General features: G+C 42.3%; 5 protein-coding genes across 9 annotated transcripts; 3 read left to right on the top strand and 2 right to left on the bottom strand.

The window, feature by feature from the left end:
* Positions 1 to 58371: 58371 nt before the first annotated feature.
* LOC117443117 (5'(3')-deoxyribonucleotidase, mitochondrial-like) lies at positions 58372 to 65852 on the bottom strand. Of its 2 annotated transcripts, XM_034079059.2 has the most exons (6): positions 65740 to 65850; positions 65202 to 65427; positions 63348 to 63448; positions 61211 to 61271; positions 60766 to 60880; positions 58372 to 59663 (listed from the first exon to the last, which is right to left on the bottom strand). In XM_034079059.2, the coding sequence occupies exons 2-6, from the start codon at positions 65379 to 65381 to the stop codon at positions 59530 to 59532; spliced, it is 591 nt and encodes a 196-aa protein (XP_033934950.1). In that variant the 5' UTR covers positions 65382 to 65427; positions 65740 to 65850; the 3' UTR covers positions 58372 to 59529. The 2 variants fall into 2 exon arrangements, with proteins under 2 accessions (XP_033934950.1, XP_033934949.1); XM_034079058.2 differs by having other exon boundaries at positions 65202 to 65852.
* Positions 65853 to 67418: 1566 nt separating this feature from the next.
* Positions 67419 to 75992, top strand: LOC117443112 (COP9 signalosome complex subunit 3-like). The gene is given in 9 exon segments (XM_034079054.1): positions 67419 to 67578; positions 68668 to 68797; positions 70225 to 70337; positions 72104 to 72153; positions 73871 to 73889; positions 73892 to 73962; positions 74577 to 74756; positions 74890 to 75030; positions 75957 to 75992. Coding segments are annotated over 9 exon segments (795 nt in total). The 5' UTR covers positions 67419 to 67523.
* Positions 75993 to 76576: 584 nt separating this feature from the next.
* On the top strand, positions 76577 to 93231 carry cops3 (COP9 signalosome subunit 3). Its single transcript, XM_034079055.1, has 12 exons — positions 76577 to 76736; positions 77828 to 77957; positions 79387 to 79499; positions 81262 to 81311; positions 83037 to 83129; positions 83746 to 83925; positions 84060 to 84200; positions 88646 to 88819; positions 89242 to 89328; positions 89983 to 90096; positions 90202 to 90282; positions 92489 to 93231. The coding sequence occupies exons 1-12, from the start codon at positions 76682 to 76684 to the stop codon at positions 92540 to 92542; spliced, it is 1272 nt and encodes a 423-aa protein (XP_033934946.1). The 5' UTR covers positions 76577 to 76681; the 3' UTR covers positions 92543 to 93231.
* Positions 93232 to 93504: 273 nt separating this feature from the next.
* Positions 93505 to 124164, top strand: LOC117443118 (ubiquitin carboxyl-terminal hydrolase 22). Of its 4 annotated transcripts, XM_034079061.2 has the most exons (13): positions 93505 to 93952; positions 104162 to 104294; positions 110640 to 110753; positions 110958 to 111059; positions 112651 to 112817; positions 114706 to 114853; positions 115244 to 115346; positions 116642 to 116803; positions 118261 to 118387; positions 118673 to 118764; positions 119134 to 119196; positions 119430 to 119579; positions 122725 to 124164. In XM_034079061.2, exons 1-13 carry the CDS (start codon positions 93833 to 93835, stop codon positions 122765 to 122767), a joined length of 1524 nt encoding a protein of 507 aa, XP_033934952.1. In that variant the 5' UTR covers positions 93505 to 93832; the 3' UTR covers positions 122768 to 124164. The 4 variants fall into 4 exon arrangements, with proteins under 4 accessions (XP_033934952.1, XP_033934953.1, XP_033934955.1 ...); XM_034079062.2 differs by lacking the exon at positions 104162 to 104294 and having other exon boundaries at positions 93862 to 93952; XM_034079064.2 differs by lacking the exons at positions 93505 to 93952; positions 104162 to 104294 and adding an exon at positions 109356 to 109399.
* A 3923-nt stretch (positions 124165 to 128087) lies between these two features.
* On the bottom strand, positions 128088 to 132321 carry LOC117443111 (tumor necrosis factor receptor superfamily member 13B; the record flags this gene model as incomplete). Its single annotated transcript, XM_034079053.2, has 3 exons — positions 128088 to 128388; positions 129244 to 129510; positions 132205 to 132321. Coding segments are annotated over 3 exons (626 nt in total), but the record flags the coding sequence as incomplete, so codon positions are not given.
* Between the last annotated feature and the right edge of the window lie 179 nt (positions 132322 to 132500).

Below are 132500 nucleotides of genomic sequence, written 5' to 3'. Positions count from 1 at the left end.
ATTGGCTAGCGCTTCTACTGTCAGATTTGCATAAACGTGTTTGATTGGCTGACGCTTCCAGCTCAGCTTCAAAAGTTGAACATTGCTCAACTTTTGAATCCTGGAAATCCTGGAAATCTTCGCTTCGCTCCCCCACAATGCAGTTCGGCGAAAAGCGAGGCAAAGTGACGTCATCCCCATTCAAAGTCAACGGGCAGAGAAGCCTTGGAAGATTCGTCTAAAGCTGCTGTGTGGACGTACCGTGACGCCTCTGTGTCACACTCTGTTTTATTGTCTTATTGGACTATGAATTATATATATATTATATATCAGCATTATATCAGCATTATGTGTTGAAGAAGACTTGAAACTAAAGATTGAGAGTATAAACTCATCAGGGAAATGTTTATTGATGTAAATAAATCAAGTTAAAAGAAGGGTCATTTTCTCATAGACTTCTATACAATCTGACTTCGCCCCCTGCTGGATAATAGTAGCTACAACTTAAGCAGACCCTGCTTTATGATCCATTTACCGTAATTTTCGGACTATAAGCCGCACTGGACTATAAACCGCAGGTGTTTTAATTACCGTATGTAAGCAGTCCAGCCTTTCGGAACCCGTTGGTGATCGTGGATGTGTTGACACTCCTCCACGCCGTCAGGATCCACTCGCAAACTTAAGCGAAAGTTGCTTTTCGCATGCGACCAGTTTTGGTGAATGATTTATCGCCGCTGGTCATCCACGCCTCCCACTGAGCGAAGGGTTTGTGCATGAAAACGTCCTTTGCACAAACTGCCTCGCTCTCGTAATGTCCGTCTGTCTTGCTCTCGTTCTGTCTCTCGGTTCCACTTTTACTTTGGCGTGCTACCTGTCTCGCTCTTTTCCGGCCTCCAGCTTTTCCTGCTGGAGCCCGCCGCTTAAAGGTGGGGGGCGCGGACCGGCCATAGAGCCCGTAGCGTTAAAGGTGGTGGACTGTAACCTGTAAAACCCATAGATTTAGGAGGTCCCCTAGTGGCCGTTAGCTGTAAACATCCATAGATTAGCCGCACCGTTGTATACAGTAAGCCGCAGGGTCGAAAAATGGGGAAAAAGGCGCGGCTTATAGTCCAAAAATTACGGTACTCTAAATTGGACCATAACTTATTAAAACGATCACCATTATGTGTTAAAGAAGACTTGAAACTACAGATTGAGAACATAAACTCATCAGGGACATTTTTAGTGAGTTAATAAATCAAGTTAGAAGTAAGTACATTTTCTCATAGACTTCTATACAATCTGACTTCGCCCCCTGCTGGATATGAGTAGCTGCAACGTAAACATACTCTGCTTTATCGTCTTTTTTTACCTTAAAAAGGACAATCATTTACAAATTGAACATCATGCTGTATTGTAGAAGACTTGAAACTAGAGATTGAGACCATAAACTCATCAGGGAAATGTTCAGTGAGTTAATAAATCAAGTAAGAAGAAGGGTCATTTTCTCATCTGGATAATAAACAACTTAACCCTTATGTCGTGTTCGGGTCTCCCGTGACCCGTTCAAGTTAAAATAATATATTAACTACGCTCTGGTTTTTTGTATCGGAATGAGCCTTCATGATATCCTCTATAGCAGTGGTTCTCAACCTGGGGGGGCACCAAAGATCGCAGGGGGGGCGCCAAAGGTCGCAGGGGGGGGCGCCAAGCCTCAGATGATTTGAGGCCAAATATCATATTTATAATTTCTTTTTTTTCTTTTTTATAATTTTCTTTTTTTTACATATAATTGTAACGCAATACATGATTGTCACTAAAAGCCTTGTCTCTACATTACAATAAAATATAAAAAACAATTGATTAGTTCATTTGAATAACAATTCAAGTTAGTATTAAAGGCATAACAATGTATAATTCTTTCTATAGAAATGGTTCTTCTGCCCGTAAAGTGTCCAAACCGGTTCTTGTCTGATAAGCGCATGTTTAAAGCATAGTCATCGTCCATGCCGGTTTCAGTTGGATTCAGTTGCTCCGATCAGATCGGTCTCCTCCATTTTGTAGATTATTTACGACTTTTGAATCCTCATAAACACATCGGCAAAATCCGGCTTACTTTGAGCGTGTTTTAAACAGTTTAATCCCTTTGTGAATTGTTTCCACTTCCGGGCCGTCCTTTCATTTCTTCATTCAGCGGGAATCCAGATGAATGAATCCTGAGTCCAATAACCATCAAAGTCGCTCCAATAGTGCTCCTTGACTACGCTTTCATCCTCCTTTAACACAATACATAATTCATCCAGTTTGTGACAGTAGTTGTAGGGGGGGGGCGCAACTTCCAACAGGAGTCATTTGGGGGGGCTCTTGGGAAAAAAGGTTATTTTTTTTGTTATTAGGCTATTTTAATTCAAAAGGACCATCATTTACAAAATAAACATCATGTTGTAAAACTCTATCTAATTTAAGAAGACTTGAAACTAAAGATTTAGACAATAAATTCATTAGGAAAAAGTAATAATGGTAATTTTTTCATAGACTTCCATCAAATCTGACGGTCGAGAGACTTTGGATTTTAGATATATCTTTGGCATTGGCTTTCCCTTTCAGCCCCGAAGGATACGCTCAATTCTTCTAACAGTTCAGCTTTAACTGCGTTCCAGTCAGACCTGTGATTGACCCCTGCATGCATTCAGATAAAAGGCCTGTTGATTTAAGCTCTGTGCGACATGCCTATCATATGATTTCACAGCACAGAGCACAAGATACCGAGGGAAACAATCTGGCTTGTTTGATATTAAAAGCTGGTGGAGAGAGGGAGAGAAATCAAACCAATGAAAGATGAATCACATTGCACAGGAAATCCATTAACGGTGGAACGATATCGATTATGGAACTGAAGATCTTGGTTCCCTTAAGACAACCAAACAGTTCTTGCTTTGACAGTAACTCGTGCTAACTCACCAAACACCCATGTTAGCATTAGCTTGTGAGCTAACATATTAATTGTATGTTATGGTTACTTAGCTTGACTCTGACATGATTTCATATATAAATAATACTTTAAAGGTCCCATGTCATGCTTTTCCGGTCATCACCCGTCCCCTCGTGTGTTATGAAGGTTGTTCTGCATGTGAACGGTCTGCAGTCACAAACCCTCAAAGTGCACCCTGTAGCGAGTAAAGCTCTAACACAGAGAAGACCTGTCTGCTGCCCCAGAACGCCTCGGTGGACATTTCTCTTTTTTGATTACAGATTTGGAAAACATCGCTGCTTGCTTTAAAAGTAGCAACAAACTCATGATGTCAAACCTTGGAAAGTATCTAGAAATCCCTGCCCTAATGCCAAAGTGACTGGCAGCATTATACGTTTTGCCGTTTGATGTCTATGTCTGGACCGCTGCGTCAAAAGGAGGGTTTCTGCCCAGTTACTTTTCCGTCTTCTTGTCCCTCTTGTCTGTTTGAAATGGGCCAATCCGTGGAGCTCCTCACACGGGGGGGTGCTAGTGGAGCCTCGCAGATTGGGGTGCTGCAGGGAGGGGGGGGGGAGCTCCAACAAGCCGTGTAGGACAGAGTGAATACACAGACTACACAGAGATGCTGTGAGAAACCAATGTGAGTTTGGAACATTGAACAATATAATATATTCTAGTCCGACCTCAAACAATGGAATCATGATCAGTAGAAATAGCCATGACGTGGAGCTTTAAATAAACCCTTTCCCTCGTTTACTCAAATATGTTGCTCCTACTCTTGACAGTTGTAGCTGTATACGGTAATGGTTCAACTTTTCATCTATTATCTGTGATCTCATTTATCTTGACAAAACGGTACTTCTACATCACATGAAACACAGGGTTCGGCTCATTATGAACAACTCAAAATCAAATGTTTTCACTTTTTTTTTTTAATCCAAACTCGTGATGTTGACTCTCGGAGACAAGGTCACTGAACCTTCACATCTTTTATTACGTTCATCAGGTTAATGTGATTGAGTCTGTTTTGTATATAAATACCTGGAATTTGTAATTGATAAGCCTGATAGTCAGCAAAGACCTTTCCTGGTGAAATAGAGGGACTTGTTGCATGCTTCTTTTACGTCAATATGTATGCCATTATAATAAAATAATTGTGCATACACATCCACAGAAAAATGTCCCCCGTCGTTACAGAAAGTTGTTTTGTTACTACTGTGTGCAGAGAAGACCAACACCTATTTCCCATTTCATTTTGTCTTCACCTGATAAGATCTATTCATATCATTTGTAACTTTACGCATTAAAAATTATTTAAGTATTACAAAGTAAATGTGAACTGTGCCTGTGCTATGTATGCATATATTATTATGTACACTTATTTGTATTTACTTTGTTTGGCCTTAGGATGGCGATAATTGGATGACCATTTTAGTTTCACTAATGCTAGTGCTAATGGGGATCCTAATAAAGACATAAGACATAGGACATATTGAGCTCTTTTTAAAACTAGACCTATGTTATGTATTTTGTTGAGTTGTGTACTTACTTGTGTGTCTTAACAAAAATAAGGACATTAGTACCATCAAATGAGGCATACAAACTTCCCCAAATGTAGAAAATGAAGTGTTTGTGTAAAAACCGAGCCCCTTAATGAGAGAAAATAGACCCAGACATTAATAAGAAAATATTGACGCAGGCATGATGATGGAGAATTGAAGACTCAGACATTTTTGAATCACAGCCCAGTTTAACAAGAAAGTCTCCGAGTGTATCGTCATTACCGCCTCTTCAAACCTCTTTTTTCCTGAGTGCAGGAAACACACATTTCAATTTCACTATTAGGGTCAGGCTAATGGCTCTGCGCGGATCAGGAGGTTCTGCGTCAGTCCAGATGAGGAGCGCTCCATTAGGGTGACCTTTAACATAAAACGTGACACAGAGAAACGTAAGCACACTGAGGGGAAGATAATGCTCCGGGAGAAACAATGTTCCAAAACAGCATGAATCATTTGCTTTCCCACAGACAGGAGAAAAAGTTTAAATTCAATCCAGGACAAGGAGTACAGAGCTAGCACTGAGTTAGCACTTCCTGTTCCCTCAATTTGGAAGTTGTTTTTGTAACATGTTCCAGTTGAAAGCCTAAAATAAGATCTGTCACAAGCTGAAAAGATGTTTATTCTACAACATAAAATGCATCAGTGCTGTGCTGTAGTTCCTTTATAGCCCAACATTAGCCACCTTTAGCTTAGGCGGGTGTGATGTGAAGTCATGTGACCGTGCTGTAGGTTCCTTTATAGCCCAACATTAGCCACCTTTAGCTTAGCGTTGGTGATGTGAAGTCATGTGACCGTGCTGTATTCCTTTATAGCCCAACATTAGCCGCCTTTAGCTTAGCGGTGGTGACGTAAAGTCATCTGACCGTGCTGTAGTTCCTTTATAGCCCAACATAGCCGCGTTTAGCTTAGTGGTGGTGACGTGAAGTCATGTTGACCGTGCTGTAGTTTCCTTTATAGGCCCACCATTAGCCATCTTTAGCTATTAGCGGTGTGACGTGAAGTCATGTGGACCGTGCTGTAGTTCCTTTATAGCACAACACATTAGCCGCCGTTAGGCTTAGCAGTGGATGACGTGAAGTCCATGTGACCAGTGCTGTAGTTTCCTTTATAGCCCTAAACATGAGCCATCTTTAGCTTAGCGGTGGTGACGTGAAGTCATGTGACCGTGCTGTAGTTCCTTTATAGCCCAACATTAGCCCTTTAGCTTAGAGGTTGTGAGGTGAAGTCATGTGACCGTGCTGTAGTTCCTTTATAGCCCAACATTAGCCGCCTTTAGCTTAGCGGTGGTGACGTGAAGTCATGTGACCGTGCTGTAGTTCCTTTATAGCCCAACATTAGCCCTTTAGCTTAGCGGTGGTGACGTGAAGTCATGTGACCGTGCTGTAGTTCCTTTATAGCCCAACATTAGCCACCTTTAGCTTAGCGGTGGTGACGTGAAGTCATGTGACCGTGCTGTAGTTCCTTTATAGCCCAACATTAGCCTTTAGCTTAGAGGTGGTGAGGTGAAGTCATGTGACCGTGGTGTAGTTCCTTTATAGCCCAACATTAGCCTCTTTAGCTTAGTGGTTGTGACGTGAAGTCATGTGACCGTGCTGTAGTTCCTTTATAGCCCAACATTAGCCTCTTTAGCTTAGTGGTTGTGACGTGAAGTCATGTGACCGTGCTGTAGTTCCTTTATAGCCCAACATTAGCCTCTTTAGCTTAGCGGTGGTGACGTGAAGTCATGTGACCGTGCTGTAGTTCCTTTATAGCCCAACATTAGCCATCTTTAGCTTAGCGGTGGTGATGTGAAGTCATGTGACCGTGCTGTAGTTCCTTTATAGCCCAACATTAGCCTCCTTTAGCTTAGCGGTGGTGATGTGAAGTCATGTGACCGTGCTGTAGTTCCTTTATAGCAACATTAGCCACCTTTAGCTTAGCGGTGGTGACGTGAAGTCATGTGACCGTGCTGTAGTTCCTTTGTAGCCTAACGTTAGTTTTTTTACTTAAAAAATCCCTCGTACTTCTATTGGCTATCACTCCAACAATTCATAACAGAGGCGGCCAGCTAACCAATCAGAGCAGACTGGGCTCTGGTTTCAGACAGGGGTGAAAAGAGGTGCTGCAGCACAGACAGTATGAGAAAAATAAAGAGCTTTTTGAACATTAAAGCATGGAGACATGTAGAGACACTACATACTGATATGAACCTGAACATCAGCAGAATAAAGGCCCCTTTAACTAATCCAGCTGTCAAAGGACGCTCTGACTGAGATATAACGCCCCAAATTGTTTTATTTCATGCAGTCACTTCAGTGTGACATTTAGGAAAATATTATGAACTGTTGTGTTGTTTGTGTCTGTTTGGCCTCGGATAACCTGAGTTCTCTTCGTGCTCATTATATTGGCTTGTGGTTCACATAATAACATCTCTTAGGACTATGACGCATGTGAGACTTTGTGCAAGTTAGTTCCGAGTCATAATATTTAACTGCAAATAACTTCCATAAAGCTATTCAGAGAGAAATGCACAGTAGGCACACTGAGGGCCTGAAAGAGTCCATTAAGAGAGGCTTTTTCTTTCCTGTGTCAGTAATTAGATTTGAACACCAAGGTTACGAGGATTGGAGAACTCTTAACGAGCGTTTTTATCTTGTGTTCCTGCGGTGTGATCATCTGGTTTGGTGTGATGGTCTCTTCCTCCTGATTGCAGGAACCAGCGTCCATGTTTTGGTTGTTTTGTCAACACAATCGGATGCTTTTGAATTTAATATACAAACTTCTCTTGGAAACTACCTTAATTTCACACATGTTTTAGTTTCAGTCTTAGCGAGACAAGTCTGCAAATCGAGGTTTTAATTGTTTTCTGGGAGCTTGACTTAAAAAATGTAATGTGATTACTTTTGTTATTAACCATTGTTTTGTATTATTTCTCCACATTGAAAGACCACAAAAAAAATCTGCGAAATCAGCGTAATTATTGTACGTTTACATTTTATTTAAATAATGAAACGGACGTACATGACAACAATGTTACAATAAATAATTAAATACGAAAAAAACATCAACTGACATGACATCAATTCAAGTAAATAAAGTTAATATACGGACATAACACATTATGGTAATTCATATAATAACAACATACATAACAAATATAATAACAAATAATATAAAAATGAAAATAAAATACTCAATTCTGATTGGTCAATTCAGAACACGTGACACGTTGTTAATCCAGAAGGGAAGACCGCTGTCAAGATTTATTGGGGGGGATTGCGGTAGTGGCGAAGTAGAGTCTGTGTAAACACGCACACACCACACACACACACACACGCCCACACACACACACAGTATTTGTACTGAGTGTTGTTGATCAATAGAGATGAGAGGCAGCTCCTAGTTACAGACAGAAGGGCCCGTTTTTGTTTTCTGGTTTTATTCGAAAAGCCATCTCGCTGCAGGCAGTGAACAAAACCAATCATGCACTTACATTTAAAGTATTGGGATTGTTCGTTCACATTGGGCAGATAGATGTGCAGCTGCCGTCTAACCTCGGTGGTGTTGCAGCAGGTGCGTGGGAGCAGCTGGCAACACAAGGGAAACATGACGGGTGGTTGTTTCACAGACAGGATCTTTTGTGAGAGCGAAGGACGGCTCAGAAAGGATTGCTTTGCCCACGAGGAAGCTGAGTGGATGGAGAACTGAGAGACTCTATGGCACGCTTTGGATGGGTTCAATGCCATGTCATCTTAAGTCTGTGAGTTGATTTGTAAAGGCAGGATGAAGCTGAGGAAAAGAGACGAATCAAGAAACAGAAAGAAGTTGAGTGCAACGCAAAGTGATAACGTTTCAGTATGTAGTGTCTCTACTTTAAAGAGTCCTCTCCTGCTGATGTTCAGGTGTATATCAGTATGTAGTGTCTCTACTTTAAAGAGTCCTCTCCTGCTGATGTTCAGGTGTATATCAGTATGTAGTATCTCTACTTTAAAGAGTCCTCTCCTGCTGATGTTCAGGTGTATATCAGCATGTAGTGTCTCTACTTTAAAGAGTCCTCTCCTGCTGATGTTCAGGTGTATATCAGTATGTAGTATCTCTACTTTAAAGAGTCCTCTCCTGCTGATGTTCAGGGTTGTATATCAGCATGTAGTGTCTCTACTTTAAAGAGTCCTCTCCTGCTGATGTTCAGGTGTATATCAGTATGTAGTGTCTCTACTTTAAAGAGTCCTCTCCTGCTGATGTTCAGGTGTATATCAGTATGTAGTGTCTGTACTTTAAAGAGTCCTCTCCTGCTGATGTTCAGGTGTATATCAGTATGTAGTGTCTCTACTTTAAAGAGTCCTCTCCTGCTGATGTTCAGGTGTATATCAGTATGTAGTATCTCTACTTTAAAGAGTCCTCTCCTGCTGATGTTCAGGTGTATATCAGCATGTAGTGTCTCTACTTTAAAGAGTCCTCTCCTGCTGATGTTCAGGTGTATATCAGTATGTAGTGTCTCTACTTTAAAGAGTCCTCTCCTGCTGATGTTCAGGTGTATATCAGTATGTAGTGTCTCTACTTTAAAGAGTCCTCTGCTGCTGATGTTCAGGTGTATGTAGTGTCTCTACTTTAAAGAGTCCTCTCCTGCTGATGTTCAGGGTGTATATCAGTATGTAGTGTCTCTACTTTAAAGAGTCCTCTCCTGCTGATGTTCAGGTGTATATCAGTATGTAGTGTCTCTACTTTAAAGAGTCCTCTCCTGCTGTTGTTCAGGTGTATATCAGTATGTAGTGTCTCTACTTTAAAGAGTCCTCTCCTGCTGATGTTCAGGTGTATATCAGTATGTAGTGTCTCTACTTTAAAGAGTCCTCTCCTGCTGTTGTTCAGGTGTATATCAGTATGTAGTGTCTCTACTTTAAAGAGTCCTCTCCTGCTGATGTTCAGGTGTATATCAGTATGTAGTGTCTCTACTTTAAAGAGTCCTCTCCTGCTGATGTTCAGGTGTATATCAGTATGTAGTGTCTCTACTTTAAAGAGTCCTCTCCTGCTGATGTTCAGGTGTATATCAGTATGTAGTGTCTCTACTTTAAAGAGTCCTCTCCTGCTGATGTTCAGGTGTATATCAGTATGTAGTGTCTCTACTTTAAAGAGTCCTCTCCTGCTGTTGTTCAGGTGTATATCAGTATGTCGTGCTGCCTGTGCTCCAGCACCTCTGTTCACCCTCTGCTCTGATTGGTTAGCTGGCCTGCTCTGTTGCGATTGGTCAACAGCTTAGAGATGTCATAAGAAACACTACACGAAAGGGAATGCCCCATAAAGCATTGCAGGGCCTCTTTCACCATTGTCCCTTCCTTCGGTAGGGAGAGTTGACTCAGTGCTCAAAGCAAGAAAGCTCCTCATGCCCTTTGGACCGGGTGTTTCCACGGTCTGGCGATTCTGATGAACACAAGACGCCCTGTGTATTTTTCGATTGGACAGCAACTTGCTATAAATGTCTTAATCTGAATTAAGCGCACATAAAAAACAAAAATCTGCTTCCATGTGACCCAGCGCAAGTCAAGGTCGTGTTGGCAGCAGTAACGACCTCGAGTTGTTGTGGATATGATCATCAGTGAGGATGTGTGGTGCCTCTTATTTATTTTTCATCGCCTCTTAATTTATCATTTAAATACGAGAACTTGAACTGTACAGTCTGTCGTCTTTCATGCACCTTAAATTGAACATACATTCCTAGAACATGTCTTGATTTATGGACCTCACACACACACTGATCACACAGGCTATGTGTGAAGGGTGTGTGAAGTGTGTGTGACATCAATTGCTCCCCCTCTCTTTGATGCTCAGCACATGTTGAGGCTGAGCTAACACGCTTTCCATGATGAAGCTGTCGTCGTATATCAAGTTCGGGTAATTCTTTAGGACCACTGAGTCTCTCTTTTTGTACACACACAGAACTATCTTCTTCGAATACATCATTTAGAGAATTAATATAGAGATCCTGGAGGCGTGTGGCGCAGTGGATGGTGCGTAGTTGTTCGGACCAGGCGGGCACAGGTTCAAACCCCACTGCAGTCAGCATGTCGTTGTGTCCCTGGGCAAGATATTGAGTATATAAGTCGCTTTGGATAAAAGCGTCTAACATGTCATGTAATCCTGTTTTTAATGTAAAACCGTAAAAGTCATGACCCGTACAGATACAGGAAGTGTTCCACCTTTAATGCGAATTTCATTTATACTATATGACATCTTCCTAGAGATCGCTGCCTCTTCGGCACATCCCCATATCTTTGCACTATTCAGTGAATTCCACACATCTGCATTAAGACTGTCTTGTGGATGAACTGCTGTGAACGGACTGGCATACGGTGACCTTTGCAGCTCCGTGCCTCTGAAGGACACTATAAAATAACGTTTCCAGGCTTAATGCTTCATAACTCATTCCCATGTTTCCCCCTGAGGCTCTACGCTCATGTGATCTGGACGTCTCAGTCCTCTGATCTGCCATGTCCCTGCATGGGAATAATTCATTACGGCAGTTCTTTTGAAACTGTCTTGCATGGAAGAAGTCTCACGTATAAATAATTTGAGAACACGGCTCGAGCTTCTTCAGATTGAGTTAGCGCTTGCTAATGTGAACAGAAGACAGGAAGTGAGCTTTGAGACGAGCTCTTTCCTGTCAACAGAACTCCAGTGAATGCTGCATGTATTTCCCATGAGTTATTTCCCCCTGCAGCGACTGGGATGTTTCTTGTGTTGTTGTTGTTAGAGATGTCCCGATCCGATCACGTGTTCGGGGATCGGAGCCGATCACGTGATTTTCAAAAGATCGGAATCGGGAGGAAAAAATCGGGAATCTTTTTTTTTTTTTTTATAAAATATTTGTATTATTTTATTTAATGTTACAAAACAAAAATGACCATGTTCACGTCTCAAAGTCATCCTGAGGACTTAGCTTTGGTTTACAATTACTCAACATCATGTATGTGTTGCTTCTCTTGTGCTTGTTTTCAGACCTGGTTGCTTATTCCTCTCAAAGCAACAGAGTGGGCGCAGTGTCTAATAGTAGCAGCAAGCTAGCGAGAGGCTACGTTCAGCTGGTGACTCGGGAGTCGGGACAGAGAAAATGTCAGGAGTTTGGAAGTATTATAAAATTGAAAGCGAAGGCAGTGCAACAGCCAGATGCAATGTTTGCAAGGCGGAGGTTCCGCGTGGTGGGAAGAACAGAGCTACGTTCAACACGACCAATCTAACACGCCACCTGAGAAACAAACGCCAACAACAACACGACGAGTACACAGCGGCCACTCGGGTAACGGCACTGAAACAACCGACACTTTCAGAGACTTTCAAAAGGAAAGAGAAACTGCCCCAGAACAGAGACAAGGCCAACACAATAACAGCCAAGATAGCTGAATTCATCACGTTGGATGACCAGCCGTTATCTGTTACCTTTTCTTTCTCTTAACGCATTGCATAAAGATCGGATCGGGAAAAATCGGTATCGGCAGATTGTCAAAATCAAATGATCGGAATCGGATCAGGAGGAAAAAAAGGTGATCGGGACATCCCTAGTTGTCGTTGTTTAAAACACAAGCAAAAGAAGATACATAGGATTCAGGCAGATCCAGTATGCAATTAGCTTAGCTTAGCTTAGCATAAAGACTGTCAATCAAAGTCAATAATGAGTTTACTAAATAAACGCTTAACAGGATTTATTAAATATGATGGTTGCTTTCTTTAATCGAGCTTTTGCATTGTTTTCCTAACTTTACGAGCAACTTAAACTTAATTACATGTTCCGCAGTTAACTGAGGTCAAAAGGGAGGTCAAATGTTTCCAGCTGTGGTGGAACAAATGGAAAATGCAGAAGACTGGGCAGAGGAAGAGTGATGTGAGAGAAGTGGAAGAGAGATAGAAATGACAAACTCCCAGAGGGAAGGGATCAGGAAAGGAAGGAGCTGTAGATAAACACGCACACAAATAGAAATGAACAACAAAAAGAGACTGGGAAACCACAACAACAAGATGCGAATGAAAACAAAGAGACACACATGACCTGAAAGAGACCGAAAAAGACTGCAAAGAGACACTGATTACATTACATTGCATTTAGCTGACGCTTTTATCCAGAGCGACTTACAATAAGTGCGTTCGACCAGGAAGACACAACCTTGAAGAAAACAGAATCATAAAGTACATCAGGTTTCATAGAGCCAAGTATTTCAAGTGCTGCTCAGCTGGCTTTAGAGGAGCCAGCCCTTTGTTAGTATATAAGTGCTTTGTTAATAATTCTATCGCTAGAAGTGGAGTCGAAAGAGATGAGTTTTCAGTCTGGAAGGTGTGTAAGCTTTCTGCTGTCCTGATGTCAATGGGAGCTCATTCCACCATCTTGGAGCCAGGATAGCAAACCCACGTGTTTCTGCTGATGGGAACTTGGGTCCCCTTCGCAGCGAGGGTGCAGCGAGTCGTTTGGCTGATGCAGAGCGGAGTGCACGTGCTGGGGTGCACGGTTTAACCATGTCCTGGATGTAGGAAGGGCCAGATCCATTCGCAGCATGGTACGCAAGCACCAGGGTCTTGAAGTGGATTCTAGCAGAAGCCAGTGGAGGGAGCGGAGGAGCGGCGTGGTGTGGGAACATGTAGGAAGGTTGAAGACCAGGCGAGCCGCTGCATTCTGAATGAGCTGCAGAGGTCGGATGGCACATGCAGGTAGACCAGCCAGGAGGGAGTTGCAGTAGTCGAGGCGTGAGGTGACGAGAGCCTGGACCAGAAGCTGGGTGGCTTTCTGGGACCAAAAAAAGACAAGAAAACACAGAATGACTACAAAGAGACACAAAGCTCCAGAAAGATATGCAACGACCACGAATTGGCAATAAAAAATCAATATAGGAACGCTAAACAACTATAATGTGCATTTTGTTTATGTAGAAAAGGCCTTATACTCGAATGCCCTCCACATCATCCTCTCATGCCACCTCATACATTTTAAAGATCTATCACCGCCCTGCTTCCAGCCTCATGCTTAGCTAGGCTAGCTCGTTAGCTCTATATGTAGCATACCGACATAGTGAGGTGGGTATCAATGTGAGATATACTTTAAAAGCTGAAAGCTATAATAGCATAATATACAACATAAACAAGCAAAACATCCCCATTTCGACTTTGGAAAACTGAAAGAGATCTTGTGTATTTGATTTCAAGTGAACCATCTAGCCGAAGTGAAACACTGCTGTTAGCAGAGCGGAGAGGGAGGGATTGAGATGGGAGACTCAACGATACTTCAGTTTCCTCAACTCAGAGACCTGCACTTGACTTTGTGTTGCTTGAGAAAAGGGATTTTATGACAGCATTACAGCCGTGAGCGACAGAGGTGGGAAGTAGTGGAGTACAAATACAAATACCTGTACTTTCTACTTCTTACATGTTGAACCCAAATACCTGTACTTTCTACTTCTTACATGTTGAACTCAAATACCTGTACTTTCTACTTCTTACATGTTGAACTCAAATACCTGTACTTTCTACTTCTCACATGTTGAACTCAAATACCTGTACTTTCTACTTCTTACATGTTGAACCCAAATACCTGTACTTTCTACTTCTTACATGTTGAACTCAAATACCTGAACTTTCTACTTCTTACATGTTGAACCCAAATACCTGTACTTTCTACTTCTTACATTTTGAACACAAATACCTGTACTTTCTACTTCTCACATGTTGAACCCAAATACCTGTACTTTCTACTTCTTACATGTTGAACCCAAATACCTGTACTTTCTACTTCTTACATGTTGAACTCAAATACCTGTACTTTCTACTTCTTACATGTTGAACTCAAATACCTGTACTTTCTACTTCTTACATGTTGAACTCAAATACCTGTACTTTCTACTTCTTACATGTTGAACTCAAATACCTGTACTTTCTACTTCTCTCATGTTGAACTCAAATACCTGTACTTTCTACTTCTTACATGTTGAACTAAAATACCTGTACTTTCTACTTCTCTCATGTTGAACTCAAATACCTGTACTTTCTACTTCTCTCATGTTGAACTCAAATACCTGTACTTTCTACTTCTCTCATGTTGAACTCAAATACCTGTACTTTCTACTTCTCTCATGTTGAACTCAAATACCTGTACTTTCTACTTCTCACATGTTGAACTCAAATACCTGTACTTTCTACTTCTCTCATGTTGAACACAAATACCTGTACTTTCTACTTCTAACATGTTGAACCCAAATACCTGTACTTTCTACTTCTTACATTTTGAACCCAAATACCTGTACTTTCTACTTCTTACATGTTGAACTCAAATACCTGTACTTTCTACTTCTCTCATGTTGAACACAAATACCTGTACTTTCTACTTCTCACATGTTGAACTCAAATACCTGTACTTTCTACTTCTCACATGTTGAACTCAAATACCTGTACTTTCTACTTCTCTCATGTTGAACACAAATACCTGTACTTTCTACTTCTCACATGTTGAACCCAAATACCTGTACTTTCTACTTCTTACATGTTAAACCCAAATACCTGTGCTTTCTACTTCTCTCATGTTGAACACAAATACCTGTACTTTCTACTTCTAACATGTTGAACCCAAATACCTGTACTTTCTACTTCTTACATGTTAAACCCAAATACCTGTGCTTTCTACTTCTCTCATGTTGAACTCAAATACCTGTACTTTCTACTTCTCACATGTTGAACTCAAATACCTGTACTTTCTACTTCTTACATGTTGAACACAAATACCTGTACTTTCTACTTCTCACATGTTGAACCCAAATACCTGTACTTTCTACTTCTCACATGTTGAACTCAAATACCTGTACTTTCTACTTCTCTCATGTTGAACTCAAATACCTGTACTTTCTACTTCTCTCATGTTGAACTCAAATACCTGTACTTTCTACTTCTCTCATGTTGAACACAAATACCTGTACTTTCTACTTCTTACATGTTAAACCCAAATACCTGTGCTTTCTACTTCTCTCATGTTGAACTCAAATACCTGTACTTTCTACTTCTTACATGTTGAACCCAAATACCTGTACTTTCTACTTCTTACATGTTGAACTCAAATACCTGTACTTTCTACTTCTCACATGTTGAACTCAAATACCTGTACTTTCTACTTCTCTCATGTTGAACTCAAATACCTGTACTTTCTACTTCTCTCATGTTGAACTCAAATACCTGTACTTTCTACTTCTCACATGTTGAACCCAAATACCTGTACTTTCTACTTCTTACATGTTGAACACAAATACCTGTACTTTCTACTTCTTACATGTTGAACTCAAATACCTGTACTTTCTACTTCTCACATGTTGAACCCAAATACCTGTACTTTCTACTTCTTACATGTTGAACTCAAATACCTGTACTTTCTACTTCTTACATGTTGAACTCAAATACCTGTACTTTCTACTTCTCTCATGTTGAACACCATCTCTGTGTGCGACATTAGATGTCAGACTGAATGATACTTCAGTTTCCTCAACTCAGAGACCTGCACTTGACTTTGTTTTGCTTGAGAAAAGGGATTTTATGACGGCATTACAGACGTGAGCGAGATGAAACAACCTCACACTGACATCATGGCGATTCTTCTTACTACTTAGTGTTTTTATTAAGGACAGGTCAGTGGAGGGCCTGTTTATGTGGCTGTTGGGCCATTGTTAAATTGCATAAACTGATTTAGCAAAATGAAAAACAACATGCATTTTATTTTGGGAACGTGGATTTAATCTGGACTTCTGATTGGATGAGGATCTTTCATTAGATGCTGCTGGTTCACAGTTTATATGAGACAACGAGGCTTTTAAGTGTAATTACATAAATCATAGATAAGATAATTTGTTAAATGCCACGTCGGTGCTGACCTGTTTTTATTTTTGGGCCTGAGTTTTTACTTTTATGCAGCTCACTCTCTCTTTTTGTTTAATGCTTTTAAACACAAACATGCCCGAGAGTGTATCTCTTTTTCCTTATGTTCTCCATCCCGTACTCTACTCATGTACACAGATTAAAGCTGCTGTGTCCGGTATAGAAGCTAGTTACGGATAATAACTTTAATGCCCCACTGAGAGGGCCATTATATAAGCCTGGGAGAAAAGCATTGTTCTTGGAACATAATACACTGTAGGACAATGTGCTCATCAACAATAACAATAACAGAAATGAAATTGCTAAATGGTGTTCAGGCCTGTGTGTGCACATTTCTCCAGAGTCATTATGTAAGAGACAATGACTGATGCATCTAACCTCGGCACATGAGTGGGTCGAGAGTGGATGATTGTTTGTAGCCCGCAATCCTCATGAGACAACATGGCCTCTAATCCAGAAAACCCTGTACAGCCAGTTCCCAAACAACCCAGTTCCTAAACAACCCAGTTCCTAAACAACCCAGTTCCCAAACAACCCAGTTCCTAAACAACCCAGTTCCTAAACAACCCAGTTCCTAAACAACCCAGTTCCTAAACAACCCAGTTCCCAAACAACCCAGTTCCTAAACAACCCAGTTCCTAAACAACCCAGTTCCTAAACAACCCAGTACACCCAGTTCCTAAACAACCATGTACACCCAGTTCCTAAACAACCATGTACACCCAGTTCCTAAACAACCCAGTTCCTAAACAACCCAGTTCCTAAACAACCCAGTACACCCAGTTCCTCAACAACCCAGTTCCTAAACAACCCAGTTCCTAAACAACCCAGTTCCTAAACAACCCAGTTCCCAAACAACCCAGTTCCTAAACAACCCAGTTCCCAAACAACCATGAACACCCAGTCCCTAAACAACCCAGTTCCTAAACAACCCAGTTCCTAAACAACCCAGTTCCCAAACAACCCAGTTCCTAAACAACCCAGTTCCTAAACAACCCAGTTCCTAAACAACCCAGTTCCCAAACAACCCAGTTCCTAAACAACCCAGTACACCCAGTTCCTAAACAACCCAGTTCCCAAACAACCCAGTTCCTAAACAACCCAGTTCCTAAACAACCCAGTACACCCAGTTCCTAAACAACCCAGTTCCCAAACAACCCAGTTCCTAAACAACCCAGTTCCTAAACAACCCAGTACACCCAGTTCCTAAACAACCCAGTACACCCAGTTCCTAAACAACCCAGTTCCTAAACAACCCAGTTCCCAAACAACCCAGTTCCTAAACAACCCAGTTCCTAAACAACCCAGTTCCTAAACAACCCAGTACACCCAGTTCCTAAACAACCCAGTTCCCAAACAACCCAGTTCCTAAACAACCCAGTACACCCAGTTCCTAAACAACCCAGTTCCCAAACAACCCAGTTCCTAAACAACCCAGTTCCTAAACAACCCAGTACACCCAGTTCCTAAACAACCCAGTTCCCAAACAACCCAGTTCCTAAACAACCCAGTTCCTAAACAACCCAGTACACCCAGTTCCCAAACAACCATGAACACCCAGTTCCTAAACAACCCAGTTCCCAAACAACCCAGTTCCTAAACAACCCAGTTCCCAAACAACCCAGTTCCTAAACAACCCAGTTCCTAAACAACCCAGTACACCCAGTTCCTAAACAACCCAGTACACCCAGTTCCTAAACAACCCAGTTCCTAAACAACCCAGTTCCCAAACAACCCAGTTCCTAAACAACCCAGTTCCCAAACAACCCAGTTCCTAAACAACCCAGTACACCCAGTTCCTAAACAACCCAGTACACCCAGTTCCTAAACAACCCAGTTCCTAAACAACCCAGTTCCCAAACAACCCAGTTCCTAAACAACCCAGTTCCCAAACAACCCAGTTCCTAAACAACCCAGTTCCCAAACAACCCAGTTCCCAAACAACCCAGTTCCTAAACAACCCAGTTCCTAAACAACCCAGTACACCCAGTTCCTAAACAACCCAGTTCCCAAACAACCCAGTTCCTAAACAACCCAGTTCCCAAACAACCCAGTTCCCAAACAACCCAGTTCCTAAACAACCCAGTTCCTAAACAACCCAGTTCCTAAACAACCCAGTTCCTAAACAACCCAGTTCCCAAACAACCCAGTTCCTAAACAACCCAGTTCCTAAACAACCCAGTACACCCAGTTCCTAAACAACCCAGTACACCCAGTTCCTAAACAACCCAGTTCCTAAACAACCCAGTTCCTAAACAACCCAGTTCCTAAACAACCCAGTTCCCAAACAACCCAGTTCCTAAACAACCCAGTTCCTAAACAACCCAGTTCCTAAACAACCCAGTTCCTAAACAACCCAGTACACCCAGTTCCTAAACAACCCAGTTCCCAAACAACCCAGTTCCTAAACAACCCAGTTCCCAAACAACCCAGTTCCTAAACAACCCAGTTCCTCAACAACCCAGTTCCTAAACAACCCAGTTCCTAAACAACCCAGTTCCTAAACAACCCAGTACACCCAGTTCCTAAACAACCCAGTTCCCAAACAACCCAGTTCCTAAACAACCCAGTTCCCAAACAACCCAGTTCCTAAACAACCCAGTTCCTCAACAACCCAGTACACCCAGTTCCTCAACAACCCAGTACATCTACTTCTAGTCAACTCTGAACACCACATTTCTAGACACCGGTGTTTTCCCAGTGTCTAGAAAACTCCATGTACACCCAGTCCCTAAACAACCCAGTCCCTAAACAACCCAGTCCCTAAACAACCCAGTTCCTAAACAACCCAGTTCCTAAACAACCCAGTTCCCAAACAACCCAGTTCCTAAACAACCCAGTTCCTAAACAACCCAGTTCCTAAACAACCCAGTTCCTAAACAACCCAGTACACCCAGTTCCTAAACAACCCAGTTCCCAAACAACCCAGTTCCTAAACAACCCAGTTCCTAAACAACCCAGTTCCTAAACAACCCAGTTCCTAAACAACCCAGTTCCTAAACAACCCAGTTCCTAAACAACCCAGTACACCCAGTTCCTAAACAACCCAGTCCCTAAACAACCCAGTTCCTAAACAACCCAGTTCCTAAACAACCCAGTTCCTAAACAACCCAGTCCCTAAACAACCCAGTCCCTAAACAACCCAGTCCCTAAACAACCCAGTCCCTAAACAACCCAGTTCCTAAACAACCCTTCTACAGCAAGTACTAGTTTCTAGATAACCGCGTACAACCGGTTTCTAGACAACCCTTTAGATATAGAAAACCCTCTCAACCAGGTTTCTAAACAACCCTTGTACATCTACTTTCTACGCAACTCTGAACACCACATTTCTAGAAACCAGTGTTTTCCCATTTTCTAGATAACCCTGTCTACAGAGTTTCCAGACAACTTTCTTGAGACCCTACAACCCAGTTCTAATCAACCGTTTGCTCGACACCCTTGTACACGTACTTTCTAGTCAACATCTGTACTAGTTTCTAGATAACCGCATACAACCGGTTTCTAGACAACCCTTTAGACATATACAACCTTGCAGTTATTGTAGCCAACCCTGTACACATAGTTTCTAGAAAACCATGAATACTCAGTTTCTAGAAAATCCTTAACTTCATTTTTAGACAACATTTAGACAACATTCTAGATAACCCTGTAGAACTAGTTTCTCGAAAACCCTGAACACACCTTTCCAAACAACCCTGTACACCCAATTTATAGACGACCTGGTACGCCTGTAGTTTCTAGAAAAGCCTGAAAGCTCGGTTTCTAAGGAACCTTGTAGTTGTTGTATCCAACCCTGAACTCCTAGTTTATAGAAAACCCTGAATACTAGAACATCCTGAACTTCGTTTCAATCAGGAGAGATGTGATGTCTCCCCCGGGGTCTAGACACTGGTGGTGGTGAGAAGTAGTTCGGTCCGGTCTGAAGGGAGAAGGTTTTTAGCCTGGCCCATTAGGAGATAGGAGGCGAAGGGGTGGAGGAGGGTTGTGCGTGGACACCTGGAATGACAACTGACGGAGAGGGAAGAGCTGATTGAAAGGGGGTAGCGGGTGCGATGATTGGCTAGCCGGGGAGTAACGCCCCCGATCACCTATTGAGAGAGGATTGAAATGACGTGTGCCACCAGAGGATATTGGTCTTCCTGATTGAACTTGCGCTGAGCTTCATTTCTTAACAAAACATTTCCCCAAGTTTCTAGAAAACCCTGTACACTCAATTTATAGACATCGAATAAGCTTTCTAGACAACACCATAAAACTGGTTCTAAATAACCTTTTACAACCGGTTTCTGGACGACCCTGAACATGGAAACTGGAAACCCTATACACCGACTTCGAGTAGGCATGGGGTAGAATGAAGATATACTCTTATACAGTGGGGTAAAAAAGTATTTAGTCAGCCACCAATTGTGCAAGTTCTCCCACTTAAAAAGATGAGAGAGGCCTGTAATTGTCATCCTAGGTATACTTCAACTGTGAGAGACAGAATGAGAAGAAAAATCAAGAAAATCACATTGTCTGATTTTTAAAGAATTTATTTGCACATTATGGTGGAAAATAAGTACTTGGTCAATAACAAAAGTTCATCTCAATACTTTGTTATATACCCTTTGTTGGCAATGACAGAGGTCAAACGTTTTCTGTAAGTCTTCACAAGGTGTTCACTGTTGCTGGTATGTTGGCCCATTCCTCCATGCAGATCTCCTCCAGAGCAGTGATGTTTTGGGGCTGTCGCTGGGCAACACGGACTTTCAACTCCCTCCAAAGATTTCCTATGGGGTTGAGATCTGGAGACTGGCTAGGCCACTCCAGGACCTTGAAATGCTTCTTACGAAGCCACTCCTTCGTTGCCCGGGCGGTGTGTTTGGGATCATTGTCATGCTGAAAGACCCAGCCACGTTTCATCTTCAATGCCCTTGCTGATGGAAGGAGGTTGTCACTCAAAATCTCACGATACATGGCCCCATTCACTCTTTCCTTTACACGGATCAGTCGTCCTGGTCCCTTTGCAGACAAACAGCCCCAAAGCATGATGTTTCCACCCCCATGTTTCACAGTAGGTGTTCTTTGGATGCAACTCAGCATTCTTTCTCCTCCAAACACGTCTAGTTCTATTTTGGTTTCATCTGACCATATGACCTTCTCCCAATCCTCTTCTGGATCATCTAAATGCTCTCTAGCAGACTTCAGACGGGCCTGGACATGTCCTGGCTTAAGCGGGGGGACACGTCTGGCACGGCAGGGTTTGAGTCCCTGGCGGCGTAGTGTGTTACTGATGGTAGCCTTTGTTGCTTTGGTCCCAGCTCTCTGCAGGTCATGGACTCGGTCCCCCGTGTGGTTCTGGGATCTTTGCTCACCGGTCTTGTGATCATGTTGACCCCACGGGGTGAGATCTTGCGTGGAGCCCCAGATCGAGAGAGATTGTATGTCTTCCATGTTCTAATAATTGCTCCCACAGTTGATTTCTTCACTCCGAGCTGCTTACCTGTTGCAGATGCAGTCTTCCCAGCCTGGTGCAGGTCTACCATTTTGTTTCTGGTGTCCTTTGACAGCTCGTTGGTCTTGGCCAGAGTGGAGTTTGGAGTGTGACTGTTTGAGGTTGTGGACAGGTGTCTTTTATACTGATAACGAGTTCAAACAAGTGCCATTAATACAGTTAACGAGTGGAGGGCAGAGGAGGCTCTCAAAGAAGAAGTTACAGGTCTGTGAGAGCCAGAAATCTTGTTTGTTTGTAGGAGACCAAATACTTATTTTACCAAGGAATTTTCCAATTCATTCATTAAAAATCCTACAATGTGATTTCCTGGATTCTTTCCCCCCATGCTGTCTCTCAGAGTTGAAGTGTACCTAGGACGAACATTACAGGCCTCTCATCTTTTTAAGTGGGAGAACTTGCACAATTGGTGGCTGACTAAATACCTTTTTGCCCCACTGTACGTTAGATGTCAGCATATACGTCGTCAGTGGGTTTATATCAATGAACTGTATGACGTTACGCAGTCCGATCTCTAAAGACAGCAGTCGGGTGGGAGGGCTACCGGCACTGAGGTGAATTGACTGTTCCTCCTTCTTGGAAAGCAATGCTAACGCTGAATGATTGAGGATCAAATGACGTCTTAAAAGCTAACAGCACATGGGGGTAAACACAATGGTTGTCAACCCCTCGTGAGCAATCATTACACGGTAGAGAAACAGGATGAAACAACAAGACAATTCGGTTCATATTAAATGATATTCCTTGTATTTTAAAACAGTATTGATGTGTAGGTTAATATCTGATCCTACTTAGGCTATACATAGTGTGTTTTTTATATCTTCAGGGCTCCGTTGGGTTTTCCAGCACGACACACAGCTTCAATCTGTGTCTAAAAACAACAACACACCAGGGGAATGAAGGGAATGCCATGTAAGGATTAACATACTGCCTGGGGAAGTGGCACACACACACACACACACACACACACACACACACACACACACACACACACACTTCTGAGTGACAACTTGGCATCGATATTTGGCGTCACACTGTCAGCCTTCCTCCGTGCGGCAGCCTCAATCTGTTGGGCAAAGACGTCAATGTGTGAAGATTCCTGGCACGGAAAATATGAAATACACGGCAGAGTGTGTGTGTTAAAATAGCCATCGTGGGGAGAAAAGAGACGAACACATAACAATACCTAAAACAACGTGTGATATTCGCCGTGTGTAATGTTTCCACAGGTATTGCACTTGAGCAGCAGATAAAAACAAAAACATGGGGAGCCAGACATTCGACCAAGCTGCTATTTGTAGTCGTCGAATGAGGTTTAAAATCAACAGGACGTCTCAACAGGAAGCTTGGACCACACATTTTCAAACCAAAAATGATTCATTTCCGAGAAAGAAAGTACACTGAACAAAAATATAAACGCAACACTTTTGTTTTTGCTCCCATTTTTCATGAGATGAACTCAAAGATCTAAAACATTTTTCTATAAACACAAAATAACTATTTCTCTCAAATATTGTTAAAAAATGTGTGATAGTGAGCACTTCTCCTTTGCCGAGATAATCCATCCCACCTCACAGGCGTGGCATATCAAGATGCTGATTAGACAGCATGGTTATTGCACAGGTGTGCCTTAGGCTGGCCACCATAAAAGGCCACTCTGAAACGTGCAGTTTTACTTTATTGGGGGGGTCTGGGGGGGTCCGAAAACCAGTCAGTATCTGGTGTGAGGGGTAGGGGTAGGGTAATGTTGTGAATCGAGTAGCCTGTGTTCATCGTCCATTACATACGCCTGCCCATACCATAACCCCACCACCCCCATGGGCCACTCGATTCACAACATTACCCTAACCCTACCCCTACCCCTAAGCCTACCCCTACCCCTCACACCAGATACTGACTGGTTTTCAGACCCCCCCCAGACCCCCCCAATAAAGCAAAACTGCACGTTTCAGAGTGGCCTTTTATGGTGGCCAGCCTAAGGCCCACCTGTGCAATAATCATGCTGTCTGATCAGCATCTTGATATGCCACACCTGTGAGGTGGGATGGATTATCTCGGCAAAGGAGAAGTGCTCACTATCACACATTCTTTCAGATTTGTGAACGATATTTGAGAGAAATGGTTATTTTGTGTTTAAAGAAAATGTTTTAGATCTTTGAGTTCATCTCGTGAAAAATGGGAGCAAAAACAAAAGTGTTGCGTTTATATTTTTGTTCAGCGTAGATATATTTGAAAAATCTTGGTCTTTCTTTCCAGATTCAAGCACATTTTTCTCACTTTTTAACTTTCACCTAGAGAAGTTATTTGTGAGTCAAGCTGTCCATTTCACTGGCAGCTTTCTTTCTCTCTCCTTTCTTTCTCCTGTCTTTCTTTCTCCTGTCTTTCTTTCTCCTGTCTTTCTTTCTTTCTTCTTTCTTTCTTTCTCCTGTCTTTCTTTCTCCCGTCTTTCTTTCTTTCTCCTTTCTTTCTTTCTCCTGTCTTTCTTTCTCCCGTCTTTTTTTCTCCTGTCTTTCTTTTTTCTTCTTCTTTCTCCTGTCTTTCTTTCTCCTGTCTTTCTTTCTCCCGTTTCTTTTTATCCTTTTTTCTTTCTGTCTCTTCTTTCTCCGTCTTTTTTTCTCGTCTTTCTTTCTTCTTTTTCTCCTGTTTCTTTCTCTGTCTTTCTTTTTCTCTGTTATTCTCTTCTTTCTCTTTCTTTCTTTCTCCTGTCTTTCTTTCTCCCGTCTTTCTTTCTCCTGTCTTTCTTTCTTTCTTTCTTCTTTCTTTCTCCTGTCTTTCTTTCTCCTGTCTTTCTTTCTCCTTTCTTTCTTTCTCCTTTCTTTCTTTCTCCTGTCTTTGCTCAGGCCACACACACATATGCACAGCAAGCTAAAGAAGCGTGTGGTGTTGTTTGCGTCATCCTCTATTTCCCACAGCTCTTGGACTCAGTGGAAAACACCCGTGCTCTTGTAAAATAAGCACATCTCCAGGAAACTGAGATTTTCTTTTTTTATATTCAGCCTGTTGAGTCATAAAGCGATCATCTTGAGAGAGGACCGCTGCCCCTCAACAGCTCAACAATCAAGTCATGTACACAGAAATATGAAATATTTATAGCAGAATGGTGCGTGCGTGACGTACGCCTCAGCATTACGAAGGTTTTTTGTGACGTTCGGCCTTTTATTCTGGTTTTCAGGCCATCGAATGTCCTGCTTTTTTTTATCAAAGATATGGAGGAACTCTTTGGGTGATTGAATTGTGACAGGAAGTTGAGTGTCATATGGGTAACACTCACTTTGTGTGAGGCTATCATACCCCTTTTAATAGTCTTTGCATATTGCACTGGCTCCTGGTGAGCATGTGTCCGGGTATTGTGTGTCAGATTTCATTATGTTATCATCGTGTGTGTGGAGGTTGAAACGTAATGAGAAAATGTTCCAGCGCCTGGAATTGAAGCCGCTCTCTGAAGAGAGGTTAGCTCACTGAGGCTAATTATGCTCCTGGGTGAAGGTGAATGGCACAGTGTGGTCCGCTGCTGTGGAAATGTACCTGCTTTTGCTTTTCCATTTTCCCACACACACACACAGGAAGCGCTGTTCTGCCCACACGGACCGAAACACGATTAACCGATCATAACACGCAGCTTATCAACACCAGCGTCACGTGCAGACGGCATGTTGTCTTTTCCAATTGTCAGTGTGCGCGAAGCCATGTAACAAGTGAACCGTGTTTAACTTCCTCCGTCAAAACATATCAGTCAAGTCCTCACATGAACCTTTTCCCTGCACTTTGTATTCCGCGTATCCCCGCAGAAACCAAGTGAATTTCCAGGGACCCTCAGCAGAGCAGAACGTATATCTAATTAGTGATTATGTGAAGCTAGTTCGTGGCGGTGGGCGGAGCTTCGTCCTTTCATAAAAGAAGAAGTAAAACCCTGGCATTAGACGATTCAGATTCAATACTGCACTCCACTTAGAGATGCACTTCATTGTCTTCCTCTGAAGAGAAGAGATGGGCCCATCCTTTGCACGCCTTACATGACTTCATAATGGTTTTCTTAAAAGTGGATTTTAGCAGTCTCCCTTGAGACAGATATCATTTAACGCTCAATCCTAACCCCGTCATGAGAGACTTCACTCATAGCTTCGAGGCAGAAAGAGTTTAAAGGAGAGAATGCTGGGTTATATTCCTCCAGTCAATAACAACAAATGCTAATGTAGCTCCATATGAAAGACATCGATGTGTATAAGACTGTGTAAAGCCTAACCTGCTTTATTGTCTATTTTCCTCCACAATAATCTCCATAATGCGGTGTTGAATTAGCAGCTCACCCGCTTCAGTCTGCGTACACATGACGCGACTTTGCTGAGGTTGGCACTTAGCCGTTTTTTTTTTTCGAGAATTTTTAAAAACTTCATTTTTGATTATTTTAAGATATAATTGACCGTTTTCTTTACTGTGTTTTGCTTTCCACGGGTGGGGGCGCATGGCAGGCCGCCTATGAGCTCCCAAATTCGGCCTGGAACCTCCGGGAATTGTGGGACTAAGCTCCATAAACTGACAAAGTCACCCAGAAATGTCACTTTAATAGCCACAAAATATATAATACAAATACATTTAAATAGTAAAAGGCACAATTGTGCTCCTAATTACCCGCAATTTGATTTATATAGCCCCATGGTAGTGAATACAAATCATTTTCATGGGGAAAAAAAGTGTTAAAATGCCTGATTAATATGTTTGTAATGCTGGCAGCAGGGTCCCACACATCCAGGGTGATGCACGTGGCTTTCTTACCCGGGAATGAGTGTGTGAAAGCTGGGTAAAAGTGGTCTGTCCATTTCATCCACATTTGACTACTCATTAAATGTGCATATGATACTCCCACGTTACGTTTCTTATGAACGTGTTAGAAAAATATCACTCGACACCAGGTTGAGAAGCAATGATCAGGTTCTAATTTATTCTTGCAAGAAGGAGCGGAGATAAATCACATACAAAGGATATGGGTTACCTCGCACACATGAGGTATGTTGATCAACGGAGCAGCAAAAAACATCAGGCTTATATCGTCCAAACACGGTCGTAAATCGAGGTGGCGCTAATATCGGCCGCGGGTGTCGGAAAGTCGGGTCATCTGCGACGTCTTCTGGACTTCCAGCAGTTGTGAGATAATGTAGGAGACAACAAGTAAGTGCCTGCCTCCTCAGAATAGAACAACAACCTGTTGTCACGGTTTCAGTGAAGGAAGCAGGACCCAGATAACTCTGACAAACCTTTATTTCAAGGATAATGAACTTAAAGGTGGGGTAGGTAAGTTTGAGAAACCGGCTCGAGATCGCTCGAATTTGAAAATACACAACCGGAGAAAATCTGCCCCTTCCTCACAGAGCCCCTCCCCCAACACACACGAACGCGCACATGACCAATGAGGGCACGAGATCAGTTTGTGCCCCGATGGAAGGCTGACAGGCAGGTAGGCCATCCAATCCGATTGGTTGTACTTTTTACAGTATTACGGCTTCCACAGATGACATTTTTGTATGGATTTCTTGTCAAAGCACTTCAGATATTCATTGCTATCGGGATGTTCAGAGCATTCCATGGAATATAACAAAAAGTGTATCTCGAGCCGGTTTCTGAAACTTACCTACCCCACCTTTAACTCAGACAGAACAGAACACTCACCGGTGAACTCAGTCACCACCAAAAGACGAACCGACAAAGACAGACAGAAAAACCAGAACTTAAATACACACAAGACTAATCATACCAACAAGACACAGGTGAGGAGGGAGGAGAAACCACGGGGACAGCAGGTGCACACAATCGGGTCAATTAGACACACCAGGGAAACTGACAGGGAACCACAGACAGATCTAGACAAGACACAACGCAGACAGAAAACCAAAGACACATCTAGACAAGACACAACGCAGACAGAAAACCACAGACAGATCTAGACAAAACACAACGCAGACAGAAAACCAAAGACAGATCTAGACAAGACACAACGCAGACAGAAAACCAAAGACAGATCTAGACAAGACACAACGCAGACAGAAAACCAAAGACAGATCTAGACAAGACACAACGCAGACAGAAAACCACAGACAGATCTAGACAAGACACAACGCAGACAGAAAACCACAGACAGATCTAGACAAGACACAACGCAGACAGAAAACCAAAGACAGATCTAGACAAGACACAACGCAGACAGAAAACCAAGACAGATTATAGACAAGACACAACGCAGACAGAAAACCAAAGAAAGATCTAGACAAGACACAACGCAGAAGAAACCAAAGACAGATCTAGACAAGACACAATGCAGACAGAAAACCAAAGACAGATCTAGACAAGACACAACGCAGACAGAAAACCACAGACAGATCTAGACAAGACACAACGCAGACAGAAAACAAAGCAGATCTAGACAAGAACAACGCAGACAGAAAACCACAGACAGATCTAGACAAGACACACGCAGACAAAAAACCAAAGACAGATCTAGACAAGACACAACGCAGACAGAAAACCAAAGACAGATCTAGACAAGACACAACGCAGACGAAAACCAAAAAAACAGATCTAGACAAGACACAACGCAGACAGAAAACCAAAGACAGATCTAGCAAGACAAAACACAACGCAGACAGAAAACCACAGACAGATCTAGACAAGACACAACGCAGACAGAAAACCACAGACAGATCTAGACAAGACACAACGCAGACAGAAAACCACAGACAGATCTAGACAAGACACAACGCAGACAGAAAACCAAAGACAGATCTAGACAAGACACAACGCAGACAGAAAACCAAAGACAGATCTAGACAAGACACAACGCAGACAGAAAACCAAAGACAGATCTAGACAAGACACAACGCAGACAGAAAACCAAAGACAGATCTAGACAAGACACAACGCAGACAGAAAACCAAAGACAGATCTAGACAAGACACAACGCAGACAGAAAACCACAAGACAGATCTAGACAAGACACAACGCAGACAGAAACCAAAGACAGATCTAGACAAGACACAACGCCAGACAGAAAACCAAAGACAGATCTAGACAAAGACACAACGCAGACAGAAAACCAAAGACAGATCTAGACAAGACACAACGCAGACAGAAAACCACAGACAGATCTAGACAAGACACAACGCAGACAGAAAACCAAAGACAGATCTAGACAAGACAGAACACAACGCAGACAGAAAAACCAAAGACAGATCTAAAGCAGACAGAACACAACGCAGACAGAAAACCACAGACGGATCTAAAGCAGACAGAACACAACGCAGACAGAAAACCACAGACAGATCTAAAGCAGACAGAACACAACGCAGACAGAAAACCACAGACAGATCTAAAGCAGACAGAACACAACGCAGACAGAAAACCAAAAACGATCTAGACAAGACACAACGCAGACAGAAAACCAAAGACAGATCTAGACAAGACAAACACAACGGACAGAAAACCACAGACAGATCTAGACAAGACACAACGCAGACAGGAAAACCAAAGACAGATCTAGACAAGACACAACGCAGACAGAAAACCAAAGACAGATCTAGACAAGCACACGCAGACAGAAAACCAAAGACAGATCTAGACAAAACACAACGCAGACAGAAAACCAAAGACAGATCTAGACAAGACACAACGCAGACAGAAACCAAAGACAGATCTAGACAAGACACAACGCAGACAAAAACCACAGACAGCAGATCTAGGACAGACACAACGCAGACAGAAAACCAAAGACAGATCTAGACAAGACACATGCAGACAGAAAACCAAAGACAGATCTAGACAAAACCAACGCAGACAGAAAACCAAAGACAGATCTAGACAAGACACAACGCAGACAGAAAACCAAAGACAGATCTAGACAAACACAACGCAGACAGAAAACCAAAGACAGATCTAGACAAGACACAACGCAGACAGAAAACCAAAGACAGATCTAGACAAGACAACGCAGACAGAAAACCAAAGACAGATTAGACAAGACAAACGCAGACAGAAAACCAAAGACAGATATAGACAAGACACAACGCAGACAGAAAACCAAAGACAGATCTTAGACAAGACACAATGCGACGAAAACCAAAAGACAGATCTAGACAAGACACAACGCAGACAGAAAACCAACAGACAGATCTAGACAAGACACAACGCAGACAGAAAACCAAAGACAGATATAGACAAGACACAACGCCAGACAGAAAACCACAGACAGATCTAGACAAGACACAACGCAGACAGAAAACCAAAGACAGATCTAGACAAGACACAACGCAGACAGAAACCAAAGACAGATCTAGAACAAGACACAACGCAGACAGAAAAACCAAAAAACAGATCTAGACAAGACACAACGCAGACAGAAAACCAAAGACAGATCTAGACAAGACAAAAACACAACGCAGACAGAAAACCACAGACAGATCTAGACAAGACACACGCAGACAGAAAACCAAAGACAGATCTAGACAAGACACAACGCAGACAGGAAAACCAAAGACAGATCTAGACAAGACACAACGCAGACAGAAAACCAAAGACAGATCTAGACAAGACACAACGCAGACAGAAAACCAAAGACAGATCAAGACAAGACACAACGCAGACAGAAAACCAAAGACAGATCTAGACAAGACACAACGCAGACAGAAAACCAAAGACAGATCTAGACAAGACACAACGCAGACAGAAAACCAAGACGATCTAGACAAGACACAACGCAGACAGAAAACCAAAGACAGATCTAGACAAGACACAACACAGACAGAAAACCAAGACAGATCTAGACAAGACACAACGCAGACAGAAAACCAAAGACAGATCTAGACAAGACACAACGCAGACAGAAAACCAAAGACAGATCTAGACAAAACACAACGCAGACAGAAAACCAAAGACAGATCTAGACAAGACACAACGCAGACAGAAAACCAAAGACAGATCTAGACAAGACAAAACACAACGCAGACAGAAAACCAAAGACAGATCTAGACAAGACAAAACACAACGCAGACAGAAAACCACAGACAGATCTAGACAAGACACAACGCAGACAGAAAACCAAAGACAGATCTAGACAAGACACAACGCAGACAGAAAACCAAAGACAGATCTAGAGACAAGACACAACGCAGACAGAAACCAAAAACAGATCTAGACAAGACACAACGCAGACAGAAAACCAAAGACAGATCTAGACAAGACAAAACACAACGCGACAGAAAACCACAGAGATCTAGACAAGACACAACGCAGACAGAAAACCAAAGACAGATCTAGACAAGACACAACGCAGAGAAAACCAAAGACAGATCTAGACAAGACACAACGCAGACAGAAACCAAGACAGATCTAGACAAAACACAACGCAGACAGAAAACCAAAGACAGATCTAGACAAGACACAACGCAGACAGAAAACCAAGACAGATCTAGACAAGACACAAACGCAGACAGAAAACCAAGACAGATCTAGACAGACCACAACGCAGACAGAAAACCAAAGACAGATCTAGACAAGACACAACGCAGACAGAAAACCAAAGACAGATCTAGACAGACACAACGCAGACAGAAAACCACAGACAGATCTAGACAAGACACAACGCAGACAGAAAACCAAAGACAGATCTAGACAAGACACAATGCAGACAGAAAACCAAGGACAGATCTAGACAAACACAACGCAGACAGAAAACCAAAGACAGATCTAGACAAGACACAACGCAGACAGACAACCAACAGACAATCTAGACAACACACAACGCAGACAGAAAACCAAAGAAGATCTAGACAAGACACAACGCAGACAGAAAACCAAAGACAGATCTAGACAAGACACAACGCAGACAGAAAACCAAAGACAGATCTAGACAAGACACAACGCAGACAGAAAACCAAAGACAGATCTAGACAAGACACAACGCAGACAGAAAACCAAAGACAGATCTAGACAAGACACAACGACGACAGAAAACCAAAGACAGATCTAGACAAGACACAACGCAGACAGAAAACCAAAGACAGATCTAGACAAGACACAACGCAGACAGAAACCAGACACATCTAGACAAGACACAACGCAGACAGAAAACCAAAGACAGATCTAGACAAGACACAACGCAGACAGAAAACCAAACACAGATCTAGACAAGACACAAACATACAGAAAACCAAAGACAGATCTAGACAAGACACAACGCAGACAGAAAACCAAAGACAGATCTAGACAAGACACAACGCAGACAGAAAACCAAAGACAGATCTAGACAAAACACAACGCAGACAGAAAACCAAAGACAGATCTAGACAAGACACAACGCAGACAGAAAACCAAAACAGATATAGACAAGACACAACGCAGACAGAAAACCAAAGACAGATCTAGACAAGACAAACACAACGCAGACAGAAAACCACAGACAGATCTAGACAAGACACAACGCAGACAGAAAACCAAAGACAGATCTAGACAAGACACAACGCAGACAGAAAACCAAAGACAGATCTAGACAAGACACAACGCAGACAGAAAACCAAAACAGATCTAGACAAGACACAACGCAGACAGAAAACCAAAGACAGATCTAGACAAGACAAACACAACGCAGACAGAAAACCACAGACAGATCTAGACAAGACACAACGCAGACAGAAAACCAAAGACAGATCTAGACAAGACCCAACGCAGACAGAAAAACAAAGACAGTATCTAGACAAGACACAACGGCCGACAGAAAACCAAGACAGATCTAGCCAAAACACACGCAGACAACAAAGACGTCTAGACAAGACAACAGCAACATAAACCAAAGACAGATCTAGACAAGACACAACGCAGACAGAAAACCACAGACAGATCTAGGACAAGAACACAACGCAGACAGAAAACCAAGAAGATCTAGACAAGACACAACGCAGACAGAAAACCAAAGACAGATCTAGACAAGACACAACGCAGACAGAAAAACCACAGACAGATCTAGACAAGACACAGACGCAGACAAGAAAAACCACAAGACAGATCTCAGACAAGACACAACGCAGACAGAAAACCAAAGACAGATCTAGACCAAAACACAACGCAGACAGAAACCAAAGACAGATCTAGACAAGACACAACGCAGACAGAAAACCAAAAACAGATCTAGACAAGACAACAACGCAGACAGAAACCAAAAACAGATCTAGACAAGACACAACGCAGACAGAAAACCAAAAACAGATCAGACAAGACACAACCGCAGACAGAAAACCAAAGACAGATCTAGACAAGACAAAACACAACGCAGACAGAAAACCACAGACAGATCTAGACAAGACACAACGCAGACAGATCGTGACATGACATGAGAATCGTGAAACCTGTCTTCTGTTCTCATTAGAGAGAGGAGGCAGCTGCGAGGTCGTACGGTCAGAGCCACGTGATATCAGTGCATTTAAAACAACCCAGAGTGGAGAAAACAGTATTTCTCCAACAGTATCTTAAATGCGTTTATTTTCTCCATATCTTTTAAATATGTATTTAACCCTAACCCAATAAGCTGCTGTGTCGTGTATTGCACCGCAAACATTAAAAACTGTCATGGCAACGGCGATCCAGCCTGAAGCCACAGAGCTCTTTGCTTTAATGTTTGAGGGGCGATATCAGCGTATCGTATGCACGCAAAAAACGGACTTGAGACCCGGTTGTGAATTAGACTTGAAACGAGTCATTGGGGCCATACAAGTATAATGAAATGTTACTAAGGTAATAAGTTAAGGACAAATGATAGTAAATGTTCTTAAAGACTCTTGAAGCTTTTAAGTCCCGCCTCTTTCCCCTCGCCTCCCAGCCAGTCTGAGCTGTTGTCATACCTATGTGTATGCTTTCACTGCCTGTCCATAGCCTTTATGTTGCCTTGTATTTATTCTTATGTGTGCCTTTTTTTATCTATTTCGTGTAATATTATATTTTATTATAATGTTATGTTCATTGTGAAGCACTTTGGCAAACCCTCTGTTTTTAAACTGTGCTCTAGGCCTATAAATGAAGTGGATTGGATTGGGACTATGAAAACAGAAGCACGGACATCTCTGTGTGAAAGCTTTCCAGTGACAAACGGGTGGTTTTTCAGGAAATATTAGGGGACACACGTGAGGGCCTCCAGATGCCATAACATGACCTTATCAGTGTGACTTACGAGTGCACGTGTGTGTGTTTCAGTGTGTGACTTCCCCTCGTAACGCCAGCTCAGCAAAACACAGCGTTCTGTCCCCTCAGCCGAACAGGCACATGGATATATGACTGGAGCACGATGGAGACAAGAAAGAAACCAGACCAGTACCAGGCTGGCAGAAGGCTGTCAGTGGGTGTGTCACGCGAGCACGGGCGAAAACATGCTAGCTGCTGACTCAGATATTTCATGCTAGCATCTGGGATATTTCCTTACACGAGAACACGTGTGTGCACATGCACGGAGACTCGTGCTTATCACTGCTTTGTATATATCATCCAATATTAGCAGAAGAGAAACTATCAAGTATGCTTTAAAGCCACAATAAGCAGAGATGAAAAAAGTACACACATGCTTTACTCAAGTAGAAATACTCGTGTTTAAAAATAAGTAGAAGTATGACTAAACTTCTTTCCTCAAGTGAAAGTAAAGAGGCTTTGAAGTGTACTTCAGTAAAAAGTACCCATAGCTAGCAGCTGCTTTAAAGAGTACCTGACCTCCCTTTATATTAATAGAACAATAATGTCATTGTTAGCTAATGAATGTTTCCATGGTGACCAACGGAAACATGACAACGTTTCCATTGGTCGCTCTTCTTTAGAGAAGACAGGAAGTGATGGATACACGGATCGTGTTCCAACCAATAGGCACGCAGTGACTCTAGAGAATAATGATCACGCACCAAACACACATTCAGACTAAAGGAACCAGCTGTTTGGGAAATGAGAGAAGTAGAAAGTACAGGTATTTGTGTTCAACATGTAAGAAGTAGAAAGTACAGGTATTTGAGTTCAACATGTAAGAAGTAGAAAGTACAGGTATTTGAGTTCAACATGTAAGAAGTAGAAAGTACAGGTATTTGAGTTCAACATGTAAGAAGTAGAAAGTACAGGTATTTGAGTTCAACATGTCCATCCATCTTCTCCCCTTATCCGTGGTCGGGTCTCGGGGTATCAGTTCCAGCAGAGAGCCCCAAGCGTTCCTTTCCCCTCATCAACCAGCTCTGACTGGGGGGTCCCAAGGCCAGCGAGAGATATAGTCCCTCCACCTGGTCCTAGGTCTACGTCTTGGTCTCTTCCCAGCTGGACGTGCCTGGAACACCTCCCTAGGGAGGCGCCAGGTGGCATCCTTACTAGGAGCCCGAACCAGCTCAACTGGCTCCTTTCGACGCGAAGGAGGAGCGGCTCAACTCCGAGTCCCTCCCTGATGACCGAACTTCTCACCTTATCCCTAATGCCCCTTTCACACCAGCGCCTTTTCAGCTCCGGCTCGGAGCTAGAGCCTGAAAAGCGCCGGGTTTTCCAGTTCACACCGGAGCGGCGCCGGCTCTTAGCTCCGGAATCCGCTTCATTTCCAGCTCCAAAAAATGGTCGGTCCAGAGGCAAGAGCTTTGGAGCTAAGAGGTGACGTCGCTTACGCCTCTCTCACGTCGAGGCGTGCAGGAAACTAAACCCACCTCCCATGGGTCGACTGTCAGCCTGCCTACAAGCAGCAGTGCCTATAAACACACTTTATAAAGTCAGGCAACACTAACCAGGCTTCGTGTGAGTCTGTTTATTTGTACCTTACTTTGACCATCCGTTCGCTGTTATCGATCGTTGTGGAGAGAGGCAGACGTGTTGTTTTGTATTATTGCAGCTATCGGATGCAAGTAGTCAGTTTAGCTTCGGTTGCTATGCCAACATCACCCGTTTTATACCAGAAACTTTCATAACAGCGTTGTGATACCAAACAGTGTCAATTCAGACTGACACACATTCACTTAGGCTAAGGGAACTGGGGATATGCATCAGCTGCTTGTGTGAGTCGGACAGTGAATACTTTAGAGCGGCCGCTGCAGTGTGAGCTAACCGGGAGCTAACGGGAGCTAACGGGAGCTAACGGGAGAATAATCTCCCGTGGAAGAGCAGCACTGCAGCGGTCGGTAAATGCTGCAGAAACACATGAATAAACAATGAACCACGGCACTCTGGAGCAAAGTATACGGTTGGAGAAGTCGTTATTCAATTTATTCTGGCTTCGTGTGATTAAAAGCAACACGATCATCGACCCGACGCAGTTGTTGTTGTGAGCTGCCGTTGGGGGGAAAATCAGCGATGTAAACGGTGACGTCATGACGCAGCAAGGGCAGCTCTGGGGCGCCAGTGGGCGGTGTGCACAGAGCGGGAGCTGAGAAGGGCTGGTGTGAAAGCCGCATAAGAGTGTAGGAATACTGTGTTACAGTAAAAGTCCTGCATTCAAATGTTCCTCAATGAAGTAGAAGTACTCAGATCTTGTCTTGAGTAAAAGTAGAAGTACTCAGATCTTGTACTTGAGTAAAGTAGAAGTACTCAGATCTTGTACTTGAGTAAAAGTAGAAGTACTCAGATCTTGTACTTGAGTAAAAGTAGAAGTACTCAGATCTTGTACTTGAGTAAAAGTAGAAGTACTCAGATCTTGTACTTGAGTAAAGTAGAAGTACTCAGATCTTGTACTTGAGTAAAGTAGAAGTACTCAGATGTTGTACTTGAGTAAAGTAGAAGTACCAGAGTGTAGGAATACTCTGTTACAGTAAAAGTCCTCATTCAAAATGTTCCTCAAGTGAAAGTAGAAAGTATTCTCATCTAAAATAGTGAAAGACAGTGAAAGTAGTCGTTGTGCAGATTGGTCCATTTCAGAATAATTATATATGTTTTATAATGATTGATCATGAAAGTGTTCTCAAGCTGGTGAAGGTGCAGCTAGTCTGAAGTACTTTGTAGACTGCAGGGTAGCTGGTGAAGGTGCAGCTAGTCTGAAGTACTTTGTAGACTGCAGGGTAGCTGGTGAAGGTGCAGCTAGTCTGAAGTACTTTGTAGACTGCAGGGTAGCTGGTGAAGGTGCAGCTAGTCTGAAGTACTTTGTAGACTGCAGGGTAGCTGGTGAAGGTGCAGCTAGTCTGAAGTACTTTGTAGACTGCAGGGTAGCTGGTGAAGGTGCAGCTAGTCTGAAGTACTTTGTAGACTGCAGGGTAGCTGGTGAAGGTGCAGCTAGTCTGAAGTACTTTGTAGACTGCAGGGTAGCTGGTGAGGGTGCAGCTCGTCTGAAGTACTTTGTAGACTGCAGGGTAGCTGGTGAGGTGCAGCTAGTCTGAAGTACTTTGTAGACTGCAGGGTAGCTGGTGAAGGTGCAGCTAGTCTGAAGTACTTTGTAGACTGCAGGGTAGCTGGTGAGGTGCAGCTAGTCTGAAGTACTTTGTAGACTGCAGGGTAGCTGGTGAAGGTGCAGCTAGTCTGAAGTACTTTGTAGACTGCAGGGTAGCTGGTGAAGGTGCAGCTAGTCTGAAGTACTTTGTAGACTGCAGGGTAGCTGGTGAGGTGCAGCTAGTCTGAAGTACTTTGTAGACTGCAGGGTAGCTGGTGAAGGTGCAGCTAGTCTGAAGTACTTTGTAGACTGCAGGGTAGCTGGTGAGGTGCAGCTAGTCTGAAGTACTTTGTAGACTGCAGGGTAGCTGGTGAAGGTGCAGCTAGTCTGAAGTACTTTGTAGACTGCAGGGTAGCTGGTGAAGGTGCAGCTAGTCTGAAGTACTTTGTAGAGTGCAGGGTAGCTGGTGAAGGTGCAGCTAGTCTGAAGTACTTTGTAGACTGCAGGGTAGCTGGTGAAGGTGCAGCTAGTCTGAAGTACTTTGTAGACTGCAGGGTAGCTGGTGAGGTGCAGCTAGTCTGAAGTACTTTGTAGACTGCAGGGTAGCTGGTGAAGGTGCAGCTAGTCTGAAGTACTTTGTAGACTGCAGGGTAGCTGGTGAAGGTGCAGCTAGTCTGAAGTACTTTGTAGACTGCAGGGTAGCTGGTGAAGGTGCAGCTAGTCTGAAGTACTTTGTAGACTGCAGGGTAGCTGGTGAAGGTGCAGCTAGTCTGAAGTACTTTGTAGACTGCAGGGTAGCTGGTGAAGGTGCAGCTAGTCTGAAGTACTTTGTAGACTGCAGGGTAGCTGGTGAAGGTGCAGCTAGTCTGAAGTACTTTGTAGACTGCAGGGTAGCTGGTGAAGGTGCAGCTAGTCTGAAGTACTTTGTAGACTGCAGGGTAGCTGGTGAGGTGCAGCTAGTCTGAAGTACTTTGTAGACTGCAGGGTAGCTGGTGGGGCAGCTAGTCTGAAGTACTTTGTAGACTGCAGGGTAGCTGGTGAAGGTGCAGCTAGTCTGAAGTACTTTGTAGACTGCAGGGTAGCTGGTGAAGGTGCAGCTAGTCTGAAGTACTTTGTAGACTGCAGGGTAGCTGGTGGAGGTGCAGCTAGTCTGAAGTACTTTGTAGACTGACTGCAGGTAGCTGGTGGGTGCAGCTAGTCTGAAGTACTTTGTAGACTGCAGGGTAGCTGGTGGATTCACTCCAGGTGGAACTAAAATCTGATTCAACACTTGATTATATTTCACATCATTCATCCAGATCTGAGAAGTAACTAAAGGGATTAAATACATGTAGTGGAGGAAAAGTACACCATGTACCTCTGAACTGTAGTGGAGTAGAAGTAGCATGAAATGGAAATACTCAAGTAAAGTACCTCAGAATTGAACCTACTGCAGTACTTGAGTAATTCCTCTGCATGTGTCCCTCTCTGCTGTAAAGCAATTAAACAAACGGAAGCAGAGCAATCCAAACGGAAAGGGGGAGAGGGCGTGAGATACAGGAGTCGAGAGGCTCGGCGTGAGATACAGGAGTCGAGAGGCTCGGCGTGAGATACAGGAGTCGAGAGGCTCGGCGTCTGACGGAGGGAACACAACACGACTCGGCAGACAAAAGCTCCACTTGACCGTCCTCGTGCGCTTCATTGCACTTTCTGTACGTCCTCTTCTGGACTTCCAGCAGTTGTGAGATAATGTAGGAGACAACAAGTAAGTCCCTGCCTCCTCAGAATAGAACAACAATCTGTTGTCACGGTTTCAGTGAAGGAAGAAGCAGGACCAGATAACTCTGAAAACCTTTATTTCAAGGACAATGAACTTAAAGCTGGGGAGGTCAGTTTGAGAAACAGCTCGAGTGGCCAGAATTTGAAAATACACAACCGGAAACAATCTGCCCCTTCCTTCAGAGCCCCTCCTCCAACACACACATGACCAATGAGGGCCACGAGATCAGTGTTGTGACCCGATGGAAGGCTGACAGGCAGGTAGGCCTCCAATCCGATTGGTTGTACTTTTTACAGTCTTACGGCTCTACAGATGACATTTTTTATGGATTTTTTGTCAAAGCACTTCAGAATATTCATTGCTATCGGGATGTTCAGAGCATTCCATGGAATATAACAAAAGTGTATCTCGAGCCGGTTTCTGAAACTTACTACCCCACCTTTAAATCAGACAGAACAGCAACACTCACCGGTGAACTCAGTCACCACCAAAGACGAACCGACAAAGACAGACAGAAAAACCAGAACTTAAATACACACAAGACTAATCATACCAACAAGACACAGGTGAGGAGGGAGGAGAAACCACGGGGACAGCAGGTGCACACAATCGGGTCAATTAGACACACCAGAGGAAACTGACATGGAACCACAGACAGATCTTAGACAAGACACAACGCAGACAGAAAACCAAAGACAGACTCTAGACAAGACACAACGCAGACAGAAAACCACAGACAGATCTAGACAAGCACAACGCAGACAGAAAACCAAAGACAGATCTAGACAAGACACAACGCAGACAGAAAACCAAAGACAGATCTCGACAAAACACAACGCAAGACAGAAACCAAAGACAGATCTAGACAAGACACAACGCAGACAGAAAACCAAAGACAGATCTAGACAAACACACAACGCAGACAGGAAAACCCAAGGACAGATCTAGACAAGACACAAGCAGACAGAAAACGCAAAACCGATCTAGACCAGACAAGACACAACGCTAGACAGAAAACCAAAAGACAGGCAGATCTAGACTAAAAAACAACGCAGACAGGAAAACCAAAGACAGATTCAGACCAAGACACCCAACCGCAGACAGAAAACCAAAGACAGATCTAGACAAGACCACAACGCAGACAGAAACCAAAGACAGATCTAGGACAAGACACAACGCAGACAGAAACCAAAGACAGATCTAGACAAGACACAATGCAGACAGAAAACCAAAGACAGATCTAGACAAGACACAACGCAGACAGAAAACCACAGACAGATTAGACAAGACACAACGCAGACAGAAAACAAAGACAGATCTAGACAAGGACAACGCAGACAGAAAACCACAGACAGATCTAGACAAGACACACGCAGACAGAAAACCAAAGACAGATCTAGACAAGACACAACGCAGACAGAAAACCAAAGACAGATCTAGGACAAGACACAACGCTAGACCGAAAACCAAAAACGATCTAGACAAGGACACAAACGCAGACAGAAAACCAAAGACATATCTAGGACAAGACAAAACACACAACGCAGACAGAAAACCACAGACAGATCTAGACAAGACACAAGCAGACCAGAAAACCAAAGACAGATCTAGACAAGACACAAAGCAGACAGAAAACCAAAGACAGATCTAGACAAGACACAACGCAGACAGAAAACCAAAGACAGATCTAGACAAGACACAACGCAGACAGAAAACCAAAGACAGATCAAGACAGACACAACGCAGACAGAAACCAAAGACCAGATCTAGACAAGACACACAACGCAGACAGAAAACCAAAGGACAGATCCTAGACAAGACACAACGCAGACAGAAAACCAAAGGACAGATCTAGACAAGGACACAACGCAGACAGAAAACCAAAGACAGATCTAGACAAGACACAACACAGACAGAAAACCAAAGACAGAACTAGACAAGACACAACGCAGACACAAAACCAAAGACAGATCTAGACACGACACAACGCAGACAGAAACCAAAGGACAGATCTAGACAAAACACAACGCAGACAGAAAACCAAAGACAGATCTAGACAAGACACAACGCAGACAGAAAACCAAAGACAGATCTAGACAAGACAAAACACAACGCAGACAGAAAACCAAAGACAGATCTAGACAAGACAAAACACAACGCAGACAGAAAACCACAGACAGATCTAGACAAGACACAACGCAGACAGAAAACCAAAGACAGATCTAGACAAGACACAACGCAGACAGAAAACCAAAGACAGATCTAGACAAGACACAACGCAGACAGAAAACCAAAAACAGATCTAGACAAGACACAACGCAGACAGAAAACCAAAGACAGATCTAGACAAGACAAAACACAACGCAGACAGAAAACCACAGACAGATCTAGACAAGACACAACTGCAGACAGAAAACCAAAGACAGATCTGACAAGACACAACGCAGACAGAAAACCAAAGACAGATCTAGACAAGACACAACGCAGACAGAAAACCAAAGACAGATCTAGACAAACACAAACGCAGACAGAAAACCAAAGACAGATCTAGACAAGACACAACGCAGACAGAAACCAAAGACAGATCTAGACAAGACACAACGCAGACAGAAAAACACAGACAGATCTAGACAAGACACAACGCAGACAGAAAACCAAAGACAGATCTAGACAAGACACAATGCAGACAGAAACCAAAGACAGATCTAGACAAAACACAACGCAGACAGAAAACCAAAGACAGATCTAGACAAGACACAACGCAGACAGAAACCAAAGACAGATCTAGACAAACACAACGCAGACAGAAACCAAAGACAGATCTAGACAAGACACAACGCAGACAGAAAACCAAAGACAGATCTAGACAAGACACAACGCAGACAGAAAACCAAAGACAGATCTAGACAAGACACAACGCAGACAGAAAACCAAAGACAGATCTAGACAAGACACAACGCAGACAGAAAACCAAAGACAGATCTAGACAAGACACAATGCAGACAGAAAACCAAAGACAGATCTAGACAAGACACAACGCAGACAGAAAACCACAGACAGATCTAGACAAGACACAACGCAGACAGAAAACCAAAGACAGATCTAGACAAGACACAACGCAGACAGAAAACCACAGACAGATCTAGACAAGACACAACGCAGACAGAAAACCAAAGACAGATCTAGACAAGACACAACGCAGACAGAAAACCAAAGACAGATCTAGACAAGACACAACGCAGACAGAAAACCAAAAACAGATCTAGACAAGACACAACGCAGACAGAAAACCAAAGACAGATCTAGACAAGACAAACACAACGCAGACAGAAAACCACAGACAGATCTAGACAAGACACACGCAGACAGAAAACCAAGACAGATCTAGAACAAGACACAACGCAGACAGAAAACCAAAGACAGATCTAGACAAGACACAACGCAGACAGAAAACCAAAGACAGATCTAGACAAGACACAACGCAGACAGAAAACCAAAGACAGATCAAGACAAGACACAACGCAGACAGAAAACCAAAGACAGATCTAGACAAGACACAACGCATGACAGAAAACCAAAGGACAGATCTAGACAAGACACAACGCAGACAGAAAACCAAAGACAGATCTAGACAAGACACAACGCAGACAGAAAACCAAAGACAGATCTAGACAAGACACAACACAGACAGAAAACCAAAGACAGATCTAGACAAGACACAACGCAGACAGAAAACCAAAGACAGATCTAGACAAGACACAACGCAGACAGAAAACCAAAGACAGATCTAGACAAAACACAACGCAGACAGAAAACCAAAGACAGATCTAGACAAGACACAACGCAGACAGAAAACCAAAGGACAGATCTAGACAAGACAAAACACACGCAGACAGAAACCAAAGACAGATCTAGACAAGACAAACACAACGCAGACAGAAAACCACAGACAGATCTAGACAAGACACAACCGCAGACAGAAAACCAAAGACAGATCTAGACAAGACACAACGCAGACAGAAAACCAAAGACAGATCTAGACAAGACACAACGCAGACAGAAAACCAAAGACAGATCTAGACAAGACACAACGCAGACAGAAAACCAAAGACAGATCTAGACAAGACAAAACACAACGCAGACAGAAAACCACAGACAGATCTAGACAAGACACAACGCAGACAGAAAACCAAAGACAGATCTAGACAAGACACAACGCAGAAGAAAACCAAAGACAGATCTAGACAAGACACAACGCCGACAGACAAACCAAAGACAGATCTAGACAAAACACAACGCAGACAGAAAACCAAGACAGATCTAGACAAACACAACGCAGACAGAAAACCAAAGACAGATCTAGACAAGACACAACGCAGACAGAAAACCAAAGACAGATCTAGACAAGACACAACGCAGACAGAAAACCAAAGACAGATCTAGACAAGACACAACGCAGACAGAAAAACCAAAGACAGATCTAGACAGACACAACGCAGACAGAAAACCACAGACAGATCTAGGACAAGACACAACGCAGACAGAAAACCAAAGACAGATCTAGACAAGACACAATGCAGACAGAAACCAAGGACAGATCTAGACAAAACACAACGCAGACAGAAAACCAACAGACAGATCTAGACAAGACACAACGCAGACAGAAAACCAAAGACAGATCTAGACAAACACAACGCAGACAGAAAACCAAAGACAGATCTAGACAAGACACAACGCAGACAGAAAACCAAAGACAGATCTAGACAAGACACAACGCAGACAGAAAACCAAAGACAGATCTAGACAAGACACAACGCAGACAGAAAACCAAAGACAGATCTAGACAAGACACAACGCAGACAGAAAACCAAAGACAGATCTAGACAAGACACAACGCAGACAGAAAACCAAAGACAGATCAAGACAAGACACAACGCAGACAGAAAACCAAAGACAGATCTAGACAAGACACAACGCAGACAGAAAACCAAAGACAGATCTAGACAAGACACAACGCAGACAGAAAACCAAAGACAGATCTAGACAAGACACAACGCAGACAGAAAACCAAAGACAGATCTAGACAAGACACAACACAGACAGAAAACCAAAGACAGATCTAGACAAGACACAACGCAGACAGAAAACCAAAGACAGATCTAGACAAGACACAACGCAGACAGAAAACCAAAGACAGATCTAGACAAAACACAACGCAGACAGAAAACCAAAGACAGATCTAGACAAGACACAACGCAGACAGAAAACCAAAAACAGATCTAGACAAGACACAACGCAGACAGAAAACCAAAGACAGATCTAGACAAGACAAAACACAACGCAGACAGAAAACCACAGACAGATCTAGACAAGACACAACGCAGACAGAAAACCAAAGACAGATCTAGACAAGACACAACGCAGACAGAAAACCAAAGACAGATCTAGACAAGACACAACGCAGACAGAAAACCAAAAACAGATCTAGACAAGACACAACGCAGACAGAAAACCAAAGACAGATCTAGACAAGACAAAACACAACGCAGACAGAAAACCACAGACAGATCTAGACAAGACACAACGCAGACAGAAAACCAAAGACAGATCTAGACAAGACACAACGCAGACAGAAAACCAAAGACAGATCTAGACAAGACACAACGCAGACAGAAAACCAAAGACAGATCTAGACAAAACACAACGCAGACAGAAAACCAAAGACAGATCTAGACAAGACACAACGCAGACAGAAAACCAAAGACAGATCTAGACAAGACACAACGCAGACAGAAAACCAAAGACAGATCTAGACAAGACACAACGCAGACAGAAAACCAAAGACAGATCTAGACAAGACACAACGCAGACAGAAAACCAAAGACAGATCTAGACAAGACACAACGCAGACAGAAAACCACAGACAGATCTAGACAAGACACAACGCAGACAGAAAACCAAAGACAGATCTAGACAAGACACAACGCAGACAGAAAACCAAAGACAGATCTAGACAAAACACAACGCAGACAGAAAACCAAAGACAGATCTAGACAAGACACAACGCAGACAGAAAACCAAAAACAGATCTAGACAAGACACAACGCAGACAGAAAACCAAAAACAGATCTAGACAAGACACAACGCAGACAGAAAACCAAAAACAGATCTAGACAAGACACAACGCAGACAGAAAACCAAAGACAGATCTAGACAAGACAAAACACAACGCAGACAGAAAACCACAGACAGATCTAGACAAGACACAACGCAGACAGATCGTGACATGACATGAGAATCGTGACACCTGTCTTCTGTTCTCATTAGAGGAGGAGGCAGCTGCGAGGTCGTACGGTCAGAGCCACGTGATATCAGTGCATTAAAACAACCCAGAGTGGAGAAAACAGTATTTCTCCAACAGTATCTTAAATGCGTTTATTTTCTACATATCTTTTAAATATGTATTTAACCCTAACCCAATAAGCTGCTGTGTCGTGTATTGCACCGCAAACATTAAAACTGTCATGGCAACGGCGATCCAGCCTGAAGCCACAGAGCTCTTTGCTTTAATGTTTGAGGGGCGATATCAGCGTATCGTATGCACGCAAAAACGGACTTGAGACCCGGTTGTGAATTAGACTTGAAACGAGTCATTGGGGCCATACAAGTATAATGAAAATGTTACTAAGGTAATAAGTTAAGGACAAATGATAGTAAATGTTCTTAAAGACTCTTGAAGCTTTTAAGTCCCGCCTCTTTCCCCTCGCCTCCCAGCCAGTCTGAGCTGTGTCATACCTATGTGTATGCTTTCACTGCCTGTCCATAGCCTTTATGTGCCTTGTATTTATTCTTATGTGTGCCTTTTTTTATCTATTCGTGTAATATTATATTTTATTATAATGTTATGTTCATTGTGAAGCACTTTGGCAAACCCTCTGTTTTTAAACTGTGCTATAGGCCTATAAATGAAGTGGATTGGATTGGACTATGAAAACAGAAGCACGGACATCTCTGTGTGAAAGCTTTCCAGTGACAAACGGGTGTTTTCAGGAAATATAGGGGACACACGTGAGGGCCTCCAGATGCCATAACATGACCTTATCAGTGTGACTTACGAGTGCACGTGTGTGTGTTTCAGTGTGTGACTTCCCCTCGTAACGCCAGCTCAGCAAAACACAGCGTTCTGTCCCCTCAGCCGAACAGGCACATGGATATATGACTGGAGCACGATGGAGACAAGAAACCAGACCAGTACCAGGCTGGCAGAAGGCTGTCAGTGGGTGTGTCACGCGAGCACGGGCGAAAACATGCTAGCTGCTGACTCAGATATTTCATGCTAGCATCTGGGATATTTCCTTACACGAGAACACGTGTGTGCACATGCACGGAGACTCGTGCTCTTATCACTGCTTTGTATATATCATCCAATATTGAAAGCAGAAACTATCAAGTATGCTTTAAAGCCACAATAAGCAGAGATGAAAAAAGTACACACATGCTTTACTCAAGTAGAAATACTCGTGTTTAAAAATAAGTAGAAGTACTGACTAAACTTCTTTCCTCAAGTGAAAGTAAAGAGGCTTTGAAGTGTACTTCAGTAAAAAGTACCCATAGCTAGCAGCTGCTTTAAAGAGTACCTGACCTCCCTTTATATTAATAGAACAATAATGTCATTGTTAGCTAATGAATGTTTCCATGGTGACCAACGGAAACATGACAACGTTTCCATTGGTCGCTCTTCTTTAGAGAAGACCAGGAAGTGATGGATACACGGATCGTGTTCCAACCAATAGGCACGCAGTGACTCTAGAGAATAATGATCACGCACCAAACACACATTCAGACTAAAGGAACCAGCTGTTTGGGAAATGAGAGAAGTAGAAAGTACAGGTATTTGTGTTCAACATGTAAGAAGTAGAAAGTACAGGTATTTGAGTTCAACATGTAAGAAGTAGAAAGTACAGGTATTTGAGTTCAACATGTAAGAAGTAGAAAGTACAGGTATTTGAGTTCAACATGTAAGAAGTAGAAAGTACAGGTATTTGAGTTCAACATGTCCATCCATCTTCTCCCCTTATCCGTGGTCGGGTCTCGGGGTATCAGTTCCAGCAGAGAGCCCCAAGCGTTCCTTTCCCCTCATCAACCAGCTCTGACTGGGGGGTCCCAAGGCCAGCGAAGAGATATAGTCCCTCCACCTGGTCCTAGGTCTACGTCTTGGTCTCTTCCCAGCTGGACGTGCCTGGAACACCTCCCTAGGGAGGCGCCCAGGTGGCATCCTTACTAGGAGCCCGAACCAGCTCAACTGGCTCCTTTCGACGCGAAGGAGGAGCGGCTCAACTCCGAGTCCCTCCCTGATGACCGAACTTCTCACCTTATCCCTAATGCCCCTTTCACACCAGCGCCTTTTCAGCTCCGGCTCGGAGCTAGAGCCTGAAAAGCGCCGGGTTTTCCAGTTCACACCGGAGCGGCGCCGGCTCTTAGCTCCGGAATCCGCTTCATTTCCAGCTCCAAAAAAATGTCGGTCCAGAGGCAAGAGCTTTGGAGCTAAGAGGTGACGTCGCTTACGCCTCTCTTACGTCGAGGCGTGCAGGAAACTAAACCCACCTCCCATGGGTCGACTGTCAGCCTGCCTACAAGCAGTAGTGCCTATAAACACACTTTATAAAGTCAGGCAACACTAACCAGGCTTCGTGTGAGTCTGTTTATTTGTACCTTACTTTGACCATCCGTTCACTGTTATCGATCATTGTGGAGAGAGGCAGACGTGTTGTTTTGTATTATTGCAGCTATCGGATGCAAGTAGTCAGTTTAGCTTCGGTTGCTATGCCAACATCACCCGTTTTATACCAGAGAAACTTTCATAACAGCGTTGTGATACCAAACAGTGTCAATTCAGACTGACACACATTCACTTAGGCTAAGGGAACTGGGGATATGCATCAGCTGCTTGTGTGAGTCGGACAGTGAATACTTTAGAGCGGCCGCTGCAGTGTGAGCTAACCGGGAGCTAACGGGAGCTAACGGGAGCTAACGGGAGAATAATCTCCCGTGGAAGAGCAGCACTGCAGCGGTCGGTAAATGCTGCAGAAACACATGAATAAACAATGAACCACGGCACTCTGGAGCAAAGTATACGGTTGGAGAAGTCGTTATTCAATTTATTCTGGCTTCGTGTGATTAAAAGCAACACGATCATCGACCCGACGCAGTTGTTGTTGTGAGCTGCCGTTGGGGGGAAAATCAGCGATGTAAACGGTGACGTCATGACGCAGCAGGGGCAGCTCTGGGGCGCCAGTGGGCGGTGTGCACAGAGCGGGAGCTGAGAAGGGCTGGTGTGAAAGCCGCATAAGAGTGTAGGAATACTGTGTTACAGTAAAAGTCCTGCATTCAAAATGTTCCACAAGTAAAAGTAGAAGTACTCAGATCTTGTACTTGAGTGAAAGTAGAAGTACTCAGATCTTGTACTTGAGTGAAAGTAGAAGTACTTAGATCTTGTACTTGAGTGAAAGTAGAAGTACTCAGATCTTGTACTTGAGTGAAAGTAGAAGTACTTAGATCTTGTACTTGAGTGAAAGTAGAAGTACTCAGATCTTGTACTTGAGTGAAAGTAGAAGTACTCAGATCGTGTACTTGAGTGAAAGTAGAAGTACTCAGATCTTGTAATTGAGTAAAAGTAGAAGTACTCAGATCTTGTACTTGAGTGAAAGTAGAAGTACTTAGATCTTGTACTTGAGTGAAAGTAGAAGTACTCAGATCTTGTACTTGAGTGAAAGTAGAAGTACTCAGATCTTGTACTTGAGTAAAAGTAGAAGTACTCAGATCTTGTATTTGAGTAAAAGTAGAAGTACCAGAGTGTAGGAATAGGAATACTCTGTTACAGTAAAAGTCCTGCATTCAAAATGTTCCTCAAGTGAAAGTAGAAAGTATTCTCATCAAAATATAGTGAAAGACAGTGAAAGTAGTCGTTGTGCAGATTGGTCCATTTCAGAATAATATATATGATATGTTTTATAATGATTGATCATGAAAGTGTTCTCAGAGCTGGTGAAGGTGCAGCTAGTCTGAAGTACTTTGTAGACTGCAGGGTAGCTGGTGAAGGTGCAGCTAGTCTGAAGTACTTTGTAGACTGCAGGGTAGCTGGTGAAGGTGCAGCTAGTCTGAAGTACTTTGTAGACTGCAGGGTAGCTGGTGGATTTACTCCAGGTGGAACTAAAATCTGATTCAACACTTGATTATATTTCACATCATTCATCCAGATCTGTGAAGTAACTAAAGGTATTAAATACATGTAGTGGAGGAAAAGTACACCATGTACCTCTGAACTGTAGTGGAGTAGAAGTAGCATGAAATGGAAATACTCAAGTAAAGTACCTCAGAATTGAACCTAACTGCAGTACTTGAGTAATTCCTCTGCATGTGTCCCTCTCTGCTGTAAAGCAATTAAACAAACGGAAGCAGAGCAATCCAAACGGAAAGGGGGAGAGGGCGTGAGATACAGGAGTCGAGAGGCTCGGCGTGAGATACAGGAGTCGAGAGGCTCGGCGTGAGATACAGGAGTCGAGAGGCTCGGCGTGAGATACAGGAGTCGAGAGGCTCGGCGTGAGATACAGGAGTCGAGAGGCTCGGCGTCTGACGGAGGGAACACAACACGACTCGGCAGACAAAAGCTCCACTTGACCGTCCTCGTGCGCTTCATTGCACTTTCTGTACGTCCTCTTTTATCCGGCCATCAGTTCTGTTCTACCCCGAGGAATGTGCCTTCTATACAAATAAATCATTGCCACACACACACACACACACACACACACACACACACACACACACACACACACACACACACACACACACACACACACACACACACACACACAACCAGTAAGTAATGTGACATCGGGAGCAAGTGGCTGACTCTAATAATCGTAACCCCAGTTTCCCACGAGGACATTTTGTATGTTATTGTATATCCACGGCGAAAACAATTCGAACTGCTGACGATGTTCCTCCTAAAGTTCACTACGGCTTAAACCGCCTCAGGCTACAGAGATGTGTGTTCATTTTAAATAGAAACTCTCGCTTAGTCCCAGTGTTATTACTCTTTTGGGATTTCCTTCCTACTCTGACGCATCGGCTCCGAGCGGACAAACAGTGCATTCCTCACGAGGCCGTATTCAGTATTCCAAGGATGCCCGCAGATTGGCTTTCTTGTGAAAAAGCAGCCGTCGTTGATTAGTTGTAACTTTGTGTTTACTGTCAAGGATTTAGCTTGACGCTGTAATCTGGAGCGCCGTGTGGACGCAGTGGAGCCAGGTGGAGAGGATAAGAGCTGATGCATTGGATATCTCAGAATCAGAATACCTTTACTAGTTTATTAGAAAATGTACTTTGTTACAGCAAAAGTAGCAACATATGAAATAAAAGCCACATTTTAAAGATGGAAATATGCAAATTAAAATGTACAAAGTACACATCCAAGTGGATAACAATATTTAGCAGTATTTAAAAATATATAAATAATTGTAGCATGAAGACAGTAGTGGGAAAGCAGCCAGAAAGTAAAAGTATTCTTTCACACACACATACGGGTTTTGGGCCGAGGGCGACACCGTACTTCCGGTATGCGCCATTTCACGTGAGGTGCAAGCAGAATATCATAGTCTATTGCCTTAATCAATATCTAGTCAACTCTAAAATACCACACATATGCAATGGCATGATAATATTATTGTGACAAGTGGGGTATTCACCTGGTGTTTCCAGAAGATAGACGTAGATGCTGCCAAAATCGACCGAAGGCCACTTTCGAGGGTCGTTTTTCCATACAGGCAGTCTGTAAGGGCGATCCGACAACCCACACAGCTCTAGTTACCCTGGTAACGACCTAAAGCACACCCCTCAAGTCCAGAGATGTAATCCGAAGACATCCAGCGATTTCTTCGGTTATTAATTCAGAAAACAAACCTAGTGCGCTCTGCCTGGCTACGTTAGCTAGCTGTTTACGTTAGCTAGCTGTTTACATTAGCACCTCCAGGAAAATGGCGGATTTATATATAAATCTATGGCGCGCGTTGCATTGTGGGTAGCTCGTGACGTCACTGTGTGTGAAAGAATATTGCATATTGTATTTATAAAACAATGTCCGAGTTGTTCCGACTTTAGGGAAGTCATTTTCCGTTTTTTTTGACACCAGAAAAACGCACCAAAAACCTTGCAATGTTAAAGGTGGGGTAGGTAAGTTTCAGAAACCGGCTCGAGATACACTTTTTGTTATATTCCATGGAATGCTCTTAACATCCCGATAGCAATGAATATCTGAAGTGCTTTGACAAAACATCCATAAAAAAATGTCATCTGTAGAAGCCGTGATACTGTAAAAAGTACAACCAATCGGATTGGACGGCCTACCTGCCTGTCAGCCTTCCATCGGGGCACACACTTACCTCGTGCCCTCATTGGTCATGTGCGCGTTCGTGTGTGTTGGGGGAGGGGCTCTGTGAGGAAGTGGCAGATTTTCTCCGGTTGTGTATTTTCAAATTCTAGCGATCTCGAGCCGGTTTCTCAAATGTACCTACCCCACCTTTAATACGATGGGAATTAATAATCATTTCCTTCCTCCTACTCCCTTTCCGACACATATGCTTTATTATTATTATTAATATGAAGACTTTTTTTTGTTGAATATACAAATATTATTATAATATTATTTTCACATTTGTTACTTTTTAATCTGTTCGAAATAAAGACTGAAAGAAAGAATACGATAATACTTGAATGGTCAGATCAAGTCTGAAATGTGACTTGCATCACAGCAGCTCCATGTGTCACATCAACATGTATCAAGATACAATACATGAACAAAACAACAACAAACGTTTAACACAACATCGCAATCACGAGAGGAAAGTGAAACCTGATTTCTGCGTCTGCCCCATGTGACTGCTTCTTCTTTGGGATATGCTACACCCTTCCCTCAAGTTTAATACACAAATAAAATAAAACAAGTAGTAGTAGTGTTTCTGAAATCCTGCTGACAGATAAAAATAAACCAGACAGTCGTGGTTTGGGTTTCCGCCGCTGGATTTTTTTGTGTGTGAGGGGGGGGGGGGGTAAATGCTGATCCGTGCATTAATAGCAACAGCACAGACATAGGCCTGTTATAAAGAGAACATCTGTTGCACACGGGGTGGTGCCACAGGTCTACATTTACATGAAACGTCCCGATGGATCATGTTCATGTCAACAGATTTCCCGAGCGTGTATGGGCTACGCAAACTTCGATCAACTTGATAATAAATAATCCACGGACCACCAATGTAACGTTTGACTGTTTAATGAAATCAACTTAAAATGACTCAACAGGCTACATTGTTTCACATGGGCTATAGCCTATTACGGCTGCAGCCCACACAGAGCCGAACACACGCGATAAGAGCAGCCAGCGGCACCAACCATGAACAATATTAATAATACAGCTATAGCACAACACAACCCTCTCGCTGCCTGGAGAGACGCGACGCCACACACACAACGGCTCGTCTTCTTGTGTCTCTCAGCCCCCAAGTTAACGTTAGCTGTCAAGTTAGCACTAGCACTGACGTTAGCTCCCTCCTCTCTCGGTTCTGTTGTAGCAGCAGTCACAACGTACGATGTGCTACCACCAGCTACATTCGGTTGGTCTTCTTGATCAGGTTGTTTGGCCGTCTTTTTAAAGAAATTGCCCAAGGTAAGTTGTTTTTTTCTTTTCGACATGTCAGCAGCAGCAACAATGCCTGGTAAACATGCAGTGCTAACTAAACGAGCTTGTGAGTGAGTGGGTAGTGGGTGGAGCAGCGGGCAGCGTGCAAGCAGGCGACACTTTTTTCATGAATCATAAACTCTAAATATAATTTTATTTCACTTATTTTACACCTTTGAAAAAAAAAATTGGAAATTGGTTCGGTGCGCAAAGCATTGTGGGGATTTTAAGACCGCGGAGGATACAGCCTCGAAATTTCCCGCTACGAAGGACGCCGGCCTCGGTAGAATTCCAAGTATGCTGGACATTGGAACAGTCCTTCGGCGGGACTCGATGACGTAGCATCCTTGAAATAGTGGCTCTGGAGCATCCTTCCTCGACATTGAGAAACCCCCACTGTGTTTTTTGAGCTTTTTAATTGATATACCAACACAAGGAGACACGTGACTAGTCTACACACACTAGGTAGGATTTCATGTGAGCTTTACAGTATACACTTTAAGTGACGTAATGATGTGACTGAAAGAATATTGCTCAAAGCTGGTGGAGGTGCAGCTAGTCTGAAGTACTTTGTAGACTGCAGGGTAGCTGGTGGATTCACTCCAGGCGGAACTAAAGTCTGATTTAACACTTGATTATATTTCCCATCATTCATCCAGATCTGAGAAGTAACTAAAGGGATTAAACACACACTACTTGCTAGTTATATATTGTATGTTTCCCCAGAAGATGGTCGATTAAACTCATCAACATGGAAGACATGTAGCACCGTGTAAGCTTTTGGGATTCTTTAATACATCACTTCTGCCTTTGTGGTTGACCAGTAGCTGCTGTCGGAAGATTATGATCAGAAACACGAGACATTCATTGACAGAAAAATGTCTGATGAACAACTGCCACACGTGCAGTGCTCGTGTGATGGGTGATAGGAACCTTCCTGTCATGTAGCATCCATGCTAACAACTGACACACGTGCAGTGCTCGTGTGATGGGTGATAGGAACCTTCCTGTCATGTAGCATCCATGCTAACAACTGACACACGTGCGATGTTCGTGCAATGGGTGATAGGAACCTTCCTGTCATGTAGCATCCATGCTAACAACTGACACACGTGCGATGTTCGTGCAATGGGTGATAGGAACCTTCCTGTCATGTAGCATCCATGCTAACAACTGACACACGTGCAGTGCTCGTGTGATGGGTGATAGGAACCTTCCTGTCATGTAGCATCCATGCTAACAACCGACACACGTGCGATGTTCGTGCAATGGGTGATAGGAACCTTCCTGTCATGTAGCATCCATGCTAACAACTGACACACGTGCGGTGTTCGTGCGATGGGTGATAGGAACCTTCCTGTCATGTAGCATCCATGCTAACAACTGACACACGTGCGGTGTTCGTGCGATGGGCGATAGGAACCTTCCTGTCATGTAGCATCCATGCTAACAACTGACACACGTGCAGTGCTCGTGTGATGGGTGATAGGAACCTCCCTGTCATGTAGCATCCATGCTAACAACTGACACACGTGCGGTGTTCGTGCGATGGGTGATAGGAACCTCCCTGTCATGTAGCATCCATGCTAACAACTGACACACGTGCGGTGTTCGTGCGATGGGTGATAGGAACCTCCCTGTCATGTAGCATCCATGCTAACAACAGACACACGTGCAGTGCTCGTGCGATGGGTGATAGGAACCTCCCTGTCATGTAGCATCCATGCTAACAACTGACACACGTGCAGTGTTCGTGCGATGGGTGATAGGAACCTCCCTGTCATGTAGCATCCATGCTAACAACTGACACACGTGCAGTGTTCGTGCGATGGGTGATAGGAACCTCCCTGTCATGTAGCATCCATGCTAACAACAGACACACGTGCAGTGCTCGTGTGATGGGTGATAGGAACCTCCCTGTCATGTAGCATCCATGCTAACAACTGACACACGTGCGGTGTTCGTGCGATGGGTGATAGGAACCTTCCTGTCATGTAGCATCCATGCTAACAACTGACACACGTGCAGTGCTCGTGTGATGGGTGATAGGAACCTTCCTGTCATGTAGCATCCATGCTAACAACTGACACACGTGCGGTGTTCGTGCAATGGGTAATAGGAACCTTCCTGTCATGTAGCATCCATGCTAACAACTGACACACGTGCAGTGTTCGTGCGATGGGTGATAGGAACCTCCCTGTCATGTAGCATCCATGCTAACAACCGACACACGTGCAGTGTTCGTGCGATGGGTGATAGGAACCTTCCTGTCATGTAGCATCCATGCTAACAACCGACACACGTGCGGTGTTCGTGCGATGGGTGATAGGAACCTCCCTGTCATGTAGCATCCATGCTAACAACTGACACACGTGCGGTGTTCGTGCGATGGGCGATAGGAACCTTCCTGTCATGTAGCATCCATGCTAACAACTGACACACGTGCAGTGCTCGTGTGATGGGTGATAGGAACCTTCCTGTCATGTAGCATCCATGCTAACAACTGACACACGTGCGGTGTTCGTGCGATGGGCGATAGGAACCTTCCTGTCATGTAGCATCCATGCTAACAACTGACACACGTGCAGTGCTCGTGTGATGGGTGATAGGAACCTTCCTGTCATGTAGCATCCATGCTAACAACTGACACACGTGCAGTGTTCGTGCGATGGGTGATAGGAACCTCCCTGTCATGTAGCATCCATGCTAACAACTGACACACGTGCGGTGTTCGTGCGATGGGTGATAGGAACCTTCCTGTCATGTAGCATCCATGCTAACAACAGTCCCTCCTCAGGAGCTTCAGCCTCTTGTGAAAGACCTCGTTGACCAGTCGGCGGTCCGCAGTGTGGAACAGTTCATACATCTATCGTCTAATGCCCAACTAGCACTTCTGGACTGATCGGTTCTACTTTTTAGTGAACTTTGTACACCTTTAGCATCATTTTCCAATCTGAAAGGTACACCGAAACGACTTCAGCACGGTTTATATCGTAAATGTAAACAAAACTACTTGATTAGCTTTTGGGAATACTCATGTTTTGGGTAAAATAAGTACTTTTGTAATGTAGTTTAATACGTACGAAGATTAAGCTTGTTGTATGTGATGCCAGTTAACTTACGTACACTGTAAGGTTATTTTGGCTTTCTCTCAACGTCTGCCTGAACCTGGAAGGCTGGAGAACAGAGGACGCATCGCACAACTCAACTCCTTTCGGTGACTGTGGCTGTGAGGGAGTGCGGTCGTCTTTCCACCAGAAGCTTGTGGGTTCGATCCCAGCCCGTGCAGCCAACATGTCGATGTGTCCTTGGGCGAGACACTTAACCCTGAGTTGCTTCCGATGGCCGACGGTGTGTGAATGTTAGGTCCTAGGGTAAGGTACACTGCTCTGTATGAACGGGTGAACGACATGTAGTATGTACAGCGCTTTGAGGGGTCGTAAGGACTGGATAAAGCGCCATATAAGTACCGTCCATTTACCTTTCCTTGTCTTAATTTAAGTCTTGTTAACAGTTCTTGAATTAAGTAGACGATTCAATTCTTGGAAGGTTATTTTAACGCATCTCCGAGGCCTCACACAGGCCGATGCCATCCTCTCCCTGTAGAGATAATGTGTAGTATATATATATATATATGTATGTATTGTATCCCCTTTTTCTTTTACAAACTCTTGCTTTAATTTATTTTGTTTACATACTTGATTTTATGTTAACCCTAAAAGGAGCAACTGTCCCCCTCTTTCCCCCGGGATAAAGTGTTCTGATTCCGATCTGAGATATTACTCTCCGCTGCAGTGAGACGTATTGGGAATCAGAGTTGACTGCAAACACCAACGCGCATGACGTCATGGACACAAAGAGGCAGATGTAGACGTTTCATATCGAGCATTTCTATAAACCTGAGAGGTCAGACTTCTTCTTCTTCTTCTTCTTCTTCTTCTTCTTCTTCTTCTTCTTCTTCTTCTTCTTCTTCTTCTTCTTCTTCTTCTTCTTCTTCTTCTTCTTCTTCTTCCAGCAGGGTTTTGTTCACTCAAAATGTTCTGCATCAGGCGGCTGGAGTTTCCAAACTTCTGCCAAAAGCCTTTTTACGAGTTCATGTGACTTTTGACAGAAATAAATCCTCTTAATTTCACAAAAAAACCAGAGCATTAAAAGCACATGGTCTTTTTTGTTAATCCATTTCTATGCTTGTGTTTTAATTAAGAGTGAAAATAATAACTCCTGGACAGAAATACGCCTTTTGGACGAGGCACAACAACTGCACTCGGCGCTAAGTACACTAGCATGCTAAAAATAAAAGCACATTAGCAGCGAAGGACACATTAGTACCTGAGCAGCCAGGAATAACCACAGTGGATTCAGGTGTACTTAGAAAACCTGTTCAGCCCCCGAGCCTGTTTTTCAGGTCTCGAAAATGACCACATCTTCTAAAAGGGTTACATTAATAATCTTTTTTCTCAAAGTAATGATAAACCTGTGAGTTGGATGTAGAAAAGCCAGATTCAATATAGATGTTTTTTATTTTAAAGTAAATTCAGATTGAACATAGTAAAAAAAATGTAAATTATAGTGTCCGTCCACATGTTTTTTTACTTATAGTGAAAACCACCCTTGAATGATGGGATGGTCGACTAAAAGCTTTAGGAATCCAAACTATAACATATAATAAGTACCCTGTTTCAAGATGGATGCAAAACAAGAGATATTTTACCTTTTTAGACGGATTTAGCAAATAAAAAACATTTCTGGGTGGAAATGGGTGTATTTTCCGTTTCTCTGGAACCCATTGGTCGATGTTGATGATTGACACCTCTTTTGAACCGTGAGAGCCAATAGAATTGAAGGGGATTTAATAATAAGTCATTAGCAGAAAGCGAAGTGAATAATACGTGTGATTATCAAGCAGTATACGGCAGGTTTAAAACTCTGTGTAGATGGAGATGTGTATAATATTATTTCGTTAAACCTGGTGCGATGACAATAAAGGAATTCTATTCTATAATTAATTGCGCATGTCTAATGTTTCAAAGTAAGTAATTATCAGGACAGAAAATCATACTTTATTCCAATAATTCTTGAGTTCGGACCAGAAATTAGTAAAAATAAGCCGTCTTTAAATATCTCAACCGGCTGTGTGAACGTAGAGCATGTAAATAAAACACATGGTTCATTCTGATATTCAGAAACACGTCTTTTAATCATTTTAAAAATAGACTCTTACTATTTACTTAATATTTCAAACATACTCCGTGTTTTATTTTTACATCCAACATTTGTGATGGTTTTGGCAACATGCAAATACATTAGTTTCATTCAAGATGCATAGATGATGGTGAACAGAGAAACATACAAAATAAAATACCATGTACGTGTTTCTTTACAGTATCTTTTGTATTGCACACACTCGATATGTTGTGTGTCTGTCAGTGTGTAGTGGAGTGTGTAGTGGAGTGTCCTGTGCCCCTGACTCATAATAACACACACTATTGATAAGCCATTTGTCAGAAGACCGCAGATAAACAGCATCAAATGTAAAACGACTAAAAGCTGTGAACAAAACGCAGCTCACAGTGATTTCAAGCTGCCCTGTTCGACTTACTGTATCCTTTATAAAGTCCTAAACACAGTGTCAGAGTGCCCCCTGGTGGTCAAAAACGATGAAGTGTCCTCTGATTGCAACAGGTGTTGGTAAACATCCCACATGTGTATTAATGTTCATTTAACCTTATTTTTTAAGAGTTAATTCTGTGACACAGCGTTCCCTCGAGCCTCAGCGATGATTTCGTCCCCAGATCTGTCACTAAGAGGAAGTCAATCGCCGGGGATTCTGGGTAATGGAGTTCCTAACGTGTGTAAAACATCCCACATGTGTATGAATGTTGATTTGGCTTTCACCCTTATTTATTTTTGTTACTTCAGCGTGACAGCGTTCCCTCGAGCCCCAACGACGAATTCGTCCCCAGATCTGTCACTATAACGAGGAAGTAAACTGCTGGGGATTCTGGGTAATGGAGTTCCTCACATGTGTATTATTTTCATTTGGCTCTTTCACCCTTATTTATTTTTGTTACTTCAGCGTGACAGCGTTCCCTCGAGCCCCAACGATGATTTCATCCACAGATCTGTCACTATAACGAGGAAGTAAACTGCTGGGGATTCTGGGTAATGGAGTTCCTCGGTGTGTGTAAAACATCCCACATGTGTATGAATGTTGATTTGGCTTTCACCCTTATTTATTTTAGTTACTTCAGCGTGACAGCGTTCCCTCGAGCCCCAACGACGAATTCGTCCCCAGATCTGTCACTATAACGAGGAAGTAAACTGCTGGGGATTCTGGGTAATGGAGTTCCTCACATGTGTATTATTTTCATTTGGCTCTTTCACCCTTATTTATTTTTGTTACTTCAGCGTGACAGCGTTCCCTCGAGCCCCAACGATGATTTCATCCACAATCTGTCACTATAACGAGGAAGTAAACTGCTGGGGATTCTGGGTAATGGAGTTCCTAACGTGTGTAAAACATCCCACATGTGTATGAATGTTGATTTGGCTTTCACCCTTATTTATTTTTGTTACTTCAGCGTGATAGCGTTCCCTCGAGCCCCAATGACGATTTCGTCCCCAGATCTGTCACTATAACGAGGAAGTAAACTGCTGGGGATTCTGGGTAATGGAGTTCCTAACGTGTGTAAAACATCCCACATGTGTATGAATGTTGATTTGGCTTTCACCCTTATTTATTTTAGTTACTTCAGCGTGACAGCGTTCCCTCGAGCCCCAACGACGATTTCGTCCCCAGATCTGTCACTATAACGAGGAAGTAAACTGCTGGGGATTCTGGGTAATGGAGTTCCTCATTGCCTCCTGCTGTTCAGGATGGCCCTCCAGTCGTCAGCCCATGACAGGAGTCTCTTCTGGGGGGGGCTGAGGTGCTTGTTGTGGCAGGCGGTGAACAGGATGTGCTCCCACGTGGGTTCTGGATCCACACCTGACAGGAGACACGTTAGGTGAGTAACTGACACACACACACACACACACACGTTTTTACGCGTGTTTATTTTATCTGACTAAACTCCTCGCAGCCGCAGCAGATTCTGACTAACGCTGAAGCAGCTGCCTGATAACGTGCCGATGAGGATGTGAGGAGGATGGTGTAAATAATCAAAAGCCCCACGTGCCGAAACACGAGCGGGAGAATAACAAATAAAATCCTCTGCCTTCTCCTTCATTTAATCCTTAATTTAATAATAATAATAATATCCCTTTTCATTATTTTATCAATCTACTTTTTTGCTTGTCAAGTATAATTTAAAAAAGCCAACCAATTTAGACACTATATGTCTTCCCTAGTGTTGATATTTATATATTAAATTTGTATTTATAATACGTCTAACTCATGTGTAATGCATTTTAACATAAACAAAAATAAAAAAATGGGATAAGTAAAGTTTGGTCAATTTAATCTGATTTAAACTCGGCCATTATTAATATATCTTCTTGCTAAAACCTCTCCTGTAAAAGCAGAAGAAAGCTGATTGAGTAAACAAATACAAGACATGTGATCTGATGACACGCATTACTTAAATTAGGGGATTTTTTTAAGCGTTATGACGTCATAAGAAAAGACAATTCAAGATTTGTTAAAAACTCTAATAAGAAGTTTCATACGTTCAAAAACAGATATTGGGTTTCGCACTAGGTTCAAACACGGGTACTGTACTCACTAGGATTGGGTATCATTTGGATTTTGACGAGTTCGGTTTTTAACGGTTTCCTGATTTTGATTGAAAACACATCGCATGCTTATTTCACAGAAACATAATTATGAAAACCTTTCCTCAAATGTATAATCAGATTGACCTCATAAAGTTAATATAACTTGTAACTATAATGCATACAGTAAATAAAATCCTGACCTGTGCATTATTCTTGCATTTCCAGGTTAATTCCGGTGCGGTTTGAGATGTTAAAATGTCCCCCCGGTCTCCCCTATTTAACACATGGTCTCGATATACAATAAAATAAATATACATCCTAATATCTTATTTTCTTTTTATACAAATGTCAGTTCCCAAACCCGCTGTCCTCACCTAGGATATCGGGCTTGTCGTCGATCAGGAAGTCCCCGCTGATCACCGTCTTGTCTCGTGTCAGAATGACCTGATCCAGAAAGCCCTGACCCAAGTGCTGCTCCACCCAGGCATACTGCACACACACACACACCACACACACACACACACACACACACACACACACACACCCACACACACACACACACACACACACACACACACACACACACACACATCACACACACACACACACACCACACACACCACACACACACACACACACACACCACACACACACACACACACACACACACACACACACACACACACACACACACACACACACCACACACCACACACACACACACACACACACACACACACACACACACACGATGTCATTAAGAAAAAAAGTCATTTTACGCACACACACGATATGTTGTTTTGCACACGGCCCACTCACCTTCTCATAGGGACAGTGCTGGATGTGGTTTATAGGGCTGGTGCAAATAAAGACATCTGTGCTGCAGAGAGGAAGCAGAGAGGAGACATTAAAGGAACCTTGTTCAAACTGTTTGCACATGACAGTGGAAACATCGATTCAGACACAGCGGAGGAACAGTTCATCACGACAGTACGAGGGTTATTTTTAGAGCGCCGTGTTGTGTGTTCTCTGAGAAAGGCCATCACAGCCTCCTCCACGCTGACTCACTTTACACTTAAGTGAATCAAAGCGGCCCTGATCGGATCAACTGAAGCACCACCAGGGCGTTGTGGAGCCGGAGTTGGGTCATGACTCCCTGGAGAGGGTTCTCAGAGGCTGGAGCTGCTCGTATTTTACATTTACCGTCAGGGTTACACACTTTTTCACCAATGATTGATTTTCAATGACTTCTCCAGGACCTTTACCTTATTTTCCACGACCAAAGAAATTACTCTTTCTCAGCGTACCACTGAACATTTTTTATTTTAACGTGGAACAGGAAAATAAGGTCTGCATATGAAGCATGTTCTGCCTATCTACAACAAATCAAATAGGCTTACTAGCTTCACGCTAAAGCAACTCAAATCTCTCACCAGCGAAACACCTCGTCAGTTAAATGCCATTCTACGTTTCATTACTATACGATATTTAATATCATTATAGTATTACTATTTCGGCGATTAGATAAAATATAAATTACATTTGATGCAACTTTAGTTACATTTCCATGACTTTCCCAGGGCCTGGAATTTGCATTTTGAATTTCCATGACTTTTCCAGGTTTTGAATGACCGTAGGAACCCTGTTCTAAACCACATCAAGGATTATTTCTGAAACAGCTGACCGTCTTTTTACTGAATGCAAAATATGTGAAGATATATGAATGAAGTATATTGTGGAGCTGCAGAGAAGACCCGGACCTCAAACTGGATTCTACAGAAAAATAAATCCCAACAGGGATCTTTTTAATATAGCTTTGAATGATAATGTGGATAATGTGAAAAAAGGGATAATTCTCTCTAATATCGTGAAACATATTGCATTTTAAAATCTGGCAAATATTTATAATTAGTTATTTTTTCTAAATAGTGCAGCGCGATCTACATCAATAACTCAGAATAGACATAGAAACATAATATGTGGTGATAATTATCAACAAGAAATTACATATCGGTAAATTAAAAGTATAAACTGTGGCGCGTTTCCACTGCAGGCCTCGCTCGGCTTAGTACGGTGTAGTTAGGACTGGCTCACTTTATGCTGCGCTTCCATCACAGCTGGGGTAGTAACTATAGTAACGCAGTGTAGGCGGAGCCGTGACGTCATCTTCAATGCGAAACACAAAATCAACACAGCCGTTAGCTGTTAGCCCTCAGAGCTCACAGCTCCTCATGTCTGTTCAGAAACTAGACACAAGTTAAACAAGTACAAACCACAGACTGCCTGTGTCATGGCGAATACAGTCGCTGGTTTATTTATGTCTGTCGGCCGTTGCTGTGAGTGTGGGCGGTCGGAGCATATACTGCGTTAGCTTAGCCAAGCTACATTTAGAAAACACGCATTTTAAAGGGTGTTTCTCTGCCGTCTGTCTGCAGACTTGTCAAAGCATGAATTCATGGTTTTTACTAACCGGTATCAGTACGTTTTTGTATCATTTTGAAACGTGTATTACAATTAAATCACGGTCAAATATGTTCATTTTCAAACCGGTTGTTGGCCCGGAAAGAACCTTGATTTTGGAGAGCCAGAGAACTGTGAAAAAGTACGCGTTAGCCGGAACTAGCCCTAGTGTTTTCATTTATATGTATATTTCATTTTGACATCTTTCCCATTCAACAAAGAGAATGCTTTTGGACTTAAGGCATACTATAAGTTATGTTTCTTTGTTTTGTTATATTTGTAATATATGTAAAACATGATAAATATCAATAAGTCGATACATATATAAAAATTTATATATTTTTTAAACAACTGACAGTAGAATTACCTTTGCAAATCACATGGTAGTACAAAAGTACCCATTCTTTGGTATTAAATGAATACTTCTTCACTTTATTAATGCGTAATGCTCTTTTCATTGACTTTAAGTACTACATGACTACATGTTGACACCTACTTCTCCATCTGGGCCATCTCCCGGACCGCCTCCAGCCCCCCCGGCAGCGGCTCCAGCTCCATGAAGAAATCCTTGGACTCCCAGATACTGATGGCTTTCTCCTGCAGTAAAAACAGCACAATCTCAGTCCGTGATAAGCTGGACGTACAGAATGTTTCCACGTGAGGGACAGAAGATTGTTGAAGAGCTATTTCTATAGGTCAGCGAGACACTTCGATAAATAGAGAAGCGGCTAAACCTCCACTGAAGGGGTCAATAATGACACGTCTGAGAAACAGCTGGTGTTCGATTCACGCTTTTGTAAAACGTAGGTGCGATCCTTGTAGTCAGGGGTGTTTCTCGAAAGATATACGATGAGGTGAGACTGTGGCGCTGATCTAGTTGATATATTATTGATATAAGATATATCAATTCTGATCATCTTGTAAATGTGTGGAAGGTCATTCAGGGTCGGCAAGCTTTCACCATACCCTTTAACATGCAGGGTTAAATATTACTTCAATGTGTGGGAACCGGTATAGACTGGATTAACGTCCAACCTCGTGCAGAATCAGATTGAATACTTCAGTGTACAAATACTTTGTGACAAGTCAAAAGTCCTGCATACAACTTGAGTAAATCGGCATAAAAATGTACTGAAATTACTTAAGTATAAAGAAGCATACACTACGCTTGTATTAGCTAGCGCTCCAACCCATTGTACTGATACATCTAACCGGTTGACCAATCAGAGCAGACTGGGCTCTGGTTTCAGACAGAGGGTGACAAGAGGTGCTGCAGCACAGGCTGTATGAGAAAAATAGAGCTTTTTGAACATTAAAGCATGGAGACATGTAGAGACACTACATACTGATATACACCTGAACATCAGCAGGAGAGGACTCTTTAAAGTAGAGACACCACATACTGATATACACCTGAACATCAGCAGGAGAGGACTCTTTAAAGTAGAGACACTACATACTGATATACACCTGAACATCAGCAGGAGAGGACTCTTTAAAGTAGAGACACTACATACTGATATACACCTGAACATCAGCAGGAGAGGACTCTTTAAAGTAGAGACACTACACACTGATATACACCTGAACATCAGCAGGAGAGGACTCTTTAAAGTAGAGACACTACATACTGATATACACCTGAACATCAGCAGGAGAGGACTCTTTAAAGTAGAGACACTACATACTGATATACACCTGAACATCAGCAGGAGAGGACTCTTTAAAGGAGAGACACTACATACTGATATACACCTGAACATCAGCAGGAGAGGACTCTTTAAAGTAGAGACACTACATACTGATATACACCTGAACATCAGCAGGAGAGGACTCTTTAAAGTAGAGACACTACATACTGATATACACCTGAACATCAGCAGGAGAGGACTCTTTAAAGTAGAGACACTACCTACTGATATACACCTGAACATCAGCAGGAGAGGACTCTTTAAAGTAGAGACACTACACACTGATATACACCTGAACATCAGCAGGAGAGGACTCTTTAAAGTAGAGACACTACACACTGATATACACCTGAACATCAGCAGGAGAGGACTCTTTAAAGTAGAGACACTACATACTGATATACACCTGAACATCAGCAGGAGAGGACTCTTTAAAGTACCGTAATTGAGTAATGTACACAGGTCACCCCGCAGCTGCCACGTTTGATTCTAATAATATGCAAATTGTATATATCCTGGTTTTAAAAATTCTGATGAAATTACTTATGTTACTGGGGACCCTGGGGAACAAACTCAAGTGCATGATTTGGCTAATGAAAGTGCTGTATAGTGTATTTAACCAAAACATGACATTTATTACATGTTTACATGCCACTTACACACAGATCACTCCGCAGCTGGCCGTACTGTGTGGACACCCAGAAGCCTCTCCTGTCCTGCAGGCTGATGAAAGGGTCCTCCGGGTATTTGGCCCGGTATTTCTTCAAGAACCCGCCTTCAAAGTCGGCCAGAACCCCGTCCATGTCCACCAGAACCCGGAGCTTCTTACCGGAGGACATGTTGACGGAAATCCTCTTAACCGGATCACGGAGTAACGTTTTTCCTCTTCCGAGTAGGCGGGTGGTAGAAAGTAGTAACATGTCAACGAGGAGAAATACGTGGAATAAGTTACATAAGTGTTCACCACGTGGTTGTGTTGTTATCTGTCTTTTGACGATTGTATGTTACGTGCATTTATCTTTGATCATTCTGGGCGTCTCGTTTCTAGCCAGCTAACACAGCAGGCAGCAGGTCAAATATATGTAGTGCCACACACAGTGTAATGTAATTGTTTGTGTATTTACAGCCCAGCAGCGACTCATAATAACCTTTCTAAAAACACCCACAGAATATCAGACATGTAGCTGATGGTGCTACCTGAGCAGAAACAAGGAAGACGACGGGAAGAGAACAATCTGTACAAGAAGAGCATCAAAGATATGTGAGGAGGACAAGAGGGTTCACTCCTCTGTTGATAAGTGTCATGCCTGAAGCACAGGTTCAAACCCCACTGCAGTCTGTATTGAGTATGTAAGTCGCTTTGGATAAAAGCGACTTACAAGTAACATGTAATGTACACTGTTTATATACTTGTACTTTACTTGAGTATTTCAATGTTATGCTAGTGTGTACTTTTACTCCACTACAGTTCAGAGGTAAATTGTGTACTTTATGTACATACACATTTATGTAAATACTTGTATGTATTTAATACCTTTAGTTATGTTACAGATTTTGATTACAAATGATGACATATATACATGACATTTTAAAATTCACCACATTAAATGTTTTATTTCCAATTTTTCAGGTGTGTTTCTTCATTTTTCTCATCTTCATTGACTAATTTGCATTTGTCACAATTGTATAACTCTGCAACACAGTAATACTATTGTGAGCTATATGTATGATGGTGTAAATACTAGGGATGGGAACGATTAATCGAATATTCGAATATACATTTGCTTTCAAATTCCCATCCCTAGTAAATACTCAGTAAGAGTTTGTAAAGATAGCAACATTTTAATCAAGTTTGTGACGGTGTTACCTAGTTACCTTTTACCTTTACCTTTACGGTGTTACCTTTATATTGAATGAGAAAATAAATGAAAGTCTTAATCCACCAATTAATATGAGTGCTATTGATGTTGTCCACTTCATTTAGCAGGTATTCTGTTCCTAATATATTGATTTTCAACCGTTACCTATACAATAAAGGTGCTTGAAAACTGCTAGGAGTTGGGACTTTATTTTATCTGCAAGAACAAGAAAACAACAGTGACAGAAAAGGTGATTTTCATGTTTTATTAAGTACAACAACACTGTGTTGTGCAGTCTAGAATATGTGAACGATGCAATGCCAGTGAGACTGGAGCTCTTACATCTTATAACATCTTTGTTCAATACGTCAGTTCCTGTATGTTTTTCTCCTTTAAGGAAGCACTGGTGCTGCAGTCTAAATTAAGAAATTAAAGTCCCTTAATCTGTAAGACTATTACAATAAATTACAATTTGCTAAATACAAAATTAAAAATGTGTCAGTGATCATGATTTAACATTTCCCGCAAATCATGTGTGTGGCCCTTTAAGAATCCAACGCTTGGTTCGTGAATCTCGTTGCAGTCTGTTCTGTTTCTGTATCATCGCGATAGTTTGACATCCGTCGCATTGACTACAATAATAAATACAATATACAAGGAATATTAAGAATAATATACAATAGAGTTAAAACATTTAAATCGAAAATGTGATGGTCAATATCAAGCAGACTCAACAGAGGGAGACCTGTCATATTTGGGACTGTATTTAATCTGCAAAAGGGAAAAAACAGAAATATCACCGACAATTTGGTTTTCAGCCATTGTATATTTTAGGGGCTGCAGTCTGGAATAAGAAGGTCCCTTAACCTTCAATAAAATCACAATAAGTTACATGTGCAAGACAAAAAAATAAACTAATATCAAAATAATGACAAATCGTGTGTCTGGCCCTTTAAGAATCAAAGGCTCGGTTGCTAAATCTCGTTTCAGCCTGTTCTGTTCATGTATCATCGCGATAGTTTGACCTCAGTGGCGGCCCCCTGTCTTCAGTCCGGACGGAGTTGTTTCTGAGGTTTGAATGAAAAACAGTGCAAATTACCTCGACTTTGGACCCAGGAAATAATGGCTTCAGCCTTGGAGCAGTTTGTGAACAATGTGCGGCAGCTCTCCGCTCAAGGTACGTTTGCTAAAACTGATTTTAATGGGAAGTATTAGGTAGTTAGCTTAGCATAGGCTATCCAATGCCTTGCCGATAGCTTTATCTTTTTGCCATATCATGTAAACACACCGTTAAAATTGACTTGTTCTGAGTGTTAGAGTACTGTAAAGTATCACCAGAAGATGCATTAGTACACAGGAGCGTTATGTCACCGCGACTTGGTCGTTTATCAAACTAAATATCTTAAATCCTACTTTTTGAGCTAAATAAATAATATCTGAGCACTGCCTACCGGTAGTCCCGCCCTTGCCTCACGTGATTGGCTGTTGGAGGGAATACACGAATTCTATTGGCTCAAAGGCACCCGTCAATCGCGCTCGCTTTGCTTCTTGTTTCAAGGCCTTGACCGGATTTTTTATTGAAATACAATGCCACAGCTGGATTCGTGTACATATATTTGTAGTCAGTTTGTTTCATATATTTGCAAAGAACAGCCTATTGATGGAAGAAGACGGTTAAATAGCAATTTTACACAAATCCCACCATTAAAACAATGCAGAAATGAAGTGTTTCCTCTTCTCATCTTGGTGGATTTATTCATTTAACCTCATTATTTACAATAACTGTGGAAGTTATGAATCCATATCTAGTGTACAGTTCAGTTTAATCTTGTTCCCCTCTGACATATTATATCTGTAACTGTCAATATTTATATATTTTAATTCTTAGTTCTGTTTTATTATCTACTTTGATATGTGTCTATTTGATTGTTTGTTTATTTCTACTATTTGCCTACCTTTTACATTATGTGCAATGCCTTGTTTACATGCTGCTGTGACCAAAACATTTCACAAATTGGGATCAATAAAGTATATCTTATCTTGGCTGCCACAGCATGTAATAAGATATGACAAGAAATCCCAGAATAACATCCGAGCGGTCAATTATTTACAAGAAAAAATGCCTTAAACAAAAATCACAAATGTTGATCTGCATCTAGTATTATGATGCAAACTGTTTTTGTTTACGAGATATGTGTGCTTCCAAAGATCTAAATGGCTCCAAGTGATTTAATTTCCCCATGTCTTCCTGCCCTTTCACCTCCAGGCCAGATGACTCAGCTCTGCGAGTTGATCAACAAGAGCGGGGAGCTGCTGGCCAAAAACCTGTCCCACCTGGACACGGTTCTGGGGGCTCTGGACATCCAGGAGCACTCCCTGGGCGTGCTGGCTGTGCTGTGAGTAGCCTCCTTCATCCTAAATCTGTCCAGGATTGACACCGTCAGCGTTGAGAGCTTTTCCTCGGTGTCTTGTGAAGTCTTCTGGTGTTTTGTTTTTCCTTTTGAGTTCATTTCCTGCCACTTCTTGTGATTGTCTACACCAGAGTTTCTCAAACTTCTTCATACCAAGGTCACTCACGGACCACCTAACTCCCCAAATATCCCAACACAATAAGCCTGCTTACCACGCCAGCAGTATATAACAAAGTACAGCCTAATAGTGACCGCCTAACCTTCTCTCCATCGCCTCGTTCACACATTACATCAACAATACAACTTCAGACTATAGAAGCATTTCGTTAAATGAGATTTAAAATGCTCTCAGGTTTTCCACCTCTTATGAAATGTCGACTACATTTATTACGGAGTTTCTGTCCGAGCTAACAGACTCAAGACACCAGACACTGATGGTGCAGCGCTGTGCTGTACTCTTTATATAGGCATGTTTCCCCTTAACAAAGCAGGGGGTACTTGGCTGGATTATTTTTTCAAAGGGGATACACTATTGAGAAAAGGTTCGAGAACCACTGGTTATTGTTGTGTCTGTGAAGGTCATATAGAATAGAATATGTGAAGGGTAGGGTAGACGTGGAGGAGTTGATGAAAACAAAACTTCATTAACATTTTACACAACCAATAAAATATCAAGTAATTAGTTCTTGAATAAGCAAGGCAAGGCAAGTTTATTTAAATGGCACTTTTCAACGCAGGGCAATTCAAAGTGCTTTACAAAAAAAAATGAAAGACATTAAGCATTAAAAAAGAAAAGCTAATAAAATAAACATTAAGGAAAAATACATGGATAAAAGTTACAGTGCAGTTTAAGATGTGAATAGTTCAATTAAAAGCAGCGACAAAAAGAAAAGTCTTCAGCCTGGATTTAAAAGTAGTAAGAGTTGCAGTAAAGGGCGCTATTTCCTAATTCTCAGTATCCTAATGGGCTTGCTATAGAATGGCAAACCTTGTGTTGACAGGAAGCCGCTGCAAAGGCTACTGCACGTCCAATACGTTCCGTAGGCCTGAGAGAACTTGTCAAAAAGGAAGCGATAATTTCCTGTTATTTAGTGAATCCAAAAAGGCTGCATTGAAGAGTAAACCGACGAGCCTGGATGTATGATTGCACATCGGGGAACACACGACATGAAGAATTTAGGTTTTACTTAATGAAATGTTATACGGTCCCTTCTGCATCCTCAAGATTTAAAACTCGAGTGAAGAATGATATCATTTGACTCTTAGCAACTGGAAATGATCTGACAACCAACCCGTTCCATGTGTCCTTCTCATCCCTAACGTGTTGGCTGTGAAGCTGTGAGGCCTGCGTGAAAGTGTCCTTGGTGCATCGGGACGTGTGTGTGTCTCACCTCCTTCTCTTTTTGATCCAGATTTGTGAAGTTCTCCATGCCAAACATCCCTGACTTTGAGACGCTGTTCTCCCAAGTCCAGCTCTTCATCAGCACCTGCAATGGAGAGCACATTAGATATGCAACAGACACTTGTGAGTACAGACTAGGGATGCATACGGTATTACCGAAATACCGGTTCCTGGTGGCTACGTTATACCGTACCGAAATCAGATCCGGTTTCGATACTTTAAAAAAAAAAAAAAATTATTTTATTTTTTTAAATACATTTTCAAAGCGAGTCCGTGGCCCGTGATGGCGCGTGTTATAAATTAGATTGCATCGTTTTTTCTTCATATTTTATGTATTTTTCATTGTTTGTTCAATACTAGAAAGGTAAGTCCCAAAAATGATCTGTGGTGGGATTTGTTTCTCTCACCAGCGAAGGCAAATGTTGATTTTAAACATGAGATTTGTTTGTTTGTGCAATGCCGAGATCTCATGACCTTTATTCTATTATGTATTTGTTCTCTAGTCGAATCTCAGGTTTAACATTAATCATAACGGAGCTATAACGGTCTGTTTGCATCGACAAGATGTGCTATTCACGCGGCACACCGGATGTGTTATACAAGATATTCCATAATCGGTTTTCTTCATATTTTCATATTCATTGTTTGTTCAGTACTGAAAGGTCCAAGAAGTCCCACAGCTGAATTTAATATTCATTTGACATGTGAACTATATCGTAAAGCACTTCATGGGAGTAATTGTGGGATGATACATTTTCAAAGTATCACGATATGTATCGGTTGAGTATCGGTATCGTTCAGTGGTATCGGTATCGTAAAAAGTCAACGATATGCATCCCTAGTACAGACTGACCTTACCTCTCCTTAATATTTAAGAAGCATGCTGGTGTGCGGGTCTCGACCCTGAACAGTGACATGTTGCTCACAGTGCACTCTGCTCAAAGCTGCACTCTTGCCCCTTTCACACCAGCTAGAGCCTGAAAAGCACCGGTTTTTCCTGTTCACACCGCAGCGGAGCCGCCTCTAAGCTCCGGAAAAATAATTGTCGGTGTCGAAGCGAGAACCGCACACGTCACGCTTACGTCGGAGGCGGGGGCGAGATTAACCTGAGCTAACCGTTAAAGGCGAGCACGGCAAATACAAGTTGTAACGAGCAGTCGTGCTGAGCAAAGTGACTCGAACGCAACCACAACAACACACTTTAAAAAGTCAGGCGACGCTAACCAGGCTTCGTGTGATTCTGTTTGTCCGTTCGCTGGCATTGGTCATTGTGGAGAGAGGCAGACGTTTTGTGTTATAGCAGCTATCGGATGGAATCGATACATGGGCTGCACAGGTTGTCGTGTCCGACTATCACGAGTAGAATCATAATGAAAAATACGCCGGTAAAATGTGCCGGCTTATGCCACAGCAGGAGAGCAACAAGTAGTCTGTTTAGCTTCGGTTGCTATGGTAACATCACCCATTTTATACCAGAGAAACGTTCATAACAGCGCTGTGATGCCAAACGGCGAGCAGCGGTCGGTAAATGCGGCTGAATCACATTGAATAAACGATGAACCTCGGCACTCTGGAGAAAAGCATAAGGGTTGAGAAGTCGTTATTTAATTTAATCTGGCTTCGTGTGATTCCAAGCAACACGACCATCGACCCGACGCCGGCCCATCGGGGAGAAATCAGCGACGTAAACGGTGACGTCGTGACGCGGCAGCCGGGCTCTGGGCGGTGTGAACTTGTCCTTGAAGCTTTGAGCATGAGGAAAAATGTGTTTTACCAGAAATATGTTTGCGATGAAGCTTCGTGTGCATGTGAGCACTCAACACTTCACTCGCCTCAAAAAAAGAAAAGCAAGTCGATAATCGAACGCCTTTCTTTGCTTCCTCTCACAGTTGCTGGTCTCTGCCACCAGTTGACAAACGCCCTCGTAGAGCGCAAACAGGTGAGTGTTGTTCTTTAATGATTTAGCTTTCCACGAGTCTCTGCCCGTTATAGTGGCTGTTTATCCAATGCACCAGGTTCCTAGTCTGCATGGTATCTTAGCTCCAATGCCCAAAGCTTTAGTCGAGTCGCATTGTACTCACGGGAGGCAGGTACAACTTAAATGAGGGTTTATTTGAAGTGGCATCCAAAGCGACTTACAACTCAATACTGTGGACACGATTCTAAGTTCAGCGCACTATCCACTGAGCCACAGCCACCCATGGCAGGTTATTCCATCCAAAGGATATCTCACTCGGTCCACTATGCGCTTGATAATCCAATACTGTATGCTATAGATTAGCATTAAATAACTAAACCACGATTACACGGTCATCATCTTGTTGGGATCCAAGCTTTGAGGTCTCCAGCATCTTACTAGCTTAACATAGTTTTAAAAGTCTCTATTACGACGTCGTGAATAAGGAAATTAAGCATTGAATAACAGAATAATAGCAAACGGAAATATAACCTTAGCACAGTCCACGTGTATACATATTTACAATGATGGAGGTGTTCATATAAATGGCGTTCAGCTACCTAACCTGTCATTTAAACATTTTACTTGGACATAAATAAGTGCTTAAGTGGCTCTAATGGAGCTTTTCCACTGCAGGGCCTGGCACGGCTTAGCACGGTATAGTTAGGCCTCGTTAGGGCCGGCTCACTTTATGCTGCGTTTCCATCACAGCTGGGGCAGTAACTATAGTAACGCAGTGTAGGCGGAGCCGTGACGTCATCTTCAATGCGAACCACCAAACCAACATCAGCCGTTAGCTGTTAGCCCTCAGAGCTCACAGCTCCTCATGTCTGCTCAGAAACTAGACAGAAGTGAAACAAGTACAAACCACAGACTGCCTGTGTCATGGAGGATACAGTCGCTGGTTTATTTATGTCTGTAGGCCGTTGTTGTGAGTGTGGGCGGTCGGAGCATATACAACGTTAGCTTAGCCGATCTCCATTCAGAAAACACGCATTTTAAAGGGGTTTCTCTGCCGTCTGTCTGCGACCTCAAAGCATTAATTCATGGTTCTTACTAACCGGTATCAGTGTGTTGTTACTTCGGCATCATTTTGAACGTGTATACAATTAAATCACGGCAAATATGTTCATCTTGTTGTAGTGGAGCCCCCTTGCCCGTCACTAGTTTAGCATTCATCAGCCCGGTTGTTGGCCCAGAAAGAACCCTCGATTTGGAGGCCCAGAAAAAATGAAAAAAGTACCCGCTAGCCGGAACTAGCTCAAGTGGAAACGCAACATAACGGGCCGGGTTGGCACCGCACGCTTAAACCGTGCTGCAGTGGAAATGCGCCATGACACTGATTATCTTTTAAAGGACGCCAGCTCTTCTGCTTTGGTGAATCTGTTCAAAGTGCCCCTTACATGCGGACGTTATTTCCCCAGGGAGAATAAAAACATGACATTTTAATTACATTTTCCACATTCGTCCCAATTGAGTTATCCACCTGCTTTCACACGGCCGAGTCTCCCCTTCCAACAGATCCACGTTTTCCTTTTCTTCTCAATCTATATATTTCATGCATCTTAAATCGGGGGGGGCCGGGGGGGGCCCCAGACCCAGACCCAGACCCAGACTGTCTTCCTTGTGTTTGAACGTCTCTGCTGAATAACTAACTGGTGGTTTCCTCCTCTTCCTCCTCCTCTTCCTCCTCCTCCAGCCATTGAGGGGTGTTGTCGTCCTAAACAGGCAATAGACAAAATGCAGATGAACACAAACCAACTTACCTCAGTTCATGCAGACCTGTGTCAGGTGAGTCTCCTTCATGCTGGGGGTGTTTAAGATTTAGCAGTTTTCTACTATATTTGTATTTATTTATTTGTATTGACAATCTTAGTTTCACTTCTTATTAATATAAATCTTACAATGTTTTATTGAAAAATTGTTATTCTGGTTTTTACAAATATTTTTAGATTTTTTTTTTTTTTTATTGAATATTTTTACTTAAACTTCTTATGTTTAAATTCATATTTTCAATTTTGTAAATATATTTGATTTATTTCATACTAAAAACTCTCACAAAACCCTGGAATTAAAACAGCGTCTTAATTCTGATTTAAAGACTTAATATGTAGCATTTCTGCATTAAAGATAAAAATGAGTAACCCTATGTTATGGAATTAGTTAGTTGTATACTTACTTACACAATCCCAATAACAATTTGGGCATTTATCATTACATTTTTCTACCGTTTATGATCTACATCCACGTTATCTTAGTTATCTTGACTCTTTTCCATCTCCTATTTTTTCCTACTCTTCCGTTTAAAGACTGTTCAATAATGAAACCCCGGTCTTATTCCCAGCCCCAGTGTCTCTCCAGTTTGACCCTAACATCGTCCTCTCATTACTCCCGTCTCCTCACAGCTGTGCTTGTTAGCGAAGTGCTTCAAGCCCGCGCTGCCCTTCTTGGAGTTGGACATGATGGACATCTGTAAGGAGAACGGAGCGTACGACGCCAAGCACTTTTTATGTTACTACTACTACGGTGGCATGATCTACACGGGCCTCAAAAACTTCGAAAGAGCACTGTATTTTTATGAACAGGTACTCACACACCCATAAAACACTCAAAATGTACTTTGAATATCTCATGTACTTATTTAAGCCCTGATTGTGTAATATAATCAACATTTTCTCTTGTGTACAGGTAGATAATCACGTGTTTTCACTTTCTCAGGCAATAACCACTCCAGCCATGGCAGTGAGCCACATCATGTTGGAAGCCTATAAGAAATACATCCTGGTGTCGCTCATTCTCCACGGCAAAGTGCAGCCACTGCCCAAATACACCTCTCAGATCGTGGGGAGGTTCATCAAGGTGAGGACTACACGCTCACGCAAGCCACATTGTGTGCGGGAATGTGTCCTGACATCTGGAAATGAGTCGGCATTTCGGTTGCCGCGGGAACTCCCGTTGGAAGTTTTGTCGAAGGAGCCGTTGCAATGCTTACTTCCAGGGTGTCCTGCACCGTTCTGTGTTCAACTTAGCTGCGTTCTAATGACGTCAACACAGTTTCCCCTAGGGCTGTGCAATTAATCGTATTTTAATCGCAATTACGATGTTGGCCTGCCACAATTACGAAAACAACGATTATTTTTCTTTGCTAGGTTGTGACAGTGCAAGGCAAGTTTATTTATATAGCCCCTTTCAACACAAGGAAATTCAAAGTGCTTTCCAAAAGACATTTAGAAAATGGCATTTAAAATCAGTCATTAAAAAGAAAAGTGCACGACAACATATTTGATCTAATTTATTTAGGTGTAATTTATATTATTTATATATGTTTAGTACTGGAAGGGCGCTCCAAAATATTTGTTGATCTTGTTTATTGGTATTTATTATTTTGATATTTTTTAAATGTATCATTTATTACCTTTACCTTTACGGTGTACCTTTATATTGAATGAGAAAATAAATGAAAGTCTTAATCCACCAATTAATATGAGTGCTATTGATGTTGTCCACTTCATTTAGCAGGTATTCTGTTCCTAATATATTGATTTTCAACCGTTACCTATACAAAAAGGTGCTTGAAAACTGCTAGGAGTTGGGACTTTATTTTATCTGCAAGAACAAGAAAACAACAGTGACAGAAAAGGTGATTTTCATGTTTTATTAAGTACAACAACACTGTGTTGTGCAGTCTAGAATATGTGAACGATGCAATGCCAGTGAGACTGGAGCTCTTACATCTTATACATCTTGTTCAATACGTCAGTTCCTGTATGTTTTTCTCCTTTAAGGAAGCACTGGTGCTGCAGTCTAAATTAAGAAATTAAAGTCCCTTAATCTGTAAGACTATTACAATAAATTACAATTTGCTAAATACAAAATTAAAAATGTGTCAGTGATCATGATTTAACATTTCCCGCAAATCATGTGTGTGGCCCTTTAAGAATCCAACGCTTGGTTCGTGAATCTCGTTGCAGTCTGTTCTGTTTCTGTATCATCGCGATAGTTTGACATCCGTCGCATTGACTACAATAATAAATACAAATACAAGGAATATTAAGAATAATATACAATAGAGTTAAAACATTTAAATCGAAAATGTGATGGTCAATATCAAGCAGACTCAACAGAGGGAGACCTGTCATATTTGGGACTGTATTTAATCTGCAAAAGGGAAAAAACAGAAATATCACCGACAATTTGGTTTTCAGCCATTGTATATTTTAGGGGCTGCAGTCTGGAATAAGAAGGTCCCTTAACCTTCAATAAAATCACAATAAGTTACATTGTGCAAGACAAAAAAATAAACTAATATCAAAATAATGACAAATCGTGTGTCTGGCCCTTTAAGAATCAAAGGCTCGGTTGCTAAATCTCGTTTCAGCCTGTTCTGTTCATGTATCATCGCGATAGTTTGACCTCAGTGGCGGCCCCCTGTCTTCAGTCCGGACGGAGTTGTTTCTGAGGTTTGAATGAAAAACAGTGCAAATTACCTCGACTTTGGACCCAGGAAATAATGGCTTCAGCCTTGGAGCAGTTTGTGAACAATGTGCGGCAGCTCTCCGCTCAAGGTACGTTTGCTAAAACTGATTTTAATGGGAAGTATTAGGTAGTTAGCTTAGCATAGGCTATCCAATGCCTTGCCGATAGCTTTATCTTTTTGCCATATCATGTAAACACACCGTTAAAATTGACTTGTTCTGAGTGTTAGAGTACTGTAAAGTATCACCAGAAGATGCATTAGTACACAGGAGCGTTATGTCACCCGCGACTTGGTCGTTTATCAAACTAAATATCTTAAATCCTACTTTTTGAGCTAAATAAATAATATCTGAGCACTGCCTACCGGTAGTCCCGCCCTTGCCTCACGTGATTGGCTGTTGGAGGGAATACACGAATTCTATTGGCTCAAAGGCACCCGTCAATCGCGCTCGCTTTGCTTCTTGTTTCAAGGCCTTGACCGGATTTTTATTGAAATACAATGCCACAGCTGGATTCGTGTACATATATTTGTAGTCAGTTTGTTTCATATATTTGCAAAGAACAGCCTATTGATGGAAGAAGACGGTTAAATAGCAATTTTACCACAAATCCCACCATTAAAACAATGCAGAAATGAAGTGTTTCCTCTTCTCATCTTGGTGGATTTATTCATTTAACCTCATTATTTACAATAACTGTGGAAGTTATGAATCCATATCTAGTGTACAGTTCAGTTTAATCTTGTTCCCCTCTGACATATTTATATCTGTAACTGTCAATATTTATATATTTTAATTCTTAGTTCTGTTTTATTATCTACTTTGATATGTGTCTATTTGATTGTTTGTTTATTTCTACTATTTGCCTACCTTTTACATTATGTGCAATGCCTTGTTTACATGCTGCTGTGACCAAAACATTTCACAAATTGGGATCAATAAAGTATATCTTATCTTGGCTGCCACAGCATGTAATAAGATATGACAAGAAATCCCAGAATAACATCCGAGCGGTCAATTATTTACAAGAAAAAATGCCTTAAAAAAAATCACAAATGTTGATCTGCATCTAGTATTATGATGCAAACTGTTTTTGTTTACGAGATATGTGTGCTTCCAAAGATCTAAATGGCTCCAAAGTGATTTAATTTCCCCATGTCTTCCTGCCCTTTCACCTCCAGGCCAGATGACTCAGCTCTGCGAGTTGATCAACAAGAGCGGGGAGCTGCTGGCCAAAAACCTGTCCCACCTGGACACGGTTCTGGGGGCTCTGGACATCCAGGAGCACTCCCTGGGCGTGCTGGCTGTGCTGTGAGTAGCCTCCTTCATCCTAAATCTGTCCAGGATTGACACCGTCAGCGTTGAGAGCTTTTCCTCGGTGTCTTGTGAAGTCTTCTGGTGTTTTGTTTTTCCTTTTGAGTTCATTTCCTGCCACTTCTTGTGATTGTCTACACCAGAGTTTCTCAAACTTCTTCATACCAAGGTCACTCACGGACCACCTAACTCCCCAAATATCCCAACACAATAAGCCTGCTTACCACGCCAGCAGTATATAACAAAGTACAGCCTAATAATGACAGCTTAACCTTCTCTACATCGCCTCGTTCACACATTAAATACAAATACAGACAGATTATATAAGCCTTTCGTTAAATGGCTTTAAAATGCTCTCAGGTTTTTCACCTCTTATGAAATATAGACTACATTTATTACAGAGTTTCTGTCCGAGCTAACAGACTCAAGACACCAGACACTGATGGTGCAGCGCTGTGCTGTACCTCTTTATATAGGCATGTTTCCCCTTAACAAAGCAGGGGGTACTTGGCTGGATTATTTTTTCAAAGGGGATACACTATTGAGAAAAGGTTCGAGAACCACTGGTTATTGTTGTGTCTGTTGAAGGTCATATAGAATAGAATATGTGAAGGGTAGGGTAGACGTGGAGGAGTTGATGAAAACAAAACTTCATTAACATTTTACACAACCAATAAAATATCAAGTAATTAGTTCTTGAATAAAGGCAAGGCAAGGCAAGTTTATTTAAATGGCACTTTTCAACGCAGGGCAATTCAAAGTGCTTTACAAAAAAAAAATGAAAGACATTAAGCATTAAAAAAGAAAAGCTAATAAAATAAACATTAAGGAAAAATACATGGATAAAAGTTACAGTGCAGTTTAAGATGTGAATAGTTCAATTAAAAGCAGCGACAAAAAGAAAAGTCTTCAGCCTGGATTTAAAAGTAGTAAGAGTTGCAGTAAAGGGCGCTATTTCCTAATTCTCAGTATCCTAATGGGCTTGCTTATAGAATGGCAAACCTTGTGTTGACAGGAAGCCGCTGCAAAGGCTACTGCACGTCCAATACGTTCCGTAGGCCTGAGAGAACTTTGTCAAAAAGGAAGCGATAATTTCCTGTTATTTAGTGAATCCAAAAAGGCTGCATTGAAGAGTAAACCGACGAGCCTGGATGTATGATTGCACATCGGGGAACACACGACATGAAGAATTTAGGTTTTACTTAATGAAATGTTATACGGTCCCTTCTGCATCCTCAAGATTTAAAACTCGAGTGAAGAATGATATCATTTGACTCTTAGCAACTGGAAATGATCTGACAACCAACCCGTTCCATGTGTCCTTCTCATCCCTAACGTGTTGGCTGTGAAGCTGTGAGGCCTGCGTGAAAGTGTCCTTGGTGCATCGGGACGTGTGTGTGTCTCACCTCCTTCTCTTTTGATCCAGATTTGTGAAGTTCTCCATGCCAAACATCCCTGACTTTGAGACGCTGTTCTCCCAAGTCCAGCTCTTCATCAGCACCTGCAATGGAGAGCACATTAGATATGCAACAGACACTTGTGAGTACAGACTAGGGATGCATACGGTATTACCGAAATACCGGTTCCTGGTGGCTACGTTATACCGTACCGAAATCAGATCCGGTTTCGATACTTTAAAAAAAAAAAAAAAATTATTTTATTTTTTTAAATACATTTTCAAAGCGAGTCCGTGGCCCGTGATGGCGCGTGTTATAAATTAGATTGCATCGTTTTTCTTCATATTTTATGTATTTTTCATTGTTTGTTCAATACTAGAAAGGTAAGTCCCAAAAATGATCTGTGGTGGGATTTGTTTCTCTCACCAGCGAAGGCAAATGTTGATTTTAAACATGAGATTTGTTTGTTTGTGCAATGCCGAGATCTCATGACCTTTATTCTATTATGTATTTGTTCTCTAGTCGAATCTCAGGTTTAACATTAATCATAACGGAGCTATAACGGTCTGTTTGCATCGACAAGATGTGCTATTCACGCGGCACACCGGATGTGTTATACAAGATATTCCATAATCGGTTTTCTTCATATTTTCATATTCATTGTTTGTTCAGTACTGAAAGGTCCAAGAAGTCCCACAGCTGAATTTAATATTCATTTGACATGTGAACTATATCGTAAAGCACTTCATGGGAGTAATTGTGGGATGATACATTTTCAAAGTATCACGATATGTATCGGTTGAGTATCGGTATCGTTCAGTGGTATCGGTATCGTAAAAAAGTCAACGATATGCATCCCTAGTACAGACTGACCTTACCTCTCCTTAATATTTAAGAAGCATGCTGGTGTGCGGGTCTCGACCCTGAACAGTGACATGTTGCTCACAGTGCACTCTGCTCAAAGCTGCACTCTTGCCCCTTTCACACCAGCTAGAGCCTGAAAAGCACCGGTTTTTCCTGTTCACACCGCAGCGGAGCCGCCTCTAAGCTCCGGAAAAATAATTGTCGGTGTCGAAGCGAGAACCGCACACGTCACGCTTACGTCGGAGGCGAGATTAACCTGAGCTAACAGTTAAAGGCGAGCACGGCAAATACAAGTTGTAACGAGCAGTCGTGCTGAGCAAAGTGACTCGAACGCAACCACAACAACACACTTTAAAAAGTCAGGCGACGCTAACCAGGCTTCGTGTGATTCTGTTTGTCCGTTCGCTGGCATTGGTCATTGTGGAGAGAGGCAGACGTTTTGTGTTATAGCAGCTATCGGATGGAATCGATACATGGGCTGCACAGGTTGTCGTGTCCGACTATCACGAGTAGAATCATAATGAAAAATACGCCGGTAAAATGTGCCGGCTTATGCCACAGCAGGAGAGCAACAAGTAGTCTGTTTAGCTTCGGTTGCTATGGTAACATCACCCATTTTATACCAGAGAAACGTTCATAACAGCGCTGTGATGCCAAACGGCGAGCAGCGGTCGGTAAATGCGGCTGAATCACATTGAATAAACGATGAACCTCGGCACTCTGGAGAAAAGCATAAGGGTTGAGAAGTCGTTATTTAATTTAATCTGGCTTCGTGTGATTCCAAGCAACACGACCATCGACCCGACGCCGGCCCATCGGGGAGAAAATCAGCGACGTAAACGGTGACGTCGTGACGCGGCAGCCGGGCTCTGGGCGGTGTGAACTTGTCCTTGAAGCTTTGAGCATGAGGAAAAATGTGTTTTACCAGAAATATGTTTGCGATGAAGCTTCGTGTGCATGTGAGCACTCAACACTTCACTCGCCTCAAAAAAAGAAAAGCAAGTCGATAATCGAACGCCTTTCTTTGCTTCCTCTCACAGTTGCTGGTCTCTGCCACCAGTTGACAAACGCCCTCGTAGAGCGCAAACAGGTGAGTGTTGTTCTTTAATGATTTAGCTTTCCACGAGTCTCTGCCCGTTATAGTGGCTGTTTATCCAATGCACCAGGTTCCTAGTCTGCATGGTATCTTAGCTCCAATGCCCAAAGCTTTAGTCGAGTCGCATTGTACTCACGGGAGGCAGGTACAACTTAAATGAGGGTTTATTTGAAGTGGCATCCAAAGCGACTTACAACTCAATACTGTGGACACGATTCTAAGTTCAGCGCACTATCCACTGAGCCACAGCCACCCATGGCAGGTTATTCCATCCAAAGGATATCTCACTCGGTCCACTATGCGCTTGATAATCCAATACTGTATGCTATAGATTAGCATTAAATAACTAAACCACGATTACACGGTCATCATCTTGTTGGGATCCAAGCTTTGAGGTCTCCAGCATCTTACTAGCTTAACATAGTTTTAAAAGTCTCTATTACGACGTCGTGAATAAGGAAATTAAGCATTGAATAACAGAATAATAGCAAACGGAAATATAACCTTAGCACAGTCCACGTGTATACATATTTACAATGATGGAGGTGTTCATATAAATGGCGTTCAGCTACCTAACCTGTCATTTAAACATTTTACTTGGACATAAATAAGTGCTTAAGTGGCTCTAATGGAGCTTTTCCACTGCAGGGCCTGGCACGGCTTAGCACGGTGTAGTTAGGCCTCGTTAGGCCCGGCTCACTTTATGCTGCGTTTCCATCACAGCTGGGGCAGTAACTATAGTAACGCAGTGTAGGCGGAGCCGTGACGTCATCTTCAATGCGAACCACCAAACCAACATCAGCCGTTAGCTGTTAGCACTCAGAGCTCACAGCTCCTCATATCTGCTCAGAAACTAGACAGAAGTGAAACAAGTACAAACCACAGACTGCCTGTGTCATGGAGGATACAGTCGCTGGTTTATTTATGTCTGTAGGCCGTTGTTGTGAGTGTGGGACGGTCGGAGCATATATAACGTTAGCTTAGCCGATCTCCAGTTCAGAAAACACGCATTTTAAAGGGGTTTCTCTGCCGTCTGTCTGCAGACTCAAAGCATTAATTCATGGTGTTTACTAACCGGTATCAGTGTGTTGTTACTTCGGCATCATTTTGAAACGTGTATTACAATTAAATCACGGTCAAATATGTTCATCTTGTTGTAGTTGGAGCCCCCTTGCCCGTCACTAGTTTAGCATTCTCAGCCCGGTTGTTGGCCCAGAAAGAACCTCGATTTTGGAGGCCCAGAAAAACTGAAAAAGTACCCGCTAGCCGGAACTAGCTCAAGTGGAAACGCAACCATAAACGGGCCGGGTTTGGCACCGCACGCTTAAACCGTGCTGCAGTGGAAATGCGCCATGACACTGATTATCTTTTAAAGGACGCCAGCTCTTCTGCTTTGGTGAATCTGTTCAAAGTGCCCCTTACATGCGGACGTTATTTCCCCAGGGAGAATAAAAAACATGACATTTTAATTACATTTTCCACATTCGTCCCAATTGAGTTATCCACCTGCTTTCACACGGCCGAGTCTCCCCTTCCAACAGATCCACGTTTTCCTTTTTCTTCTCAATCTATATATTTCATGCATCTTAAATCGGGGGGGGCCGGGGGGGCCCCAGACCCAGACCCAGACCCAGACTGTCTTCCTTGTGTTTGAACGTCTCTGCTGAATAACTAACTGGTGGTTTCCTCCTCTTCCTCCTCCTCTTCCTCCTCCTCCAGCCATTGAGGGGTGTTGTCGTCCTAAAACAGGCAATAGACAAAATGCAGATGAACACAAACCAACTTACCTCAGTTCATGCAGACCTGTGTCAGGTGAGTCTCCTTCATGCTGGGGGTGTTTAAGATTTAGCAGTTTTCTACTATATTTGTATTTATTTATTTGTATTGACAATCTTAGTTTCACTTCTTATTAATATAAATCTTACAATGTTTTATTGAAAAATTGTTATTCTGGTTTTTTACAAATATTTTTAGATTTTTTTTTTTTTTTATTGAATATTTTTACTTAAACTTCTTATGTTTAAATTCATATTTTCAATTTTGTAAATATATTTGATTTATTTCATACTAAAAACTCTCACAAAACCCTGGAATTAAAACAGCGTCTTAATTCTGATTTAAAGACTTAATATGTAGCATTTCTGCATTAAAGATAAAAAATGAGTAACCCTATGTTATGGAATTAGTTTAGTTGTATACTTACTTACACAATCCCAATAACAATTTGGGCATTTATCATTACATTTTTCTACCGTTTATGATCTACATCCACGTTATCTTAGTTATCTTGACTCTTTTCCATCTCCTATTTTTTCCTACTCTTCCGTTTAAAGACTGTTCAATAATGAAACCCCGGTCTTATTCCCAGCCCAGTGTCTCTCCAGTTTGACCCTAACATCGTCCTCTCATTACTCCCGTCTCCTCACAGCTGTGCTTGTTAGCGAAGTGCTTCAAGCCCGCGCTGCCCTTCTTGGAGTTGGACATGATGGACATCTGTAAGGAGAACGGAGCGTACGACGCCAAGCACTTTTTATGTTACTACTACTACGGTGGCATGATCTACACGGGCCTCAAAAACTTCGAAAGAGCACTGTATTTTTATGAACAGGTACTCACACACCCATAAAACACTCCAAAATGTACTTTGAATATCTCATGTACTTATTTAAGCCCTGATTGTGTAATATAATCAACATTTTCTCTTGTGTACAGGTAGATAATCACGTGTTTTCACTTTCTCAGGCAATAACCACTCCAGCCATGGCAGTGAGCCACATCATGTTGGAAGCCTATAAGAAATACATCCTGGTGTCGCTCATTCTCCACGGCAAAGTGCAGCCACTGCCCAAATACACCTCTCAGATCGTGGGGAGGTTCATCAAGGTGAGGACTAACACGCTCACGCAAGCCACATTGTGTGCGGGAATGTGTCCTGACATCTGGAAATGAGTCGGCATTTCGGTTGCCGCGGGAACTCCCGTTGGAAGTTTTGTCGAAGGAGCCGTTGCAATGCTTACTTCCAGGGTGTCCTGCACCGTTCTGTGTTCAACTTAGCTGCGTTCTAATGACGTCAACACAGTTTCCCCTAGGGCTGTGCAATTAATCGTATTTTAATCGCAATTACGATGTTGGCCTGCCACAATTACGAAAACAACGATTATTTTTCTTTGCTAGGTTGTGACAGTGCAAGGCAAGTTTATTTATATAGCCCCTTTCAACACAAGGAAATTCAAAGTGCTTTCCAAAAGACATTTAGAAAATGGCATTTAAAATCAGTCATTAAAAAGAAAAGTGCACGACAACATATTTGATCTAATTTATTTAGGTGTAATTTATATTTATTTATATATGTTTAGTACTGGAAGGGCGCTCCAAAATATTTGTTGATCTTGTTTATTGGTATTTATTATTTTGATATTTATTTAAATGTATCATTTAATTTATTTTGGTATTGGTGTTTCAGAATTATGCGTTCAGGGTAATCGACAGTTAAAAAGATACTGTTCAAATTATTATTTGTTTTAAATTTCTATAAATGGATGTTTTCAAATAATCGTATTTAATAATCGTGATATACATTTTTGACCAAAATTATGGTGATTTTTGCCATAATCGAGCAGCCCTAGTTTCTCCAATTCTAGGGGTTTCTTAGCCAGTTAAGTAGTTAGAAAGATATTTAACGTAAGCTAGTTAAGTAGTCAGAAAGATCGTTAACGTAAGCTAGTTGTGTGATAGGGAGCTAACGTAAGCTAGTTTAGTAGCCAGAAAGATAGTTAACGTAAGCTAGTTTAGTAGCCAGAAAGATAGTTAACGTAAGCTAGTTAAGTAGCCAGAAAGATAGTTAACGTAAGCTAGTTGTGTGATAGGGAGCTAACGTAAGCTAGGTAAGTAGCCAGAAACATAGTTAACGTAAGCTAGTTGTGTGATAGGGAGTTAACGTAAGCTAGTTAAGTAGCCAGAAAGATAGCTACCGTAAGCTAGTTAAGTAGCCAGAAAGATAGTTAATGTAAGCTAGTTAAGTAGCCAGAAAGATAGTTAACGTAAGCTAGTTGTGTGATAGGGAGCTAACGTAAGCTAGTTAAGTAGCCAGAAAGATAGTTAACGTAAGCTAGTTTAGTAGCCAGAAAGATAGTTAACGTAAGCTAGTTAAGTAGCCAGAAAGATAGTTAACGTAAGCTAGTTGTGTGATAGGGAGCTAACGTAAGCTAGTTAAGTAGTCAGAAAGATAGTTAACGTAAGCTAGTGGTGTGATAGGGAGTTAATGTAAGCTAGTTAAGTAGTCAGAAAGATAGTTAACGTAAGCTAGTTAAGTAGTCAGAAAGATAGTTAACGTAAGCTAGTGGTGTGATAGGGAGCTAACGTAAGCTAGTTGTGTGATAGGGAGCTAATGTAAGCTAGTTAAGTAGTCAGAAACATAGTTACCGTAAGCTAGTTGTGTGATAGGGAGTTAACGTAAGCTAGTTAAGTAGCCAGAAAGATAGCTACCGTAAGCTAGTTAAGTAGCCAGAAAGATAGCTACCGTAAGCTAGTTAAGTAGCCAGAAAGATAGTAAGCTAGTTAAGTAGTCAGAAAGATAGTTAACGTAAGCTAGTTAAGTAGTCAGAAAGATAGTTAACGTAAGCTAGTTGTGTGATAGGGAGTTAATGTAAGCTAGTTAAGTAGTCAGAAAGATAGTTAACGTAAGCTAGTGGTGTGATAGGGAGTTAATGTAAGCTAGTTAAGTAGCCAGAAAGATAGTTAACGTAAGCTAGTTGTGTGATAGGGAGCTAATGTAAGCTAGTTAAGTAGTCAGAAAGATAGTTAACGTAAGCTAGTTAAGTAGTCAGAAAGATGGTTAACGTAAGCTAGTTAAGTAGTCAGAAAGATGGTTAACGTAAGCTAGTTAAGTAGTCAGAAAGATGGTTAACGTAAGCTAGTTAAGTAGTCGGAAAGATAGTTAACGTAAGCTAGTTAAGTAGTCAGAAAGATAGTTAACGTAAGCTAGCTGTGTGATAGGGAGCTAACGTAAGCTAGTTAAGTAGTCAGAAAGATAGTTACCGTAAGCTAGTTGTGTGATAGGGAGTTAATGTAAGCTAGTTAAGTAGTCAGAAAGATAGTTAAGTAGTCAGAAAGATAGCTAACGTAAGCTAGTTAAGTAGTCAGAAAGATAGTTAACGTAAGCTAGTTGTGTGATAGGGAGCTAACGTAAGCTAGTTAAGTAGTCAGAAAGATAGTTAAGTAGTCAGAAAGATAGCTAACGTAAGCTAGTTAAGTAGTCAGAAAGATAGTTAACGTAAGCTAGCTGTGTGATAGGGAGCTAACGTAAGCTAGTTAAGTAGTCAGAAAGATAGTTAAGTAGTCAGAAAGATAGCTAACGTAAGCTAGTTAAGTAGTCAGAAAGATAGTTAACGTAAGCTAGTTGTGTGATAGGGAGCTAACGTAAGCTAGTTAAGTAGTCAGAAAGATAGTTAAGTAGTCAGAAAGATAGCTAACGTAAGCTAGTTAAGTAGTCAGAAAGATAGTTAACGTAAGCTAGCTGTGTGATAGGGAGCTAACGTAAGCTAGTTAAGTAGTCAGAAAGATAGTTAAGTAGTCAGAAAGATAGTTAACGTAAGCTAGTTAAGTAGTCAGAAAGATAGTTAACGTAAGCTAGCTGTGTGATAGGGAGCTAACGTAAGCTAGTTAAGTAGTCAGAAAGATAGTTACCGTAAGCTAGCTGTGTGATAGGGAGCTAACGTAAACTAGTTAAGTAGTCAGAAAGATAGTTAACGTAAGCTAGTTAAGTAGTCAGAAAGATAGCTAACGTAAGCTAGTTAAGTAGTCAGAAAGATAGCTAACGTAAGCTAGTTAAGTAGTCAGAAAGATAGTTAACGTAAGCTAGCTGTGTGATAGGGAGCTAACGTAAGCTAGTTAAGTAGTCAGAAAGATAGTTAACGTAAGCTAGTTAAGTAGTCAGAAAGATAGTTAACGTAAGCTAGTTAAGTAGTCAGAAAGATAGTTAACGTAAGCTAGCTGTGTGATAGGGAGCTAACGTAAGCTAGTTAAGTAGTCAGAAAGATAGTTACCGTAAGCTAGTTAAGTAGTCAGAAAGATAGTTACCGTAAGCTAGTTGTGTGATAGGGAGTTAATGTAAGCTAGTTAAGTAGTCAGAAAGATAGTTACCGTAAGCTAGTTGTGTGATAGGGAGTTCACGTGAGCTAGTTAAGTAGTCAGAAAGATAGCTAACGTAAGCTAGTTAAGTAGTCAGAAAGATAGTTAACGTAAGCTAGCTGTGTGATAGGGAGCTAACGTAAGCTAGTTAAGTAGTCAGAAAGATAGTTAACGTAAGCTAGTTAAGTAGTCAGAAAGATAGTTAACGTAAGCTAGTTGTGTGATAGGGAGCTAACGTAAGCTAGTTAAGTAGTCAGAAAGATAGTTAACGTAAGCTAGCTGTGTGATAGGGAGCTAACGTAAGCTAGTTAAGTAGTCAGAAAGATAGTTACCGTAAGCTAGTTGTGTGATAGGGAGTTAATGTAAGCTAGTTAAGTAGTCAGAAAGATAGTTAACGTAAGCTAGTTAAGTAGTCAGAAAGATAGCTAACGTAAGCTAGTTAAGTAGTCAGAAAGATAGTTAACGTAAGCTAGCTGTGTGATAGGGAGCTAATGTAAGCTAGTTAAGTAGTCAGAAAGATAGTTAACGTAAGCTAGTTAAGTAGTCAGAAAGATAGTTAACGTAAGCTAGTTAAGTAGTCAGAAAGATAGTTAACGTAAGCTAGTAGTCAGAAAGATAGTTAATGTAAGCTAGTTAAGTAGTCAGAAAGATAGTTAATGTAAGCTAGTTGTGTGATAGGGAGCTAACGTAAGCTAGTTAAGTAGTCAGAAAGATAGTTAACGTAAGCTAGTTAAGTAGTCAGAAAGATGGTTAATGTAAGCTAGTTAAGTAGTCAGAAAGATAGTTAATGTAAGCTAGTTAAGTAGTCAGAAAGATAGTTAACGTAAGCTAGTAGTCAGAAAGATAGTTAATGTAAGCTAGTTAAGTAGTCAGAAAGATAGTTAATGTAAGCTAGTTAAGTAGTCAGAAAGATAGTTAATGTAAGCTAGTTAAGTAGTCAGAAAGATAGTTAATGTAAGCTAGTTAAGTAGTCAGAAAGATAGTTAACGTAAGCTAGTAGTCAGAAAGATATTTAACGTAAGCTAGTTAAGTAGTCAGAAAGATAGTTAACGTAAGCTAGCTGTGTGATAGGGAGCTAACGTAAGCTAGTTAAGTAGCCAGAAAGATAGTTAACGTAACTTATGTGTTAACTGCAGTGTGCCCACATTGTGGAAACTAGTGCGTGGAGTAATCTGTTTCTCTCTGTCCTCTCCCTTTAGCCCCTGAGCAATGCATACCACGAGTTAGCTCAGGTTTACACCACCAACAACCCGGCGGAGCTGCGCGGCGTCGTCAACAAACACAGCGAGCAATTTGCACGAGACAGCAACACGGGGCTGGTGAAGCAGTGCCTCTCCTCTCTCTACAAGAAGAACATCCAGAGGCTAACCAAGGTTATAGTTGGTCTTCTCTCGGCTTCTTCACGGGGCGACGCTTTGGAGGAGACATTTGGAAATGTGTAACTTAAACGAGACCTGCTAAAGTCAGTTTGTGAAGCTAATTGAGACTCATCAGTTTCATTCTCGGCTTGAGCTGGGTTACTTTATTTAACATATACACTGTGTCTTCATCACGACATGAGAGGAGACGTATTGGAGTGTTTCGATAGCCTTAATATCCTGGATTTGAATGCTGCTTTGATGCAGGCGCTTTGAATCCAAATCCAGAGATACAGTGAAGCTTAAAGTAACTTAACACCTGATCTAATGTTATTTATTTTCTCCCTGCATGTTGTAACCCTTGTGAGGAACAGTTATTTATAAATACTGATACATTTGAGCCTCTCTTCACGTTGTGTTTTGGGCCCCTCCTGCAGACCTTTCTGACGCTGTCTTTGCAAGACATGGCGAGCAGAGTTCAGCTGTCCGGCCCCCTGGAGGCGGAGAAATACGTCTTACACATGGTGAGGCAACTGAAGCGTGGAGAGCCTGTCCTATATCGCATTTATTTTATTTATTTATTTTTATTTATTTTTATTTATTGTATTTATTTTATTTTTATTTATTGTATTTATTTTATTTTTATTTATTGTATTTATTTTATTTATTGTATTTTATTTATTTTATTCATTTTATTTAATTGTATTTATTTTATTTATTTATTTATTTTTATTTATTGTATTTATTTTTATTTATTGTATTTTATTTTATTTATTGTATTTATTTTATTTATTGTATTTTTATTTATTTTATTCATTTTATTTAATTGTATTTATTGTATTTATTTTATTTTTATTTATTGTATTTTATTTATTTTATTTATTTTATTTATTTTATTTATTTTATTTATTTTATTTATTTATTTTATTTATTTTATTTATTTTAATTTATTTTATTTATTTTATTTATTTTATTTATTTTATTTATTTTATTTATTTTATTTATTTTATTTATTTTATTTATTTTATTTATTTATTTATTAAACCTTCAGAAGATCCTTGGCTGATTGTTGCCTTCCTATTTAATCGTAACATTCTGTGTAATTTTAAAGTTTTGCATCAAACAGCAGCTTAGTCTGCACTTGACATTCTGTGTTAAATTGTTCGTCTCCTTTTCAGATTGAAGACGGTGAGATCTACGCTAGCATTAACCAAAAGGACGGCATGGTCTGCTTCCACGACAACCCCGAGAAATACAACAACCCAGCAATGCTCCACAAAATTGACCAAGAGGTGAGGATGTTTTTTTTTTTTATTGCATGAAGTCCAAGTTCTGAATGAATCCTGACTGAAACTAAAGCTGTGTCCTCCTTGGTGTCCTCCTTGGTGTCCTTGCAGATGTTGAAATGTATAGAGCTGGATGAGAAACTAAAGTCTATGGATCAAGAAATCACAGTAAACCCACAATTTGTGCAGAAGGTGAGGCAAATCAAATGTTGATGCTTATTTGGATGTATTTTCCTAATGTGTATATATACGGCATTCCTTAAATCAGAACATGCATATCGTTCCTGTTGTGCTGTTTCTATGCATCTTCATAGCTTTAGCAAAATAATATATATATTAGTGATGTCTCCAAAAGTCTGCCACTCTCACTAAAACATGTCATTTGATAACTTGCACTGAAGGTGGTGATTTTGAGGTAAACTGTCCCTTTAACAGATCCTTCCTTGTTAATGTCGTGGTCTGTACCTTGCGACTAAGTGCTAGATGAACTCGTTTTATTATGTAGGGATGGGTATCGTTAAGGTTTAAACCGTATTACTACTTTTATCGATCCGGTCCTTTAACGCAGTGGTTCTCAAATGGGGGTACGCGGACCCCTAGGGGTACGTTGGAGTACTGCAGGGGGTACGTGAGATTTATGTTATGTTAATGACATTTTTTTTTGAGAATGGCAAAGATCCTCAGTGAAGCACAAGCCTATGTTTCACTACATTGTAAATACAACTTATTAAAAAGATCAGTTCAATGCAACTAATGTCGTCTCGTTAAAATTGGTTTGCCATGAATTTAGAGATGGATTGTAAACGTTTGAAATGTAGCATTTAAGTGTTTCTCAGTTAGAAGGTAGTTGTTTTAATAAATCAGACACCGATGGTGCAGCGCTGTGCTGTACCTCTTTATAGGCATTTCTTCTTAACAAATTGTGTTTGCGCTGATCATGGCTGAATATTTTTTTCAAAGGGGTTAGGGGGTACATGAGTGAAAAAAGTTTGAGAATCACTGCTTTAACGGCACTCTTATCGGTTCTTTTGAAAAAAAATAATTAAATAAACAAAATAAATTAAAAACAAATAATATTTCACATCAAAAGAAACGACAATGTTTTAACAAATCGTATTAAATAATGTGAAGACAGAACTGTAAACAGAATAGCTGAAACTTTAACAAAATAAATAACTCAGTTTCCTCTAATCATAACCCATGTTTGTATAATGGAGTTAGCTCCGTGTGTTGCTGCTAGCATACATAACACCTGACTCCTGTGGAAACGTACTCGTGGACGGGGCTACAGAGCTGCTGGAGAGACAGTGGAACCCGGTGCATTCCTCCGTCTGGATGTGGAGCGCTTTTGATACATGTTTCGACAAATTGCTCGTGTTACCGCCCTCACATGCTGAACTCTAATTCCACTCTTGGTAACGAGGATTGTCCACATCGAGACGGGTAAAGTTTAACCACCTCGGAGCGCGTTCTCTCCGCCATCTCCTCCGTGTGTGGGTGTGGCAGCTCCGTGTGTGTAAACCGCCCCGCCCCCTCAGGCAGGAGAGAGACAGATCTCTCGTCTGGATTGGAAAGATAGAAAATACATCACAGACGCATTTTGCAGTCTTTTTGCGTATTAGAAACGGAGTTGGCGAAACTAAGACTGCAATATAATGTTTGTGTAGCAATAATACACACGACATATGTTTTTTACATGTCTCCAGTACCGATACAAAGACCAAACATTAAAAATGGTGTACAAAACTTGAGTATAAAGTACAAAAGCATTGCTGCTGCACATGCATAATACAAAAACTATGAATACATGGTAATAATAAAGTGTTTCAAGACTTCCAAGGAGGCGTTATGTTCGATATTCAAGGGTCAGCAGTGGGTTCTCTCAGCAAAGCGATCCACATGTTCTCGTATTAAGTCCCAAAACAAACCGAAATATGAGCCGTTGTTCAGGGACCAGTTCTACCTTAACACATCCTTCCTTATTAATTGTGTGGCATGTACCTCGTGGCTAAGTGCTAGATCTACTTGTTTTATTATGTGAGAAGCAAAAATACTTTTTTCACGTGGTATAATTAAGTTAAAAACAAAAATGTAGCTACACAATGTCAGAGGGATGTGATGCAAGGGTAGCTGGAGTTCAAACATTACCACAGGTGCACAAAGCATGACCATTTGAGCGAGTTTAAAGTACAAAAGCATTGCTGCTGCACATGCGTAATACAAAAACTATGAATACATGGTAATAATAAAGTCTTTCAGGACTTCCAAGGAGGCGTTATGTTCGATATTCAAGGGTCAGCAGTGGGTTCTCTCAGCAAAGCGACCCACAGATGTGAGCCGTTGTTCAGGAACCCGTTCTCCCAGGTGTCTAACGGGTGACTCCGGTTTGTTTCCTCAGAGTATGGGATCGCAGGAGGACGATGTCGGTAGCAAAACCTCCAGTTATTCCTGAGGATCCTCGGGCGGCGGGGAGAGAACGCTGACGCCAGCCAACACGTTCTTCCCGGGATGAGTTGGATTTTTTTTTAAGGAGGAAAAACAAACATTCGATTGCATACGGACATTGGTCAAGGAAAATCGAATTGTGTGGAATGATGATGATTTAAATTGGGTTATTTCTTTCTCTTCGCAGCGTCGTGCAGGACGGCAAATTGTCCTTTTTACGAGGAAACAAAAAAAAAGACGTCGGTGTTTTATTTATCAATGTTCAGGTCGGAGCGCCACTTTAACAGAAACGACAATAATACGGTTCTGCTGCATGTCGGGCGTTTAAATAAAAAGGGGTAAAGCGTGACGAGGATTGAAATCTGATATACTTTGTAAAGAATACAATGCCCGTTCCTCCCGTCACTCCTTTTGGCTAGTCTTTAGACATCATCTGTACACATGGACGTGCCCCTTGACCAACACCTGGCACAATGGAAGAGTCGTACACAATCCCGTGCACTGTTTTGTTTTTGTTTGTTCCTATTCCTTTTTTAGGTTGGATCCACTAGAGGTCGCTAGAGCACTGTATAGGAAAAACCGTTTTGACAGCTTATTACAAGAGGGTGAAGTCAACAAAGCAAACTGTCCTGTCATTTGGGAGCTTGAGCTTTTGCGATTGTGGATCTGTTAATAATAAATTGTTTAAGAATATAACTGTGGGTTTCATGGTTTGTGAAAATAACTTCTATCCCTATTTTTACACTGTTTTAATGTGGATTTCCATCACGTTTTACGGTCCTGATTGATAAAATGAAGCTGAATTCATGTCAGCCAATCAGCGTGCTCATACAGGCGGATGTGGCTTCCCAGGAAAATCGCACCAATCACGACGCGGCATTTACTTCACAGAGGCGGGACTTAGCCGAGAAAAGAAAGTTGTCAAACGTCAATCATACGTGATACTCGCTTCTGATTGGTCCACCGGATTGAATGGGGTGGGTCTTGAACTACAGTCACCGTGTAAATTCCATTGCTAACCAACTTTAGCCAGCCTGCTAACATGTAATTCAGCGACCACTTTGGTGGATTCAAAGAACATAAATAATGTTTTATTTAACATGGAGCATTATTAGATAATAATGTCATCTCCTACACGTGTCTCTGTTATTGCAAACATGTGCAGTTAGGCAATCTGGAAACCTGCAGAGCTAAAAAAATAAATAAAAGAAAGAACGTTTCTCCTGAATCTGCGTTGCGGGGATTTGAGGTTTCATCACCCGGAGAAGGGACACTATTCCCGGGTGTTGGGATTAACATGAGTCCTGGAGGATGTCCGCATGTTAGTAGCTTCAAAGTGGACAACTGGAAGCAGAATCTGAGGGTGATCTATCGGTGCTTCGTGTGGAGCGGGGCAGCTGAGACCAGAAAACGCAAGGTAACGAGAAGAAGGAGACTAATTGCGCGCGTGTGTGTGTGTGTGTCGCCCTTCCAAAACAACACACATCTGACACTGGAGTCAAATGCAACCCATGTTGTCAGTGTCATCTTGGGTATACTGGGCCGCTCGACAAATCCTAAAATCACTGGTGAAAAGTAACCAAGTACAGACACCACCCAAGTACTGTACTTTACTACAATTTTGAGAGAATTGCACTTGAGTATTTTTACTCCACTACAGTTCAGAGGTACATGGTGTACTTCTCCTCCACTACATGTATTGAATACCTTTAGTTACTTTACTGATCTGGATGAATGATGGGAAATATAATCAAGTGTTAAATCAGACTGTAGTTCCACCTGGAGTAAATCCACCAGCTACCCTGCAGTCTACAAAGTACTTCAGACTAGCTGCACCTTCACCAGCTACCCTGCAGTCTACAAAGTACTTCAGACTAGCTGCACCTCCACCAGCTACCCTGCAGTCTACAAAGTACTTCAGACTAGCTGCACCTTCACCAGCTACCCTGCAGTCTACAAAGTACTTCAGACTAGCTGCACCTTCACCAGCTGCCCTGCAGTCTACAAAGTACTTCAGACTAGCTGCTCCTTCACCAGCTACCCTGCAGTCTACAAAGTACTTCAGACTAGCTGCACCTTCACCAGCTCTGAGAACACTTTCATGATCAATCATTATAAAACACATCATATATATTATTCTGAAATGGACCAATCTGCACAACGACTACTTTCACTGTCTTTCACTATATTTAGATGAGAATACTTTTCTACTTTCACTTGAGGGACATTTTGAATGCAGGACTTTTACTGTAACAGAGTATTCCTACACTCTGGTACTTCTACTTTTACTCAAGTACAATATCTGAGTACTTTTACTCAAGAACAAGATCTGGGTACTTCTCCCACCTCTATCACCCGACAGAAGCGGATGCAAACCTCCCTCTTATCTCCCAGTTAGCTGCCTGTTTGCTCACTTCAAAGCTTGAGAGCGATAATGGATCACAAGCTGCTTGTTTGCTCTGGCTCTGCAGGACAGCAAGTATTTAAAATCCACCAAGCGTATACCTGCAATCCTGCAATCCCCAATCCACAGTCAACGGCAGTGTATTAGTAATATGTGCTGATGTTGTAAAGCCTTATTGTGATTTCAGTCATAGTGAAAACCTTTGCGCCAGGTATCATTCGCACTGGGGACATTGGGGACATGTCACCACCACTTCTTGAAATGGCTTTTCCATATGTTAAACTGAAGCAAGCAGCAAGACATGTGGATTGGCATATTCGTCCAGAAAATAAATATTCAAGTCCGATGCTAAATATGCTAATGCTTATATGCTAAACACAACCTCTGGTCCTGATCGTGGTAGCATCTGCTTGAAATGCTAAACAGGAGGTTAATGCAAAATAAGAAAAAGAACAGAACCTTAACAATATTATTACACACACACACACACACACACACACACACACACACACACACACACACCTCAATGCATAAGTGCTTACACAGCACATGAATTATGAAAAGACATCACTATGTAACCATCTCTCCTCACTCATCATGCTGTGTGTGTGTGTGTGTGTGTGTGTGTGTGTGTGTGTGTGTGTGTGTGTGTGTGTGTGTGTGTGTGTGTGTGTGTGTGTGTGTGTGTGTGTGTGTGTGTGTGTGTGTGTGTGTGTGTGTGTGTGTGTGTGTGTGTTGTGAGAACAGTGTATTCATGTAGGAGTGTGTGTCCTGTCACTCAACACATCCTCTGCTGTCTTATTAGAGCAAGAGTACACACACACACACACACACACACACACACACACACACACACACACACACACACACACACACACAGAGTAGTTATGGATATGCTGTAGTGGAAAGGAGCGATTCCACTGTGTGTGTGTGTGTGTGTGTGTGGAACAGGTGTCTAAACAGTTGTTGTAAAGGACTGTTACCAACTAAACAAAGGCATTGGAGTTTCTCACTGTAGACATTAAGATAAGATAGAGCTTTATTGCCTCCCTTAGGAGACATGTGTCTTGGGCATCGAGATAATAAACATAAAACATTCAGGTCAATCAGTCACAGATACAGGACAGAGATCACATGGCAAAGAAACAAACAAGAAACATACAGGTCCAGCACTTTCCCTCTTGCACCTAGTGTCCGTCAGATTGCACATATCCCATCGTGTCCATACCTATTACCCATAATGCACTTCCCTATTGAACCTTCTCCATTGCACACGCTACACTGTAAACATTGCACCTCCCAACAACTCCTGACAGCATAATCACGATGTTCCTGACTGTTCAGCAGCTTGAGTGACAGCGGAGCAGAGGAAACTTATACCTGTTTGGTAATCTATACCTTCAGCAGCTCAAACTCTCTACAGGATGTGTTGGGGTCGTATGTGATTTTGCGGCCTTGCTTTCTCACCATCTCCTGAAGAGAGGACGGTGGAAGCACGCCAATTACTTTTCCAGCCCTTTTTATCAAGCGCTGGAGTTGTGATTTAGATTGAACTGACAAGTTACCAAACCATGTCGTGATGCCATAACGAATAATAGACTCAATTGCTGCCCTGGACATTAACATGATGCATTGTGGGGGTTTTGGTTAAATGCCTGGAATAAGGTGAAATGCAAGCTTAAAGATATTTTATGTGTGTTTTCTAGGCAGGGTTCCTACGGTCATTTAAAACCTGGAAAAGTCATGGAAATGTAACTAAAGTTGCATCAAATATAATTTATATTTCATCTAATCGCCGAAATAGCAATACTATAATGATAATAAATACTGTATCGTTTAGTAATGAAACGTAGAATGGTATTTAACTGACGAGGTGTTTTGCTGGTGAGAGATTTCAGTTGCTTCAGCGTGTAGAAGCTAGTAAGCCTACTATTTGATTTGTTTTAGAGGCACAACGTGTTTCATATGCAGACCTTATTTCCTGTTCCTTGTTAAAGTGGACCTATCATGCTATACTTGAACAATATATTGTAGAGCCATACCTATATAAAGTATATTATAAATATAGTTTTTTTTCAAAATACCAAACGGATCCTGCATTTTAGCCACGCCTCATTTCGCTCTATTTGCTCTTTCCAGCCCTGTTTTTGCAGGGGGCTGATTCTGTGAGCTGCAGCTGACCGCGCCCCCTGCAGCTGACCACGCCCCCCTGCAGGAGAGGGTAGCGGGCTTTGAGATCAGCTGCTGGGCTGCAGCGGGGAGAAAAAGAGATCTCCGTCCTCCCTGTTTTATTCTTATAGAAGTAAGAAGAGAAGTAACGGGGCAGAAACCCTCCTTTTTACGCAGCGGTCCAGACATGGACATCAAACGGCGACACATATTCAGTGTGCAGTTCCTTTGGCATCAGGGCAGGGATATCTAGATACTTTCCAAGGTTTGACATCATGAATTGTGCTACTTTTAAAGCAAGCAGCGATGTTTTCAAATCTGTAATCAAAAAGCTCCTCAAAAACACTATCGAAGCAGTTCCTGCCGTTGCTACGTTAGTTCAAACGGTAACAACGGACTACTTTTCTTAGCGGATGCATGTCAATTTAAATCAATACAACTATTTTTTAAATCAATAAAATCATTTTCTAAAGAACACCTTCATGCCGATGTAGATCCCTCCGCTTGGCGTCGGGCTCCTGATCAGCCTGTCGGTGTTCTTTTCCCCATAATGACGCGTCGCTGCACATTATCCCTTACATACGATTATATAGAGTCATTAGAGCCACAGCGGAGAATAAACAGAAGGGCAACCATGCTTTTGTGGCAGACTACAGCGCCACTTACAGGCCTGGCATATGTACTACAGCGTCTCCAGCGCTTTCCAGCGGCAATGGCCGGCCGTGAATCGACCAATAAGCGGAGCACCCCTTTTGCGACGTAGGAAATAATTCAAATCTGGATCAGTCTGGATCAGATCCGTTGCAGCCCTTTTTTAGAGATTTGGGTATGGAGGAAAAGAGAGAGGGTTGTATTTTCTGACACTTGGTGAGTTCCCTGACACACCGGGGACACATATTCATGCATACAAGACGTACAAGAGTGCATTTTGCACGATAGGTCCCCTTTAAAATAAAAATGTTTCAGTGTTTCAGCCTACCTACTGAGAGTAATTTGGTCATGGAAAAGTCATTGAAAATCATTGGTGAAAAAGTGTATGAACCCTGTCTAGGACATAAAATACATTAGTTTAGATTTTTTTTAAACACTAATTGTGAAGCTTTTACCGGTGTAAAAAGTGCATTTCTAGTATTTTACGCATCTTAACAAAGCGGTAGCTAACACGTGGCTAAATGAGATTACAGGTACGCACCTGTCGTTCAGATGTGATTACAACCTTTGGATTGTCAAGGTGACTGAATGCTTGTGTCTGAAGGTCAGTCTGATGCGGTGTTAGGTCAGAGTGGATGATGGTGTTTCTCCTTCAAAACAATGGGAATCAATATTCGCAGATGCAATTATATTTCTTGAGGAAGTTGCGTAACATTTGTGTTGCTGCTCTGTAGCTCAGCTAAAGTGAACCGAGGGGAATAGTGGAGCTGCTTTTATTGGAATAACTGGGTAAACCAGAGGCCTTCCCACAGAGGCTAATCATGCTAATGGCCCTGCGCGTGTTTCCATGCAAAAACAGATATAATGAATCCTATGCTGGATGTTAATGTGACGGAAAACATCAAATCACCCTGGAGACCAAACTCGGAAAATATCTGTAATCAAGATAGACTAAGAACAAAGGGAAATCGATAGCAATGTGGTTCCCTTGGGAGGATGTGAGCCAGTGGTGTCTGCTCTTCAGGGTCTTCAGCACATCTGTGAATCTGTGCCAATATTCATCCCAGTAAACATGCCTTCTTGAAGCTCACACTGATCCCATGACGGATGACACGGTATGTCCCCGAGCCAATGAAAGTGCAGGAAGCATGGCGCGAAGCACAGCATGCTAATATGGCGCTCATATGTGCTGTGCATCCATGTGATGGAATGTGCCTCTTTCCATTAAAGGGGAAAGGAAACACCAATTACAGTTATAATATTCCGGTAGTTTATTCATTTTACAATGGATATTGATCGTAATATTTATTGTATATGATATTACTCGCCAAAAGAAAATTAATTATCCGCCGGCCGGGTGGGGAATTCCGGGACCAGGCCGCCGCCATTAGGGGAGTCCCAAATGGTGACGTCACTGGCTGTGTTTTCGCTCCACCGGAAGTCAACACAACGTAGCAGATATGGCAGCGATGGAGGAATTTTGCAATGAGATCGACGTTTTGAACGATGAATTTCACTATTCGTCGGGAGATGACATTGATGTGGAAGCATCTACAGTTACCAGGCATCCCATGGCCTATGCTTATGAACCGATTCGGTCGAATAGAGTGGCATACGATCCGGAATAAAAAAATTAAAAAAACACAATGCTAACAGTGAGCCTCTGAATTAGCCCCGAGCGAAAATGCTAACCTATTACGGCACCGATAGCTCCCTTATTACTTATCCTAGCCGCACATCCAACACATCGTTTATGATCGCAAGGAGACACAGAATCTAACGGTGCCCACCTCAACACTGAAAGATACAAACTCGCGAGGTTATCCACAAAAAACGTACATCAACACAAGTGGCGCTAGGTACTAACATACGCCAGGCTAACGGCTTACCTTCCTCATTGTCTGGTCTAAACTGGTCTTCAATGGCATTACAACGATAAAAACGATGATGTAGTTAATCCATAGGTTAATATCCAATGGGGCTGTGTCCCCTTTGAAATGTTCTGATAATCTATAAGCAATAAAACTGCTATTCCGTTATCTGCTGTCCGCTCTGTGCTCCGCGCGCTCTGGGTCCTGCAATACCATCCATTGATAGCAATACTAGCCTTTTTAGGGCTGTTTTCGACAGATGAGCGTGTGTATGCCAGTTAATTAGTTGAGCTATAGAACACCCCCAATTCTCTATTGTGCGTCATAATAATAGCTACCATTTAGTTTGGACGCGATTGCGTTAATTAATAAGATCACACTGTGTCAGTAAATACATGTGTGAGCTAGTAATCTGGTAGTGCTGCAATATGTACCTCTCTCTCGGCAGCTGAAGCAACTCGTTTGGTGGCTCGAACTTCACGTTTGTTGACACTGTCATTGTCTTGCGCGGCCGACGTGCTGGGACGGTCGGTGTTCCCGACTGCATACGTTGAGAAATCGAATATTGTGGGAACAGATCCTGGCTTCAAATCCAATGTTTTGTATTGAACCAGGCATCCAGACTGGACTTTGAGCAGCTTCTCATCCTTTAGTGGCAGCCTATGGAAATGTACTTCTTCCTTCTTTGTATAAAATCCATTTGTGCAGCCTGGGACAATACAATAAACTCCTGACGACGACCGTTTTCTTGTAATGTAAACTACTGGTGCATTGCACGCCATGTTGTTTGTTATGAGCTTTGGCCCAGGAAGCCGTACCCAGTCAGTGACGTCACTGGAAAAGTCCCGGAGCAATGGAAGCGCCCATGGTCATTAGGCACGTATTTCAAAAAGTAAATTCGCGTATCTCGATCGTTTACATTGGAAATAGACTAGATAAATACATTTCCTAATGGTAATATTGTCGCATGGAAAGCAGTTTGAAAAGTGTTTCCATTTCCCTTTAATTATGACTCGATACAAGATGTGCAAATAAAAACACAGCCTCAAGACAAAAGCATGAGTTATTAATAATCCTGTCATCCAGTGACGTGGACTTGAATCCTTTTAAATAGGTGGTATTATTATTATTATTTGTGGGTTTTCCCTTAACTGCATTGTGTTCAATCGAGAGGCGAAGTCCCGCCCATCTACTTCCATGGGACCTTATTTCGGAAAAATTATGTATTGAAGTCAATGGAGAGAGAAAACGTATCTTTTGATCCCGTTTGAATTGTGCCATGATTTACACACACATGTTTGTCAATCTTAAAAATAATTTCCACGTCAAAAAAGTCACAGTTTGTCGTAAAACTGTTGAAATAAAAGACTATGAAAAATACGCAACTTGAAAGACTACAAATCCCAGAGTCCCGGTCCCGCATGCTGGCTCTCACGGAAGCAGTGGCGGTTCTAGACCAATTTGACGGGGGGGCCAGTTATTTTCTGAGGGGGGCACAATAAATGCAGGACGAAAAAGAGAACTAGACAGTATGAAGTAATTGCTCATAAGAAAACAATGCAATCCAGTTATTGGTATTTGTTTCAGTACACTTATTTATTTCAGATATATAGTTATTACTGTTAGCTTCAGCTTAAGTTATAGTACAATTTTTGCACTAACACCATATTATATTTATATAAAAATAAAGGCAATGAACAGTTACACTCTACTCTTACACGGATACAATAGTTTAACTCACCTTCAATTATCGCGGTCGTCTCTCGAAACGTAGCTTTCTTGGATGCAACAGCCTCAGATTTCGCTCTAATGGGTCCCGAGTGCACCGCTCTAATGGGTCCGACTAGAATGACGAATAACGTTAGTTCCGCCTATTCCGTGATTCAATAAATCGTGTAATAAATCATACATTTCAGTCACTTTTTTCACTTTTCATTTTTAGGGGGGTCAGAGGTCAGTGTTAGAGGGGCACTGGCCCCCCCTGGGCCCCCCTAGAACCGCCCCTGATGCACAGCTCTCAACATGCCCAGACTTGAAGTGATTTTCACCTCTTTTAATACTTTCCGCCTCATTCTGAAAGAAAGAAGTGAAATGTTCCAACGTGACGGCCGTCTGGGTGTGTGGTGCGAGGCGGGAGATGGAGTTCATTGAGCGGTTTCACACAAAACAACGTGTTACTTCAGTTTTACGACACATTTGAATTTTCTTCACTTGCAAAATTATCTTTTAAATTGAGGAACATCATGTGTGTAATTCGTGGCACAATTCAAACGGGATCGACAGATAATCTTTCTCTCTCCTTTGACTTTTTCCGAAATAAGGTCCCATGGAGGAAAGGGAGGGACTTCGCCTCTCGTTGTTTTTAGTGCATGTAAATGGTCTGTAAAGGCTAAAAGTGTCTCTCACACATTTAAACCCTCTGTGTCCTTTATCTATTCCAGCAAAACACCATTTGACATTGAAATCCACATTTAGCATCTCTCACATGTTCTCCTTTCCTCTCTGTCCTCGTCCGTCCTGTTCTTCTTCTCTTGTCTTTTATCTCCCTTCCCTCGTTTCTCATTTCTCGCCCTGCCAGCTTCTCGTCGGCATGCTTTTGAACTGTTGCCCCCCCCCCCTGCATCGTGCCCCCCCCCTGCTGTGCTATCAAACGGAACATATAGGAGCGTACGAATTATTAACGGTTATTATCATAAACTGCAATTTAAGTTAACTCATTAATTACCAGAGACTAAAGCCATATAGCAGCAAGATGCAGATTCTAGGGGGAGCGCCTACATCCTGACAACTCTCTCACTCACACACACACACACACACACACACACACACACACACACACACACACAACACACACACACACACACACACACACACACACACACACACACCACACACACCACCACACACACACACACACTTGTTTCTCTCACACTGTACACACACTTGTTTCTCACACACACACACACACACTCTTGTTTCTCTCACACTGCACACACACACACACACACACTCGTGTTTCCCACACACCACACACACTCTTGTTTCTCTCACCGCACACACACACTCTTGTTTCTCTCACACACCGCACACACACACTCTTGTCTCTCACACACACACACACACACACACACACACACACACACACACACACACACACACACACACACACACACACACACACACACACACAACACTCACTCTTGTTTCTCTCACACCACACACAAACACTGCACACACACACTCTTGTTTCTCTCACCGCACACACACACTCTTGTCTCTCTCACACACACACACACACACACACACACACACACACACACACACTCTTGTTTCTCATCTGAACTGGCTTTGCCGCTTTATTTCACCTCACTTTCCCTGTTCCCCTAATTACATCGTTATTCAAGATACATTTGACATTTTAAAAAGTCCAAGAAACTAAACGTGTCACCCTGCGACGTACTACACGTGTCACCCTGCGACGTACTACACGTGTCACCCTGCAACGTACTACACGTGTCACCCTGCGACGTACTACACGTGTCACCCTGCGCCGTACTAAACGTGTCACCCTGCGACGTACTACACGTGCCACCCTGCGACGTACTACACGTGTCACCCTGCGACGTACTACACGTGTCACCCTGCGACGTACTACACGTGTCACCCTGCGACGTACTACACATGTCACCCTGCGACGTACTACACATGTCACCCTGCGACGTACTACACGTGTCCACCCTGCGACGTACTACACGTGTCCACCCTGCGACGTACTACACGTGTCCACCCTGCGACGTACTACACGTGTCACCCTGCACCGTACTACACGTGTCACCCTGCGACGTACTACACGTGTCACCCTGCGACGTACTACACGTGTCACCCTGCACCGTACTACACGTGCCACCCTGCGCCGTACTACACGTGCCACCCTGCGACGTACTACACGTGCCACCCTGCGACGTACTACACGTGCCACCCTGCACCGTACTACACGTGCCACCCTGCGCCGTACTACACGTGCCACCCTGCACCGTACTACACGTGCCACCCTGCGACGTACTAAACGTGTCACCCTGCGACATACTAAACGTGTCACCCTGCGACGTACTACACGTGTCACCCTGCGACGTACTACACGTGTCACCCTGCGCCGTACTACACGTGTCACCCTGCGACGTACTACACGTGTCACCCTGCGACGTACTACACGTGTCACCCTGCGACGTACTACACATCTCACCCTGCGACGTACTACACATGTCACCCTGCACCGTACTACACGTGCCACCCTGCGACGTACTACACGTGCCACCCTGCGACGTACTACACATGTCACCCTGCGACGTACTACACGTGCCACCCTGCGACGTACTACACATGTCACCCTGCGACGTACTACACGTGTCACCCTGCGACGTACTACACGTGTCACCCTGCGACGTACTACACGTGTCACCCTGTAGTCACGCCCACATCCTGTAGGAACACGTGCACTAAGTGACGATGTGTTCTGTGTCTCTGCTTCCAGGCCAAGTCCTGTGTCTGCCACATGTGCGGCGCCCACCTCAACCGCCTGCACTCCTGCCTCTACTGCGTGTTCTTCGCCTGCTTCGCCAAAAAACACATCCACGAACATGCCAAGAGCAAAAGGCACAACCTAGGTACGACACACACACACACACACACACACACACACACACACACACACACACACACACACACACTGTTTTGAAGGGTTTTGCACATCAAACAAAACTGGTAACACCGGGCATCAGACCTGTAATTATCCCACTTTGCTTTAATGAGTTGCCTCCTAAACACACACACACACACACACACACACACACACACACACACTCTCACGCCTCTCCAAACAAAGGCAGCTAAAGGGGATAATTACACAGCTGAGTGGCTGATGATCGCTGACAGCCAATAAACACCAGAGTGTATAGGCGGATTCACACTGCGGTACTTTCCCCACAAAGGTTCATGAGGACTTAGTTCATGATCGCGTTCACACCAAAAAGAGCCGGTACTAAAAGTAGTTCATAAGATAAGATAAGATAAGATGAACCTTTATTAATCCCCGAGGGGAAATTCAGTTGTACAAAAGCAGCAACAGGGTAAGCGTGAAAAATAGTACAGCAAAGATTCACACAGATCAATAAAATCTAAAATAAATAACATAAAATCAAGGAAATAATGCGAACCTTTTTACCCGCTCGAAAGTCCCTGCTAGAGAGCAGGGACTTTTGAGCGGCTCTCTTGTGAGAAAAGAGCTATATTCCTGATTGGCTGGACGGATTGCAAACCACGGCCCGTGAAACTCCCAAAAAGTGTTGTGAAGCCGCCATTTTATTATCCTCGCATTAGCATTATTAGCATTAGCATTAGCCCAGCGCAGAAACGCAGAGAGACTAACTTATGGCAACACAAAATAAAACATGGGAGCGGTGGAGATGAGGAGGTGTCGGCGTTCTGGCGATTTACTCGGAAGGCTTCAGTAGAAGCTGCTGGGACTCCCAGCAGCTTCTACTGAAGCCAGTCCCCAACTCCGGGGACTTCCGGCCGGGGACTTTGGGCGGCAGTATACGCCGTGAAGTGGTTTGCGGCCTGCCAGTAAACCCAAAGCAGAAGAAGAAGAAGTGACGTCAGCGGCTTCATTTGCCTAATCCTCCCTCAGGGACTTTTTCCGGTGTGAACGCGATCTGTACTTAGTTCATGCGAACTAAAGAGTTCGCATGAACCTTTGTGGGAAAAGTACCGCAGTGTGAATGCGCCTGTCTCTGTTTTCAAGGTATACTACTGTGCAATTCAGCATTAATACCTTATGAATACTAATACAATATATATGTAAATTATATAAATATTATTAAATGATAACAAATAAAAATATGTATATATATTTATAAACCTTTAATTTTATTTAGACTTTTATTAGACATTTTTACTTTAACTCATTCTTATATAAATGTCTTTATTCTATTTTATGTGAACTTTTATCGTACATTTAATACATTTTCTTACGTCTCGGTACTTTTGATCTATTGTTTTTTATTATCATTATTTATTAATTTTAACAAATGCCAATTTCCCCCCGGATACAAAATCGTATTATTCTGATTTAATTGTTATTTATTGTGTATTCCTTTTTGGAACATATTCCCCGAGCTGGAGTACAGACGGTTACTCTGTTGCCTCTGTGTGACAGTGATACTATCCACACACACACACACACACACACACACACACACACACACACACACACACACACACACACACACACACACACACACACACACACACACACACACACACACCACACACACACCACACACACACACACACACACACACACACACACACACACACACACACACACACACACCACACACACACACACACACACACACACACACACACACACACACACACACACATCACTGCAACACGGGCCTCACGGGCCTCATGAGGGATTGTAAAGTCACCTGAGTGTTCAGCCTCAGTTTCAGCCCATTGCAGTGAACTCGTGCTGCAGTGACCTCCCTAATGTGGCTGATTCCGTGGGCTAAAGCTTCCACCAAAACGCTTTAAAACATTCAGTGGTTTGTGGAGAACAGCAACAAAAAAGAGATTTGTTTTGACAGGATTATATTCCAGGTCAGAGGAGCTAAAGTAAAACATTGCACATCAGTGATTTCAGGAGTAATCTGCATGGGAAAGTCCTGAGTGTCCTCCTCCAGCATGAGAGTAGCATGCTAACAGAGGTATCCCAACTGTAGCTGTGAACATGACAGGATGTGGGATGACCTAGACGAGCATCAGGACTGTTTGAAGCAGATGATAGCGATGTGATGAACATGATGACTCAGCCTCTATGGAGAGAGACATCAAGCATGCTCATTTCTGACGTGGAGCTAATCTGAAGTAAACATTGAAGACTGCTTTCTGTTCCTCCATCTTGTGACTGTGTGACTGCCTCTCTTGATATCAGCATGTGAAGGACACTGCTCAGGAACTAGTCTCTGTATGTGATGACTCCTTCCTTCTGGAGAGGATCACAGATACATGGATCCTGTTTTGAAGCTCAAGCCGGGGACGAGGGAGATTTAACATTTTGAGATTTTGCGAAAAAGTCAGAATTTTTGGATTTTGAGAAAAAAAAGTCAGGATCTTTGAGGAAAAAGTCAACATTTTTAGAAAATGTCCGATTTAGAGAAAAACTCAGTATTTTGTTCATGACAGGATGTATGATTACAAGAACCGGTATTCCTCCATCTTGTGACTGTGTGACTCCCTCTCTTGGATATCAGCATGTGAAGGACTCTGTTCAGGAACTAGTCTCTGTATGTGATGACTCCTTCCCTTCTGAGAGGATCACAGACACACGGATCCTGAGGTTGAAGCTCAAGACGGGGACGAGGGACATTTTCCTAACAGATTGGTTTGAAATCGTCCCTTAAGACGACTTGAGAGGAGGTTGCTTTGTTGGCGGGCGTTCACGGTGAGCAATTGGAAAAAGTTGTATTTAAATACCCGTAATAAAATATTAGCATCAAATGGATGTCTCCTCCAGTGTGTGTTTTGCTGCGAAAAGGACTGTGTTGCTCCCACAGGGACACGCAGCCTGCAATAATCAAAACATTGCACAGAAATCTCTGAATGATTGCCGAGCAGATTGCTGAGTATTACCTGTTTAAGCGCTGCAGGGAACATGCAGTCTGGTGAATCTGAAGCAGTTTGGAAACCGATGCAAGTGGTGCAAAAAACGGGGAGTTTTGACATAAAGATGGGTGAAAGATAACACAACTGTATTTGTAATTTACCACGATTTTACACATATCTGCAACTCTACAGGTGAAGAATAACCTCTCATTAGACGTTTTTTATGTTCTGTAGTTCCTTTAAAGCCACCTTTAGCTTAGCGGCGGTGACGTGAAGTCATGTGACCGTGCTGTAGTTCCTTTATAGCCCAACATTAGCCGCCTTTAGCTTAGCGGTGGTGACGTGAAGTCATGTGACCGTGCTGTAGTTCCTTTATAGCCCAACATTAGCCACCTTTAGTTTAGCGGTGGTGACGTGAAGTCATGTGACCGTGCTGTAGTTCCTTTATAGCCCAACATTAGCCACCTTTAGCTTAGCGCTGGTGACGTGAAGTCATGTGACCGTGCTGTAGTTCCTTTATAGCCCAACATTAGCCTCCTTTAGCTTAGCGGTGGTGACGTGAAGTCATGTGACCGTGCTGTAGTTCCTTTATAGCCCAACATTAGCCACCTTAGCTTAGCGCTGGTGACGTGAAGTCATGTGACCGTGCTGTAGTTCCTTTATAGCCCAACATTAGCCTCCTTTAGCTTAGCGGTGGTGACGTGAAGTCATGTGACCGTGCTGTAGTTCCTTTATAGCCCAACATTAGCCACCTTTAGCTTAGCGCTGGTGACGTGAAGTCATGTGACCGTGCTGTAGTTCCTTTATAGCCCAACATTAGCCACCTTTAGTTTAGCGGTGGTGAAGTCATGTGACCGTGCTGTAGTTCCTTTATAGCCCAACATTAGCCACCTTTAGCTTAGCGGTGGTGACGTGAAGTCATGTGACCGTGCTGTAGTTCCTTTATAGCCCAACATTAGCCACCTTTAGCTTAGCGGTGGTGACGTGAAGTCATGTGACCGTGCTGTAGTTCCTTTATAGCCCAACATTAGCCACCTTTAGCTTAGCGGTGGTGACGTGAAGTCATGTGACCGTGCTGTAGTTCCTTCATAGCCCAATATTAGCCACTTTAGCTTAGCGGTGGTGACGTGAAGTCATGTGACCGTGCTGTAGTTCCTTTATAGCCCAACATTAGCCACCTTTAGCTTAGCGGTGGTGACGTGAAGTCATGTGACCGTGCTGTAGTTCCTTCATAGCCCAATATTAGCCACTTTAGCTTAGCGGTGGTGACGTGAAGTCATGTGACCGTGCTGTAGTTCCTTTATAGCCCAACATTTTCTGCATTGGCCTACATAAATACGTCATCTCTGCACCACTGTATGGAGGGAGGAAAGGAAGGTGCAGAACCTCCCTGATCTGATGAGTAAAGGAAAGACATAGTGATAATGGTAAAAGTGCAATTAGATGAAATCCCTTTTTACAATCGAGAATATCGACAGGGTTATCGGGTAACCATGGGAACAGGAGGAACGCAAAAGGATGGAGACGAGAGATGATCCTCGAAAATCAATGCTGCAAACAGCATTCAGTAAATAGCTGTGAGTGAAGATGCAGATGATGAGAGAAGGAAAGAAGGAAGGAGAGAAGGAGGATGTTTAATGGAGGCTAATTCATCAGGGGTTCGTTAACGACGACTTAATTACCTCCTGAAAAGTCTGCTGAGATCTGCCCTTTTTTCAGTTCTCTCTATCTCCATACGTCACATTTGATTCAGAAGCTAACCTAATTAAACTGGGAAACACACACACACACACACACACACACACACACACCACACACACACACACACCAGAGGGGGTCTTACTGAGCAGAGCGATAAGGAGGATTCATAAAGACAGATTCAGGCTGCAGCAGCGACACGGCAGTGAGACGATGGAAAAAACCTAATTCTATTATGTGGAGAATAAATAAAAAAATATATCTGGCATCGCAACATTTAATCCAGAAGGATGACGCCTTGTGTTGAAGACAACATGCAGTCTAATGTCTCTTCTGTGTCTGCTGCCTCTTAAGAATGTGCTTTGCTCTCGATATACAGACGAACACATGACATCCTTTTAAGGTACCCTATTCTGCTTTTGGGGGCTTTTCCCTTCCCTGTATTCTGTTATGCTCATGTTCAGGTTAGTGTGTGTTGCTTCCACGCTGACGTGTTTCCATGCTTTAATGTTCAGGAAAGGGAAAACTTAAATCCACCCGTGGGGTATTTACTGACGTATTTGAAGTATTTCTCCTTTCAGGATAACAACCAAAAACACATTCAGAAAAACATCAACTTCGACACTAGGGAAGTTAAAGTGATTCATTTCTGGGTTTTAGGACTCACTCCTGCACCACTCTTCTGCACCTGTTCCTCTCCTATCCATTAACTTAAAGAGGGGGTATGTAGTTCACTTCAGAAACACTTGTTGTTATATTCCATGGAATGCTCTTAACGTCCCGATAATAGCAATGAATACATTAAATGCTTTGACAATAAATACATAAAAAAATGTCCTCTGTGGAAGCCGTGGCGCAGTAAAAAGCTCGACCAATCAGCTGAGCCGGCCTGGCTAATGTAACTGGATGGCCTACCTGCCTGTCAGCCTTCCATCTGGGCACAAACTTACCTCGTGCCCTCATTGGTCGTGTGTGTTGGGGGAGGGGCTCTGTGAGGAAGCGCAGATTTTGATCCGGTTGTGTATTTTCAAATTCTAGCGCACTCGAGCTGGTTTCTCCAAAATTACCTGCCCCACCTTTAAGTGAAGTTCTCTATTTTAGCGTCCTAACTTCCTTTCCTTCCTGCAGAAGGTTATATGGTTGTCAAATGCAACAGCAAACAGGTATCTGCAGGTGGTGAGAGAGTGAGTGGAAGGTGTTTTTGGTGCGTGAAACAGCTAAAGATAGTATGTATAGATCGGCGTCTACATATTTTTTTCCTCCTCACACTTTGGCTATCTAATCTCCGACAACAAAACAGCTGATGTGTAACGTGGCCATGGTAACGTGGCCTGAATTGGAGAAAAAGAGTGAGAGATGTAGCGGTTAGCGTAGCAACCATAGGTAGCAACACAGCAACCATAGGTAGCAACACAGCAACCCTTCTTCACCCTCAGATTCACCAACAGCCTCCTCATGCATTCTTTGTCTTCCGTCTCTCGTTTGTCCTATATCTAAATTCTAAGAAAAGTCGAATTTCTGAGAAAAAATAAAAATAATTCTGAGAAAAAAGTAAAAATTCAGAAAAAGTCAAATTCTTAAAAAAATTAAAAGTAAAAAAAAAACGACCTTCTTTGTTTTCCGCCTCTCTCCTGTCCTTGCAGCCATTGACCTGCTGTACGGAGGGATTTACTGCTTTATGTGCCAAGACTACATCTATGACAAAGACATGGAACAGATTGCCAAAGAGGAGCAGAGGAAAGCCTGGAAGATGCAAGGTATGACGGCCAAACACACACTGAGCTATTCAGGGCTTAGCTAGACAGCTATTTCTTGGTTTTTATCCTGCGTAAGATTCTCTAACTTGTTTGTTGTTTTATTCGTTTTTAGTTTGAGGACACCATGACACGTGTTGCTGCTCTTTGTGTAAGAGTCAAATTGATATATGAAGTGTGTTTATTATGTGTGTGTGTGTGTTTCAGGGATCGGGGAGAAGTACTCGACGTGGGAGCCCACCAAGAGGGAGCTGGAGCTGCTCCGCCACAACCCCAAGAGGAGGAGAATCACCTCCAACTGCACTATTGGTCAGTGACACACACAAGTGCGCGCGCACACACACACGCACGCAAAGTCTAAATTCTGACAAAAAAGTCAAAATCTAAGAAAAAAGTCAAAATCTGAGGAAAAAGTCAAAATTGTAACAAAAAAAATCTAAATTCTAAGAAAAAGTGAAATCCGACTGTTCTTTTTGTCCCATTACAAACACCGCTCCTGACTGGACAGATGTCTCACTTTAATGATTTGATAATGAGCACACTTATCAAACAGTATTGCTAACAATGGCTAACCCCGTAAGCTGTAAGCAAGCTTCAACAAGGTTCATTGAAACTCTCCGGGTGTTTCTCAATGTCAAGGAAGGATGCTCCAGAGCCACTATTTCAAGAGGCGTGTTCACACCGCAGTACTTTTCCCACTTTAGTTCCGATATAGTTCCAAAAAAAATCCGGAACTAAAGTGAGTTAATCAGAACCTTTTTACAGGATCTGAAAAGGGGGAGAAAAAGGTTCCTGTGTCTGATGGCTGGACGGATTGCAAACCACGCCCCGTAAAACTCCCAAAAAGTTTTGTGAAGCCGCCATTTTATTATCCTCGCATTAGCATTATTAGCATTAGCATTAGCCCAGCGCAGAAACGCAGAGAGACTAACTTATGGCAACACAAAATAAAACATGGGAGCGGTGGAGATGAGGAGGTGTCGGCGTTCTGGCGATTTACTCGGAAGGCTTCAGTAGAAGCTGCTGGGACTCCCAGCAGCTTCTACTGAAGCCTTCCCCAACTCCGGGGACTTCCGGCCGGGGATTTGGGCGGCAGTATACGCTGTGAAGTGGGTTGCGGCCTGCCAGTAAATCCAAAGCAGAAGAAGAAGAAGTGACGTCAGCGGCTTCATTTGCCTAATCCACCCTCAGGGACTTATTCTGGTGTGAACGCGATCTGTACTTAGTTCATGCAAGCTAAAGAGTTCTCATGAACCTTTGTGGGAAAAGTACTGCGGTGTGAAAGCGCCTATCGAGTCCCGCCGAAGGATTGTTCCAATGTCCAGGCTCCTTGGAATTCTACCGAGCCCGGCTTCCTTCGTAGCGAGAAATTTCGAGGCCGCACATGTCTATCCTCCGTGGTCTTAAAATCCCCACAATGCTTTGCGCACAGACCTATTTCCAAATATTTGGCGGAAATCGCGCTCCATTCAAGGCGGGGCCTCGCATATGATGCACACCTGTTAGCCTGTTCCACCATTCTTCATTTTCCGAGGCTAGGAAGGATTCTTGCCTCGCTTCTGAAGGACCTGACTCGGAGGGACATGTCCTACCAAGGAAGCCTCCTCGACATTGAGAAACACCCTCCGACGTCAGTAAACTAGTATGTGACTTCACTCCCATTCACAACCTCCGACTTCCAATGTTTTATAATATAACATTTTTAGTTCTTCCGTATTATTTGTCAAATTAAAAGTCAACATTCAAAGAACATAATCTAAGAAAAAAGTCAAATTCCACCATGTTTTTTTGTACTATTACGAAACCGCTCCTCACTGTACAGATTTCTACATATTCATTATTTGATAATAATGAATACATAATTTCTTTACCCCCCACAATCCTTTGCTCCTCCCCTCAGGCCTGAGAGGGCTGATCAACCTGGGCAACACGTGCTTCATGAACTGCATCGTGCAGGCGCTGACTCACACTCCTCTGCTCAGAGACTTCTTCCTGTCCGACAGACACAAATGTGAAATGCAGAGCAACTCCTGCTTGGTGTGTGAGATGTCGCAGCTCTTCCAGGAGGTAACTCATATGGGTAGAAGAATAAGAGGAGTTTCATACACACACCAGAGATGGCAAAAGTACATACATCCTTCACTCAAGTGGAAGTACAGATACTCGTGTTTAAAAATACTCTGGTGAAAGTAGAAGTACTGACTAAACTTCTTTACTCAAGTAAAAGTAAAGAGGCTTTGAAGTGTACTTCAGTAAAAAGTACCCATAGCTAGCAGCTGCTTTAAAGAGTACCTGACCTCCCTTTATATCAATAGAACAATAATGTCATTGTTAGCTAATGAATGTTTCCATGGTGACCAACGGCAAAGTAGAAAGTACAGGTATTTGGGTTCAACATGTAAGAAGTAGAAAGTACAGGTATTTGGGTTCAACATGTAAGAAGTAGAAAGTACAGGTATTTGGGTTCAACATGTAAGAAGTAGAAAGTACAGGTATTTGTGTTCAACATGTAAGGAGTAGAAAGTACAGGTATTTAGGTTCAACATGTAAGAAGTAGAAAGTACAGGTATTTGAGTTCAACATGTAAGAAGTAGAAAGTACAGGTATTTCAGTTCAACATGTAAGAAGTAGAAAGTACAGGTATTTGGGTTCAACATGAGAGAAGTAGAAAGTACAGGTATTTGGGTTCAACATGAGAGAAGTAGAAAGTACAGGTATTTGAGTTCAACATGTAAGAAGTAGAAAGTACAGGTATTTGAGTTCAACATGTAAGAAGTAGAAAGTACAGGTATTTGGGTTCAACATGTGAGAAGTAGAAAGTACAGGTATTTGAGTTCAACATGTAAGAAGTAGAAAGTACAGGTATTTGAGTTCAACATGTGAGAAGTAGAAAGTACAGGTATTTGAGTTCAACATGTAAGAAGTAGAAAGTACAGGTATTTGTGTTCAACATGAGAGAAGTAGAAAGTACAGGTATTTGTGTTCAACATGTGAGAAGTAGAAAGTACAGGTATTTGAGTTCAACGTGTAAGAAGTAGAAAGTACAGGTATTTGAGTTCAACATGTAAGAAGTAGAAAGTACAGGTATTTGAGTTCAACATGAGAGAAGTAGAAAGTACAGGTATTTGAGTTCAACATGTGAGAAGTAGAAAGTACAGGTATTTGAGTTCAACATGTGAGAAGTAGAAAGTACAGGTATTTGAGTTCAACATGTAAGAAGTAGAAAGTACAGGTATTTGAGTTCAACATGTGAGAAGTAGAAAGTACAGGTATTTGAGGTCAACATGTAAGAAGTAGAAAGTACAGGTATTTGTGTTCAACATGAGAGAAGTAGAAAGTACAGGTATTTGTGTTCAACATGAGAGAAGTAGAAAGTACAGGTATTTGAGTTCAACATGTAAGAAGTAGAAAGTACAGGTATTTGAGTTCAACATGTAAGAAGTAGAAAGTACAGGTATTTGTGTTCAACATGTAAGGAGTAGAAAGTACAGGTATTTAGGTTCAACATGTAAGAAGTAGAAAGTACAGGTATTTGAGTTCAAAATGTGAGAAGTAGAAAGTACAGGTATTTGTGTTCAAAATGTGAGAAGTAGAAAGTACAGGTATTTGTGTTCAACATGTAAGAAGTAGAAAGTACAGGTATTTGAGTTCAAAATGTGAGAAGTAGAAAGTACAGGTATTTGTGTTCAAAATGTGAGAAGTAGAAAGTACAAGTATTTGTGTTCAACATGTAAGAAGTCAAAGTAAAAAGTTGTCGGAAAAATAAGTAGTGGAGTAAAGTACTGATACCAGAACAATGTACTTAAGGACAGTAACAAAGTATTTGTACTCCACTACTTCCCACCTCTTAAACACACACACACACACACACACACACACACACACACACACACACACACACACACACACACACACACACACACACACACACACACACACTCTCTTCTCTCTCCAGTTCTACTCAGGCCACCGGTCTCCTCACATCCCGTTCCGCCTCCTCCACCTGGTCTGGACTCACGCTCGTCACCTGGCAGGATACGAGCAGCAGGACGCCCACGAGTTCCTCATCGCCGCGCTGGACGTCCTGCACAGACACTGCAAAGGTTTCACATCACACACACACACACACTTTAGATTGTACTGCATCGAGAGGAAGGAGCTCACACACTCCTGAGAAGCAGAATCTCTCGTTGCCCAAAGTGGTGAAACACACATTGATGTGATTGGACGATACTACGAACAATCCTGATCAGAGCCCCCTTAGTCTTCACATAAATACACTGTGTGTGTGTGTGTGTGTGTGTGTGTGTGTGTGTGTGTGTGTGTGTGTGTGTGTGTGTGTGTGTGTGTGTGTGTGTGTGTGTGTGTGTGTGTGTGTGTGTGTGTGTGTGTGTGTGTGTGTGTGTGTGTGTGTGTGTGTGTGTGTGTGTGTGTGTGTGTGTGTGTGTGTGTGTGTGTGTGTGTGTGTGTGTGTGTGTCGTTCTCCTTTGCAGACGACAACGGGAAGAAAGCCAACAACCCGAACCACTGTAACTGCATCATCGATCAGATCTTCACGGGGGGGCTGCAGTCTGACGTCACCTGCCAAGTGTGCCAGTAAGTGTGAACTCTTTTTTTAAGTGTGTGTGTGTGCGTGTGTGTGTGTGTGTGTGTGTGTTGCACTGCAGCAACAACACTTACATGTATTTGACTGTCTGTGGCTCTCTAGCTCCACCTCCTGGACAAAGGGAGAATATTCCACTCTGGGATCTGACACTTGAAAATGCATTCCTACTTTTTTTCAAGATGAAATACTCAAGGCTTTTATTGCCATGGCTACAGTGTAGTTATGACAATGACATGATTATGTCACTATAAGCCATATAGTATTTCTTAAAGCTGATGCAGGCAATATACAGATAAAACATCAAGAGTGCTGCTAGTGTGGTGCTTGTTCTAGTCTGGGGCTGCTCGGTGTGGGAAAATGAACAAATCGCAATTCTTTTGACTGATATGGCAAATGCGAAATTATCCACAATATTAGATATCGATTGTTTGTAATGTGATCGATTGTTTACTTTACATCATTACTCTCAGTAACTTGTGTCTGATGTTTTCAGAGGATCTGTACCATCACATGTGTTTCATCTAGTCTGTCGAATATGATACTTGGGTACAAGTATTACTGTTACTATTCTTTATTCCCTTATCTATACATTTTCTTTTAATATTATCTTCTATATTACTTTACTTTTACCTATACAGGTATCTATCTTATTTATTTAGTTAGTTATTTATTTTACTAGCTAGGACGGGAGGGAGGGAAAGGGGAAAAATAAATAAAAATATTGACTGTATAAATGTAAACTCATTGTGCCTGACTCAATAAAAAAAAAGTAAAAAAAAGAATATGATACGTAGAAACCACAATACTTCATTTTAAATGCCTTTTTTTTAAAAACGACTGTGCTTCAAACGGTCGTACAAGAGCTCGGATGGATTTGAAGGCCAAGTGCAGACGTTTCAAATCTCCCTTTTTTTGTTTCTCTCTCACTGATCTGAAAAAAAAAAAAATCAAACAGTATATTTTAGATTTATATTCAATCTAATTTAATAATCCATTCCTTGCACAATTAATATATTTAGTATCCTGCTTATATTTTTTTTTACTGTATTTTTACTTTTTTAATGCTATTTTATTTCTATTTGAGACGTTTACATTTTTTTTAACATTTTATTTCTCGTCTTTGTTTTTGCCTGCACCTCCTAATGTCCACCTGATCCTGATCCCTGCGTGTCTGAATAAAGGGAAACTCCACAGTGACTGGAAGACCAATCGTCATCAGTGGGTCGACAGGTATGTGCAGCGTGTTCCTCTTCTCATGCGTCCTCTTCTCGTGTCCTCCTCCCAGCGGCGTCTCCACCACCATCGACCCGTTCTGGGACATCAGTCTGGATCTGCCCGGCTCCTCCTCCCCCTTCTGGCCTCTCAGCCCCGGGGGGGACGGGGCGGCGCTGAACGGAGAGAAGAACCACGCCTCGGGGGCCACGACGCTCACAGACTGTCTGCGCAGGTAACGGCCGTTAAAGGTCTCCTATTATACTATTTTTAGGCATATTTTTTCAGCCCTGTTTCTAGCCAATCAAACCGCTGCTTGTGTGTCCGGGGCGGGAGATTCACGTGATTGGTTGTTGGTCGAGTTTCAGACACGCCCGCCGGCAAGCGTCAACGCACGCCGCTGTGTGGACGGGCCGTAACCGCCATATCATGTTCCAAACCACATCAAGGATTATTTCTGAAACAGTACGGAGCTCAAAGGCTTTCTCTCTCTCAGGTTTACCACAAGCTGAGTTCCTTTTTACTTCCTGCTTCTTTACACACACTCTCTTCAATTTCTACACGGCATCTATTGCACGTCTGTCCGTCCTGGGAGAGGGATCCCTCCTCTGCTGCTCTCCCTGAGGTTTCTCCCATGTTCCCCTTAAACTGTGAGGTTTCTCTGGAAGTTTCTCCTTGTACGATGTGAGGGTCTAAGGACAGAGGGTCTGAGGACAGAGGGTCTAAGGACAGAGGTTCTAAGGACAGAGGGTCTGAGGACAGAGGGTCTAAGGACAGAGGGTCTGAGGACAGAGGGTCTAAGGACAGAGGGTCTAAGGACACAGGGTCTAAGGACAGAGGGTCTAAGGACAGAGGGTCTAAGGACAGAGGGTCTAAGGACAGAGGGTCTGAGGACAGAGGGTCTGAGGACAGAGGGTCTGAGGACAGAGGGTCTAAGGACAGAGGGTCTGAGGACAGAGGGTCTGAGGACAGAGGGTCTGAGGACAGAGGGTCTGAGGACAGAGGGTCTAAGGACAGAGGGTCTGAGGACAGAGGGTCTAAGGACAGAGGGTCTAAGGACAGAGGGTCTGAGGACAGAGGGTCTGAGGACAGAGGGTCTGAGGACAGAGGGTCTGAGGACAGAGGGTCTAAGGACAGAGGGTCTGAGGACAGAGGGTCTGAGGACAGAGGGTGTCGTATTGTCATACTGATATTCTGTACACACTGTGAAGACACTGAGACGAAGGTAACATTGTGATATTGGGCTATAAATAAACATTGACTGATTGATTGACATACTCTCTCCAGCACAGGTTAGCTCTGAGTGTTAGCATGCTAATCTAAACAAAGACCATATTACGTCCAAAACAGTCGGGCATTGTTTCTGATAGCAACGTTTCTGATTCGGCCGTGGTCCACATTTCAGATATTACGTCATATCGGACGCACAACAGGATCAGCTCCGTTGTTCCCCGTTTTTAGAGACGGAGGAAAAGAGAGAGGGGTTTATTTCCTGACGCTGCGTGAGTTCCCCATGTTTATGTATAAAAGACATCAAAAAGTGCATTTTGCATGATAGGAAACCTTTAAGGAGCACACACACACACACACACACACACACACACACACACACACACACACACACACACACACACACACACACACACACACACACACACACATTCTCTCTCTCTAAATCTCCTCTGGTTTCAGGTTCACTCGGCCGGAGCACCTCGGCAGCGGCGCCAAAATCAAGTGCAGCGGTTGCCATAGTTACCAGGAGTCGACCAAACAGCTGACCATGAAGAAACTTCCCATCGTCGCCTGCTTCCACCTCAAAGTGAGACTGACTGATGATGATATATTTATATCTATATATAGATATATTTATATCTATATATAGATATAAATATATCTATATATAGATATATTTATATCTATATATAGATATAAATATATCTATATATAGATATATTTATATCTATATATAGATATAAATATATCTATATATAGATATATTTATATCTATATATAGATATAAATATATCTATATATAGATATATTTATATCTATATATAGATATTATTAATCAGAGCGGAGTTATAATTCTCTGTTTCTGTTCCAGAGGTTTGAGCACTCGGCCAAACTGCGGAGGAAGATCACCACGTACGTCTCCTTCCCTCTGGAGCTGGACATGACGCCCTTCATGGCCTCCAGGTGAACACACCATACACACAGTTCAATAAGATGTGCATCGAGGGAAAGCAATCTCTGACAGTCTGATATGCTGTGTGTGTGTGTGAGGTGGTTTAGTGTCCTTAGTGTGTGTGTGTCTATATTCTATATGCAAAAAGACTGATTTCAACCAGGTGTAGATCAATAGTTGCATCTCTAATTTGGATGCTTGGTGTCCGTTCAGATATGATGTGTATAAATGGCCCGAAGCTGAGAGTCGCACGGCAGTACATACTTTATTTGTGAGGATGGATTTAAAGAGCGAACAGATGTGTTTTCATACAAAGAAAAACACGTTTATTGCGGACTCTCAAAAACGGTTTTTCACAAGTGTGTCCTGCTGTGTTTCAGCAAAGAGAGCCGGGTGAACGGGCAGTACCAGCAGACCGTGGACCCCTTCAACAACGACAACAAGTACGACAAACATCGCTGAAATGAAAAGTGTCCTTTGGGTGTCCTTCCTGTGTTCTGCTTTCGGAAGAAAATGAAATTAAATGCAACTTTTCTTTTAAGATAACTCCGGTTTTCTGTGAGGTGAAATCACTGTTTGTGGTCTGGCAAAATCAAAGATAACAACAACAACAACAACGTATAATGGTGAGAATATTCGATGTATACTGTAGCTGTTATTGATCCATGTGTTTCAGGTACAGTCTGTTTGCAGTGGTGAACCACCAGGGGACGCTAGAGAGCGGCCATTACACCACCTTCATCCGGCAGCACAAGGACCAGTGGTTCCAATGTGACGACGCCATCATCACCAAGGCCAGCATCAGGGACGTGCTGGACAGCGAGGGGTGAGGCGGCTTTATTAACTAGTCCCTCGCTGTTATTCAAACATATGAACCGTCTGCTCAGTTCTGTCGTGACGTACCGGACAGCGAGGGGTGAGGCGGCTTTATTAACTTCTCTCTATCTATCTCTCTATTATTCAAACACTTCATCACACTAACTTTAGATAAGAGCAAGAACTTTTACAGGGACGTGCTGGACAGCGAGGGGTGAGACAGAGCAGAGATAAAAAAAAGCCACAACACATATTATAAAGCCTTAACGCAGTGGTTTTCAAACTGTGAGGCGGGACCCCTGGTGGGTCGCGGAGGTACTGCAGGGGGGGCGCGAGAAGATTTTTTAATTGTATTATTTTCTCCTTTTAGCTTTTTTAAGCACCTTGAGATGACGTTGTTTTTAAAGTGCGCTATATAAATCAAATGTATTATTATTATTAATATTATTATTATTATTATTATTATTCAATTGTAAACAAACACTGCTCGAAAATCTCTCATTGGTCAGAGAGCTGTGGGCTAATGCTGCCTTTTGAACATCCTACTTGTGTGAGAGGCTTTTCTTGCTGCCATCAAAACGAAATACAGATCAAAGCTGACCATTGAGAAGATCTGCGAGGGAAAGCGAGCACACAAGTCACTGATAGGCTAGTGTGGAATAGGAATGGTAAAGTGATGTGATCGTGTGCAACCTGCAGTAGAAATAGAAGTTCATTCATACATTTTCCTTAAAGAAATTTGAATTAAAAAATCTACTACTCAGAGAAGAAGGCCAACCTGTTTTAATTAGGCCAAATTAATTCACAGTATCTATTACAAGCACTTTAGTTCATCTGTAATCCATAATGAAATATACAATTATAGTTGGATCTTTGTATCTTCTTATTATCAGCAGAGAAAATGGAATGTTTTTACAACAATATACAATTAATACAAGGGGGGCCCGACTGAAAAAGTTTGGGAACCACTGCCTTAACGTCATGGAATAAGTATGATATCATATTTGTACCTGTTGCTATGATTTGGAGGCGCGTCACGCTCCTGCTCCAGCGGAAAAGGCCGATTTTATAACAGGTTTTAGGAAAAAGAATGACTCCATCTATCGGTCTTCCAGTAAAAAAAGTGGCTAAATGGCTAACTCCACAATGATAGCAACAAGTACCTTAACTACCCCTTTAACGTGTTCACGGTTAATCATTAATATGCCATACATAGCACTCGGTTAGTGATCCACGATGAGAAGTCTTCAGGTGCGATATCCTTTTTTCCTTTTAAACATCCCCGAGATAAGGCAAGGCAAGTCTCTGGTATTGATAATCAAAGTGGCTCTGGGGGCTAACATTATGCTCTTCCAGTGGCGAACCGTGGCTATCACAACTGGACCTTCTGTAGACCCCCCTCCTCCGCGGCATTATAACGTTGTCATTTCAACGTTAAAAACAACAAAACGGCATTAATTGCTTCGTCGCATTAGATCCTCAGTCTCGAGCCAGTTAACGAGCGGGCCTTCTAGAACACCCTGGAACCGAGGGGAACTCTGGAAGAACACGCCCATTGGCTACAGATCAATATCTGATTGGTTGATCAAACTGTCAGTCCAAACGTGCGCTCTCATTCAGTGCAACGGCCAGGGCCTTCGATCAAGGATGCAGAAAACCTGGTTGAAGGATGTTCTACCCAGAGACCCAGAACGAGATCTGATTGGTTGCTTTCTTTTCTAATACAAAACCACTGAAATGCGTAGTGCATGGTCCGAGAAGGACAAACAAATCAACGCAACACTGTGATATTACAGATCAACAACACAGATACCTCATTTATTCATTTTATATACATTTTATTTATATAATTAAATCGATGTTTTGTTTGTTTGATCTGAGTGTTCCAGGGTCTGAATACCTTGAAGGCCCTGACGGTTCGCCGCTGTGCTTTTCATAGTAGAGAAACTTCACATCATAAAGTCCTTTATTTACGGTCTTAGTAGCCAAACCATAGGCGGAGTTTGACATTTGCCCTTGGGGGGGGCAAACCTTTTTTACTGACGTCACACAGTCCCAACTATTGCGTGAGGTGCTACGGATACAGTAGCATTAAAGCCAGCGCCCACCGCACTGAGTATGACTTTTCCACATACGAACACAACTCGTCCCGTCGTGCACGCCTCACGCCCGCCGTACACACACACTCATATGGAAGCGGCGGTCTCTCCCCCCAACAACAGTGCATTACATAACTATAAAACGTATCATAACTGTACACATCTTATACCTATTTATAACTACTGTATCCCTTGGTTACTTGAACACGCTACAATATTATTAACCAGTGTCCTACCTTATTAAAATATTGATATACGAAATATTTGTATTGCAACGGTTTTCGACGTAGTGATGCTGTAACATATTTCAGCCACTAGGGGGGGCAATGCCAAAATCCGCCTATGAGCCAAGCCCTGTGAATTCGGCTGGATAAGAGTACACTGTGTGGAGAAGTTCTGCTTGCAATTCAATCTAGCTTTGTAAGTTTAATATAAAAACAACTCCAAAGCTGTCTACTATTGCTGTTTCTGTCGCTTCATCGCAGCAGGTACGTCATGACGTGGACACCTCGGGCTTTGGTTGGTTGAAAACCGAACTGGTACTCAATTGGTTCATCGAGCAAACCAAGCTACCACCAGCAGAGAGCTTGAATAATATATAGCAGTTGTTGGGGAAATATTTTCCAAGGTCCATAACTTTGACCCAGTTCAAACCGTCCTGACTCCTGACTGAGCACGGGCACCTGTAGCCTCGGCGCTGTGCTCTCCGTGTGGTCTCCCTGCCTGTGGGCGTCAGCTGATAGCGGTGTTATCATTCATCTCGTTATGCAGCATGTTGATGATTCTCTCCGAACCAGCTGAACAGATCTGGGGTAGAGTCCTTCAGATTTGACGTGGCAACTCTCCCGTGAAGTCAGGACCTCTGGCTCTTTGACTTGTCTTGTGAATTCTCCGGCCGAAGCTCCATCAGTGTTTGCCATCAAAGCTCCAGCTCTCCCCGTGTCCCTTTGAGTCGGTGACTCCTCCGCATCGCGACAGGCGTTTCCCCCACAGCGGTGCAAAAGAGGTGTTAGTGCTGCTGCCATGTAACCTCCTTTGACTTTTCTCTCTCCCCAGGTACCTCTTGTTTTATCACAAACAGTTCCTGGAGTACGAGTAGTTCCCAGCAGAGGAGACGAGGAGACGAGGGAGGATTAGGAGAGAGAGGCAAGGAAACAAACAGAAACCTGCCTGTATCCCTCTTATTGGAACGACTACATCCTAACCTAGTTCAACAGCACCACATCCAAGAGAAAACACGTGCAAAAACGAAAATGCAAGACGTTTAAAGGAGAGGTCGGTACAGTGAAGAAGAATAGTCTTTACTTGATTCCAGACATGAGCCGTGTTGCATCCCGACGTTTCCCTCCTGTTCTCAGCGTCACAGAAGGTTACTCTAAACCTTCATTAACCTAGCAGAGGTTTACTTGATCACAGACGCTGTTTCTCGCCGTGTAGACGACCAAATATAACAAGGGGGGAAGTTGTCTTATTATGCTGTTTCGTTTCAAATGCAAAAATCACCTGAAGAATGGAAATATTAACGTTGTATAGAGAGAAAGTTAATTCCATTGATCACCCGTGTCGTTGTCGGTAAGATAGGAAACGTCGTCTATAACGTAGGATAGTGAATTGTATATTTTTATACATACTGTAATTTGAATTGTTTGTTTACGATTTAGCATTCTCCCTAAAAGAAATGTGTGCCGTCAATCATGGTTTTTTATTACACACAAAAGCAAAAAAGTGCTGAAATTGTTGGCATGGAAACTGCTGCTATGGCGGATTTTGTTTATTTTATATGTTTCGGTTTTAAGTGTACGGAAGCCATGAGAGGCCAGTGAGAAAACAATTATTTAGCTCGAATTATTTTCTATTTCTATATTAATGCATATGTTTAAAAAAAGATTACATTATTTGTTGTCCGTAAGAAGAAGTGGTGTGTTGTTGTAATACTCACCTCGGCCACAAGAGGTTTCACGAGAATAATTAGTTATTTCTATTTCATTTTATCTGTAAAAAAAAAACTGGTGAAAATAAGTAATTTTTTGTTAGGATTATTCCTATACGTGTTTGTTGCTGTAATACTCGCGTCGGCCACAAGAGGTATTTTTGTACCAGTGTTTGCTGCTCTAAATAGGATACAAAATATTCACAATTTTTTTCAGCTGAGTTTTAATTTGTGTTTTGTCAGCATTTCCATGTGTTTACCTTTTTAAAAAGTCCCTTAGAAAAGTTATAAATATATATACTTTTTTTGTCTGGCAAAACTATTTCCCCACTTGTTTCAACAGTTTTAAAATAAAGCAACACAAAAAAAACAGCCCTTTTTGTTTTCTCACTTGCCTCTCAGGGCTTCCGTAGTTTTGACTTTAAATTGATCCAATTTGTTTGCCGTACAAATTCTCCCTTGTTACGAGCTGTTGTTGTGATGGTGTGTATCAGGAGTTTGAACTTTCAGTGTTAGCCGCATGTTGCTCTGATCTGTGTGTGTGTGTGTGTGTGTGTGTGTGTGTGTGTGTGGTGTGTGTGTGTGTGTGTGTGTGTGTGTGTGTGTGTGTGTGTGTGTGTGTGTGTGTGTGTGTGTGTGTGTGCACGTGTGTCGTGCGTATGTTCTTATGTCCGTATACTGAATCAGTACTTTGCATCAGCATGCCGTCAGAGCTGGGTATCACAGTTTGAAGGAGTTTTTTTTCCACATGATGATGATGATGATGATGATGATGATGATGATGATGATGTATGTAGAAGTGTATATATATGTACAGTTAGTATGTAAGAGAAGACAAATGAAGAAGCCTCAAAGTGGATTTTGGGTTCGTTAAATCAGAATAAACCGTGTGTCGTTGAGCCGGTCAGTCTTTCCTCGCACACACATGGAACTGCTGCAAGAACTGGACCCTCGAATAAAGAGAATCTATATCTGTCCACTCTCTGCCTCCTATCCTCTGTCCTTGATGTATTTGTGTCGAGTTATTTTGCTGCAGTTTTCATATGTAATGTAACATCGAGCAGGACTGAGTTTTGAAGTGGATAAAACACTTGAAGAGTAGGAGGATTTGAACAGTTTCACTTCAGTTATTTCTGGTTTGTCTTATAGTGGGAGATTCTGAGTCCTTATAAACCATCACCCAACAAATACACCGTACTCATTAACATGCATACACTACATATTAATCTATCAGGGGGTCCGCGGGTCTTAGAAAGTATTAAAAGTTGATAAATCAATTTAGTATAGGGCATTTTCCAAGGTATTACATTTAGTAGCTTGTTTCCAGTAAGTATATAAAGTGTCCAGAGAGGTTGTGTTCTACAGTCTGCCTGCATGTAGTCATGGCGTAGGTGTGTAGTGTGATTCTGTGGAGTTTATTGATGGCATCCCGTTGGCAGTGGCGACTGGTCATTACCCCACCTAGTGTCAGCAGAAAGTATTAAAAATAATGATTACAACAAAATGCAAATAAAAATATATTAAATATATTTTAAGATCATGTTTAATCGTCTGATTCGTCTCATTGCTGTTTTAGTCTGTGTTCTTCTAATTAGTGTCTACAGTGTGTGCCTATTGAGCTGTTTAGAGCCATGTGGGACAAAACCTGATCCTGCCCCTCCCTCTGACTGTCTAAGTCAGGGGTCTCAAACTCAAGGCCCGGGGGCCAAATCCGGCCCGCGACTTCATTTTATGTGGCCCGCAAGAGCTTGCAAATAATATAATACGTTTATGATATGTTTATAATATGCCCATAAACTACATGTCCCACAATGCATCTCGTTTTGTGACATGCGCACTGAAGAGACTTGCAATTATTTGCCCTGGACTTCTGCTTTCAGACGTAGTTAATTACTAACTTATTATCCTATCTGATAATAATCCAATTCAGAGGCAATAATGTAATATAATACATTATTTTATATATATATTATATATTTATTTTATATAGTTACAACCGGCCCTTTGAGTGCAACCTTTATGCGAATGTGGCCCGCGATGAAATTGAGTTTGACACCCCTGGTCTAAGTGAACGGTGACTGCAAAAACTACACTGCGCATGCTCAGAGTATTTTCCTTTTTAATGGTGTGGCAAAAAATAATGACCATAGGGGCAAAGTGCTGCCATCCCCACCATACGTCATCTCACATCATTCAGAGCTGATTGGCTGTAAGTACGTGTGCCGCGAAAAGTGTGGTGTGTGAAGAGGAGACGAGAGAGCTGCAGTGAGGCGTCCTAAAACCAGGAAGTAAGCTGCGCATGGCTTCCCTCGACCTAAAAGCAATGAGATTTCTCCATAGGATTTTAGAAAATAGCTCAAAATAAGATCTGTGGGGAACGTAGCTGTTAGATAAATGTACGTTTTGTTCAGCCGGATAATATCCACATGTCTACCCTACTTTTATCATTTTCGAATCATAAATCCATCATTTAGATTTATGATAGACTTTTGAAACTACAAGAAGATAAGGAGGACTTTTACAAAAAAGTAATAGAGATTGTTGTCCAGAAGGATAGGCAAATGGACTTAATCTTCAAGTCAAGGTAAGACTGCAATGTTATTGAAAATGGGATCTTACTAAGAAAGAACAATTCAATATTTAAATGATAAAATTAAAAAATGTGGGTATCCTTTGAACTGTCTGTTTAAAATTAATTGAAGCATCAGACTAAAGAGGCTTTTGAAAATATTATATTTTGATTTAGGTCAAAATATAATATTTGTAAACCTGAAGAGTCAGAGCCAGAGCCTCACCAGCCATGAACCTCACTGCAGAAGCTTATATATAGACATCTGAGTGTTTTGTGCCCCACCACTTTTGTACATATAGAAACGCCACTGCCCGTTGGGTTTGACGCCATCTGAACAGGACGTCGCACACTCACTGCTTGATAGCGCGAAGGTCCGTTTACGCCGGTTGCTAAGCAACATCGTTACGGGGAAATGCAAGTCTGCGTCCAAATGGTTGGACGATAAGGAGGAAGGACAATCAATACCGTGTATAGTCAATGTGAGGTAAAGTGTGTCGCCTAGGTAACCGGTTAGAACTCAAAGTGGCGATGAGGTCTTAAGATGTATGGAAAGGGATTTAAAAGGTGACTTCAGGGTTCCTGCAGATACCCTGTCTAATGTATATCTGAACACACTTCTGTGATATTGCTGATTTGATAGTAATATCTAACAGGACTGAGTTTTAAAGTGATTAAAAACCCTTAAGAAATAAAGAATGTAAGTTTCCCTGCAGTTATTTCTGGTTTTATTTGATCTTACTTTCTTCTAGATCTAGAGTCATTATATTGAAACCAAATACACAGTACTCATAATTCACATACATACACTGTAGATGTGGCCAGTATTAGCATGTGTACACTTATAAACAGATGAATCAGTAACACACGCACTGGACATATACAAAAAAACATGTAAATATATCTAATATGTATATATGACCCAAATATGTGTAATCTCTAATCTGTGTGAATCCTGTTTTTTTTCCTTTAGGGGCCCCTCTAAATTAACAGACAGAGAATCAGCACTTTTGAAACAGCTGAAACAGAGGGGATTATGGGTAATGCTGCAATGATCTGTCTGGTGTTTCAGCCAATCAGAGACAGGCTCTGGATATATCTGAGACCTGTGATATATTGATGAAGAACAGTAGAACAGGGGACCTTTAAACCGACGTTGGATTTCTTAGTTTTTTTGGATTCAAAACATTTTTCCGGTGCTAAGCCTCCTCATCCTCATCCCACTGCAGCCTCCTCCTCATCCTCATCCCACTGCAGCCTCCTCATCCTCATCCCACTGCAGCCTCCTCCTCATCCTCATCCCACTGCAGCCTCCTCATCCTCATCCCACTGCAGCCTCCTCATCCTCATCCCACTGCAGCCTCCTCCTCATCCTCATCCCACTGCAGCCTCCTCATCCTCATCCCACTGCAGCCTCCTCCTCATCCTCATCCCACTGCAGCCTCCTCATCCTCATCCCACTGCAGCCTCCTCCTCATCCTCATCCCACTGCAGCCTCCTCCTCATCCTCATCCCACTGCAGCCTCCTCCTCATCCTCATCCCACTGCAGCCTCCTCATCCTCATCCCACTGCAGCCTCCTCATCCTCATCCCACTGCAGCCTCCTCATCCTCATCCCACTGCAGCCTCCTCATCCTCATCCCACTGCAGCCTCCTCCTCATCCTCATCCCACTGCAGCCTCCTCATCCTCATCCCACTGCAGCCTCCTCATCCTCATCCCACTGCAGCCTCCTCATCCTCATCCCACTGCAGCCTCCTCATCCTCATCCCACTGCAGCCTCCTCATCCTCATCCCACTGCAGCCTCCTCCTCATCCTCATCCCACTGCAGCCTCCTCCTCATCCTCATCCCACTGCAGCCTCCTCCTCATCCTCATCCCACTGCAGCCTCCTCCTCATCCTCATCCCACTGCAGCCTCCTCCTCATCCTCATCCCACTGCAGCCTCCTCATCCTCATCCCACTGCAGCCTCCTCATCCTCATCCCACTGCAGCCTCCTCCTGCTGCTGCTGCTGGACTCCAGAGAAGATTTGGTTCTGATTGATCCAGACGGGTCCTGGTTTTAGTGTCTGAGCTCTCTGCTGCTGGGGAACTGCGAAAGAAGGTCTCTGGTTCCCGAGTGTTTTCAGGTCGGGGAAACAGTGCACACACACACAGGTCTCCGTGGGGCAGGAGTCGTACGTCGTATCGTCTGTGGGTCGGTTTGAATATGTTGGAACATCTGGAAAATAGACAGAGGGAAGTGTTGAACTTGTGCTGGTCTTATATTGTACTTCTTGAATATAGATGAAAACAGATAGTACACAGCATTAATGTGTTAAAAGCCCCACTCTTCAAACTAATTCAGTCAATTCAAATCTAAGTTGATAAGTAAAAAGCCCAAAGACTTATTTTGAGTCTGAAGTTTCTGTTTAAAGGATGAGCTGCCAACAAAATAAATGAAACCCCATGGAGAGATGTGATGTATAGGCTGTTGTTTTTTTGAAAGAATATTCAAGTATTAAGCATAACTGAACTACATTTGATTGATTTTTCAAACTTATAACTGAACTTATGAGGCAATATACCTCCAGTGAGCGGCCCAGCCCTTCGTATATTTGTCTGTATGGCCCTCGGTGAAAAAGGTCTGGACCCCCCTGGTTTAGTACAAAGAAGGGGAACTACGTTTTTTTTGCACTACTCAATGCTGCTCGTCACTGTACAGCAGGGGCGGACTGGGACAACAAATCAGCCCGGGACTCTCGACCAGCCCACTTCGGTACGGCCGGCCCACCTCGGTACCGCAAGTAAATATTAAATTGTCGACGATGACGATGGGGGAGGGGGGGAGTTGTAGTGACTTATCCGACCGGCCCACATCGTCCGACCGGCCCACTTCAGCACCGGCCCATCGGGATTCGTCCCGATGGCCAGTCCGCCACTGCTGTACAGTATTTGACATTAATTGTGTGACCCTCGATGTTTCCTGTAGTTGTTTAATTAGCTCTTTTCACGGCACTGTTAGAGTACAGTTGTATTGTTATGCTGCTGTGTTTATTCTATTTTTGTAGGTCTTTCATTTGTGTACCACACTCACCTGTAGAGCTCCTCCCTGGTTGGATAACCTCCTGCCACGTCTGCACCTCCCGCCCCTGCTTCTGTTTCGCCTCTTTGGGTTTTTGGTTGGAGTTTTTAGCCTTTCCGCTCCTCACTAAGACGGCCAGCACTAGAGATAAGCTGGAGAGCAGCAGCATGATGCAGACAGCCAGCAGAGAGTACAGCAGGATGGTGGAGTCCACTGAGAGGCCTTTAGTATCCTCTGAGGGGGAAGGTACTTCAACCGGGAGCTTTCTGGTGGTCGCAGCTGGGGGCGAGATGAGAAGAAGAGAAAGAGTAGATGACACCCGAAGAACCTGCATTTTCAACCAAGGTGCAACTACCAAGGCAAGGCAAGTTTATTTATATAGCACCTTTCAGCACGGCAATTCAAAGTGCTTTACAAATTAAAATAAAAGACATTTAAGAATAAATACAGCAGACATTTTTTATAAAATGGCATTTAAATACAGGCATTTTTCCAGATCCTGCTGTGACATTAGTCTTTTAATCCTAGATATGTTCTTAAGGTGATGGTATGCAGATTTAATAATTGTTGTTAACAATTGTTGTTAACATTCAGATCAGAGTCCATCACTACACCGAGATGTCTTGCTTTATTTGTTGTTTTGAAGTCTGCCGACTTTATTCGTTCCTCCTTTGCTCCAAAAACAATAATCTCAGTTTTCTTGTTGTTCAATTGGAGAAAGTTCCTTCTCATCCAGTCATTGAGCGCCACAGTGAAACCCGGAAGTAAGCTGCGCATGGGTTCCTTCGACAAAAAAGCAATGCAATCTCTCCATAGGATTTTGGAAAATAGCTCAAAATAAGGTCTGTGGGTGACACATATTTAAGAGACGGATCACATTTTGTTCAGTCGGATAATCTCCACATGTCTACCCTACTTTTATAATTTTATAATCATAAATCTATCGATTAGATTTATGATTACGCGTCACTGTGGCACTCTATTGATGTGCTCAATGCACTTACTCAGTGTTGTAATTGGAGAATAGTCTCCTGGTGAAATGTTTAATACATTTGGGTGTCATCTGCATGGCTATGATAACTTAGGTCGTTGTTTTTCATTATTTGAGCCAGTGGTAGCATGTAGATATTAAAAAGCAGAGGTCCTAACATGGAGCCTTGAGGAACCCCACATGTCATATTTGGCAACGCTTTACCAAGCATCCACCTCTGCACAGAAGCATCCTCTACCCAGAACATATAACATACAGCAGGGTTGTCCAAAAATGTCACAATAAATCACTCTTTTTTTCCCCATTCACAATATCTCTTATGAAAAGGCAATATTCAATATAGGCTCTACACAAATACACTATGCGCTGGGCTTGTCTTCGACCAGTTAAAATCTATTATTGCTTTGTTTTCTCCTCACCATATATAACTCCTGACGGCAGACAGGAGCTCTCACACCTATTAGGGATGTATTACTATACATTCAGTCGTAATAATATGCCCACCTAAGTTCTATAGTCAGCTCAAATCTGTATAAAAGTGATTTGTAACAACTGAATGCGGACCGCAGGCCATTTTGAATCGGCCCTCAGCAAATTCAATAAGTAAAATGGAATATGGCCCACACATGAAACCTGTGCTTGTCTTATATTGTGCTTCCTAAATATATATGTAAACATTTATTCGTATGTTAATAAGCCCACTTTTCAAATAAATTCAACCAATTCAAGTTCATTTTCTAACAAATCTTAGTTGATAAGAAAAAGGCCCAATAACTTATTTACATAACAAGCTTCAAATATACCCTTCATATTTCTCCTTATTATAATCAACCTGAGGGATCTATTCTGTGTTAAGGGATGAGCGGAACACTTTCTGTAACAAAGTAAATGATACCCAATAGAGCGGTGCAGGGATGACGTATTCACCCGGAAGCTGCATGGGTTCCCTCGACAAAAAAGCCACGGGATTTCTCCTTAGGATTTTGGAAAATAGCTGGAAATAAGGTCTGTGGAAAACAAACCTGTTTGATAAATGCACGTGTTGTTCAGCCGGATAATCTCCACATGTCTACTTTTATAATGTTCTAATCATAAATCTAATGGCCAGAAGCAAAATGCTAACGTTATGCTATAAAGGAGCTACAGGCGAGTCCAGCAGCACGACTTCAACGTCACGCCGACTTCAGATCCAGATTCAAACAGATTCTAGATGGAACGAGTTGAAGCGTTTGTCTGAACACTTTGCAGGAGGCAGGGACTGGCTTTCAAGCAGAACAGAAACTAACTCAGAGGAGTGTTCACGTGTTCGGCGTAATGACGTACAACGGCCTCCACGACTTCTGTAGTCCTGTTCAGCCACTTGGTAACAACCATCGTTTCTCAGACACATCCACTCTTCAGAAATCACCAGTACAGAACAAAACGTGATCCGTCTCTTCAATGTGTCTCAACTTCGACCTTATTTCAAGCTGTTTTCCAAAACCCTATGGAGAGATCCCATTGGCTCTGAGACGAGGGAACAGGAAGTGGAGAAATGCTGACTCACTTCAGGGTTTTAGTCACTGTACCGCTCTGTGGAGCTCTGATGTCAATCTTAAGGCATTTTCAAGTATCTACATTTTGATTGATAACTGAACGTATGAGGCGATATACCTCTAGTGAGCGGCCCAGCCCTTCGTATATGTTTCTGTATGTGGCCCTCGGTGAGAAAAGGCACCCCTGACATGTAGGACTAGCAGCGTTTTAGCCGGGCTAGCTTGCTAATTAGCGGCTCACTTTCCAAATAAGTCACTTTGATTGGTTATTATATGTAGCTTGATAAGAGTTCCTTCTTTAGCATGAACCCCTTTTCAAACGGTGCTCTGAAAGCTGTGTCCACTGAGGTCTAACAGAACATGTAAACCTCCAACAGACAAGGAAAGTAAGATACAGGATTTAGGCTCGCTTCTTAATTAGGAAACATCACTGTGATCAGTACTCACCGTGGCAGAGCAGAGAACATTCGGCAGGATGGTTTCCACACACATCGGCACACCTCATACACTTCTTCAGCAGCAGGTCATAGTAGTGGCCAGGCAGAGATTTACAGTTGGCATGCTCTAAGGTAGAGGGACACACAGAAGGACATGTGATGAACTGAACTCACTTCTGATCCGTCCATAACGAAGCGTTGTTGATCTAAGGATGATTCTGGGGTCTTTAATGCCTGGCTTTAATCTTTATAAAACAGGCATGTCCTGTTTATCCAATGTATATTTCAGAGTAAATAAATATTAAA

The sequence above is a fragment of the Pseudochaenichthys georgianus genome, unplaced genomic scaffold (genome assembly GCF_902827115.2).
Source record: "Pseudochaenichthys georgianus unplaced genomic scaffold, fPseGeo1.2 scaffold_541_arrow_ctg1, whole genome shotgun sequence".
Taxonomy (NCBI): domain Eukaryota; kingdom Metazoa; phylum Chordata; class Actinopteri; order Perciformes; family Channichthyidae; genus Pseudochaenichthys; species Pseudochaenichthys georgianus.
Note: the sequence above shows the minus strand (reverse complement) of the source record. Positions and strands in the feature narration are given on the sequence as shown.

Bases quoted from the DNA above. Each gene is read 5' to 3' on its own strand.
- LOC117443117 (XM_034079058.2), bottom strand. From the start codon at position 65,462: ATGTTACTACTTTCTACCACCCGCCTACTCGGAAGAGGAAAAACGTTA. The intron at 63,449-65,201 runs GTAAGTGGCATG...TTTTTACTGCAG, and splicing joins AGCTGCGGAGTGATCTGTGT to GAGAAAGCCATCAGTATCTG. The intron at 61,272-63,347 runs GTAGGTGTCAAC...TCCTCTCTGCAG, and splicing joins GAGATGGCCCAGATGGAGAA to CACAGATGTCTTTATTTGCA.
- cops3 (XM_034079055.1), top strand. From the start codon at position 76,682: ATGGCTTCAGCCTTGGAGCAGTTTGTGAACAATGTGCGGCAGCTCTCC. The intron at 83,926-84,059 runs GTACTCACACAC...TCACTTTCTCAG, and splicing joins CACTGTATTTTTATGAACAG to GCAATAACCACTCCAGCCAT. The intron at 90,283-92,488 runs GTGAGGCAAATC...TTGTTTCCTCAG, and splicing joins ACCCACAATTTGTGCAGAAG to AGTATGGGATCGCAGGAGGA.
- LOC117443118 (XM_034079061.2), top strand. From the start codon at position 93,833: ATGAGTCCTGGAGGATGTCCGCATGTTAGTAGCTTCAAAGTGGACAAC. The intron at 104,295-110,639 runs GTACGACACACA...CTGTCCTTGCAG, and splicing joins GAGCAAAAGGCACAACCTAG to CCATTGACCTGCTGTACGGA. The intron at 119,197-119,429 runs GTACGACAAACA...CATGTGTTTCAG, and splicing joins CCCTTCAACAACGACAACAA to GTACAGTCTGTTTGCAGTGG.